The 144179-nt window shown below is 39.9% G+C and overlaps 2 protein-coding genes, 1 long non-coding RNA gene and 1 other non-coding gene across 10 annotated transcripts; 1 reads left to right on the top strand and 3 right to left on the bottom strand.

Annotated features, from left to right (window-relative positions):
* The first annotated feature begins 5358 nt into the window (after positions 1–5358).
* Positions 5359–8698, top strand: LOC137757031 (uncharacterized). 2 transcript variants are annotated; one of them, XR_011072295.1, is made up of 3 exons: positions 5359–5437; positions 7278–7357; positions 8099–8698. It is a non-coding gene; the product is annotated as an uncharacterized lncRNA (long non-coding RNA). The 2 variants fall into 2 exon arrangements; XR_011072294.1 differs by lacking the exon at positions 5359–5437 and having other exon boundaries at positions 7070–7357.
* A 24751-nt stretch (positions 8699–33449) lies between these two features.
* Positions 33450–66584, bottom strand: LOC137757177 (hypoxanthine-guanine phosphoribosyltransferase). The gene is made up of 9 exons (XM_068533810.1): positions 66410–66584; positions 55776–55882; positions 54171–54354; positions 43770–43835; positions 40433–40450; positions 38266–38348; positions 34882–34928; positions 34657–34733; positions 33450–34140 (listed from the first exon to the last, which is right to left on the bottom strand). The coding sequence occupies exons 1-9, from the start codon at positions 66434–66436 to the stop codon at positions 34093–34095; spliced, it is 657 nt and encodes a 218-aa protein (XP_068389911.1). The 5' UTR covers positions 66437–66584; the 3' UTR covers positions 33450–34092.
* Positions 66585–84540: 17956 nt separating this feature from the next.
* PHF6 (PHD finger protein 6) lies at positions 84541–138095 on the bottom strand. Of its 6 annotated transcripts, XM_068533887.1 has the most exons (12): positions 137936–138095; positions 133804–133987; positions 133466–133567; positions 120006–120139; positions 119457–119500; positions 100785–100954; positions 100471–100614; positions 99000–99104; positions 98129–98236; positions 96374–96507; positions 87912–88041; positions 84541–87582 (listed from the first exon to the last, which is right to left on the bottom strand). In XM_068533887.1, exons 2-11 carry the CDS (start codon positions 133939–133941, stop codon positions 87912–87914), a joined length of 1209 nt encoding a protein of 402 aa, XP_068389988.1. In that variant the 5' UTR covers positions 133942–133987; positions 137936–138095; the 3' UTR covers positions 84541–87582. The 6 variants fall into 6 exon arrangements, with proteins under 6 accessions (XP_068389988.1, XP_068389983.1, XP_068389984.1 ...); XM_068533882.1 differs by lacking the exon at positions 98129–98236; XM_068533883.1 differs by lacking the exon at positions 98129–98236 and having other exon boundaries at positions 84541–86901.
* Positions 119211–119320, bottom strand: LOC137757565 (U6 spliceosomal RNA). Its single transcript, XR_011072405.1, has one exon. It is a non-coding gene; the product is annotated as a U6 spliceosomal RNA (small nuclear RNA).
* Positions 138096–144179: the final 6084 nt, after the last annotated feature.

The raw sequence follows: 144179 nt of genomic DNA, 5'->3' as shown, positions 1-144179 counted from the left end.
TTTTTTTTTCTTTAGAGGACGTGCCACAGACTCGACTTTTATCTTATAGTACTGGAATCTTCTGCCCTTCTGCTAATCCAGGGAGGGAAATGCACGCTTGCGCGCAGCTAGATCAACCCAAGCAAATTTACCCACGAAGCCGAGCTTTAAAAGCCCAGAAAAGTCTTTCACCCCAAGGACACTGGAGCTTTATAAATGATCTATCTGAGGATTTAGAAGCTTGTTCCGTCACGTCTGACAGCCTGACAAACTTTCAGCCCTGTCCACGAAGCGTTTTGAAGACTTTCAGAGGGAAATTATCATTTAGAAATAACTTTTTACCGCCCACGGAAGCCGTACAAGTCACTGCCTTTCCTGAAAAACCTTTCCTGAAAATCAAATCTTGGTCTGTAAAATCTTTCTGGTTAATTTTTTAAAACATTTTTGCAGACCCTGGAAGACTCTACTCTCCCTCCCCCCACCTCTAAAAAAAAGAAAGAAAGAAAGAAGAAAAAAGAAAGGAAGAAAGAAAGAGAGAAGGAAAGAAAGAAAAGAAAGAAAGAACAGAAAGAAAGAAAGAAAGAAAGAGAAAACAGCCACAGAGGCCAGCGACAGGCCGCGCAGCACTTGCAGCGCCTTGGGTCTGCGAGATCGCCCTTGCAAAGAAATTAAGAGTTTCCATCAGCGCTCCAGAAACATCACAGTGAAATGCATGCGAGAGTTAAGTAGCTCAAGAAACTCGAGCGCCGAGCACGGCGGAATCCATGGTTTTCTTTTTGTATACTGATTTCGTGTGTGTGTTGCTATTTTCTTTCGGCACCTGATTTTTTTTTTTCCAGTGCCGCGCGCGATTCCCCACCACCCCGCGCGCAGGGCGCAGGGGACAGGCCGCGACAGCCTCGGCCTCCCTCGGGGAGCTCGGGGGACCCGGGCGGCGGCGGCAACGTCAGGCGCGCGGCTCCGCTTCCCGCGGCCCGTTGGTTTCCTCACCCGTCAGCGGCGCGGGCGGCCCTGCAGCGCTGAGCCGAGCTAGTCGGAGTCGGACCCGGGGTGGCTGAGAGCCGCCCGCGGAGCCCCCTGCCCCGGCCGGCGCGCTCGGCAGCTCCTCCGCCTCGCCGTGCGCCTGGCAGCCCACCTGCCCCGAGACCCCCGGGGCCTCTTCGGGCCTGCGTCCCGTGCCCGGGGCTCTGGCCGCTGCCGGCCAGCACTACCCATTGCCCTTCCCGTCCAGAACCCGTTCGGTCTGAGCCCTGCGTGCTCGCAGATTTGTCCCACCCGGGACAGGGAGAGAGAAAGAAGTCGCGCTCATTTTCTTAGACAGCGTTCAGGCGCTGATTTTTTAAGGGGGGGGGGGTTCTCACAAATTTTTTATTATGAAATTTTGCCAATAGACAGGAAAGTTGAAAGAACAGCACAACGAACGTCCGTTTACCCCCCACCTGGATGTAACAACACACTGCAACACTGCAACACTTGCTTCCTCTCTCTGGCACAGTGTGTGCCTGTGTTAGCTGTATCATTTGAAAACTGCAGACGCGGTGACATTTCACCTCGCCACTCCAGCCTGCATCTTCTGAGAATAAGGGCATCCTCCTACTTACCTTCAATACCATTCTCACACCTAAGAAAATTAACTCTCCGTCCCTAACAGCCTGTAGCATTCCCAGTAAGGGCTCGTTTCCCTCCTGTTGCCCCGGTCAGTCTTAAAATCAGTTTCCCTTCTTGGACTGGGACGTGTGCAGACAGTTGTTCCCTCCCTCCGCGCTCTGTCCCCCCAGCGGACGGCCTGCACGTACGGGGCCTGCCCCGGGGCCTCTCTCCCTGAGGGCTTGGCAGGGTGGAGAGGGCAGGGGAGTCCCGACGAGGCTGGCCTCAAACGCGTGGGAAGAGCGCTAAGCTCCTGCGGCCCGAGGCCCCCCTTTTCCTCCCCCAACCAAATCAGGCACCCCCAGCAAGCACCGCGCCAGGGGCTTTGCGCAGCCCCCTTGCTCCCTCCGGGCAGCTCAGAGGGCACCGCGGGGGGACCGGTGGGCGCGGGGTGGCGTCCGTCCTACGCGCCTGGGTGCGCTCTGCGCTACCCTGTGCCCGTGGCTTTGCCATTTCCCATTTTCTCTTTTTTTCTCCCTGAACCCCCGCTCTTCGGCTCTGTACCGGCTATACTGGGCGCCCTGTGCCCTTTTCGGCCCTTCCCGGCTGCGGGCCAAGGTCGTGGCGTCGAGCGCCTGCACCCCCTCAACCCCCACCGCTCCCCCGCTCCCCCGCTCCCCCTTTCCCTCCCCCTTTCCGCCCCCGGGCCGGGAGCGGCGCGGGGAAGGGGGGGCGTGGGCACCACGTGGCCACGCCCCCGGAGCCGGCTTTTTCTAGAGCAGCTGCAGGAGGCTCTCCGCCGGCCGCCCAGCTCGCCTCCCCGGGTGCGCGCGGCTCCGGACCCGCGCTCCGCTCCGCCTCCGCCACGCCGCTCCCCGAGCTTCGGCTGCAGCCAGCGCGGGAGCGCGCCCTCCGTGCCGCCACCCCGATCCCCGGCTCCCGGCTCCCGGCTCTCCGCGCCCGGCTCTCGGTCCCTGTGGCTCGGTGCCCGGCCCCTCACGCCCCGCGCCCTCGCCGTCCCCCAAGCCCTTGCTCTGCTCCCCGCCCGGGCCCCGCTCTCTCGCTGTCTGTCTCACCCCTCCGCACCCGCACATTCCCCCCTCTGTCTTTTGCTTGCTTGCTCGTTCGCTAGCTCTCAGACGCGGCGAAGCAGCTTCGCAGGAAAATCCCAGAAACCTTTGCAAAAAGCTGACAATGAAATTTAAGAAGTTCTTCGATTTCGGCGCCATTTTCGAGTGGATCGAGAGGTGACATGCGATTTTTTTAAAAAGGGACTTGTTGGCTGGCGTTTCTACCTATAATAACGTTGGTTACGGCAGACTGAAAAAAAATCTGGTGACAATGCTGGAAAAGTTCTGTATCGCTTTGGGGTTGTGAAGCACGTTTGGGGGCCGGGGTGCGGGCGAACGTTCACACATGAGTGCGGCCGGGAGAATTCTTAGGAAACGGGCTGAAAAAAGCTAACATGGAGGGGCGGGAAGAGAAAATCGAGTAAGGGGCAGTGACCGCCTGTCAGCCTCGCCAGGGTCGGGATCGACTGGTTTTGACAGACTGTAAATGGACTTTTCGTGGCTCTTAATTTGCAAGCAGTAAAATATGTCTTGGAAATAAATGTGTGATTAATTTTGCATTGTCTTTTCCCAGTTAAAACTTTCAAGGTTATTTAGTTTTCCCTGTAGGAAACTTGACATTGGGAAAGTTGGCACGAATGCGCCAAGGGAAGGTACATCGTGTCTGTGGTGGGGGAAGAAGGCATCTGCAAAATTAAGACAAAACGTTGTAAAATATGAACAGAGGAAGAGGCGTATTCTTTGGCTCTTAAATGATCTGGCCAAACACAGCTCAGTTCGGAAGGAGGGGTGTGGGGCTATGGGCAACTCAAAAGTATCGATTCTTTGTCTATTGTATCAGCGACTGACTCTCTTCTGGAGTGACAAGACGCCTCTTTGTAATCTCTTTTCGTAAGTAAATTTCAATCTAAGGGGAAATCCATAAACTAGGGGAGCAAGGTGGCTTTTTAGGAATGTAAATCGTTGTACTGTCACTGGGAGAAAAAAAAGGGGTTAAGTGAAAGGTACAAGTGAATTGATTCCAGTGAGTTTGCAGAGCAATCTGGAAGGGACCTTCGCCTTTGACACCGTTGCTATTTCGAATGAACTTTTGTTTTTCTAAGTAGTCAATAAGGAAATGTTAAGTTAGTGATGACTTTAACATCTGATGTGATGGTTCACGTATTTGTGTGGAACATAAATATTTAATTGGGAGAAGGTTGTGGAGTTTTAAAGTATAACTGTACGTTTGCTAAACATGTTTTTGTTTTTGTTTTTTTCTTTTTAAGGGCAACCAAGGACGTTTATCTCCATTAATACCAAAAGTCAAAGTTGTTTGTGAATAGCATAGCCAAAACAAGATGAAATTTAGAGACACTTAAATGTATGTGCCAACTTAGGGAGCGGGGTTATTATTAATAAATTAGTTTACGGTGACACTAAGTAGTGCATTTGGTAACACTGGATCTCAGTCTGGTGTTATGAATTTTGTACTTAGTCTCATTTTATTAACTAATAAACAGGACACAGCGTCCATTATACTGGTTTTGAAAAACCGATGTAACTTTTAAATGAACCGAACACTTAGCAGACGTGGATACTTTGAGTGTCTATTACTTGTATTGAAACGTATTTTAACCTTCAAAACCATTAGAGTTTTGTACTGGTTTTGTTGTTTTAACTTTTAGGTTTGTGATTGAGGGTTACAGGGTAGTAGTTTCTTCTATGCTTAATTGACTGTTTCCTTTAAACAGTATGGGGGAGGATGCATGTAACTTATTACTAATGCGTGTCCATTTTAAAAAGGAAAAAGTGGTATCTAATGAGTTAATCATTAAGGAGTATGCACAGTGCCGGCCATTTCAGGACGTGAAAGAGTTTCTGTGGAACTGCTTGAGACAAGAAGGAGTGATTTGACATCAAGTATTGAAACTTTCTGATTTATGTTTTGATAGGTGACATTGAAAGGTATAAAATATTTATAACTACGTTTGAGTAATCAGTTTCATATGTAAACATCCAGATACTTCATCTCGGGACAGTTATCTCTCATTCTTTAATACCTTTAAAAAGAACTCAAAGCAGGGTGTTTGCTGTAATAATGAAACACTGGCGAGTTAAAGAGGACGTCTGATGCTTCTGTGGATGGATCTATGTTTCCCAGCTATCATATATGTTCAAATTAGCTGAAGCTGCCAGAGACATTTTGGTGATCTTCTTTAAGTCAATAAATGAAAAGTTATTTTTTTAGTGGGGACATTGAGTGAGACTTATTTATAATATACATCAGGAAGAAGTTTCACTAAGACTTTGAAGCTGGCAAGAGTGATCCAGATGTTGCCAAACTGCCTCAATTTATTTTCTTACTATTCTTACCTTCAGAGGTAAGATTCTTTCCCACCCTAATTCCTCTGTCTCAGCCCTTGACTTTTCACCGCTACACTTTTCCAAGATTCATCCTCTGGGGGGAAAAAAATTGAGAGTCACATTTTTCACTACACCTGCCGATCCTGGAAATCAAACGGCGAAGTTCTAAAAAGGACGTCGATTTGGACTGACATTTTGCTTTATTCCTCGCCATTGGACGGGGCGGGACCAGGCTTCCTTTCAGTCACCTTGTCTTTCTCCATCTGCAGGTACCCCAGAGCGATCCCCCTTCGTTGACTCCGAGGGGATGCAGCAGCAATTCATGTTTTGAAGTGCTTTAAACGGTTCAAAACGTGAGGCGCTGCTATACCCCCTCGCGAGGAAGTAGGAAGGTGGGGTTCTGCTGGACGTGCGTTCCCGCGGGGCACCTGCTCCCCAGGCCAGCTCTGGAGCAGGTAGGTGGGCGGGGGCTTGCGTCTCTCTTCCTCTTCCCTCTGCCCCCCTTTCCCCGCCCACGAGGCCCCGCCAGAGTCCGGGGAGGGCGCAACTGCATGCCAGGGGCTGGGGGTGGTGGGGGCCGTGCGCAGGCTATGCGAGCCGAGGAGGGACGCGGCGCCCCGCACTCAGCCGTGCCCTAGCAGCGGGAACAGTACTGCAGTGGGCGATCGGTGCTCTGGAGTATTGTTTCTGCTGCCCGGGCAAGGCTGGGACTCCTGCACGGGCCCACACCACTAGGTAAGTCCTAGTCCAGCGCCCGCCGTGTCCGCCCCAGCAGCGAGACCCGGGAGAGGCGCGTTTTTCCTCCGTCCAACCTTTGCCCGCCTTTGAATGTGTAAATAGGTGTGAAAAAGATACTGCATTTTAGCACTCCTTTCCCTGCCCGGGTAAAATTTAAACGATCGGAAGAAAATTCCTCGTGATTAGCTAAAATACCACCCACAGGACAAAAGACGAAGAAAGACTACCTTCAAGACCCAACAACTAAATGTGGGGGGGCGGTTATTGGAAAAGGAGTAGGGGGGACGCCGGAAGGTGACCTGCTGCAAGCAGTCCCCAGGCCGCTCTGCGGCTCCTGGTAAATGGCTCGCGTCCTGCATGTGGAAAGGACGTTGGAGTCCAGAAAAGATGAACGTTTCTGGCCCCTTCTCGACACCCTCTCCACCCTTCTTCCTGTCTGTGTTGCGGGGGAGCTTCTGTCGAGATCGGGCGAGGCCCGGGGCCTGGTCCGCCGGTGAATCCCAGGCGGCGTGGAAGGGCGCTGACCTGCCCGATCTGAGGCCTGCAGGGAGCGCGGGGACCCGAGGGGGTGGCTGTGGAATGAGGCTCTGCGTTTCAAGCTGCTGCTTGCCCTATCTCCCAAAATCTGGTCCCAGAATTCTGCCCTGGACGCGCCGCCCCAAGGCCACCTTGGTCGCCCGGGGGCCTCCCATAAGGGATTGCCCCGCTGGCAGGGCACTAGCTTGACAGCTCCTGAGAAAATGGCAGCACCTGAGCTGTCGACTCAGGGGCTCTTCGTGCCCCCCAGGACTCTGGACGCTATTGCTAATGACCTCGAAAGCCACCTCCATCCCTCCCTGGGGGCCCCGAGTCTACGCTAGGAGCTTGACAGCGGGCCTGGAAAAGAGAGGGCTCGCTCTCTGGCTGAGGTCGCACTTCGCCTGTAAAATTCACTTTAGGATTTTGGTTTGATCCGGCGCACGGGCAGGTCAAGGACTATTGGCAAAGACAGAGGGAGGTGTGGAATCTTTCCCACGCTTTCCGTCATCCTGAAGGAAACCAAGCACACGAAAACCCCTCTTGTCTGGACGGGCTGCCGGGAACTGGTCTTCCCGGGGGCCGGGAGTGGGGCCCCCGGAGGAGGTCGGCTTTGGGGAGCCTGGGGTTCCAGGCAGCCCGGAGCCGGGGCTCAGGCTCCCGCCGCCCCCACGCGCACTCTCCCAGACTCCCTTGCGCCACGGCGGACGCGGGCGGGTCGGGGCCCTTCCGGCCGCCGCGGACCCTCGGGTTCCCGGGGCGCCGCCACCCGGCTGCCTGGGGCCAGGCCGGCTCCGCGCGGCCGCGGCCGCCCCGCCCCACCCCGGCCGCGATCCCCGGACCGGGAAGCCCGAGAGTTGGCTCCCGGCCGGCCCAGGGCCCCGCAGGCCCGCAATCCCGAGGCCTGAACGGCGAACAGGTTCCCGCACCCGCCTGGCTTAGTGCTTCGGGTTGGGGAGGCACCTCGAGGCTGCCCCCCTGCCTCTCACCAGCTCCCTTTTCTCCCTTTCTCCCCCCTCGGGACGGGTCCCCTCGAGCCAGAAGGAAGCCCGGCAGCAGCCGGCGCCCACCCTCCGGGAGGACCACGCCCGCGCCCGCCGGCTCCCTCCAGCGGGACGCAGGTGAGAGACCGCGAGGGGCGGAGGGCGGGAGCCGCGATCCTGATTGGGGGCGTTGCCCTCCAGATGCGCTGTGGCGCTTTGCCCCGGGCCCCCAAAAGGCATCGAGATTGAGGGCGTCCACGGGGCCCTCAGACTGCGTGGTGCCCTTTTTCTGACTTAAAGCAGTCATCTTTCACCATTATTCACACGGTCGAAGTTGCAGTTCGCCTAGATTTTCCTCCAAGGAGAGAAATGTGAATAAAGCAATATTTTAGCCAAACATTTCCGTGTCAATTAAGAAGATGGCAATTCGTTCCAGACTATAAATTCTCTGTAACAACTCTCTAAGGTATTCGTTCAAATTGTTTTTCAGCGTTGCTAAATGTGCATCATAATGTGTGGGAGACTTGTGTAAGATGAATCCATTTATAGTCGACCGATCAATTGATCCGATGTTACCACCTTCAAGGAGGCACCTTTCCATTGTTTCCTCATCTTTTCCCAGCACATGTTATTTGTTAGGAAGCTGCGTGCACACGGCATTGTATTAAGTTTATTAGACAGGCGTGGCCCATAAACTAGGAAAAGTTTAGTCAAGCTCTAAATTTAAAATTCCACATTTCTGTAAGTTGTGGGACAAGATACATAGGTTACTTTTATAAGCTAGAATTGAACATAACTTGAAAATATTTTAAGCACAGGGATATTTTTTGAAGGCATCCAGCATTTCCAGTTAGCAGTACTGACTTTTTTTTTTCCCAGCAAAGGAACACTACATCAACACTCTTGGCCCGGATCTGGACACAGAAGACTCCTGTTTCAAGAAAATACAGTCATCTCTCAAATCCTGTGATTTATATGCATTCTAAACTCACTAGGTATTGAAAACCACCCAAGTGTCCCACAACATGGGGTAAAATATAATCAATCACTCAGTGTAATACTATACATCCTTTAAAAATGTTACTGGAAAGTGTTTTATGATCAGTAAGTCAAAATAACTCTCTCCCACCGTTTCTTTCTCCTGCTGCTCCCTGATACCCACGCTTCTTTGTTCCATTTGGCACTTAAACTTGTTTTTCCCGCCAAATGAGTCAGTCATGATGGGAACGTCAATTGATTTGAACAGATGTGTGTCAATGTTACTTGGGAAACTAGATGCCAATAACCAGGGCCACAAAAAAAGGCAGTGGTTGCAACTCTGTAAAAATTTACGCGTGCATACAGACAATGACTAAAGTGGAACCCCAAACAGGGAAACAGTTGGATACACTCCAGTGCTTGGAGATTGAATGATTGTGTGCTGCTTTTGATTTTCACTAATACGAGTAACTGTCCAATTAAAAAAGACCTACTAAGGACTCTGCAGTGCAAATTATTTTGCTGATTGTTTTAAAAACACCATACCTATCAAATCATCAAGGCAGATGGGGCAGCAGGGGACTGGGTTTGTTCCCCCAATCCGGGACCATTAGGCTCAGGGCAACACTTGGAGAAAAAGTCATCCTACACAGGTGGGAGTTAACTTCTAGGCAGCTTTCCTGAGAGACGGCACAAGATGAAAATAGAAATAGGTCCAAAAAGCATTTTTTGGAAGATCAATGAAAGTTTATTAATAGGAATTAAAGACTAGAGTCGGGGCTATATCCAAGTTGGCATAAATTTTTAGAGATCTATTTTCCCATCAGCCTACAGTGTAACTTATCCTCATAACCCTAAAACTTGATACATGCCTTTGTATTTAGAATAATTACATTACTCTTAAAGGAAAAACTATCTATGCACCAATTATAGCAAATGTGTATCTCCCCTGCCACTCTACAGCCCAGTCATTCTACCCATTAGTTACTGCTCAATAAATGAACAAAGATCTGTTAGCGCTTTCATAATATCTTACCTATCTGCAGCCTTTACCTCCCTCCCCCGCTCCAGGAGCGATCTCTTTGGCAAGTTCAAAAAGACGTAGACCCCTGTGGGGATTGTAAATTGAGCCATTAGGGAGGAGCCCTGAGAAGACTTCCATTTCCGGCGTTGCTTGGCTTTGGAGCGCTCTCCTTACACCAGTGAGGTCTAGAATCTGAGCAGCGGGTGGGAGTTTGGGCGGTGGCCCTGGCTTGGCCGCTGCCGTTAGTCTGGGAGCTGAGAACAGAGCAGTGTCCTGTAGTCTTGAAGACTTTGAAGCGTGATTCTCCCAAAGCAGCTCCCTCACCTGTCCCCTAACCCCACCCTGACCTGCTCTCCAGACTCGACTGTTGCCCCAAGACCAGACTTTTTAAAGTCCTGGCCACAAAAACCGCAATAGTCAGAAACATAATAATCCCAACATCTTGCCTTTTTTCAGACGTGCGTTTACATGCTTTGCCAAGTGCTTTCATATTTTCTTTTTGCAACAACCCTGAGAGAGAAATAGGATAAGACGTCGTCAACAAAGCAATTGCCAACAAGAAAACGGGCTTCTGGAGGTTGCGGATTTGTCCGAGGCTAGTCTGGGGCCTCTTCCTCCAGACCTCGTGCTGTGCCGCTTCTGTCATTACCTGTTAATCGGAACCGAGCACACAGTAGTGACTAGAGCAGGAAATGGAGTTGAATTTGTTTGGTTAGAAAAATTAGAGGTGAAACTCATTAGTCATATGATGAGCTTTTGCCTACACCCTGGAGACTTCCTGGGTGAGGCCCAAGACTGGCCCCAGGATGACTAAATAGTGACAGTAAATAACGCAGCTGTATACACGTAGGTGTGCACAAACCAAGAAAAGTGTTATTTAAAATCATTTAAAATCTCTGACCCGTATCTGATACTTTCTAAAGATCCAACCAAATTAGCCTTAAGGAAACAGATGGACTGTCCAACCATAGGGGTTAACTTAATTTAGTCACTCACTCAATGGAAACTTTTTCATCAGCCATTACAAATAATAATTTTAAGGACTACGTCGAAACCTGGAAAATGCTTATGATACCATGTTTTACAAACCAGGGACATAAAATCATGTGGACACCACAGTTGACAAGCGGGTCTATATAGGAGCAGAAACTGGAAAGAACTTCAAAGCAAACGTACTTGTTGCTTAAGGTGGTGGGATTCGAGCTGAAGTTCTTTCTCTGCTTTTACAACGTGTTTTTCGTTATGCCATATTTTTTGTTACGTCGTCAAACATAATTCTCTGAAAAGTCTTTAGGGGTCACGGGCGATGCAGCAATTTTGGGTCAAGGATGCACAGACCTCAGACGTCTCGGGGATCATCATGTCACGAGATACCACTGTGCACTTGTGACAGATTGATAACTGAAAGGTCTGGGAGCCGCTCATCTTCACAGCAATACAACTGGTAAGTGTGACAAGACCCATCGATGAAAAGATTGAAAAGTGGGCCCTAAGCAAGGAAGAAAGAGGTTGCTGTCGTGGAAGGAGGGGGACGAGTGGTACTTTAATAGTTTAATGAGGGGGGTCAGACTTTGTGTCTTTAACTGTTATTTTAAGTTCTTTGTAATGAATTGAAATTCATTTAAGGCATAAGATTTTATATGCATGCTAGAATGGTAAAGAATTTATGCTCAAGCACACAACTGGAAAAACATGAACCATAAGCACTGAGTCGATATCAGTGGTCAAAAAAAGGCATAACAACTCCATGAACAAAAAGTCACAAAAAAAGAATACATTAAAGATGCTCATTTCAGTATTTCTGGGTTTTTTTGGCCACGCCACACAGCCTGTGGGATCTTAGTTCCCCGACCAGGGATCGAACCTGCGCCCCCTGCATTGGAAGTGTGGAGTCTTACCCACTCGACCACCAGAGAAGTCACTCATTTGACTATTTTTAAGGGTGGAAATTAGAAACATCCTGATGACCAATAACAAAGATCGGGTAAATAAAATATGGTGTCTCTCATATGTGACAAGAGAATATGCTCTGGCTGAAGCATTTAGCGATAAAAGAAATGAGCGGATTGTTTTGCACTGTTCCCATCCATGCAATCTGAGTATACAGGGAGCATTCTGCATGCAGTTTTGTTTCAATATACAGATCAGAGGCTGAGAGGAAATATGTCAAAACCTTAACAGTGGTTATCTCTGAGTTGTGGTATAAAAAGTGATCAAAGAAAGATGCTAAACTATTTTTGCGATGTGTTCCTAATATGTAATCTAAATGTATTGGGAACATTTTGCATTCATAGTTTTGTATCAATAGTATGGAAAGAAGCTAGGAGGACGGATACCAAAAGTCTATCAAAGAAAGATGCTAAACTATTTTTGCGATGTGTTCCTAATATGCAGTATAAATATATTGGGAGCATTTTGCATGCATGGTTTTGTATCAATATACAGATAAAAAAGGCTGGGGGGAATAAACCAGAACTTGTATAATGGTTATCTGTGGGTTATGACATCATAAAGTGATAACAGTAAGATACAAAATTATTTTTGCAATATGTTCCTGAATATGTAATATAAGTGTATTGGGAACATTTTGCATCCATAGTTTTGTATCAATATTTAGAGAAAAGGCTAGGAAGAAATATAGCAAAATTTAATAGTAGTTATTTTGGGGTTCTAGTATTATAGATGATATCTGTCTTTCTCTTTATACTTTTATGTATTTTCCAAGTAATACTTGTAGAAACAACAAGATGCATTACTTTTATAGCGATAATAAAACTTATTTTATGTTTTTAAAGAGTTTGTACTTATTTTAAAAAAAAAAAAGCATGGTCCCCTGACCCGGGGATGGGGAAAGTCTTCCTATTTGGGTAGCAACGGGCCTAGAATACATTTTCCAACCTGTCTGGGCAAAACCTACACAGCTTTGGTTGGCTCCGTGGTGCAAATGTATGTTATCATTTACTCTTGGCAAAGGAAAGAGAAAGTATAATTTAAAAATATAACCATGACGGAGGAATAATAGTACTATTGCTAAACAGACTGCTATCTCCTGTCTTATCAAAGTAACACTTCAAGAAGTATAGAAAGTTGAAACAGGCTGCTTTTCCTCCAGGAGCAATTGAGGTCGCGGGACTTGGATTGCCGCCCAGGGCCTCAAGACACGTTGGCCAGTTTGGGACATGCCTGAGTCAGGAAAACACCTTACAGAAAGTCTAATTCCACTTAGCTAACTTTTTGCAGATGCAGATAAACCCCCTGCATTTCCCACAACTCTGCTACACTCCATAGCAACCCTGGTGGTGGAAAACACACGCGCCACTCGAATTCAAGCTTTCCCTGTCCCCTTAAGAGAGACAGAGGCATTTGGAGACACACTGGGCAATTGCACTGATTTGAACAGAGACACTACCTCAGAAGAGGACGAGGGTCCCCCCCCCCACCACCACCGATCCTTTTAGAAGCACTCTGGGGAAGCTGTTTTCCCCCCAAAGGATCATTCACACCCTGTAGAAAGTCCATATTATTAAAGATAACTTTTGAAATATATCCGTCATGTTCCTTAAAGCAGAAGCTGCAGTTGTGAGGCAAAAATAGACTTTGAGAACGTTCTTCCAGTTTCCTGGTGCCATGCCCCTTTTCTGCTTAAGGACAAATAATCATAGGACCAAACGTGTCCTTTTGCAAAAATGGGCGTGCGCCTCTTTAATCTTTCATACGCATTTTCCTCTGCCGCGTTCTAGCAATCTGAGCACGTTTTCGGGGTGCCTAGCTCTGGGCTACTTACTTGTGGGGAGAGGAGAGGACGGGAGAGAAGCAGGAGAAGGTGATGCTGGTCCACAACACCCTTGAACACACGAATCCTGTCCTCTGTCTGCTACTGGGTACAGAGCTGGGGCTTTGACCTTCTTCTGAGCCAGGGCAGACCATACAGAAAATCTGCTTTGCTCAGCTGAATTATCCAGCATCCTCCTTTCGCCTAGGCTAGAGCAAGAGCATGGAATAGGGGGAGGGTGTGGGAGGGCGCCCTTCCTCAATGGAAGCCTTGCTGTCCAGCTGAGGGGGCGGGGAGGCGGAGAAGGCGAGAGACAGAGAGACAACCCTTAACCTAAGCACCGACCATAAACTCATTTCATTTACCGGAGAAAAAAAGCTCCAGCCCAAGAGGGGCTGGGGGGCAGGGCAGGGGCTGCCGCAGAAGGAGCTGGGAGCTTCCCTTTGCTAACAGGGTCAGTGCAATCCCTCATTTTACAGAAGAGGAAACCGAGTTGCCGAGAGAGAGGAAGTAACTTGCAGAGAGGTCGCGCAGAGAATTGGTGGCGACGTTAGAACTTGAACCTTGATCTTCAGGGCTCTTTCCACTGTAATACACCGCGTCTAAAGGACAGAGAGAGCGAACCAGGGAGCCGCTAGAAAGGATATGGGGCTTGATGAGCACCTGCGAAGGTGGACGGGGCCAGAAGAGGCAGAGAGGCAGGCGAGGACATTCTAGGTGGGGGACAATGGCCTGGTACAGGCAGGGATGGATGTGCTGTGGCAATACGGGGGTCAGGAGGTAGGTCTGGAGGAAATTGCTGAGGTCAAGTATAGCTTCTCAACGTGGGCTCTGCAGACCCTAGAGGAGATAAAACAGTGTCCCACAGAATACACATGACACAACTTCCTAGAGGACAAATTTGATTCAATAGTGGGTCATTTAAAGCACTGTTTTTCTAAGACAAGCACAGAGTCAAAAAGATAAAACTGAGATCTCAAAGTCATTTCAAGTTTGTCGCAGGCCCCTGTGGGCTGCCCCATGACTCCCACCCCAGTCTCATTCGGAGGGAGGATTTATGCACTCGTCTCTAGACAGCTGGCTGTTTGTTTTTCCTACCAGTACGAGGGTCCTCGACTTCTGATAACAGCTGCCCTGCTCTTCCCTTTGGTGGTTGCTGCTCCCCAGCCAGTCACATGATTATGGAAGAGCTGCCCATCACAGGAAATTGCTAGAGCCTCATGTCAGGCACATGGCCCAGGTCAGGCCAATCCCATAGTATCCCATGCCCCTTTCCACATGGATTACGCTCGAAAAAGCTCACGTGACCCAAGCCTAACCAATGAGAATACTTCTCTGATGCGGGGGCTGGGGGTTTAATCCTGAAATAGAGAGTCTCTCTTGCACTTTCTAAGCTTGGGGCTGTATGTGGCTATGCCCTCACCCACCCTGGTCTTCCATGTCCATCACCGGGAGGAAGTCCATCTTCAGCAGGAGAGAATGAGAACAGCACGCACATAGAAACACTTAGAAACACAGGAGGAAGGGGGTGGGCAGTGGGAGGGGAGGGAGGAAAATGACCTAACTTAAGTCCCTGATTCAAGGTCCGGAGCACGTATGGTCTGTTGCTTTTTTGTTAAGCAGGTTTCATTTGATTCATTCAACAAATACTTACTGAGAACCTTCTAGGTGCCAGGCACCATCCTAGGGTCTGGACATGGAGTGTTAAACAATGCTCTCGTGGAGTTTACATTCTAGATTGAGTTGTGCTTCTGTCACTTGCAACTGAAACAGTGCTGCCTGCCAGATCGTGGAAGAACGTACACGCTAAGGATAAGGACCAGAGAGAGAGAGAATCTATACTATAAACAAGGGAGTCTGAAATTTCTTGAGCAGAGAACTCACGTGATCTTTCACAGAAGTCTAAATTTGAGGCAGGCCAGGTTGGAAGTGGTGACTATGAAAAGGCTGGAATGGCTGGGACTTCAATCTGCTCCATTTTTGAAATACTCTCATGAAAAGGATGTCACGGTTCCTGGGATGAAACACAACTTAGAAGGAAAATAAAGTGCTTCTGGGAAGTGCTCCAGGCCCAGCTCTTCTGGCGCTCCCACCGCTCCCCACCCCCATTGGTTGTGTGCTTCAGCCTTCCCTGGGCCGCTCCATTTTCCATTTACGTGGGGTACAGATGCCACTGACCGGAACATGGTAGCTGAAGGGAAGGCCCATAGGAGCTCCCGTCTAGGCTGCCCTCTCCCTGCCCCAACGCACCCACCTAAGACCCATCCCAAGTGCTTCCTTCTCCAGAAGACTCCCTTGACTGCACCCACCCGTGTAGAACCTCCTTTGAGCTTCAGCCACTCTCATGTCCAGGCACTTTGCTCATAGCAGAGGTGGCTTTTTTTTCAGGTGAGACTCCTGCAATTCAGTAGGAAGCTGCATGAAGACCAGAACCAGACTCGCCTTCACCACCTCCCCTATGGAGACTGAACCTGTGCCCGATGCTGCAGAGGGGGTGTTCCACCCCAGTTGGTTGATGGGGCTGATTGTAGAGATGGCTCAGGGGTACGATGAGCAGAAGTCCTTCTCCTGGGACAGTCCTGGTTTCGGCCTATTTTATTGCCATAATTATCAGCAGCGTCCTCTCACTTTCAAAAGTATCTCGTGATAAAACACATTGTCACCTACTCATCTGGAGAGTAGTGAAGGGGATACTGTCACAGCCAAGTTGAAAGAGCTCCTGATATAAGACAAAAATATTTATAAAATCAAAACCGCATTATATTGCAAATCTGTGCTCTGTCACTTGGAACTGAACACGCTCCTTGCCGAGCTCTGGAGAGTCTTGCCTGCTTGGCTGCATCTGGTTCCCACACTCGCTCGAACACATGAAGCATTAAAGCCATAGTTCAGCCTGTCACAAGATTCAGGTATTGCCTCCATTTATTTCATGCCATGGTATGTAAAATAGCACTGTTACGCCCCACAAAGACTGGAAAGGCTCCCGAGCTCAGCCCAGAACCAGAAAGAGTTCAAAGGCAATCATGAACACACGGGAAGTCCAGCAGATGGGGCAAACTGCTGCTTGATGATTCTTTTCAGCTCTTAGCTTGTGAAAGTCTGCCTCCCAGGGGCAGCCAGAAGAGAAAAAACCAGCCTCATCCCATCACCCTCCCATCTTCCTCTCTACCTCTGTCTCCCCAGAGTTACGGCATCATCCTGCCACTGCTCCAGTTGGGAAGTTCCATCTGCTTACCATACTCACGGTCTTCAGAGTGGAGTGCCTACGAGACAAGCATTTCTCCCTTTGGTGGATAAAAGAGGACTACAAATTCCTTTCTTTCTTCTGAAACATTTTATTTTATATTGGAGTATATTTGATTAACAGTGTTGTGTTAGTTTCCAACAAGGGCCACAAATTCTTTGACATTACTCCCACTGGGATATGGGGTCTATGTGCTCTCTCCTCACACCTGGGCTGGCCTCAGTGCCTTGCTGCCCAGTGTGGCAGAAGTGGCCTTGCAGCTTCCACCTGGGTCTCTCGGAGCCTTGTACTTCCACGTACAAGTCCAGCTGCTCTGAGGATGTGGTGCTGGAGAAACCATGTGAAGAGATGCCGTGGACTCCAATAAGGAGAGAAAGAGATGCCCAGGCAGCCCCTAACTGTTCCAGCCCCCAGCGGTTTGGATCATTCCAGCTGAGTCCCTGGATATCACAAGTCATCCCTGCCAAATTGCAGATTCCTGAGCAAAATCAATGATTGTTGTTGTCTTAAGACACTACATTTTGGGGTGGTTTGTTATGTAGCAATCCATAAGCAGGGTACTCCCTCTTGCCAGTATTGATTTATCACTTCTTGGAGCATAAGTCTGATGCGCTATTAAGCTCTAGGACCAAAAGTGAGGATGGGGAAGGACCAAGGGGTGAAGGGAACGCTGTACTTCTGCACTCCTAGTTCCGTAATGTGAGAGCAAGACTGGGGGTAGGTGAGAGAATTGTTAGACAGTAAAGGGGATTTTTTTAAATTTAGTATTACGTGATTATTTTTAGTTTCCTTTTGTTTATGGCAAGTGGAAATGGTTTTGTGTTTACCATAGTGAAATCAAATTATACTTAAAAAAATAAATGTATGTCACACCCATTAGGAAGACTACTATGGAAAAAAAACCAGAAGATAACAAGTGTTGGCAAGGACATGGAGAATTTGGAACACTTGTGCATTTCTTGTAAAATGGTATAGCAGCTGTAGAAAACCACATGGCAGTTCCTCAAAAAATTATACATAAAATTACCATGTGATCCGGCAATCCCATTTCTGCATATATACACAAAAGAACTGAAAGCAGAGATTCAAATAGATGTGTGTACACCAGTCAATGTTCATAGCAGCATTATTCACAATAGCCAAAAGGTGGAAATAACCCAAATATCCATCTACGGATGCATGGATAAAGAAACTGTGATATATCCATAGAATGGAATATTATTCAGCCTTAAAAAGGAAGGAATTTCTGATACATGCCACAACATGGATGAACCTTGAAGACATTATGCTAAGTGAAATACGCCAGACACAAAAGGGCAAATATTGTATGATTCCATTTATATGAGTTATATGCTTTTATGAGTAGTCAGACTCACAGAGACATTAATTCTGGTAGCTAGCTGCATTCTTCAAGGACCCGGCAGCAGAATGATCCACCGCTGAGTCATCCCAGTTTTATTGCCTGGGGCCCAGCAGCGGGGGAGCCCCTCTGGCTCAGCAGCTCCCCAGAGGGTGCTTCCAGCCCTCCAGTAAGAGACCAGACTCTTACAGGTCAGAAGAGTTAACCACAGGGCATAGGTACTGCTGGGACGTCCTGCAGGCATGCAGGGCTTCCCACCTTCCCCAAGGACGGCGAGCGCACGCACACTCTCGGGCAACGACCCCGGAGGACCACCCCTCCCTGCGGCCTCGGGGGTGGACCCGTGCGCGTTACCCGGACCTGGGTTGGGGTCGGAGTCTGGGGGAGAAAGGTCAGGCCTCCCGGCTCCCCCCAGGGCCAACCACCTCGACCCAAGGCTGACCAGCTACCGCCCAAGGGTCTTTAAACCTCCGCTCCGGATGCGCTTAGGTACCTGGACGGGGGACGCGCGACTGGGGAGCCGGGGAGCGGAAAGGTCTGTCCGCGACCACCCTCGGGACACTAACCTCGGCGCGGCGCTGCCAACCTGTGAGCGCGCATCCATGTGGAGGGGCAGCCTGGCACATGTGGGGCGTCTTGGCCCAAGTGGGTTGAGGAAGGCATCAATCTGGGGGTGGGGGTGAATTCTAGAAGATCTGCTGTTGCTAACACTTGACACAGCTGAGGATGCGAGCTATTCGCCAAAGCAAAATGGAAAGGATTAACTGAAAGTCTAAATGAATGAGAACTCCACCACCTTCGCCCCAACCTCCCTTCCCCACTGAGCTTCCAGAATCCTGGCAACCTGGCTTATGACCCCAGGTAGGAGGTGGGATTTTACTCTATGTAGTAGACACCTCTGGTGCCTCTTGTCCCTTCTGCTTAGGCCACCTCTGATTTCACCTGCACAAGTGCACCATTTTGTACAAGATCAGACTGACCTCATGCTGGCAGCGGCTGACCTTCAGGGAGCATTAGGTCTCTTTTTGCTTTCAGTTTCAAGGCCTTCTCTGATGCTGTATGTGCTATGGTCTGAATGTTTGTGTCTCCACCCCAGAAAATGTATATGTTGAAACCTAACCCTTAAGGTGATGGTATTAGGAGGTGGGGCCTGATTAGGTCAGGGTGGGAGGTGATTAGGTCCTGAGGGTGGAGCCATCCTCAGGAATGGGAGTAGTGCCCTCATGAAAGAGGCTGGAGAAAGATCCCTTGCCCCCTCTGCCAGCAGAGGACATAGTGAAAGGAGGCCAATCTACGAATCGGGAGGCGGGCACCATGATCCTGCACTTCCCAGCCCCCAGACTGTGAGCAATGCATGTCCCTTGTTGATAAGCCCCTGAGTCTGTTGAAGAGCAGGAGAAATGAGCTGGTATCCTGAAAAGCTGTAGCCTAGGAGTAAGGATGACTTGGAAATAAACCAGCTCTCACACGCATTGCAGCCTGCCTTCCATTCATCCGAGTAACCCGTCCCCACAAACCACACACCTTGAAATTGGATTAAGTGTATTCCAGATAGCTAGCAGTCCCAGGCACCTGGGGAAAACAAATCTTCTTTAAAGGAATATAACGATATCCTAGGCTTCAAATTATATCTTTAATTTGAAATCTAATGCCCAACACATAATCAAACACATAAAGATTTAAGACACTATGAGCAAGAACCAGGAGAAATGACAGCCAATAGAAAGCAGAAGAACTCCCAATACCAGAATTTTCAAGCTTGATTGTAAAACGGTGATGCATATTTTGTTCAAAGGGAAAACGCCAAGCGTCACAATTGCGGTAGGAAACTGAAAACCATAAAACAAGTCACAGCAAACTTTAAAAGAAGAAGAAGAAGGAGAAGGAGAAGAAGCTAAGCAAAAAAAAAAAAAATGTCATGATCATTAGGATAAAAAAATACTATGCACTTATGACTGTGTTTGGATACGTCCTAGTTTTCCCTAATTTCCACATTTTTTTAAATGAATTTTTATTGGTGTATAGTTGCTTTACAATGTTGTGTTAGTTTCGGCTGTACAGCAAAGTGAATCAGTTATACGTATACATATATCCCCTCTTTTTGGATTTCCTTCCCACTTACGTCACACAGTGCATTAAGTAGAGTTCCCTGTGCTATATAGCAGGGGTCCCTAACCCTGGGGCCGAGGACTGGCAGGAACGTGTCCTGTTAGAAACCAGGCCGCACGGCAGGAGGTGAGCGGCCCAGCAGGAGGTGGGCGGCGGCGGGGGGTGTGGGGGGTGGGGGGAGCGAGCGAAGCTTCATCTGTATTTGCAGCTGCTTCCCATCGCTCGCATTACCACCTGAGCTCCACCTCCCGTCAGCATTGTGGTGAGTTGTATAATTATTTCATTATATATTGCAATGTAATAATAATAGAAATAAAGTGCACAATAAATGTAATGTGCTTGCAGGGAGATCAGCTCGGTGCTTTGTGACCACCTAGAGGGGTGGGATAGGGAGGGTGGGAGGCAGACGCAAGAGGGAGGGGATACGGGGATATATGTATACGTATAGCTGATTCACTTTGCTGTACAGCAGAAACTAACACAACATTGTAAAGCAATTATACTCCAATGAAGATGCTAAAAAAATGTAATGTTCTTGAATCAGCCTGAAACCATTCCCCCCGCCCACCCTTCCCCCACCCACCCCCCGCCCCGGTTCATGGAAAAATTGTCTTCCACAAAACCGGTCCCTGGTGCCAAAAAGGTTGGGGACCACTGCTATACGGTATGTTCTCATTAGTTATCTATTTTATACATAGTATCAATAGTGTATATGTGTCAATCCCAGTCTCCCAATTCCTCCCACCCCACCCCCCCAATTTCCACATTTTAAAAAATCAGCATTAAAAACTATAGGAGCACAGATTGAGGTTTTCTTCTTGATGTAATCAGAATGATTGAAAAATAATTGAAAAGAGGAAAAAAGTCAGAGCATTAGCTTCATTTAAAAATTATTTTCTTCTTCCTCTATTTTAGCTACAATAAAAATAGTTTCGTTTTTCCTAATTATATACATTTAGATATATGCATAAAAGTTCAAAAACCAAACAAACAACCTGACTTAAAAATGGGCAAAGGACTTGAATAGACATTTCTCCAAAGAAGATATACAAATAGCTAATAAGCAGATGAAAAGATGCTCAACATCACTAATCATTAGGGAAATGCAAATGAAAACCACAATGCGATGCTACGTCATACCCATGAGGATGGCCATTATCAAGAAAACAGACAATAATAAGTGTTGGCGAGGATGTGGAAAGATTGGAACCCTTGTGCATTGTTGGTGGGAATGTAAAATGGTGGAGTTACTGTGTAAAGCAGTATGGCAGTTCTTCAAAAAAGTTAACAGACTATCTAGTAAACAGCAATTCCACGTCTGAATATATACCCAAAAGAATTGAAAGCAAACACAAACAGATATTTGTATACCCATGTTCATAGCAGCCTTATTCACAATAGCCAAAAGGTAAAAGCAAACCCAAGTGTACTAATTTGCTAGGGCTGCCATAACAAAATACTACAGACTGGGTAACCTAAATAACAGAAATTAATTTTCTCAGTTTTGGAGGCTGGAAGTCTAAGATCAAGCTGCCAACAGGGTTGGTTTCTCCTGAGACCTCTCTCCTTGGCTTATAGATGGCTGCCTTCTTGCTGTGTCCTCACATAGCCTTTTTGCATTCTTGGTATCTTGGACTAGGGCCCCATCCTTATGACTTCATTAACTTCATTACCCCTTCCAAGTCCTATCTCAAATACAGTCACATTAGGGGTTATGAATTTTGGGGGGACACAGTTCAGTCCATGACACCAAATGTCCATCAGTGGATAAATGGATAAACAAAAGGTTATATATACATGCAATGGAATATTATTCAGCCTTAAAAAGGAAATTCTGACACATGCTACATGGATGAACCTTGCAGACATTATGCTAACAGAAATAAGCCAATCACAAAAGGACAAATACTGTACGATTCCACTTATATGAACTATCTAGAGGAGTCAAATTCATAGAGACAGAAAGTAAAATGCTGGCTGCCAGGGGCTGGGGGGAGGAGAGACTGGGGAATTATTGTTTAATGGGTACAGAGTTTCAGTTCTGGAAGATGAAAAAGTTCTGGAGATGGATGTTAATGGTTGCACAACAATGTGAATGTGCTTCATGCCACTGAATTCTACACTTAAAAATGGTTAACATGGTACATTTTAGGTTGTGTATATATTACCACAATAAAAAAAAAGTGCAAGAACTTCCCTGAGATAATAATCATTAGAACCTGGGGAACTCATCTTTTCATGCATCTTTCTCTACACTTATGTATATACATATTATGTGTTTTTTGTCCTTGTAGAAATCCTATTATTTAAGTTCAAAATATTATTATCGTAAGAGATTTCAAATGTAAAGTATAGAGAATCATAATGCAGCTGCCCATGTACCCACCACTCAGTTTTAATAAATTTTAGTATTTTCCCATTCTTGCTTGAGACCTTTTATAAAATTCTTTTATCATGTAATATTCAGTACCTACAATATTATGTGTGTAATGTGCATATAAAATTAAAATGCACACTTGAGAACCCACTACAATACCCAATCTCAGAACTAGGTCCTGTGGATACCTTTGAATCCACCTGTGTCCATCCCCATGTCATCCCCCCATCCCCCTGCCTCTTCCTACCTGCGTCTCCCCCCACCACCCACCCCCAAGAAACACTATCCTGACTTCTGTATTTATTATTCCCTGCTTAAATAGCTTGTCACATATGTATACAGCTCTATTCTGGCCACCTCTTGCTGCCTGAAAAACTATCTCAGAATTCAGTGACTTAAAGCAGCAAGCATTTAATTGTATCTCATGATTCTATGGGTCAGGAATTCAGGCAGGGTTCAGCTAGGAGGTTCTTTATTTCACAGAGCAGATGGGCTGGGCTGGAAGGTCCACATGGGCTCCGCATAAGTTTGGAGGCTTGGCGGGGATGGATGGGTAAAAGGCTGGGTTCAGCTGGGACTGTTTACTGGAGCCTAGCCTCCTGAATGACTGACTCTGGGTAGTCAGACTTCTCCTAGGGTAGCTCAGGACTTTCAGTGTTCCAAGCAAGCCAAACAAAGCTATAAGACTTCTTATGTAAGTCAGAAAGAGAAAAACAAATACAGTATGCTAACACATATATATGGAATCTAAGGGGAAAAAAAATGGTTCTGAAGAACCTAGTGGTAAGACGGGAATAAAGACACAGACCTACTAGAGAATGGACTTGAGGATATGGGGAGGGGGAAGGGTAAGCTGGGAGAAAGTGAGAGAGTGGCATGGACATATATACACTACCAAATGTAAAATAGATAGCTAGTGGGAAGCAGCCGCATAGCACAGGGAGATCAGCTCTGTGCTTTGTGACCACCTAGAGGGGTGGGATAGGGAGGGTGGGAGGGAGACGCAAGAGGGAAGAGATATGGGAACATATGTATATGTATAACTGATTCACTTTGTTATAAAGCAGAAACTAACGCACCATTGTAAAGCAATTATACTCCAATAAAGATGTTAAAAAAAAAAAAGACTTCTTATGACTTCGTGTAGAAGTCTGGAATGTCACTTCTGCTGTAGTCTACTGCTCAAGCAAGTCTCCAAGGCCAGCCCAGATTCAAGGGGAGGGGAACTTTCTCTGCCTCTTAATGGGAGGACTAGAAAAGAATTTTTGGCCATCTTTATTTTATCACAACAGCCCCTAAACAGTATGTTTTTAGTATTTTTAATGCCAGGTGGTGGCAGGGGCCCTGTACATGTGGAGCATTCCACAGCAAATGTCACCTTCTCAATTAGGCTTATCCTGATATCTTGTTTTACCTCCTTTCTTTTTTTTTTGCCTTGATTTATTTTATTTATTTATTTTTTATACAGCAGGTTCTTATTAGTTATCTATTTTATACATGTTAGTGTATATATGTCAATCCCAATCTCCCTTTTATTATGGAAAGTTTCAAACGTATACAAAGGTACGGTAGGATCATGAACTCCACACAGACCGATCACCCAGCTTCAGTGATTATGCGCTCATGGCCAATCTCGCTGCCATACCCCACCTATTTCCCCCGACTCTAATCAAGCCATTTCCATCCCTGAATAATTGAATATGTATTTCTAAAAGACAGGACTCTTTTTTAAACACATAACCACAATATATTATTCCATATTTTAAAAACCACAACAATTCCTTGATATCAATGTATATTCAAATCTGTTCAAATTTCCAATTGTCTCATAAGTATCATAAATGTGTGTGTATTTTAAAGTTTGTTTACTTGAATTGGGATCCAAATAAGGTCCATACATCACTATTGATTGATATATATATATATATATATATTTTTTTTTTTTAACAGTCTTTTTCTTTTTTCTTGGCTGCGCTGCACGGCTTGTGGGATCTCAGTTCCCCCACCAGGGATTGAACCCGAGCCCTTGGCAGTGAAAGCACCGAGTCCTAACCACTTGACCACCAGGGAGTTCCCTGGTTGATATTTCTTTTTTTTTTTTTTTTATAAATTTATTTATTTAATTTATTTATTTTTGACTGCATTGGGTCTTCGTTGCTGCGCACGGGCTTTCTCTAGTTGTGGCGAGCGGGGGCTACTCTTCGTTGCGGTGCATGGGCTTCTCACTGCAGTGGCTTCTCTTGTTGCGGAGCACAGGCTCTAGGCTCTCTAGTTGTGGTGTGCGGGCTCTGTAGTTGTGGCACACGGGCTTAGTTGCTCCGCGGCATGTGGGATCTTCCCAGACCAAGGATCGAACCCGTGTTCCCTGCGTTGGCAGGCGGATTCTTAACCACTGCGCCACCAGGGAAGTCTCCCTGATTAATATTTCTTTAAGTCTCTTTATCTATAGATTTCTCCTTCATGTCTTTTTTCTTTGCAACGTATTTGTTAAAGAAACCAGGTTGTTTATCCTGTAGACAAACAACTGATAGCATCTTAGACTGAATGAAGCACAGGAATATTTTTGGCTTATCAAACCTAGAAGCTTTTCCACGTTCTCCAATTTTTCACTTAACAAGCACAATACTCCACTTTCTTGGCACTTGAGACCACAGAGGTTTTGGTTGCCTCCCCAGCACCAATTTCAGACTTCTTCCTGTTTCATCGAATCTTGATCTTGTTCAACATATTCCAAGGGAAATGAACTGTAATCTTAGCTCTAAAAGTGGGCTTGATTGGGCAAAAGGCAATCCCACCCCCAATTTCCAGTTACTGGTTAAGAAATGGGACATTTGAGCCCATTCTGGCTAGTGAGACTTGAGAGATTTTTCACCACTTTTAAGAGAGTTGCACAGAAAGCCTTTCTTGAGGAAGCCTGCACTCAGATGACTGTTGGCAGCCCCTCTCCTGACCACAAGAAGGCCCGGACTTAGGTTGAAGCTGGCACTACGGACAGCAGAGTAGACCAATGGAAACCCCATGGGTTCTTGGCATCCTAGTGGAGCAGTGGATCAAACTGGTCAGGCCTGAGCTACCTCTGGACTTCCCAGTTACGTAGCCAATAAACTTTATTGTTTAAGCCAGTTTGATCTAGGCAATATGACTGGAAGCCTAGAACATGCTAACTGATACAAAAGCCATTAAGATGACTCCAATCTGGCTTCCTCTCTGCTGCAACCAAAATAGACTACTCACCATTTCCCACACTCCCCTGCAATTTTTTTCCCTATGCCTCTGCCCAAGTAGACCTTTTGGCTGAAACCTTTTCCCCCAGCCTTCTTTCCTCTATATCTACCTGTCCAAACATTTCCCATTCTCCCAAGTCCCATTTCAAATATCAATATCGCTTCTCCCTGAAGCTTCCCCCAGAATGCCCTCCTGCCTCCCCCTCCCCGTTCTGAGTTTCTTCTTTGAATTTCCTCGCATCAGGTGTGCCCCCTCTTCTAGCACTGAATGAAGACCTGCCTTGCATTAGAATTGCTTGTACACTTGATCCCTCTCCCCCACTAGACTTTAAGCCCCTCAAGGGCGGGGACAATTTGCATTCATCTTTATCCCCAAAGCACCTAGAGCCTGAGACACAGGAAGGCCCCATAATAATCTACACTAAGTCCCCTACATACGAACCTTCAAGTTGCAAACTTTCAAAGATGCGGACATGCATTCGCGTGTCCAATCACGTAAGTTATTTCACGTGTCTGGTGTACACTGTCACGTGCATGCATCCTCTACAAGTGGTTGTGCTTTTGTGTACTTTACTGTACAGTACTGTATAGAGCACAGTAGTACAGTGTCTTTATTTCAAGCCCAGGATGTCTGGAGCAAGCATAAAAGCAGCGGTGATGTAGCTGGTACTGCCAAGAGGCGCCAGCTGTCGTACTGAACTACTGTACTTCTCAAGGTACTGTAAGATTTAAAATGTTTTTTAAATTTTTTGTTTGTTTTTTGTGTATTATTTGTATGAAAAGCATTATAAACCTATTACAGTACAGTACCATATAGCCGATTGTGTTAGTTGGGTACCTAGGCTAACTTTGTTGGACTTATGAACAAATTGGACTTACGAACACGCTCTCGGAACAGAACTTATTCGTCTGTAGGGGACTTAACTGTAGTGAGTTGAACAGCAACAATGCCGAATGTGGTTGCTCCTTTAACCTATGTGACCCCAGACAGTTGTTCTCTATGAAGGCTTAGTGACCTTTTAAAGAAATTATGTCTCCACATTCACAAGTAACATATGTAAACACATTTTGAAAAAGGGGAGGGCAGATTCAACTGAAGGCAGCATCTTCCCCTAAGTTCCAACCAAAGGCCAGGTGGCCCCTTGTGGACCTTGTTTAACCACACCTGACCAACTAGAGCAAGGGTTGCAATCATTAACAGAATGTCTTCAGAAAGGTGACTTCGGAAGTGCTGAGCTTCAGGAAGACCCACACTGAGGAGGGACCAGACAATTTTAAGAAAGGGGTGGTTTGGAGACCTCCCTGGTGGTCCAGTGGTTAAGACTCCATGCTTCCAGTGCAGGGGGTGCAGGTTCGATCCCTGGTCAGGGAGATAAGATCCCACAAGCCGTGTGGCATGGCCAAAAAGAAAGAAAGAAAAATTTTAAAAAAGAAAGAAAGAAAGAAAGGGGTGGTTTGAACACCAGCCCTGGTGTCAGACAGATCCCTCTTTCAGTACTGATTATGTTCCACATATGTCACCTTGGACAAGTTCCTTCCACTCTCTGGGGGCTCAGCTCCCTCATCTAAGAAAATGGGGGGAATAAGACTGCCTACTACCTCAGCGGGTTGTTGTGAACAGGAATGAAGCAATGCGTGCAAAGTGCCTACATGCAGTAAGCGCTCGGTAAACATGTAACTGCCATTAACAACAAGCAGGATGACCCTCACAGGGTGGGAGGGAAAAGCAGTGGAAAGTAGGGGTAACGGGGACAGGACAGCAGGAACGAGGAGGGAACAACCTCTCTCTGAGCAGACTTTTTTGTATAGCCCTGACTCTCATTATGTTTCGCCATAATAAGTAATTATAACTAGGATATGGGAGCCAGGGGCCTACATGAAATATAAACACTAACAAATGAATCAAATTGCTCTACAGGTGAATAACACAAAGTCATTTTGGAAAACAGCATTTTGATTGGATACTGTAAGGCTTACGACAAAGATCTGTCCACAAATACTGGACTCTAGTTAATAAATCTGTTACAGACATATGTAACTACTTTATGATACTAGGGTCGAACAAACTAGTGAATCAAGCCACATTCTCACTGTCAAAGAAAAAAAGTTTACGAATAAGGAAAAGGGGAAGGCTAGGGTGATTCCTGTGGTGGGGATGAGAATGGAGACAATAGCCTTATGGAAATAAACATACCGATGTCTCCACTCTCATCCATACCACAGAATTCATTCTAGCCCAGATACAGAAGTAGATATAGATGTGTGTGTACATGGGTTAGTATGCATGCTTATATTTCCTAGCTCTGTCCACTGGGAGGACCTAGAAGCAAGGACACCCCAACAGTCATAAGCACACCTGGCACTCAGATCTTTGTTTCTAACACCATTGTCCAATAAAGGAATCAGGGCTCCTTGAAGTAATGGCTGATTCCAGACCGCGGCAGGGAAAACCCAAGGTGAACCCCGTAATGTCCTATGGTGCCAGGAAATAGGCAAGTGCTTGAAAAGGGGTGGGGCTAATGGGAAGGTGCATGGCAAATGTTCTGGGGGAAACATGTGCAATATAAATGAACCTGTGATTTATGTTCAAAGCTCTCAAATACTGTCATAATGAAAGAAAAAAAAATGTTAGGAAAAGAAGTTCTACTGAAAAGCTACCAAGTTTGAATGAAAGTCACTTCAGTCATGAGTCATAATGGGGAAGCTCGTTATGAAGTACACTCACGCTGTATAAAGAGAAAACTTGAAACTTAATTTGACAGTTTTTATCGGTAATGCTTGAAGTTACAAATAATAATGAAAAAACAATTAAAAAATCATTACTCTTTCAAGTGAAGTATCTATAAAATTCACATTTCAAAATGGCAAAGAGCACACACAACCCTTCATGCCAGAAAGTTATTCTGTCTGAAGCTGCCCACAGGATCATAAAATAAGCCAGCAGAAAACCTTGAAGATCACATTAGAGGAACTCTGTAATCATCTTTGAAAATGCTTCCCAGTGCCAGAGGAAGTCAGTTTACATTCTTAAAGATCAGTTATGATCTCAAAAAAGCTCTTTAATGTACAAGTCATTTGGAATTATTACCTTCAATGAGCTTAATATTTTCCTCTATGCTCTCGGTGTATTAGTTTCCACATAAGAGGTAGGCGCCAAGGTTAAGTGCCAAAGAACTAAGAGCCAGGTTCTGGAATAAGATTGCCTAGGTTCGAATTCCTCATCTGCCACTTCTTGCTGTGTGATCCTGGGCAAATTATGCAACCTCTCCGGGCTTGCATTTCTTCATATGTAAAATTGGGATGATTAAAACAACCCACTCCACCTCATAGGGGTTATCATAAGAATTCAGAAGTGCTTAGTATGGTTCCATTGCATATGGTGATAATTCAATTAATGATTAATAATAAATAGGGTTTTGGGGTTTTTTGTTCGTTTGTTTTGCTCAACCTGAGAATAAGTCTTGCTTCCCATTCTAGGTAATTCAGATATAATTTTTAAATATTTTATTTGCTTTTTAACGTTCTATCATTTATTCAACAAATACTTATCGAGCACTGTACTTTGCCAGGCATTCTTGTAGGTGTCTGGGATATAGCAGTGAACAAGACTGTCCCAGTCCTGCCCTCATGGAGCTGATGGTCTACTAGGGGGAGACAGCTGATAAGTAGAGAAATAAAGGTGCTTGTCAGGGAACAGCTCTGCCATGCACGTCCCCACATAGGCCATGAGGACAAGGTCAACTGCAGTCCGACCCAAGTCTCAGACGAACGCCCTGTGATGACCCTCCCAGGAACATGGTAAACAGCCACGTGAGGAGCCGTCGGGAGGCCACTGGTCACCCACCTCCCGATCTTGTGGGGGCTGCCATGAGGCAGTTTCTGGTCCGCCTCCTTGGTTTGCAAAAGGCGTGGGGCTTCCAACCTTGCCGCCCCACTGAGGGTACAGCTGCGGGCTATACAGTCACTTAGTTGGAGTACGGAGCCGACTCCTCCAAGACAGCGCAAGCCACCACTTGTGTCATCTGTCTTCCCTGTTTTGGTATCATCCTGTGGGACTGGGGATGCAACAAGTGGACAAAATGCTGATCTTGCCTATGCTGCTAAGTAATAAACTCTCTGCATCAGCCTTGGGCTTTGTTTCCTCTGCACCTGAATCGATGGCAGAGTTGCGAGTCCAACCTAGCAGCTGTGGCAGTAGTTGCCATTTAGGAACTGCCTGACCACTTGACAGAGCTAAGGACCACAAGGAAACTAAAACAGAGGTAATGTAATGGAGAGCGACTTTGAGGCTATTAGGGAGACCAGGGAAGTGTTCACCAAGGTGATACGTGAGCCAGACCGGCTGATCTGGGGGAACCGAGTGATAGGCGGAAGGAACACCACGTGTGAAGTGAACTGAGACAGGAGGCAGAGGATAAATGAAGTTAGACCAGCAGGCAGAGGCTAGTTTACACATGGGCTTGCAGGCCTGAGGACAGCTTGAGTTTTCAAGTGTTACGGAGGCAAGTGATATACAGTTGACCCTTGAACAACACGGGGGTCAGGGGAGTAGTCAAAAATCTGTGTAGAACTTGTTAGTTCCAAGTGCGCAGATTCAACCCACGGCAGAGCATGCAGCGCCGTGGGTATTTATTGTAATATTCAATACATCTGTGTATAAGTGGCCCGCGCAGGTCAACATCATGTTATTCAAGGGCCAACTGTAATCTGATTTATATTTTTTTTGAAGATCATCATGCAGAGAAAGAAAATAAAAACAAAACACACACACAAGAATGAAAAAAAGATGACCCAAACTGCAGTGCAGGGGCTGACCGAGAGGGGCGAGCACGGAAGTAGGGCGCAGCGGCGGCCGAGCGCTCTGGCGAAGGATGCTTGTCATGCAGCCAGGGTGCCTGGAGCAGCGAGGTGGGGAAGAGTAGATTATCCACCCTTGTAGGAGTTTGGCTTTTACTCGGAAACTGGGAGCCACAAGAAGGATTTGAGCCCAAAAGTGACTCAACCTAATATTTTAACTAGGATCACTTAGGCTGCTGCGTTGACAGACTGTGTGTGTGTCGGTCAGGGGGAAGGGGGACAAGAATGGAAGCTGCTATGGCCATAATCCAGGGAAGAAATGATGACCCATTTGTCCACGGCAGCCTTCCCTCCACGAATTTGACAACTGAACCTGAGACTGTCTCCTCTGTGAAATGTGCTTACAATAGATAAAAATAATGTATATAAAGCACTGTAGCACAGCATCTGACACATATTAAACCTATTAAATAGTAGGTATTATACTGGCTTTGCCAGTTTTACTCCTAAATCCTCTGCACCCACTTTCAGAACAGCTCTTAGAGGTTCTTGTGCCTTTAAAAACGCAAATAAAACCTTATCACTATCTACTTAAAAACACTGAAGTGCCTTCCGTCTGTGGAATGCAGAAAATCCACCCTCCTGGTCACCGCCTACCAGGTAGGTGGTCCATGGTCTGGCCCTGGCCTTCCTCTCCAGTCTCAGGGCCTGCCCCTCTCCTTGCTCGCAGACACTCTGGCCTTCCTTCTCTCCCTCCAACACCTCGGATGGCTTGTCACCATCTCAGTGCCTTTTGCATTTGCTGTTCCTACCATGAGAACTTTCTACTCCAATGCTTCATGCGGCTGGTTTCTCTCCCATTCAATCGCAGCTCAACCATGACCTTCCCTGGCCGCCTTATCTAACATATGGCACCCACCCCTCATCCCCCAGTCCCCGGCACATTGCTGTTTTAGGTCCTTTACAACCTGCCACTATTGGAAATTATTTTGTTTACTGCCCCTTTCCCCAACTAGAATGAAATCTTCACGAAACCAGGAACCTTGCCCATCTTCCCCAGCACCTAGCACAGAGCGGATGCTCAGTGTATTTCTAGGATCTCAAATGCAGGGAAGGACATTAACTGATTAACTTTCCAAGCTAAAGAATTAAGGCAGTAGCCCAGGTTATCTATAAATCTTTTATACATGGAATTAAAATGGGGACCTAACTATATTTACAGGTATAATACATACAATATTCTAAGCATTCACAAAATGGGAACATATGAAGGGTTTGACACATGAATTTTCCAGGTTCCTAAGGTTTGCTTCTTCTTTAAGCACCAACATTCCCCTGGATGGTAATACTCCTAGAACAGGGTCCATGTTGCCCTAGCTCCTAAAATCAAGCAAATGAAATTTCATTTTCCTTTCCTTATGAACATCCCTCTTGTAAGGGGTTGTAATGAAAGAGCAGCCCTGAGGGATTACTGAAGTGTGACGTTTATGACCATTTGCGCCAATCCTCAATGACTACACGGCCCCAGAAGGCTACAGCTTTTTTCTTTTGAATACTTTTCCTCTACCTTGACAGACTGCTATCCTACAAATTACTGCTATTCCTGTCAGTATCTCCCCTCCCCTCCCTTATAAACGGACTATATCTGATCTGTTGAAAATTGGTTAAAGAAATAAAATTGTTAGAACTGTATGCCCCAAAAGCAGGTTAAGTCAAGTCTGCCTGCACAATATTCTTAAAAGTGTGTGAGCTTCAGCAGGCCTTTCCTTCCTGGCTGTTACCTGGGTTTCTTGCTGGGTTTGTCAACCAGCTAAAACAGAACCACAAACTAAAGAGTCTGCACACGTCAGAAGGGGAAACAGTTCAGCTTCTTCATGATATTGTACCAACAATCAGACCGATCTTGGTTTAATCCCTGACACTTAACCAGCCATGCACCTATCTTCTCGAAACATTCATTTTTCTCAGCAGCGACTTATGTTTATGGAGCACTTGCTAAGCCCCAGGCCGCTGTCGTGTTGCACCCGTACTTTCCCATATAAGGAATCCTTACAGGAAGCCTGTGAAGGAGACAGCATTATCCCCATGAATCAGTTGAGAAAACAGGTTCCAAAGTTAAGTAACTCAATGTCACATAGCTAATAAGCAATGGTCAGGACAGTCTAACCCCGAACTCTTAGCTATTCATTCATTCAACAGCCACCATCTGAGCTGCTACTATCTTTGAGGCACTAGGTATACACCTCAGTGAACAAGACAGATAGAAATTCCTGCCCTCCTTTATTTTATACATAGTAGTTTGAACCTCTTAATCTCCTCCCCTTATCATGCCCCTCCTCCCTTCCCTCTATACTACAATGAAATGAAGAAATTCTTGCCCTCCTTATATGGAGCGTACATTCTAGAGGACGTGAAAGGAAGAGACAAACAGTGAGCAACAAATACAAGTGTAAATTATACTGCATGTTATTAGATTATACCACTCAAAATTGCCAACTGCCAACTATATTGACCTACAAAAATGGTAATTTCATACGGTTCGACCTAAGAGAAGGTGGCAAGTGCAACTGAAAAGAGGAGGGTGAGGAGGGTCCGCAGTTGGAGGCAGGGCGCAGTGGTAAGTAGGGCAGCCCGGGAGAGCCCAGTGAGGTGGCGTGCTGAGGACACTACACGCACACGGGGTAACGCCCACCTCGGCCTCAGAGGTCACGAAGATCAAATGAGATAACAAAAGTGAAAACTTTTTGTAAACTAGGAAGTTCTAGGACTATAACAAATTATTATTTAGTATCATTTAAAGTTCCCTGTTCTGCTGCTGGGAATTACAGCAAACTTTTTAAGGCATAAATATAGTTGGATGGCCTGCAAGGTTACTAGTTCATACCTTACCTGGAGCAGAGAAGCAAGGAAGGGTTTTGGCTTAAAACTTTTCTTCCTGCTCCCAGAAAACAAAAGGTTTTGTTGTTGTTCTTTAGTCGATAGAGTATTCTCTACCCAAAGAAGGTAACAGTGTATGTATGAAAAACTGCTGAACTGCAAGTGAGGTTGCGATCGAAGCAATTTAACAGAATTCCAAGAGAGAGCCATGTTATTTTAGCATCGGAAAATGTAATAAACTATATACCACGTGTCTAAAATCTGAGGTCTCTGAAGTAGGTAAGAATCTCACTAGCTCCACCAACCCATTCTACCAGATAACCATTATTTGCTGTGCTTGGTAAAGATTACAATTAAACTAGCTACTAAAATTTAACAGACAAGGAAAAGGTAACCAACAGAAAACTACACTAGGTTAATTTGTAGAGAAATAACAGGCATGCATAGTTTCTTTTAAAGAGACAGCCTTTATTTTAAGGATTTTTACATTGAAGACTTCAAAAAGTGGTAGGTTTTTAGAACTTATTTACCTGTATTTAAAAGGAACTGTTGACAAAGATTCGCCAGAAATAATCTGAACAAGCGGGAAAATACAGTTAATACTACTGAAACCTACTAAAATAACTCCAGGACATATGGTTTATCCAACATAACGATACCTCTAAATGCTGTCACTGATATGAAACTGACTGCTTCTTTTCTAAACACACAGTGGTATAACTAACAATATTCAATCACTTCTGTTCTTTCCTGAATATATAAAAATTAAAATACCAATTAGAAAACTAATATATTCTCCTCTTTCAATGTTTCTTACAGATACAATTTCAATATTTTCATTCAATAGTGGTGTGGTTTAAGAGATTTTTCATTCACAAGTCAAACAACAATCCACCCAAAGGGAACTGATAGTCTATAGGCTCATAGTGCAAATAAAGAGTTCGGGAATGCAGCAACTGACCTTTCTAAAATACAAAACGGATAAAATTCTTAGAAGATACATGCAATAAGCTCTACTAAGCAGCTGGCCACAGAACTAGAACATCTGATAATTTTCCTGGTGACTTCAATGGGACTCCAGATGTTTCCAAACTCAACTTGAACTCTCATCTTAGGCTTTGTATTTTGCTTTTCCAGTTTCGCTAATGACACAAACATGCTATAAAATAAAAATCCAGAGATTCACATTAGAAAAGTATACTGTGAAGTGAAAGGCGAGAACAGTACTTGGCATGTCTTCTATGAACAGTATTCTGCTGCAGGGGTTTTTACAAAACAAACGGCCTTCCTCATCTTCCTCACCCGCGTTCACAAACGCGTTCTTGGCACTCCTGCTTCCAGAGGAGGTGGTGGGTATTTGAAGGAGAGTGAATTAAAAGACTTAAACTAGTTCATTTCTCGCTTACTTATGAGCACATCTATCATCTGAAATAATAATGGGACAGTTACTGTATATTAAACCTGTTCAACTGTTTAGCCAGCAAGAAGTGTTACCCTAGCCTGGCCAAGTTCCAGCTTTAAGGACGTCTGTACTTGACTACAGCTTTATGTGACTAATGGGAACCATCAGTCTGTTCAAATTATGAGGTGCTGGAAAGAGAAAACAATTCTTCCCTTTTATAAATTTTTATATGGGTTCTGAAAAATGAGAATGAGGAAAAGAAGCATTACTTACATTCAAATCCCTGAAGTATTCATTATAGTCAAGGGCATATCCTACAACAAACTTGTCTGGAATTTCAAATCCAACAACTAAAAAGAATCACATCATTTAGATACAGAAAACATCACTTCCAAATCTAATACGTGCAAACATTCTCTAAAGTGACTCTAAGCCATTTCATATAAAACTTGTTGGGTTAAAGCTGGTTAAATGATTGACAAAAAGTATTTCACTTACAGTCTGGTCTATATCCAACACTTCGCGGGGTCCTTTTCACCAGCAAGCTGTTAATTATAAAATGTGACATGTGACACACGGAGACACTGCAGGGCATTACAAAAGAGAATATTCATGTTCTGCAACACGGTTTCATGTGCAGTTTAGCATACTATGTATGGTCAGTTTTAACAAACCCAAAGAAACACTATGAAATGGAGAGAGCTAAATCACAGGGCTCCCTGGGCAGGGGTAGCAATGAGTTCACACTACAGATGAGGCCCTTGACTGATCTTCACCTGGAACACGATGGACTGTTCTGAGAGCTGCCCCCTGACTACCCACACGCCCATCAAAGGGCAGCTACTTGGGGAGGATGAACAGGTGGGGAATGCCAACGAGCAAAGATGACAAGTAAAGGCTTTCAGTCCAAAATCCCTGGAAAACAATCCCTAAGCCACAAATGGTGTGGGAGAGGTGAGCATCACCTTTCAAGACTTTTAGTAAATAGCTTACAAAGAGGAATATTAGCCTAAAAAAGAACTAGCATGCTAAAGGAGCTAGTATTTGTTTTTGAGAGCAGAAGCTGCAGGTAGGATGCGTCAACTCTAACGAAAGCTAATTTCATAATCCAAGTGCTGCCTGCTGAAATTTTTCAGCCATTAAAAAACCTGTAATGGTGCTCTGAAAGCCTTTACAAATGATAAGGGCAGTCCCAATAAAACTTAAGATTTCATAACTTCCTAGATAAGTATATTAAAAGGGCTGGAAAGGACCTAAAGTGATTCTCAACCTTAGCTGCACATTGGAATCACGTGGGAACCTTAAAAAATATATAACAAAACTCAGATACCCAGGCCATACCCCTCACCAATTACATCAGAATCGCTGGGGATGGGACACAGATGTAGGTGATGTTTTGTTTTTTAAACTCTCAGATGATACCAGTGTGCAGCCCGAGTTGAGAGCACTGGCCTAAGCCTTAGCCCCCAAGGGCCCATAGTCCAGGCAAGTCCCTTGAGATTCTCCTTCCAGTAATTAGAGGACACACTTGGACTCGGGTTCCATTTAGAAAGAAAATAACAAACCAATCACAGCAAAACCCCCTCCATCTACCTGAACTCATTCAGGAACAATCCAAAAAAGGTATCATTAAACTCAGTGCAAGCTGTACTAAGAGTTCAGGGGAACTCGGCACCTCATATTCCTATAGATCTCAATGAATTATTTTAAAATAATTGCAGATTCATAGGAAGTAGCCAAAAAAAAAAAAGCACAGGGAGTGCCCATGCGCCCTCTCTCCGGTTTCCTCCAGTGAACATGTCACATAACTGTAGTAGATTACCACAACCAGGACATGGACGTTGGTGGACCGACCTTATCCGAATTTCATCAGCTTTCTGTGCTCATGTTTATGTGTGTAATTCTATGCAATCGTATCACACGTGTGGATTCGTGTAACCACCACCACAATCAGGATACAGAACTTTCCATCACGCACGGCTTTCTCTTGCTACCTCTTTATTTATAGCCACAGCCACCCACCACCCCCTAACCCCTGGCAACCACTAATCTGTTCTCCACTTCTATCATTCTGTCACTTTAAGAAGGTTGTATAAATGGGATCATACAGTATTTACCCTTTTGAGGTTGGCTTTTATTGGCACCGTTCCTTTGAGGCTCCTCCAGGTCGTGTGCATCAGCAGTTTGTTCCTTTTTAGTGCTGAGTAGGATTCCATGGTAGGGTGGACCACAGTTTGTTTAACCAGTCACCTACCAAAGGACATTGTGGCTCTTTCCAGTTTGGGGCTATTGCAAATGAAGCTGCCATGAACATTCACACACGGGTTTTTGCGCGGATGTAAGTTCTCATTTCTCTGGGAGAAATGCCCGGAGTGCAGCTGCTGGAGTTGTATGGCAGTTACAGGTTTAGTTTCGTAAGAAACTGCCAAACTGTTTTCCAAAGTGGCTGCAGCATTTGACATGCCTGTCAGTTAATGGTTTTTAATTTTTAATTTAACTTTTAAGTTAAAAAGCTTTCTAGTCATTCTTAACCCTGCTTTGCACTTAATCTTTTTAGGTATAAAGCACAGATACACATACACTACATAAATAGCTACACAATATATCTGTGATATTAAATTTAATGGCAAGGAAGAGATTAGGAAAAGAAGGTTGAGAAACAACCCACTTGGGCCACAGCCCCATCACTAATGACCCTCCACACCTCCAGCTACAGGAAATATCTCTCTCATGAGGCAGTCTATCTCAGTTTCACAGCATATTCCAGGAAAGAGGCACACAAGAATATCTGGAGGAGTATATGCCACAGTAGGTTGACATTTAAAACCCTGAAAGCATGTAGAGAAATAAGCAAGTGCACTGATTGGTCTGCAGGAAACTGCTTAGTGCCCTAGAATGCATCATTTCTACACTCTCATCATGCCTGTCCCAAATCCATTTAAAGTAAAACCTCACTGATGATATACTGGCACCAGCTATCAGAAAAGCCCCAAAGGACAAACTGCTGACACACGACTCAGTAGAAGGCTTACTCTGATTCAAAGATGTTCGACAAATACTTTGATCCTTTAAAAGGGGTTTATAAAAACCAGTTAATCGTTTAGGAAAAAAAAGTTAGATCACTATCTGACCCCTACATAAAAACTGCAGATTGGTCAAAAATTTTTAAAAAAAGAAAAAAAAAACCCAAAACACCCAGGGACGTCACCTGACAAAAAAAATAGTAAGGCATGAACTCTGAGCCAGGTTGCCTGGGTTCAAATTTTACCTCTATAGTGATCCAGCTCTGTGCCTCTGGATAATTCCCTATGCCTTGGTATCCCCATCTGTGAAGTGGGAATAATAGTCTACCTCTGAGTTGCTGGGGAGTGAAACTATAATTAGGGATAAACACAAGTAGAACTAATAAGTCAAACAGCATAGGTAGGACCAGGAAGTGAGGTTGGCTTAGAAGAAAGGAAGCAGGCATTGTACATTTTCAATGTGGCTACAAAACAAGATGCAGCACACGGGACCACTACATCACTCAATTCCAGGAGCTCAGGATCTCCAGGGCCCACTCCTTCCGACCACCTCCTAACCCGTCTTTGGGATCCTTGGTCTCAGTTTTGCAAAGAGGCCCCAAACCCTCTGCCATGCTACCCAGGACAAGTTTGATATCATTATTAGATTGGTGAAAAACCAAATATTAATAACATTGGGCAATAAGGCGACTGTACTGAAAGGCTTTAACACATGACAAATTATTTACAAAGGACACTTACTGAGTCTTATTTGAGATTATATTACTTTTTGAAGATAAGAAAATTTACCCTTACAAAGAAGCAATTAATCTTTTTACAAATGAAGAAAGTATCCTATGTCAAAATGTTGTATACATACCTTGCAACCTTGACCATCTTTGGATTATGCTGCTTGACCAAGGAAAGCAAGGTTTGCATGGTTTTGCCAGTGTCAATTATATCCTTTAAAAAAAGAAGAGACATTTAAATGGTAAATAAAACCATCGTACCTTTAAATTCAGTCATTACATAAACACAAAAAAACAAAATCCCATATATAACTGGAATAATGCCATTTTTTTTTTCTGGTGCAGTGATTCTCACCACAATTCATACTGAGATATTCTGGAATGTGTAAGTCATCTGGCTCTCAGCAAGCAGTAGGAATGCCAGTCCTCAGGGCTGGATTTTATAGGCACCAAGAGATCAATGACAGCTAATTTAAATATATATATGCAAGTATGTACACACATATTTTATTAGAGAGTTGTGGTGCTGCCCTTCATTATAAAAGATATTAGATTTTTTTTATAAACTCAAGATCAGGATGCTCCAACTCTCAGATGCAGGTGGTTGAGAGACCACACCAAGAAACACTGCTTTATACCATCTTAAAAGTATCCAAAGTATTAAAGTTTTACCATGTAGAATTACTTTACATGAAAGTGAATCTTAGCTATTTAGTCAAAAGTAGGACATTATTCAAAACAAACCTATCTCTAATTGGGAAAACATTTCTTAAACCATAACCCTAATGCTCTTCAATGAAAATATTCTCTACAGATGGTATAAAGCAGCGTTCACAAAGTGGGGCTGTAAGTCATCAGAGACATCAGGGCTGGGGATTTGTGAAAAATGCAGATTTCTGGGCTGTGGTAGACAGAATTCTGATGGCCCCCAGGACTCCTGCCCCCTGGTGCACACACTCAGAATAATCCCCCACTCCCTGAGTGTGAGTGGGACTTGCGAAATGATGGGGTTGTCAGTAGGTTGTGTTACACAAGACAGCTGTAGCAGCCTGGAGAGAGATTCTGCTGGTTTTGAAGAAGTCAGCTGTCAATATGAGAGGGCCATGTGCCAGGACATGAGGACAGCCTAGCAAGAAAACGGGGCCCTCAGTCCTGCAACCACAGGAACTCAGTTCTGCCAACAACCTGAATGAATTTGGAAGAGTACCATGAGTCACAGGTGAGATAGGAACCCCAGCCTTGATTCAGCCTGATGAGACCTGGGGCAGAGGACCCAGCTACCCTGTATTCGAGTTCTGACCCCTGAAAACTGAGATAATCAGCGTGTGTTGTTTTAAGCTGCTCAGTCTGTGGTAATTTGTTAGGCGGCATTACCCCAGACAAAATGAAGCAATCTGAAGTGGAATTAGTGAATCTGCATTTTTAAAAACGCAACCAGTTCCCAGGGATACTCATGTACACAAACCCTGTGAAAAAAAAGAGTGTTATTTGTTTATTTTTTAATCTATAAGCTGAAGTTTCTAAAAACCTTGGTAACAACAAAAAATGAATCCGGGGTTACTGTTGCTCTTAAGCCTTACACCATCTTACATAAAAGAGTAAGAACTCATTCTATTGGTGGGAATATAAAGTACTTTGATGAGTAATTTGGCAACAGTAGTAAAATTGAAAATGTACAAATTCTAAAACCCAGTCATTCCACTTCTAAGTGCCTGTATCCAGAGGGAGCTCACACACGTGCACACAGGACAACGCAAAAGGATGCTCTTAGCAGCCCTGTTGTAGTAAGAAAAATTGGAAGCAAACTCCCCATTTGTAGGGCAATAAATAGGTTGATTTGTACATTGAAATGCTATGAAGGATTTTAAGGTGAACTAACTCTGTATGTTTCAACATGAATAACCTCAAAACCAATTTTGAGTGAGAATAACAAGCTGCAAGAGAGAATATATACAGTGTAGCACTAGATAAATTATCAAAAAATATATTTTGTATATGGTTATATACATGCAATAGAAGCATAAAAAGCATGGATGGGAATGATATGTGTAACTTTAAAAGGAACAAAAAAATTTCAAGCCAAAAAGAGAGGGGTAAGAAATATATCAAAATGTTTCCACTATCCAGTAAAAGTAAATTACTAAATATTTCTTAGAAAAAAAACAATCTCACTCCCTTATAACACAAGCCCACCATTAAAACTGATGAAAAGGAATTTCTTTCCCTGGGTTACCTTTAGGACTGTGCATACCAAGTTAGAAAATCATAAACACTATATTAAATGTATGTAAAACTTACTTCAACAATCAAGACATTCTGGAAGAAAAAGAGAAATGAAAATCAGTACAATGAATCAGACAGTGTTTCCAATTATAATTCAAGTCACATCATAACAAACTCTAAGGATTTATCCAAATTCTTGCTTTAAGCTACTTTACTATATCGAACCCTGATTTAAACAAATGGGCCATCTGTTGGGATTTGGAACTCTTTAATATAAAATTTTCACTGCAATGGAATTTTTAAAAATAAAATTTGACCCATATGTTCATTTTTTAAGAGTTTTCATTACTTAAACAGAGGTCTAATCTTGGGCAAGTCACGAAATTTCTCTGGGCCTCAGTTTCCCATGTGGAAAATGAGGGACTTCAACTAATACGTGTATTCCAACTCTAACATTCAAAACTATAATTTGTACAATAACTCCAAAATCATGCATTTAACTTATCATATGGAATCCAATTCAAAACGCATTTTCTCAGTAGGCTGAAATTGATCTGCATTTTCTGGATGTGTTCATATTCTTGGACTAAACTAAAAGATACCAATGCTTCCTCCCACCATAAACCCTTAACCCAATTTCTACGTCTCAGAATTTTATAGCTGTTAGAACCCTTAGAGAAAATACTGTCCAACAATTACCTCCGAGGTAGAGAAGAGTCCTATATCTATTCTTGGGAATGAGGTAGCATTTCACATACTGGTTACAAGAAGATTCGTGTTATATTGCTTATTTGTAGTTCTCATTTCTCTATCACATACCTACAAGCATCAGAATTTTAATGTTCTATATACTCTTCTAAGTCAGTGGTTATCAAGGTAGGGCACACAAGATCCACTGGGTTGAAAGAAAGAAATATGAGAACTTTTTTTAAACCTCACCTTATGTAATCTATAATTTTATAACTGCATGCATTTTATAATATACATTATATTACTACCATAGTTCATATGCAATTTACTCCTTTCCTCATATCACAACTAATTTCTCTCTTTTCAAAAGATATTGTAACCTAAATCTTTAGGAAAACTGAATATACAGTTGATGCTTGAACAACAAGGGGACTAGGGACACTGACCCTTCACACAGTTGAAAATCCACATATAACTTTACAGTCGGCCCTCCATATCCACAGTTTCTCCGTATTCACAGATTCAACCAGCCACAGATCGTGTAGTAGTGTAGTAAGGATTTATTGAAAAAAATTTGCATATAAGTGGACCCACATAGCTCAAACCCATGTTGTTCAAGGGCCAACTGTAATCAATTAATGGACCAATAATTGTTTCACCACCTACCATGTGGTTCTTTCTCAGCATTTTCTCTAGCCCAGCTAGCACATCTGAAGGACAACATTTTCCCATCAGTAACTTTGGCTCACTGATGCAGCAATTTGCACCATGGGATGGAATTACAGTTTGAAAAGAGCATTGAATTATGAGACAGAGAAACTGGATTCTAGTCTTGCCTCTAATACTAAGTAGCTGCAAAACCTTGTCTAAATCATAATCAAAGACTTTTAGTACTATGAGGCTGAGAGATTAAATATTTGCCACACAAAATTGCAGTACCCAGAGTATGATGTCATTACTGTTTAAAAAATAAAAGAATGAGAATTGCTACCGTTACTGAGAGCTTATTTTACATCAAATAGCTACATCCTTACTTAATAAATGAAAAAAATGAGGCTCAGAGGTCAAATGACTTGCCTAAAGTCATAAAAATAGTCAAGTGGTAGAGGATAGATTTGAAGAGGGGTTTTCAGGGTCCAAAGCCCATATTCTCAACCATAAGTGGAAAAAAGGGGAAAACTATTCATATATATATGTATCTGCACACACACGGTATCCGCCAGAGATAAACTGAAATAGAAAGTCTAAATAACTCATAATCTTACCACCAAGAAACAACCTCACCCAACTTCTGCGTCTTGTTTTTTTTCCACAATAAATGTGCTTACTGTGACTATCATGAAAAGAAAGTTATTTTAGAAGCAGAGACCTTTTAAGATCACAGAGCTATGTAGTGGGACAGAGCCATTAGGTGGGAAAGGCAAGGTCAAATGGAATCACAGAAAGCTTTGAAGGCTAGGTCCCTTCCAGCACTAAAAACTGATTATAGGAGTAAGGGCTTCAAATGACTTCTAAATATGGGCAAAGCACGCTGAAAGGGAAGGAGGATAGGTCTGGCAGGAAGGGAAAAGAGTCAACAGATTATAATTTCTCCTTTGAAGTTTTCAAAAGATGTTGAGGAAGACAACATTAGTTTGGCATGACCCTGATATGGGACCATAGAATTTGACACAAGTGTTGCATGTTAAAGTTGCCTTACAGATACTCAGTGAAGTAAGCTATAAACATTAAAATCTAAAAACCAGAGGAAGGAAAGGGCTTTGGAGCCAGATAGACCTGCATTTAAATTCAAGCTCTACCACTTAACTGGCAGTGTGACTTTGGACAAGTCCTTCAACCTTGCTGAGTCTTAGTCTCCTGATCTGTAAAATGGGGATGATAATATCTACCTCACGAGGAGTCTTGTGAAGCTTCTATGAGATTATGCCTTTATATTTGGCACTGTGTCTATAAGCAAAAAAGTAACTGGCAGCTGAAAAAAAATAGCATTCCATCATTTATCACTGGTTACTCAAAAATCATTTCAGTGTATCTGAAGAATAATATTGTAAATATTCAAGTATTTTAATAGCTCTATTATCTCAGCGAAATGTCTATGCTGGAAGAATTTTGATGTATTTTAAACTCTTTTTGGGGATTCCTTAAAATAACAGTATGTTTGAACATACTAAGTGTTCTAACTACCAGAAACTGTTTTAAGAGCTCTACATGCATTATATCAGTCAATCCCCTTAACTCACTGAGATGACTGCCAGTAGCATCATATGGGAGATGAGAGGTTAAATAACCTGTCCAAGGTCACATAGCTAGGAGGTACTGAGCCAGGCTTTGAATCAAAGCTCTCCAGCTCTAGAACCCATACTTTCAGTCACTACATTATACTGTTTCTCTATCTTTTAAGAAACTATGTGCTGTCTATTTTTAAAAAGAAGACTGTCCTTTCCCCCATATATTCTTTTGAAGGATCCCAAATTAGATCCCCACAGAAGCATACCAGCAGTACTTGGCAACACAGACTTGATGTTTAATGTTGGATTTTGCTGCCTCTTTGCTATATGACCTAGAGAAAGATACCTAACTTAGGTTGTTTCCAAGGGTTAAATAACCCTTGTTTGAGTGCATAAATAACTATCTAAACTGCCTCTTGGTGATGGATTGAAAGCACAGTGTTACTAATTGACTCGGTATGGAATGTTCTTTTCTTCCCCTTCAAGATACATACCTTTCCGGTTAAAGTTGAGAGATCATCTCCACCAATTACTTTTATGTCACCTGTTGACTGGTCATTCTAGTTAAAAAAAAAAAAAAGATAAATATATATGTATATCTTTCCATGTATACACACACATTTCAAATTATCAAATGGGAACTAGAAGATTTAAGAAGTTAGCTATCTAATGTCATAGCATTATGATTTTCTAAATGATACAAACTGTAAGAATTATGTTTCTAGAAATGAATGACTAGGTAACTTTCAACTGAGATTAGTAAAAATTAAGAAGTTCTAATTGGCCATTACTGATTTGATGCTTCGAAGAGTCCTAAAAATGGGGTACACCCATTTTCGAGTGGGCAGTGTTACAGAGGCCGCCCATCTTCAGTCTCAGTAATTTCTGAACCACGAAAGAGGTTATTAGCATGACAGGTGTCTGGTTCTGGCCCTGGACCATTCCCATGAGTCAATCAAGTTGTAGGGTCTCATCTATATCACACTCGACTCCAAAGATATTTCCCTCAAAAGTCTAGCTCAGGCCCAGGTCATCTTCAGCACAGTCTGGGAAATCAGGTCTGATCAGTAGTCCTTTAAAGCATACCTCTTAGGCTCCCAGTTTTATGCTATCACAGAATCTAGTAGAAACCCTTAAAAGAGTTTCAAAAGGGAATGCTCCACACCCACTGTAGTTGGTGGTGATAATGATCATAATTTGGCTGTGCTGGATTCAAGACAGAAAACTGGAGTGAAAGAGCAGGTGAATGAAACAGCTTAGACTTGCCCTACCAGAGAGCAAACCATACCAAAGCTGTGGCAATTACAATGGTGCTGTACCAGCACAATAACAGACAAAGAGATCAAGGAACAGAATAGAGCCCAGAAACAGACCCAGAAATATATGAGGATTTAGTATATGATAAAGATGGTATTTCAAGTCAGTAAGAAAAAGATGAATTATTCAATAAATGGTGTTTCATCAACTAGTAATCCATTTGGGAAAAAAATAAAGTATGATCCCTACCTCACAGCATACACAAAAATAAATTCCAGATGGATTAAAATCTAAACGTAAAAAATAAAGCCATAAGCAGACAAGAAGAAAACGTAGAATATTTTCACATTCTCAGAAAGGTAAAAACTTAGGCATGACACGAACCCAAACTGAAAGAAAAGATCTGTAACGAGTATTTCTATTATACACCGCGCTCCAACAATAAGAATCCAATAGAGAAATGGAGAATGAACACAAACAGGTAATTCACAGAAAAGAATGTCATAACATATAAAATGATATCTGAGAAACAAATACTCAAACAACATGATTCTCCTGTTCACCCATTCACACTGGCAAAACTTAAGCCTGATGATATATATTTTGGCAAGAGTGACAGGAAACAAGCACTCTTGTTGTTGGTGAGAGTATAAATCAGTACACTGTCCTTTGAAAAAGATATAGCCATACCTATTAAAATTGTAAACACGCATGCCATTTGCCCCAGCAATCCCACTTCCAGGAATCAAAGCTACAAAAACACAAGTGTGCAAAGGTACATACAAGGATGTTCATTGTATCAACTGTTATAAAAAACAAAAATTGGAGACAACCAGCATGTCTATTAACAGGGAACTATTTAAATTAAGTTCATCCACACAATGTAATACTGTGGAGCTATTAAAAAGAATCTGATAGTCTATACACACTGACATGAACAATGGTAACTAAAAACACCAAGTTACAGAGCAATGTGTTGCCTACGAAACCATTTCTGTTCAGCATTTTTAAAAAGCTTATAACCGCAATTACCTCTGAGTAGTGAGAAGGGATAAGAAGACTTTCTACTTTTATATACAGGCATTCCTCAGATATTTCGGGTTTGGTTGCAGATCATCACGATAAAGTGAGTGTCACAATACAGCAAGTCACACGAATTTTTTGGTTTCCCAGTGGACATAAAAGTTATGTTTGCACTGTCCTGTAGTCTATTAAGTGTGCAATAATAGCATTATGTCTAAAAACACAATGTACAATACCTTAATTTAAAAATACTTTATTGCTAAAAAATGCTATTGTTTATATGTGTAATCTAAAAAAATGGTACAAACGAACCTACTTACAAAACAGAAACAGAGTTACAGATGTAGAAAACAAACATGGTTACCAGGGGGAAAGGGGCGGGGATAAATTGGGAGATTGGGATTGACATACACACACTACTATATATAAAATAGATAACTAATAAGGACCTACTGTATGGCACAAAGAACTCTACTCAATATTCTGTAATGGCCTATATGGGAAAAGAATCTAAAAAAGAGTGGATATATGTATATGTATGACTGATTCTCTTTGTTGTACAGCAAAAACTAACGCAACATTGTAAATCAACTATACTCCAATAAAAATTAATGTAAAAATAAAATAAAATAGTGACATCAAATACTGTGGAGGATGCAGAGAAAGTGGATCACTTATACTTTGTTTATGTGAATGTAGAATGGTACAGCCACTCTGGAAAACATTTCAGCAGTTTCTTTAAAAATAAAACATGAAACTATGGTAAAACCCCACCCCACCCCAAATAAATAAATAGATAGATAAAAAATAAAAATGCTAACCATCATGTGAGCCTTCAGCGAGTCTTAATCTTTTTGTAATGGTAACATCAAAGATCACTAATCACAGATCACCATAACAAATATAATAATAATGAAAAAGTTTGACCTATTGCGAGAATTACCAAAATGTGACACAGAGACACAAAGAGAGCAAGTGCTGCTGGAAAAATGGCATCAATAGACTTGCTTGACACAAAACTGCCACAAACCTTCAATTTATAAAAAATGCAGTATCTGCAAAGCACAATAAAGCGAAGTGCAACACGGACTCCCCTGGTGGTCCAGTGGTTAAGAATCCATCTTGCAATGCAGAGGACACCAGTTCGAGCCCTGGTTGGGGAGCTAAGATCCCACATGCCGCAGGGCAACTAAGCCCGTGTGCCACAACTACAGAGCCCATGCACTGCGAAAGATCCTGCATGCCACAACTAAGACCCAACACAGCCAAAAAATAAATATTAAAAAAAAATTATTTAAAAAAAAGTGAAGCGCAATAAAACGAGGTGTGCCTGTACTTCTATTTTTGTCATACACTTCTATATATGTGTCCGTATTTTATGGAGTGTTATTTTTGAAAAACACAAATGGGCCAACAGTATACAGTGTTGCAAACTAAACGTAAGATACATAAGTATGACTACCAATATCAAAAAACTCTTGCATATTACTTCTCATCTTAAGGAAATTTCGGACACCTCTTATTCTAACTAACTTAAAACCTAGAGTTTCAAAGACAGAGAATTAATAGCAAAAAAAAAACAAAAACAAAAAACTGCATGAAACCTGAAGCTTTCAATGAGAGCGAATCACAGTAGTAAACGATTTACACAGTAAATCAAGTTAAATAGCGACATCTTCTGTATAAATTCGGTATTACAGTCGACTTCAATTGACCCTTTTCTACAGAGAAAAGGAGTAAAGATCTGAGAACTGAAAAGTATGGAAAAAACCCTGTGCTCCAAAGGCGATGGTGATAGGGTAAGAGACAAGAGAACTCCAAGCACGCAAGACACTGCTGCTGCACTAGATCTAAATCTCCATATTTCTGTTCGCCCCAAGGGTTTTAGCTTCGAGGCTCCTTTTTCTGGAAACACAGCCACCTTTTAAACGAAGGGTAATACAGAAGATTCATTTAAGAAAAATGTTACAGTCCACTGTGCTAGAATACAGGTATAAGTGCCCAAATTGCATACAAATGGCACCCATGAATCAATTACCCCACCAGAGGATTTTCCCTTGCTCCCTCCCTTCCTGTCTATGACAAGCTTCCCACTGTATCCCTGCTGCATTTCATTACTGAGTGACTCTTATGTGCTTCATCTTTAAGGAGATGATGGGACTGGCATGGCAGAGCCCAATCTGTCCTTAACTCAGAATGTCACTGTCAACTACATAAAATCCCCAGAGAAGCTCTTTGGGTCTACCAAATACATACCCTCAGTGTCTGTGTTTCCATTTTATCTACCTTTTCTCGAGTCTACGTGAAAAAAAGAGAAGGGAAATCGGAAGGAACTTTCTTATTTGTCTATCCCTAAAAATTTTGCAAACCTCCAGGTAGCAACAAGAACTGAAGCTTGGTATAGGAAAAGAAGAGAGAAAGCTGTGTGAAAACACGTGAATGAGTGGGCTGCAAAAGAACGGCTTGGAACAAACAGGTTGAGACCATAAGAGAATGCAGAGAGGTTAATCACCGAAACCGGGCTCCCAAGGGGGTGAGACTAGGAGTATCACTGAGGTAGGAAGTCCAGCCTGAGCACTTAGTGGCTTAGCAATATGTGGCTTCCTTTTTGCAGTGAACTTCAGATCATTCCTTAGGACCCTAGAATGGAGTTACGGGGAAACAACTGTTCCTTCTACATCCAGCTAGGTCCCAAGTCCACCACACTCAATCATATTTTCTCTTCACATCATAATTTCAACCATCCTCTGTGTCCTTTAACTGTTTTCCTGTACCCTGATCAAATATCAACAAAAGTGAGAATATTAGAATCATAAACGTTTAGAGGTAGACTGCAACTCAGATGAAAAACGGCAGATATCCAATTTTCTAAAAATATATGCAGAACATAATAAGTCTGGAAGGATATACGCCCAGGTAATAAGTCAATTTATTTACCTGTTATTTTAAACTTAAAATGTTGCTTTAAAGGAAAAAGAAGCTATTATCAGTTTTAAAAATGATGCTGATGAAGCAGGGCCCTTATAGATCATCTAATCCTGCACTATCCAATATAATAACCACTAACCACATTATTTAAAATTAAATAAAACTAAAAATTCAGGGACTTCCCTGGGGGTCCAGTGGTTACGAATCCGCGCTTCCACTGCAGAGGGCATGGGTTCAATCCCTGGTCGGGAAACTAAGATTCAACATGCCACGCAGTGTGGCAAAAAAAAAAACAAAAAAAACAAAACCAGATCCTCTGTTGCACGAGATATATTTCACAGCCTCACAGTCACATGTGGCTAGTGGCTCTGTACTAGACAACACAGACACAGAACATTTCCATCATCACAGAAAGTTCTGTTGGTCAGCATTGCTCTAAACACATCAAAGATCTCATTTAGTACAACAGGGTACCAGAAAAGATTGAAATGTTAGTGCTGATATTTAATATCTGGTATTTTCAAGTACACTGTTTTCAAACCTTCAGAAGTTATTGCATCCTGTCTTCTTGCTTTTCATTCCATGTCTGGTTTGGGACTAGGATCTGATAAACATGTTCAAAAGAATCACTCTTCATGGCCTAAAAGACAGTACCTTGCATACAACAGGTAGTAATATGTTTGCTGAGTGAATTAATCAATTTCCTTAATTTTTAAAACTTTGTTTATGTATGTATGTATGTATGTATGTATGTATGTATGTATGGCTGTGTTGGGTCTTCGTTGCTGCACGCGGGCTTTCTCTAGTTGCGGCGAGCGGGGGCTACTCTTCGTTGCAGTGCACGGGCCTCTCATTGAAGTGGCTTCTCTTGTTGCGGAGCACGGGCTCTAGGCGTGCGGGCTTCAGTAGTTGTGGCACGCAGGCTTAGTAGTTGTGGCTCACGGGCTCTAGAGCGCAGGCTCAGTAGTTGTGGCCCATGGGCTTAGCTGCTCCACGGCATGTGGGATCTTTCCAGACCAGGGCTCGAACCCGTGCCTCCTGCATTGGCAGGCGGATCCTTAACCACTGCGCCGCCAGGGAAGTCCCTCCTTAATTTTTTTAAAAAATAGAAGTTGTGGGGCTTCCCTGGTGGCGCAGTGGTTGAGAGTCTGCCTGCCAATGCAGGGGACACGGGTTCGAGCCCTGGTCTGGGAGGATCCCACATGCCGCAGAGCGGCTAGGCCCGTGAGCCACGACTACTGAGCCTGCGCGTCTGGAGCCCGTGCTCCGCAACAAGAGAGGCCGCGACAGTGAGAGGGCCGCGCACCGCGATGAAGAGTGGACCCCGCTCGCTGGAACTGGAGAAAGCCCTCGCACAGAAACGAAGTCCCAACACACCCAAAAATAAATAAATTAATTAATTAAAAGGAAAGGAGGGGGGAAATTGATAAATGAAGATTAGTGTTACTATACGTATACAAATACATATTATATACATGTATCAAAAAAAAAAATAGACGTTGTGGTTTCATGGGGCCAAACCTGACCACTACCTTCATGTTCTACTAATCAGGGTGCTTACATAAAACCTAAGTTGTCCAACAAGGACTACATCACAGTGAAAATCCACAGGCAAGAGTTAGAAAGTATACTTTTGACCCTAGTTCTGTTAGCGTTTCCTTATACCATGGACAGTACACATCCCCATTCCTGCCAATTTAAACTGAACAAATTCTTTTCTCCATCCACGTCTATGGTCTTAGTTCAATAAGCAGGAGAAAGGCATAAATCACTTCACTTTCTTTATATATATATATATATAAATAGATAGATTTACAGAAGATAAGCTTTAGACTATCTAGTGTCAACATCAAAGTGGTACGTTTACATTTAACTTCAACTGTTCTGGAGAAAAAGCATACCTTAAAGCAATTGACTAAATACATACAGAGAAAAGTGTCAGACCAAAAGCTACTGACCTCTTCTTAGAAGAGACACTTTAAGAAACTACTCCAATATTTTCTGCATTTTTCTTCAACAAGCTCACTCAAAAAGTCAGCTTCTTACAAATAACAAATTGCTATCAAGTAATTTGTACCTTTGATATACTAAACAGATAGCCTAATCAAGCTACTAATCAAGTGACTTCCAAGATTAAGACTGAAACTTATAGCTTTATGAACCTTGACCCTAACTGAGGAAAAATCCCGTAACTGGCAAAATGAATTGTTTGCATGCAAAACTTCTGAAGAAATAACAGGAAGCCCATATTAGAGGATCCAAGTCAGTTAAAAGTTTTCCCAAATAAGACTCTCAGTTCTGCACAGAATTAAAGGCTTGTGTTCAAATTGAAGACCTGTATGATCCTGGGCAAGTCACTTAATCCCTCTGCCCCTCATTGTTCTCAAATGTACATGGAGATAATAATTCATAACTCAGAAGTTTTCTGCAAGATTTAAAATCCTAAGAAGAGGGACTTCCCTGGTGGCGCAGTGGTTAAGACTCTGCACTCCTAATGCAGGGGGCCTGGGTTCGATCCCTGGCCCGGGAACTAGATCCCACATGCATGCCACAACTAAGGAGCCCACCTGCTGCAACTAAAACCCGACACAACCAAATAAATAAATAAATAAATATTTTAAAAATAATAATAATGAAAAATAAATAAAATAAAATTCTAAGAAGAATTTCATTTTAACGTAAGCCATTTAGTCTGGACACACCATAAATCAGGTTAATTTCTCCTTTGCTTAGGGTCCACAAAAAATATTCCCACAAAAAATTTACTTGTCGGACAACTTTCCCTCTCAAGACTTCCTCATTTTTTTTTTAATTAAACTATTTTAGTAAAAAAAAAAAAAAATTTCACTGCAAAATTGAACTCACAACAGAGAAAATACATTTGCACACTTATCAACTGTTTCTTTTTTTAGTATCACAGAGCCTTAGGGATAGAAAAGTCATTGAATATATAGTACTACATTTTATTGTTCTAAGATGTACACTCACATTTTAATACCCCTGAAACTGACATATTACAATCGACAGCAACTTACAACAATAACTGACAGCGTCTTCTTTCTTAGCAGTACAAAAAATACTGGTAAATCTTAAAATCAGTGCTATCTAAGATTTAAGGAAACATGGTATTTGGAATCCCCAGGCAATTTGTCAACTAGGCGCTAAGCAAATAAAATTCTGCCTAGCTACTCTAAGAGTATGTAAACTATAATGTGAGTGTGTATACACAGAGAGAAAATTCTTCAAAATATTAGAAATAAAAGTGGTAGTGGAATTTAGGGTGACTTAATTCCTTTATAATTTTCCGTGGTTGTATGTTCTTTATAATAAACATGTATTTTTTAATCGGAAAAATACAATTTTCATTCTGAAGAAAAACTAGATGGGGTGTGTTAATATTATTATGACTATATATTCTGGGAACATTTAATAGTTCATGGAGCATTTCTATAGGATCAGTACAGATCAGTTAATGTTTAATTCACTGTTTCAAACTGGTCAAGATCAACATGTAAAACTGCATTAACATCAATGTTACTGATGCTGCAAACAATTTTAAATTCCCATTTTATGATTATATCAAATTAAATTGCCTGGTTTTTTATAGGCACATGGGAATATCTTCCACAACAAGCTGATGAATTATTAAATAGGGTAGAAACGTTACTTCAAATCAACAGAAAGTATATGGTTTTCCTAATTTGTATTGTTTAGTAGTAAATCTACACAGAATTTCACATAAAACAGAACAGATATTTTTTTCTCTACGTGAAAATTTACCTAAATGTTTGCTTTAATCATGTTGAAGGTTCCAACACTTTTTATCAGTTGAGGAGTTCAGCTTAACACTCCTCTAAGATCTGAAACTAATAGGAAAAAAACTAGGACTTCCCTGGCAGTCCAGTGGTTAAGACTCCACGCTTCCACTGCAGGGGGCACAGGTTCGAGCCCTGGTTGGGGAACTAAGATCCTGCATGCCACGCAGCGTGGCCAAAAACAAACAAACAAAAAAATAAAAATAAAAAACAACTAATAGGAAAAAAACTAAAAGTAGAAAATGGAATTAAAATGTCAAAGTGTTTCTACCGCTTCAAAATTGCTCTATAACTATAAAATACTCTTAAAAAGAAAATATTGAACTCCTCTCAGTTTTTTAATGAGCTTTCTTTTCAAAGAAAGAACATTCTGCACAAGTCCCCAGAGCAATGAAGTATAAGTCATAAAGTAACAAAATTGATTTTTATGTGTACATGTTGGGGGCGGGGGGGCGGTGCTTAAGAAGACCAAACAGAGAAATCACACCCTGGACTGTAAGCCCATGTTTTGCCTCTAAGCAACAACATATTAAAGTCTGGGCAGCTATACTGCCTAGAATTAAATCTTAGTGTAAATCAGCAAAATAAATAACTTCTGTTGAGTAAAAATCCAAATTTTGTATTTAAGCAAGTCTTTAATTCAAGTGAGACTTTGACAAGTTAAAAGGAGCTTATGAGTATGAAGTAATATCATGACATATGAGCACAAAGGGTTTTAACAGGATAGGGAAAATGTCTATGATAATACTTAAATGGCTGTCCAATCACCCACAGGACTGATGAAAATGGCAAAAAGGTCAAAGACTTGGGTCAAATAGATGATTAACGAAGAGAATGGAGGCTGAAAGTTAAATGTAGATAAGTGGTCTTATTCTCAATGAAAATGTAAACATAAGCCAAGTTTCTACAAAGATGCACTACAATACTGATTCATGAAAGAGCAAAGATCAGACATTCATTCTAATCCTTGAAGAAGCTAGGAAAAATCCTATTTTTAAGGAAAACAGTAACTCTCGGGAACTACAATGACAACACGCAACCAGAAAAAAAGCAACACTATGAAGTAATAAAAATCAAACATTCACACGATCAAAGAAATTGTGGATGATGAAATTCATGTGTAAAGATGACATGGATTTTGGTTCACCCCACAAGTGTCAATATTCTGAAGCATCTGAGATTGTGTGACACAGACAGAGCGACTGTGACTCAAAAGTGGTCTTTTAAATGTGCTAATGCTCTCGCTCCGTTCGCGCTTTCTAAGAGACAACCGTTGCCCCACCTTATTACGCACACCTAACTCCAAATACGACTCCCCCGCAAGTCAATCTAGCTCCAGAGAGGACATCTGCCACCAGTAAGTACAGTCAAAAGAGTATATCCCCCAAGTCCCAAGAGCAATTCCGAAAACGGGTTTTTCAAAATCCAAAACAAAACAAAACTAAACTAAACCAAAGGAACCTTTAAAATAAGTATAGGTGACTAGTTTGAAAAAGACAATATTCACTTGTATATACAGTACTAGGGAATATATCAGAAAATCTCACTCTAACCAAGTAAAATGAACATGTAAGTGCAGTTTGCAGAGCTTCAAAAACATACAGGAAAACCTACAGTTGCCATCGGTTTTTTTGTTTTGTTTTGTTTTTTATTTCAGCAAAACACAGTCCTTCACGTCAAATTAATGTTAATTTGAATTTTAGAATTCATATGGTTTTGTTTTTAGCTATTATGTAGATCAATTTTGGTTCTTTAGTTGTATAAAAGTTATAAGCAAATGGAATTTATATATAACCAGTTAAAGCTCATACATATAGGATACATATAATAAAAACGCCATGTTTATTTTAAACATGCATTAACTATACTTACACAGTAGCTCTTCAGTCTGATAAAATCTACAGTCATAGGTATAGATCTATCACTATTTCTGTTCAGTGCTTTGATGTAATCCAGCAGGTCAGCAAAGAATTTATAGCCCCCCTTGAGCACACAGAGGGCCACGATGTGATGGCCTCCCATCTCCTTCATCACATCTCGAGCCAGCCGTTCGGTCCTACAGAAATAAAATCAAGAATTTAATAGAAATTAAATTATATTATAAAAGGAACATTTAAACTTTACAACAAACATCCCTTAAGGATTAAACTTCCAGGGGAATTCCCTGGCAGTCCAGTGGTTAGGACTAGGCACTTGCACTGCTGCGGCCCTAGGTTCGATCCCTGGTCTGGGAAACTCAGATCCCGAAAGCTGTGAGGTGCAGCCAAGCATTAAAAAAAAAAAAAAAAAAAAAAGATTAAACTTCGACAAAACACATCCTTTGCCCCCATGAAGTATAATATCCTTGCTCATAAAGCGAAGATAAAAATTTCAAAAACCTTCAAAATCCAAGTGTACTGTTACATCTATCATAAATTTTAAAAACGCAAATTAAAATAAGATACAATTTTCACCTATCAAACCAGCAAATTCCAATAATACAATATTAGAAGAGACTGTGAGGAAAGAGTACTCTCATATACCATTGGGAGTACAAATTAATATAAACTTTTTGGAGGATAATTTGGCAGTATCAAAACATTCAAGAAACACCTTCCCCTTGTCACAAAATTTCCCCGTGGATAAATTTGAGCAACTGCCCAAACATCTATAAAAGGATGTTCCCTTCTAGTATGATCTGCAAAAGCAAAATAATGGAGACATCTTGCAGCTATCAATAAGGAACTGGTTAAATCAATTATGGTACAGCCAGAAAATGGAATGCCATGCAACCTTTAAAATATATGAGATAGTTCTGGATGTATTAATATGAAAAAATGCCCAATAAATTTTAGACCTATATGATAGTAATACCCATGTGTTAAAATATATAGTATATGTACATGGCCAATGTATAGGGAGGAAATGTGTACAGCAGGCTGAGAGAACTTTACTCTTCTTGTTTAAGCCTCTATAGTTAGAATATTTTAGAATTCTAGAATATAGCTATATTAGATTAGAGTTATAATACTGATATTATAATTTTAAAATAAAAAACAACAGCCAGACACACAAGGCAAGCATTTAAATAACAAGTAAAGTTTTTCACTGCAATTCATTTAACGGGAAATTTTCAAGCTAGACGTGCATAATCATCAAAATCTGACCTTGTCTTCCCGTGATTCAGCCCCAGTCCATTACCCTGTTCAGGGTTGAGAAATCAAAGACTTTGTGCCTAGAGTTCATTCTTCCAATCTCCCTTCAATATTTACTTTATTCTACTCCCTACAGATTCCCAGTATACCATGACTTATACTGGGTAATTAGTAAGCTCTCCCTTCCTCCCTTTTTTTGTCAAGAGGGCTTTTAAAACAGAAAGCATCTATTATGTGACAAGCTGGCCTAGTTCATGTTCAAACATCAACTACTTAAAACAGCTGCTGACACTTGAAATTAATATAAGAAAAAAACAAAATTTCAGTTTAAGATCGTACTAACCTGTCCATAATTAGTCCATGAGGAATAAACACCTTTTCCAAATCCTCAGCATAATGATTAGGTATACAAAATAAATCTAGGTCATAACCTGGTTCATCATCACTAATCTGAAAAAGAAATATGGCTGTTTCAATGAGAGCATTTCATGATACAAACACTTGATTGGATTTAGACGTTTAAAAACCTTAGCCTATCACAGAAATTTAGGTATGAGATATCAAGAACTTTCTGTAATTTCGTAGGTATGATAATGAATTGTAGTTATATAAGAAATCAACCACATGTTTTAGAGATGAATAGTTAAGATTACAGAAGTAGGGCTTCCCTGGTGGCGCGGTGGTTGAGAATCTGCCTGCCAATGCAGGGGACACGGGTTCGAGCCCTGGTCTGGGAAGATCCCACATGCCGCGGAGCAGCTAGGCCCGTGAGCCACAACTACTGAGCCTGCGCGTCTGGAGCCTGTGCTCCGCAACAAGAGAGGCCGCGATAGTGAGAGGCCCGCGCACCGCGATGAAGAGTGGCCCCCGCTTGCCGCAACTGGAGAAAGCCCTCGCACAGATATGAAGACCCAACACAGCCAAAAAAAAAAAAATTAAAATAAATTAATTAATTAAAAAAAAAAGATTACAGAAGTAAAATGACATGATATGAAATTTTCTTTAGTTCAGCAGAGTAAAAGAAAAACTTTAAAGAGCTAAGACAAATGTGGCAAAATCTTGATAACATTATAAACGTGTGATGAGTATATGGGGATCCATTATATTATTCTCCCGACTTTTGCATATGTTTGAAAATTTAGTAAAAAATGTTTAATACAGTGTAGTCTAACAAGTTAAAATATCACAGTGAACAAGAAAAACTGCTGTTCCCCACCTCAAACCCAAAGAGTCTCTCTCATCTCACAGTAGGAAAAAAAAAAATCACCAAAAAAAGCTAAGTGATTCCTTAAAAATCCAAACTTCTAGAAGTCTGAGATTGTTATAATCAACTCATGAGGTGCCTTCATAGTAGATACTCTAAGATTGTTTGAGTAGGACCACATACTGGTCGTCTTGGTATGTCCAGTCCCTGTAATGCAAAATGTTTAATAACACTGATGATGTGGTACCTGTGGTGGTAAAATGTACTATGATTACAGTTTTATAATTATATAATAGACCTATAAACACAGAAAAAATATAACAAAGTCATAAAAAACTTTTGCCTTGGGGAGGGGAGTTACAGCGATTTTATTTAGCTCTTTATACTATATATTCCAAATTTTCTTCAGTGAGTACATATTGCTTTTTAAAAATATCAAGTCTTTCTTATAAATTATTTGTGGTAGTATGTGTTTTTATACATATATGTGAAAAGTATGGGGAAATTTTACGATATATTAAAACCAAATCTATCGGATGAATGGATAAAGAAGATGTGGCACATATATACAATGGAACATTACTCAGCCATAAAAAGAAATGAAATGGAGGTATTTGTAGTGAGGTGGATGGAGTTAGAGTCTGTCATACAGAGTAAAGTAAGTCAGAAAGAGAAAAACAAATACAGTATGCTAACATATATATATGGAATCTAAGGAAAAAAAAAAAAGGTCATGAAGAACCTAGTGGCAAGACGGAAATAAAGACACAGACCTAATAGAGAATGGACTTGAGGATATGGGGAGGGGGAGGGGTAAGATGTGACAGGGTGAGAGAGTGGCATGGACATATATACACTACCAAATGTAAAATAGATAGCTAGTGGGAAGCAGCCGCATAGCACAGGGAGATCAGCTCGGTGCTTTGTGACCGCCTGGAGGGGTGGGATGGGGAGGGTGGGGGGGGGAGACACAGGAGGGAGGAGATGTGGGAACGTATGTATATGTATGACTGATTCACTTTGTTATGAAGCAGAAACTGGCGCACCATTGTAAAGCAATTATACTCCAATAAAGATGTTTAAAAAAAAAAACCAAAAACTACAAACAAAAAAATTTTAATACAAAAAATTAAAAAAACAGGAGAGAGAGGGAGAGAGGAAGAAAGAAAGGGTGGGTATGGAAGAATATACCAAACAATAGTCAACTGTAAGAAGTGGGGACCTGCCACTTTCTATACTTTGACTTCTTTTTTTTTTCCCACTGCCAATTTCACTTTTTAAAAAAATTATAGTTGATTTATAATTCCCACTCAGCATTTAAAGCTTATTCAAAGACACAAACCACAATTATAATACTCTGTCTCACATGACATTCAAGACTAAGTATCTTCCAAATCACATTCAAGAAGCTGATGACATGAACTTCGGCAGTTTGCAAGAAATATTGGTCAAACCATAATTAAATCTCACTGCATCAGTTAATATCTATTGAGTACCTCCTCCTTCAGTCAGCACTGTATTAGGTGCTTAAGGACAAGTAGCTTGGTTTTCAATGAATTTTTAAAATATATATATTTAAGATACATTTATTATTCACAGAATTGATAATTATATTCTAAGAAATTTGAGGTTCACGTCATCTCTTTCAGTCCCAAGAGCTCTGAGTTTTCCAGACTTCAGTGGAATTTCAAGTACCGTCGTGTCAGACTGGGAGTAGCTGTGCACCGCTTCCGCTTGGAGCGCGTGGCCAGGAGTCCGGCAGCGATTCGGGCAGGTGGACTGGGACGTGCCCGCAGGCAAGCTCCAGCAGCACACAGGGCACAGGCACTCGCTCGGCACGAGGTGCGAAGTCAATATTGATTTGTTTTTTAAGTAACATGTATTACTTTCATATGCAGGAAAAAAAATCCTATTTTGAGGGGCAAAAGATTATGCCAGGTCCTCTAAGGTGAAGTACTAATGTATCTGCTAAACATTGTCATCAGGCTTATTTCGAAGACATTTACTATAAAAAGAATGGGAGTATGGAGGTTCCTTAAAAAACTAAAAATAGAGCTACCATACGACCCAGCAATCCCACTACTGGGCATATACCCTGAGAAAACCATAATTCAAAAGAGTACCACAATGTTCATTGCAGCTCTATTTACAATAGCCAGGACATGGAAGCAACCTAAGTGTCCATCGACAGATGAATGGATAAAGAAGATGTGGCATATATATACAATGGAATATTAACCATAAAAAGAAACGAAATTGAATTATATTTGTAGTGAGGTGGATGGACCTAGAGTCTGTCATACAGAGTGAAGTAAGTCAGAAAGAGAAAAACAAATACCGTATGCTAACACATATATATGGAATCTAAAAAATAAAAAAAATGGTTCTGAACCTAAGGGCAGGACAGGAATAAACACACAGACGTAGAGAGTGGACTTGAGGACACGGGGAGGGGGAAGGGTAAGCTGGGACGAAGTGAGAGAGTGGCATGGACATATATACACGACCAAATGTAAAATAGATAGCTAGTGGGAAGCAGCCGCATAGCACAGGGAGATCAGCTGGTGCTTTGTGACCACCTAGAGGGGTGGGATAGGGAGGGTGGGAGGGAGAAGCAAGAGGGAGGAGATATGGGGATATATGTATATGTATGGCTGATTCACTTTGTTATAAAGCAGAAACTAACACACCACTGTAAAGCAATTATACTCCAATAAAGATGTTAAAAAAAAGAAAAAAAAAAGAATGGGACTAGGACATTTGTGTCACCTACAAGAGTATTTCAAGCAAGCATTACTTTTATAATGATTCATAACAAGCAAGCATTACTTTTCTAAATTTTATAAACTGAAATTTAGTTAAAAGTTCTGGGAAAAGAAGAGCTAGACCTTGCTAGATGCTACGAGAGGATAAACATTGATATCAGGCTCATCAGAACAGATCTGCTATTACCTGACAAGAATGAAACGTACCATTTCATAGTGCTTTAAAGTCAAGATCCGGAATGCCAAAATGGCTTCCCTGAGACTTACTCACCCCTTCCTCCCAGTTACTCACTGCTTCTGCCACAAGCATAAACCAGGACCCACCCAGGACTCTTTGAAACATGCAACACTTATAAAGCCTACTGGTTCTGTGAAAATGGCTCAGTGCCTGGCTATGGGTTTTGCAGGCAGCCTAAGAACTTCAAGAGTCTTGTCTGTCTCAATCAAAGCCAATGTGAATTCTGCCCAGAGTTCATCCCAAACATGCAGTTTAACACAGACAGACCAGCACGGATGTACCTCCCAAATAGGAATTCTCTCTCTGTCAACACGCCAAATTAATTTCCAATTCAGGGACTTCCCTAGCGGTCCAGTGGTTAGGACTCCGCGCTTTCACTGCTGAGGGCCCTGGTTGGGGAACTAAGATTCCACAAGCCGTGTGGTGTGGCAAATAAATGTTTTTTAATTTAAAAAAATTTTTTTCCAATTCAAAAGGTTTTATTTTCAATCGATACTATTAGATTTATATAGCACATTCAGTGTAAAAGGGTTGATATGTTATTTCAAGATAAAAAAAAAACATGTCAATATAACTCTTCCCAAAAGGCAAAAATAAGGATTCATAAAACCTGTATCACTTGAGGTACTTTAGGCATAAATTCACAACTTTGTTATAATTCACTATAAATACATGGGGTGTATTTATGGGGGTCCTAATTTAAGAAACGTATGATTTGGCCATGCAAAGATAATTGTCAGAACTGGGCAAGGACTACATGAGGGTTCATTATACTAATATGTGTACTTGTGTATGTTTCAAGTAAAGTTAAACAGGAAGTAATTTATTTAAATGATAACAAGGCACCAACATCACTTTTTCTCAATTTTACATTAATGAAAAATCCAAGTTTCAAAAATTCATATTTAATGATCAAGTATGTATTAGAATAGTAATTTTTAAATGGTGAGGACCTTATTCAGAACCTGTAATTCTTATCACTAACACTCAAATATTTATTGAGTACCTACTATGTTGTACATACTAGAGAGGATTAGATAAGTTTGACACAACTACCCTCAAAGAGCTTACAGTGTAGTAGAAGATATGACATATACATGAATAACCATAAGACAGTGTGAAACTATTTTAAAAATACAGAAAAAGTATTATGGGAGTTTAGGAGGGTACTCAAACTCTCACTCAGAAGCCTTGCTTGCACCTAGACCACTGATAATAAGAAATAACAGAAGATATAATTCAATAGACAGGAATTTGTTTTAATCATCCCAAGCACCAAAGCTTCATATTAAACAGGCCTAATAATCTCAATTCTCTAGAAGAGCTAGACAGAAATATACTTGGTGGCCTTTAATCTTATCAGCCCTTATTTGTTCCATCTGATATTGGTTAATATCTGGTATTAATTAACCCCATCTAACATGGATTAGTTAACAATCCAGTGGGTACTTTGATAGGAAGGGATTGCAATATGTTTAATTACATAAAAATGCATTCAGCATCCACCTTGATTAAGGTACTATGCAATAGATTTTGTAGGGGGATACAAAGGTTATAAATTTAGAGCCTTCAAAGAGCATATAATCTAATGGAAGAGACATATACACATACAACTAACTATACAGCACATTAAAGCTTATAACCTGTACCAAATCTAACTTCACAAGCTCACAAATGTGTGATTATCAAAAGCGGTTATACACACTAAAGATAAACATGGAACCCAAGGTCAGCCAGCACCAATGACTCCCTCCTAAAGCAATATCAAGCTTAAAGTAGTCATTATATTCTGTTGCCTGGATATAAACTGAGTAAATTAGACTGGCATGCCTCTGATACTGAATTAGCACAGCCTTCTAAATCAACTAGGCAATAGCAATGCCCAACTTTATATATGAGTATAAATCACATCTGTTTTATTATTTGTGACTTGGTGTTGCATGTCTAAGCACGTGGTTATTACCAACACCTTCTAAAAGAACTGCATTAGTCTGCCACAACAAAATACTGTAGACCGGGGGGCTTAAACAACAGTAATTTATTCCTCACAGTTCTGTAGTCTGGGAAGTCCAAAATCAAGGGGCCAGCAAAGTAGGTTTCATTCTGACGCCTCTTCTCTTGGCTTGTAGGCAGCCATCTTCTCCTAGCTATCTGTGTGCTGAGCGCTGGGGCTGGGAACTCTCCGGTGTCTTTCTTAAAAGACCAGGGCCCCACCCTCATGACCATACCTAATCCTAATTACCTTCCAAAGGCCCCATCTCCAAATACCATCACATTGGGGGTTAGAGCTTCAACATATGAACTTAACATAAAATGGCTAAAGATCGCAAAGAAGGTCCTGGATGGCTTTGGGGAGGGCCCAATCCCAAAATATTTGGGGCAGAGCCCTGGAGGGGCTGGAAGTGGTAAACAAATGAAATGTGGTTTCTCTGCAGATCCACCTTTCCTACTCTGATTTCCAGTTTAGCCAGAAATGGCCAAAGGATAGGTTATTAATAGCTCTCAGTTACTTACCATTTACCCAGACAGTTCCGAAATCTGACTGCATCTCCTCAGAGCTTTAAAACATAGCTCTCAAATTCTAACCTATCTGTAATATACTTGTTAATGGTAAAATCTACAAGGCACTTTTTTTTTTTAATTTAATTAAATTAATTAATTAATTTATTTATTTTATGGCTGTGTTGGGTCTTCGTTTCTGTGCGAGGGCTTTCTCTAGTTGCGGCAAGCGGGGGCCACTCTTCATCGCGGTGCGCGGGCCTCTCACTATGGTGGCCTCTCCCGTTGCGGAGCACAGGCTCCAGACGCGCACGCTCAGCAATTGTGGCTCACGGGCCTAGTTGCTCCGCGGCATGTGGGATCCTCCCAGACCAGGGCTCGAACCCGTGTCCCCTGCATTGGCAGGCAGACTCTCAACCACTGCGCCACCAGGGAAGCCCCAAGGCACTTTTATTAATATGAAAGATTATTGAGAAATGTAACATTACTATATATCTTTTGTCTAGAACCAAAGTCAATCTTTTGCTATCATAAATTACCAAAATAATTTTATTTTCCAGTAAAACTGAAGCCACAAATTCTTAATAATTATGTGTCACATCGATAACAATGGTTTTCATACATGAAAAATTTTGTGGTTTACACATGTCTAATTACACAGATATACTATCTAAAATTACAGTAAGCAAGGAAATTAACTCGAGCTAAGACAACACATGCAACATCAATTCATCATCTGTGAGGAGGATTGCTTAAGCCTGTTTGTGGTCAAAAAATGACAATGTTCCTGGGTCCAAACAAGACTAAATGGAAGTGAGGAAGCGAGTCTTAAAATATGAATTAAAAGATGCACAGTAATAGATAAAATACATTTTATTTTATTCCTAGTAACCAACAATAATTCCAAGCTTCTAGAATGGGCAGAAATGGCTAGGTGGCAATATTTTTACCTTTTATATTCAGACACTTTAAAATTCTCAAAAAAACACCGAAGCAGATGTGTCATCCCCTTGGGATAATTTGTGATAACTCAGGATATCGTAAGACCAAAATTATGAACTACTGATGCATTTATCCCTAAATGTGAAAAGAATTAAAAGGTTTACAAGAATCTAAGGGTTACAAGAATTAAAATCAGCATTCTATTCAACTCAGGGATAAATTATTACCTGCTTCTACGTAAGCGGGCCCATAACTACTATCTAACACTATCATCTTTCCTTTCCAGTGTGCACAGTGGAATGACAGGCATGTTAATTCTGGGCAAAACATAAATGCCTATCAATTATCAGAAGCACAGTGCTGAAGATAGTAGTTTCATAGCAATTTGAAGTGTTTGTTTGAATTCTTATTAGTAGCAAGATATTCTAAATGTTTGTTAGTAATTTGGTAGCCACTGGCAGGAAAATAACAATCCAGTCTCAGTATTAACGATCGTGGTTGACACTTTTATAGCCTATAAATCTGACCAATGCACACAATATACAATTACAGATAGGAAGAAGAGCACACTAGCACATCTTTAGCATCTCTTCACAGGGGAAAAGAATGACATGGCCCAGTTACTGCCTAGTGAACTACAGAAATCTAAAAGAGAACTCTGAGACCCCTCTTCTCTGCTGATCTGGTTGGTCCTTTTGTCTTTTTCCTACCTCCTGCCTATGGACTTTCTGTGATACCTAGATACAAAAAATGGACAGAAAACAATTAAGATGAATCTACAGTATGCATGTCACGTTAATCAATTTGTAGAATGAAACCCCCAAACTCAACTGCTCCATTTCTTGGTGGTCATCAAGAATAATCTTGGTCTACATTGTCAGTCTAAACCCTGATGATAACAATGATAGGGTTGTGGACCAAAACAATGCACTATTTTATCAATTCTGTGAAAATTATTAGCAGGGTAAGATTTAAGTCCAGTTAATAGGGGTTACATTTCTAGCACTACCACCCTGAAATTTAGAAGATATTTTATCCACACAATGTATATCTGATGTTTCACAATAACTTGCAAAAATTCAGAAGCTTGTTCTTTGTTCAAGTGTGTCCAAGTTTACCCTGGAAGTTTAGAGAGATAGTTACAAGTAGCATGGGTCATATCAGGCAGATCTGCGGGTCAATTTCATCTAAGTGATACTGGGCAAGTTATCAATAGTTCACCCATCTGTGCCTCCAAGGTCATACTAGTGTTTATCTCCCTCCCTCCTATTATGTATCTTTAGGGCAGTTATATTAGACAACGTTGCAAAATATTTACTTTAATGCCTAAAGCATAGTAGGTACTAAATAAATATCTACTACTGTCACTATGAACCTAAAAGTGGAGAGGTTAAGAGCAGACTCTGGGGCCAGATAGCTTAGATTCAAATCCTAGTATTGCTGGGTAATCTTGGGAAAGTTACTTAACCTCTCTGAGCCACATAAAATTTTTTTTTATAAATATCAAACCAGTTAATATGTGTAAAGGGCTTAGTAACCAGCACACAGTAAGCACTATTTAAGTGTCCGTCACTGCTAACATGAAGACAATTTCTGGGAAGGAAATAAAAAAAGGAACAGGAATTTGCAAACCGAAAACACAATGAATATCTTGATGTTCAAACAAAACTAACAGCCAGTTCTAGCAAAAATAATTCACTGTATGCTGGTGCAGCCATTGGACCCCAAAGCTTAAAAGCATCTAACTTCCTCAGCAACTGAATAAAAACAGTTGAGTACCTACTATTAGCATAACATTTAAGTGTATGGGCCCTTGAGAGAGACCTAGGTTTGAGTCTGAGGTCCTCTTAATAACTGTGTGACACTGGGTATGTTATGTTAAGAGGTTAAGTTACTTAACCTCTCACTGAGGCTTCAAGGATTCCTCATCTGTAAAACAATAATCATACTTTTGTTAGAGGGTTGTTCTGAGGACTAAACAGGACTATGTAGGTAAACACATCGAGAGATATTATTACTATTCCCAGTCAGGGACCACGCAAAGGTTGTTCATTCACAAAGACCGGCTATCCTTTCAATAACACCATGAGGTAGCTAGCACCTCAGTTATACATAAGACACTTAAATCCAGAAAGGTAGTTACCCAAGGCCACACAGCTAGTAAATAACCCACGCAAGCAGGATCCCAGGCCAGACTCCATTAAGAGCACTGCTCTTTACCTTAAGTCACAATGCCTAATATGAACTAGAGCCCTTCCCTTTTTAGGGCTCAAGTGGTTAATTATTTAATTTATTCATCCAACAGACCATCACTGAGAATTTCTTGCATGCCAGGCACCGTACTACGCGCTGGGGTTACAGCGGTGATTCCTGCCCTTATAAAGTTTATGTTTTTGTGGGCGAGACAATCAACAGGTAATAAGGTAACTGCTAAAATAATAATAATAATAGTAATAATGCAGGCTAAGGCATTTAACTATTGAGAGAGGGTTGGCTATTTTAGCAAGCGTGATCAGAAAGGGAGGGTAAGGGGAGGGAGCAGCTTGGCTTGTTCGAGAAACAAGGAAAAGAACCAATGAGGTTGGAGACAGGATACCAAAGACGGATTATGGTGCCAATGTCCTTGAAGGTAAGGACCAGATTCGCATTTTTTGTCCCCTGCAGCATCAAAGAGCATAGGATCCGGATTCAAGCAGATCTGATTACGAGGCCTGGCTACCTCTGGGCCGTGGGAAAGCTACCTAATATCGGCTAACTACTTTCTACGTGTGTAAAAAGGTAGGCATGGTTACCGCTGCCAAGGCTGCCGTGAGGATGCAATGAGGCAATGCGCATTCCCACAAATAATCATTACAATGTTTGCAGAACTAGGTGAAAATACCAGTCCCCGCATGCCTCCCATGTGGTCGTTTCCGTGCTCCTGGGCCCTCTCACGGAGCTGCCCCGAGGACCTTACCCACACACCGCAGACCGACAGAGAAGAGCCCCTCCTAAGAAAGCTCCCACCCTCACCCCGCCAGATCATTCCCGAACTGGCCCACGGCCCCTCCCCATAGCACGCTCGCAAGCGGCACATGTCAACCAAAACGCCATTTCCACCCTCTCCTCCCACACGCAGCCCTCCTTCCCGGGGCTCATCAGAGGCGGCCACCCCGACCTCACCGTTCCATCCCCCCAGCCGCCCGGGTGTGACGCGCGGCCGAACCCAGGAGGCTGCTGCCGCCCCCCGCCCCCCGGCCCCGGGCCACGCCGGCCCGAGCCCGCACTGCGGCCCCGCGCCTCAGGGACCGGCCGCCGCCGCCACGGGCCTGGCGGGCCAAGCTGCTCACCACGACGCTGGGGCTGCGGGTCGCCATAACGGAGCCGGCTGGCGCGCGGGCTGAGGGCAGTCTGGAGAGGAGGAAGCCGGCGGCGGGGCCGAGCAGGAGGCGGAGGCGCGGCAGGAGGCGGCGCCGCGCGGGAAAGCAGAGTGGTCCGCCCGAGCGCTCTTCGCCGCCGCCAAGAGCCCAGGCGCAGCAGGCCCCGCCCCCGCTCCGCCCCGAGGCCCCGCCCAGAGCCGCCCGCGCGCTCCCCGCGCCGCCCCCGTGGGTGCCTGCGGGTTTCCACGCTCCCGAGGTGGCCGTGGGAATTTTCTTCCCGAAGAAGCGGAGACTCCCGCGCAGCCTCTCTTCCTCTTTCCCTCAGTCTCTCATCCAGACGGCTCCCAAATTCCCAGACCTGCCGCCGCCCTCCTTTCTTCCCAGTGGCCCTAAACTGGGCGCCGGCTCTTCAGGTTCCTTGGACTGCATTGCGGCTTCCATTTTCCTGACTCGTGGCCGGGTTCTAACAAAAATCTTTAACTGGATATAAGAGTTGAGACCTAGAGCCCTAGAGTCAGCCCGATAAGGGTACAAATCCGAGGGGAACCCTTAACTGTTCTGTGACCTTGTGCGAATCAGGCTCACTGAGCCTCTCTTTCTCGTCTCAGTAAAATGGGGATATTAACAAGGATCGTTGAGGATTAAAGAAGATGATGTGTACGTGTATGGTGTATGCATATGTATATATATATGGTACAGCACTTAGGACAGTGCACAATCAGTAAATGGGAACTATCTCCTTTGCTGATCTATATTCTTTGCCACCACAATTCCCGATACGGAAATGGGGGAAAAAATCTTCCCCGACTCTCCAATGGGTCGGGTAAGCAAATAAGAGTTGTTCCATTCCTAACGTGCTCATCTGTGTAGCTCCAGCACCCACCACAGTGCCCAGCACAAAGTTGGTGGCCTCCATTAAGGCCACTGAGGGAAGTGTGATGGTAGGAGATTGGTGAAACGGGGCAAGTCATTGAACTCGGAGCTTCAGTCTCTTTCTCTAAAAAATAGTGCTATGAACTTTTTTTTTTACATATCTTTTGGCGAACAAGAGTGCATTTCCATTGGGTATATAGGCTTTGAAGTTCATATTAGCACATTTTTATTACTTATTCTTTTAGCAATCATTGTTTCACTGGGAAGTTAATTCAGAGAACTTTCGGTTATACATTTGGCCCCTGACACAAACGGACTCAGCCACCCACACTGGTTTCTAAATTAGATACCAACACTTCAGAACCCTTCCAGCTTGCTTCTGGCTTGCAGTTTCTTTCTCCAGCCCCTATGGTGCCACATACTCCTGTATTTTAACAGAGATTTGAAATAAATGGTGAAAGCCCTGTGACTTTAAAGACAAAGAAACAGTCATTATTTCAACCCTGTCATTCTAGGTGACAACTTGGAGCTTTTACTTGTGTTTAAAATTTAAAACAGCAAACAGAATGCAGGCTACAAGACGTAATCCTTTTGTTTGGTAAGTGAAAATCTGGTTAATATATGAAATATTTTACTGAATTTGGACAATGTATTTAAAATTGAAATGTATTCTTTTAAATTTTTAATTGTTTTAAAACTAAAGACGAAATCAAGAAAATAATGTTTTTTACTAATTATTACAGAAAATAATTTTGTCAGATAGACAAAATAATTTTCTCGTATAATTTTGTCATTCTGGGTGTCAAATATGCTACATATGCCACCGATCTTTACTAGAATATCTGCACGCAGGAAGAAATAAGGAAAGCATGGGTATAACCCAAGATTCCCCTGCCCCACTCCTGACTTTCCAGAAACAGTTTTGTAATCCACTTATGTGGACATAATGAGGAATTATTTCTGTACCACAACCAATTCTGAGTATATTTCTGCTCCACACGTTTCTTCGCTTAGTAAAAACCTTGTTTTTACCATGGTGCTGTGGTCCACCAAAATCTGTATTTCTATGAAAAAAAAAAATTATCACTGCATAAATACTTATCCTAGGGCTTCCCTGGTGGTGCAGTGGTTAAGAATCCACCTGCCAATGCAGGGTACACGGGTTCGAGCCCTGGTCCGGGAAGATCCCACATGCCACGGAGCAGCTAAGCCCGTGCACCACAACTACTGAGCCTGCGCTCTAGAGCCCGTGAGCCGCAACTACTGAAGCCTGCGTGCCACAACTACTGAAGCCTGTGCACCTAGAGCCTGTGCTCCACAACGAGAAGCCACCGCAATGAGAAGCCCGCGCACCGCAACGAAGAGTAGCCCCCGCTCCCCACAACTAGAGAAGGCCCGTGCGCAGCAATGAAGACCCAATGCAGCCAAAAATAAAAATAAATAAATAAATTTATTTAAAAAATACTTATCCTAAATGTTGACTTTTCAAGCTGAATTTACAATAGCTTTCTCAATGTCAGATGTTTCGCCTTCATCAGAATAAATTCCCATTAGCTTTACTTTGATTCCATGAATTGGATGACAAATTGAACCATTACTGGAATTAACCAATGTGATGGTTAATTTTTATGTTTCAACTTGGCTTGGCCATGGTGCCCAGATATTTGGTCAAACATTATTCTGTTTGTTTCTGTGAAGGTGTTTTTTTGGATGAGATTAACATTTAAATCAGTGGAGTAAAGCAGATTACGTTCCCTAATGTGGGTAGGCCTCATCCAATCATCTGAAGGCCTGAATAGAACAAAGGCTGACCTCCCCTGCAGGCAAGAAGGACTTCTGCCAGCCTTTGGACTGGAACTGCACCTCTTCCCTGTGTCCAGCCTGTTGGCCTTCTCCATCAGATTTTGGACTCACCAGGTCTCCACAACCGTGTGAGCCAATTCCTTAAAATCTCTCTCTCTCCACACACACACACACACACACACACACACACACACACACACACACACACACATCCTGTTAGTTCTGTTTCTCTGGAGAACCCTGACTAATATAACTGATTTTCGATTTGAATCATCTCACGATATCAATATAAAACTGACATCATTTAACTGTGAAGTTCTCCTGCAAATAGAGCTACTTATTAAAAGGTATTGTTTCATTTTTCATCATGTACAAGGAAACCTGAAATCAAAACTGAGTAAATGAATTTTGAAGAAGTTATTTGATCTAAAAAATGTCATTCACGAGCAACATGAAGATACCCTCTCTGCAGCTGCATCTTGTTAAATCACCTTTGCTGCACAGCCTTCTTAAAATAACTACAAACCTTTGAGGTAGATGATGATGCTGTCTCTGTAGACATGTCTTCTGGTTTTCACGTGGTCAGTGACATCACTGAGCCCCACCTGCGTGTGGCTAATAACTATCAAAAATGTTTTGTTCATGTTACACATTCATGACCAATTTTCTTGAATAACAAATTTGGTATTTTTTTTATCAGTTATGCACTTCAGTTTTTTGAACCCATGCTGAAACGGTGGACTGCAAATTTAAAAAAAAATAAGGGTTGTAGATTTGCAACATATAATGAATGACATAACCATTGTACCAAGAGCATTCAGATTCCTTGCTGTATTATGTTCTATGGCAGGACATATTTCTGCCTCTATTTCCTGAATATATTTTACATACACGTAAATATGTAATTCCCTGTGTCCACCGGCCTACTGACTGGTGGCCTAGCAGCTTCTTTTATCTTGCACGGGCACACCCAGCTGGCACACCCAGTGTCCAGCAAGGGGCACAGTGGTGAATACTGCTCCCCCCAATCCCTACCCAGGACAAGAATGAGTCGGTTGTCTTTAACTCCCAGTGTCAGTGCCCTTGCTTTGTTATCAGTGAACACCCAGCACACTGTCCTTGAGAGGCAGGGAGCTGTTAGTTACATTGTATTTGGAAAAACTTAGGAAAAGGGAGAAGAGTTATCACTGGTTGTTGTTTAGGTTTAACTCTCTGTTAAAGTGAGAATTTGGTTCTCTGTACACGCATCTTACAAGCTAGTAGACGAGACCAAGGCAGAAGCTGGAATTAAAAAGTGGTGATGCAACAGACCCATCCTGGCTTATTTCAATTCAACTATTAATACACTTCGTGGGAAAATGAAAACTCTGGGACAAATGCTAAACTGGACAAGATGCCGGGATAACACATAAACTGGGAATGTTTTGGGCAAACTGGAATGTATAGTCCCCCTACAATGGTATAGGGCCGGCTGGGGGATGCTTTCCAGTGCTGCTGATGGCAGCTCTTCAACTGAAGTCCCCCAATCTCTGAGAGTTTTCTTCCTCTCCAGTTCACTTTGGCCACCTGCCTAACGTTAAGCGTGCTTCAGATTCACGGGAGACCTCCAATTCCACGGTCTATCACCCTGTTCTTGGCTTCCCTTACATCCCTGACTTCCCAGTTCAGTTTGCATCCCACATGAACCACACTCTCACCACTGCCAGAAGTCCTTTGTACCCTTCTAATTCTGCTCTGCCACAATGGCAAAGCCACACCCTGGCTCAACCCACAGCCTGTTTTGTCTACCCCTGTTAGGCTGTGGAGGGCTGTAGGAGAAAACCCTGCAACCATGGGGATTGGTTCCTCTACAGATTCATGGTCTCAAACCTCAACTGGGCCCTAAACACCCCTCCACAATCCTTTACAAGTGCTTGGTCAGCTCCCCATCTTGTTCCCCTCAGTAATGCTCTGAACATTCATCCCCATTCGACCCCATCAAATTCACTCTAGAATGAAGACTCAACCCATTAACTTATGAAGAGAGGGAAGGAATCAGGCCTGAATCACATCAGTTCCTTCCACCCACATCTACACTGCTTCTTCCCCTTTATCCTCCAGGCCCAGAGGTGATGAGTCTCTCCATATTTGCTCTACTTTCTCACTTCCCAGCTCCTCTCAACAAACTTTCATTGTCCTCTGTCTTCTGCACCCACCATTGGACTGAAACAGCTTTGACAAAGAACACCATTGACTGCTATCTTGCCAAATCCAATGGACACTATCTTTGGCCTTGTATAACTGTCCTTTACATTGCATTTGATACTATTTATCACTTTGTTCTTGAATGTCTCTGCCATCTCTTTGGCTTCTGGAACACCACCTTCCTGATTCTCCTGCTGCCCTATTTCTTCTTGCTTTCTCTCTCAAAGTTTCCAGTATAACCTTCCCGTGTTAACATCCAATACAACCACACCCAGTACAATGATCAAAATCAGGAAACTCACATTGCTACAACAGTGTTAACTAATCTAGAACCCTTATTTAAATTTCACCAATTGTCTCGTTAATATCCCTTTCCTGGACCAGGGCTGAATCCAGGAATGCATGTTGCATATCCTTAAGTCTCCTTCATTCTGGAACAGTTCCTCAGTCTTTGTGATCTTGACTTTTTTTTTTTTAATTGGAGTATAGTTGCTTTACAATGTTGTGTTAGTTTCTACTGTACAGCAAAGTGAATCAGCTATGTGTATACATATATCCCCTCTTTTTTGGATTTCCTTCCCATTTAGGTCACCGCAGACCACTGAGTAGAGTTTCCTGTGCTATACAGTAGATTCTCATTAGTTATCTATTTTATACATAGTATCAATAGTGTATATACGATCTTGACAATTTTGAAGGGCACTGGCGAGTTATTATTCTGTACAATTTCCCTCAATTTGGGTTTGTCCAATGGTACGACCTCATTAAATTTCAGGCATTCCATTCTGGGCCAGAGATACAACAGTTGTGATGGTGTGTCCTTCACAGTGCTTCGTATTTGGAGGCACATGCTACCAATCTGTCCCATTACTGATGTTCATTTGCATCACTCAGTTAAGGCAGTGTCTGCCAGGTTTCTTCACTATAAAGATACTATTTTCCCCTTTGTAACTAATAAAGGTTATGAGGAATGATACTGAGACTATGTAAATATTGTTCCTCATCAAACTTTCACCAATTTTAGCATCCACTGATGATTCTTGCCTGAAGTAATTATTACTGGGGTGTTTGTCAAATGTTGATTTTCCTATTAACATCATTCCTTCTTAGTTTATTAGCTGAAATGCTATGATAATGGAGAGCGTTCCCTTCTCCCCAGTCATTATTTATTAAATTATTTATATCATCATGGACTCATGGGTTCCAATTTTATCTTATAGGTAATGATCCATTAATAGCATTACTTTGTTGCCCAAATTGCCCAAGATTTGGCTGTTGGGAGTCCCTCTATGTTGGCTCCTGTGTCTTGATATTTCCCCACCATTCTTTGAGCACTTTTTTTTTTTTTTTTTTTTTGCCGCACCATGCGGCATGCGGGATCCTTAGTTCCCCAACCAGGGGTTCAAACCCGTGTCCCCTGCATTGGGAGCATGGAGTCTTAACCACTGGACTGCCAGGGAAGTCCTGGGCACTTTCTTAATTTCTGGCACCGCATGATATTCTAGGCTCATCTTGTACTTTCCCTGCCCTAGCCTTGGAATCAGCCATTTCCCCCAAAAGCCCTGGTTCCTTTCATTGGAGAGTGGCATTAGAAACCAAGCTCTGGGCACTAGGTTATAATTTAAGTCATGATGATAAAAACCAAGAGTCTTATAATAAGCTTTTAAAGAGTAATTTATATCTATTTATTTGTTTGTTTGTTTTGGCCGTGCCACGCAGCTCACAGGGTCTTAGTTCCCTGACTAGGGAACCAACCCGGGCCCTCGGCAGTGAAAGCATGGAGTCCTAACCACTGGACCTCCAGGGAAGTCCCAAGAGTAATTATATTTTAACAACTAAGGTTTAAAATGTAATGCCATCTATCAGTATTTAGTATGTGTATGTATACTTAAATTTGTATATTTAAATATTGAAATATGTACATTTTGAGGTATGTTAAATTCTTTTTTGAAAAGAGAACCTTATATAAAATAGAATTAGTAGCTCACAAAAATAAAAAGGACTACACATTGAGTATACAGTTTGTTCTCAAGGTGAGGCAATAAAAGAATTACTTTTAAAAAAAAATATTTATTTATTTATTTATTTGGCTGCACCAGGTCTTAGTTGTGGCATGTGGGATCTAGTTCCCTGACCAGGGATCGAACCCAGGCCCCCTGCATTGGGAGCGTGGAGTCTTAACCACTGGACCACCAGGGAAGTCCCAAGAATTACTTTCTAAATGAAGGCAGAGTTGTTGCCTCACCCAACATAAATGTGTACTCTTAAAAGGCCTACCTTCATCCTTATGTGCTGCATTTGAGTGTTTCTGCTATCGACAATTGTAGAAAAATCAGCAAATAAGACAGAAAGAATAATAAAGGGTTCCTTACTTCTAGAGAAGTTAAAATCCCTAAGGTTATGTTACCTGCTATTGTGGTTTTCAGAAAGCACTGTTGCTCCGGTTATTAATACAGCTAAGGCTGTGGCTTCTTGGGGTTCTCAGGTATCTGTATGCTGACATGACACCTCTTTCTAATGCTGCTCTTTTCCAGGACCGGGTCCAAAATTCAGAATACTAAAATGGACAGGGTATTGTACACCAAACCATCTTTAGCACCCTCCTAGGTGGCTGCTAGCACCAAAGGCTTACTCCCTCATCTCCTGACCCGTGGTATCAGGATGGAGGGGTGTGTGTTAGAAATAATTAGGTATAATAGATATGCTTCATATATTTTTAATGAGCTCAACAGTAAACTGTCTTATATAGTTCAGGCTTCCAACACAGGGAAAGTTGTAAGTCAAAGACAGAAGCTCAGGTTACTTTAGGTTAATTTTGTATAGGCCAAATACTACTATAGGAAATTGTGTACCTTTTCAAGCTGGGTAGTAACAAGGTGACAGATAACAAACTGGCTTCTGAAGAAGATTTTGTGGCTGAGTTTAAAATAGCTCTGTTGTTTGAAAGTGATTATATAGCACACACTGTACTGGGACAGATTTTAAAACCCTGAAGATTTATCAAGGCCTTCTCTGTTCATAATGTTTTTGCCTCAGGGTTATCATACACTAAGTTAATAAAAAGTTACAAGTAGGTCCATTCACTTGTGTACTATTCTCTAATAAGGCACTCCAGTTTCCTCCATTCTGATACTGTTGGTTACTCTAAAAAATGAAACAGAACCATTCCATCTTTCAGCACTTGGTTTCTGCTCTCCCTTCACGCTTACTTAAAGGGCCCTGCTATAAACTCGATAGAGCTGATGCCATCTGATAGAGCAGCCACTAACCACATGTGGCTATTTAAATCTAAGTTTAAATGAATTAAAATTAAACAAAGTAAATAATTTGGTTCCTCAGTCCTACTTAGCCACATTTCAAATGTTCAACAGCCAGACACAGAACGTTTCTACCACTGTAGAAAGTTCTGTAGGACAGCTCTGGGCTAGAGTGAGTCTTCTGGAAGGAATGATAAAGAACAGTCTCAGAGCCTCGGGAGGAAGGAAGCAGGCTTCTCAGTGTAAGCTGATACTGCTACCAGGTGCATAAAACTGACAGACTGTTCCAGTGCACCTAAGACTCAGGATTCCCAGGACTATTCTGGTGCAGGGGCATTTGACTCCACAAAAGTAGACGACTACTCCAAGTGGAAATCCAAACAGGACTGAGTAAAACTGATGAGAAATCTAGTTGCGGTTGTCTTAGAATCTTATCAGAATTGCTTTTAATGCTCTATTTTCCGACAGGCATAGACAAAGGCCCCATTCTTTCTTTTTTGCTCCACTTCCAACCCTCAGTTTAGCAGGCTGTGTCAATGCCCTTGGAATGAACACATTTGCTTAAAAATTCACTATCAGTGGACTTGCAACTGAAACTTATATTTCTAAAAGAAAAGCATAACTCTTTCCCTGACTGATAACGTTATTTCAATTCTCTGATTTGTGGAGGGGGCGCTCTTAAAGAAAAACTCACAAGGGAGGAATCGATGCAGGAGAGGGAGAGAGGTGAGCAAGGACACAGAGCCCTGGACTGACCTGCTGCAGTAGTCCTGCCTTCAGGCCCGGGGGACAAGGATTTTGTATCCTAGTATCATTGACTACCTGGGAAGAGGGGGAGTGTAGCCTCCCAGGCTCCCACCAGGCAAGGGCAAGAAACCATAGGTCCCAGGTAAGGTGCACTCGAAGCTAATGTGGGATGGGGGCACAGCTGGTAAAGGGACCTGGCCAGGGCACCAACAGCAACTACCACATCTGGAGGAAAGAGTATAAACTGTATTTGGATCAGGTGGCCTAGAGAGGACCCCTCTCCTTTCCCATTCAGGAATCAGGGAATTGGGAATCAGGGTGATTCCCAACCTTTTCTACTGAAGTACACCCAAAATAGAGGAAATTGGTCTTTTGAGCTGTTTTCACCCTTCAGCTGGTCCACAGGCTATGCGAAATAGCTACCAGTGGAAATGACGTATCATGGGATTTTCTTTGGAAACACCTTCCTAATACAGGAAACAGTTTAAAGGAATAGTATCAGCATGGATAAAAAATAATGCTAATAATGACTTTGTTACTACATAATTAAGACTATGCCAAATTTCCACCATTTATTAGAAATTTAAAAAGCAATTGACTAGGCAACAAATTCATTGTTGCCTAATCGATTGCTTTTTTAAATAACTCATTTTCACTGGCAGCTATTTCATAATAATTTGCTTAGCTGAATCCAGGTAAAATTCTGCAATTTACATGAATATATAACAATGTTTCTACTCAACTTTGTGTGTGGACTTTTAAAGGCATGCTATCCGACAAATGGTTGTAATAATTATTTAGCAATTGTATTTTATCTGTATTATTTTGATCGTATATCCTAATATTCTTAAGTGTGTTTGGAGAGTTTAAATTAGCATTAAACTAGATTAATAAGCATCTGATTTTATACAGTCTACCAGAATTTCCTGTAATATATACCTGTATAACATATAATATAGAGATAATTATATATACAGTGAACTATGACCTTTAAGATGATTTCAAACAAAACCTCAAGAACTTCTGTTTGCTTCTCCCTCCTCAAATCTGTGGAAATTTAGATAAGAATAACAAACACTTAGCACTTACCACTGGAGAAATTTAAACACTGGAGGGGTTCAATAATAGTACTGTGATTGTTATTTCTTAAAAGTCTTTGTTTTTTAGAGAAATATATATATTTCTGTGGGAGAGGAATAGGTAGGGGTATATATGAAACAAGATTGGAAATCAGTTAATAATTGTTGAAACTGGCTAATGTGTTCACAGTAAAAGCTTTCTGCAGGGCATTTAGTAATATGAATTAATGGACTTTTAAAAATGTGCACAGAACTTTGACTTGGGAATTTGTTTAGAAATTTATCTTAAGGAGATAATCAGACAAAGGCAGAAAGCTATATGTTTAAGAATGTTCATCTCAGCATTATTTTTAAATACTTGTTACTTTGTATCCTATAAGAAAAAAAGAAATACTACTTCAACAAAATGAAAAAGGAATCTAAGATAGATGAAGAAATGAGATACAAAGCACAACAGTTGCAGCTGAAGGGTGATAACAGCTCAAAAGACCAATTTCCTCTGTTTTGGGTGTACTTCAGTAGAAAAGGTTGGGAATCACCCTGATTCCCAATTCCCTGATTCCTGAATGGGAAAGGAGAGGGGTCCTCTCTAGGCCACCTGATCCAAATACAGTTTATACTCTTTCCTCCAGATGTGGTTCCCTAGTGAAATATCCTGATGGCTCACCAAGGCTTACTACTATTTCCTTCCTCAGGCTCCCTTAACAAGAGCTGCTGTTTCTGCTGGTGTGTTTAACTTAAAAAAAAATTCAAAATTACAGATAAGTCACAAGAATAATACAAAGAACTCCTGTATATCCTTCACCAAGATTTACCAACTTGTGACATTTTACCCTATTTGCTTTATGTCTTTTTATACATACACATAGGTACACACACGCACACACACACATTATTTTTTTGAACCAGTTAAAATGCAGACATGACACACCTTTACTCCTAAGCATTTCAGTATGTATTTTCTAAGAACAAGGATATTCTCTTATATAACAACAACGATCACAATCAGGAAGTTAACATTGATACAGTATCATCTAATATTCAGTCCATATTTACATTTAGTTAAAAGTCCCCAAAATGTCCTTCATAGCACAAATTCTTTTTCTGAACCAGGATCCAACTCAGGATCGCACGTTACTTTTAGTTGTCATGTCTCTTTGGCCACATTTAATTTGGAACAGTTCCTCTGCCTTTGTTTTTCAAGACGTTGACTTTTTTGAAGAGTGTGGGCCAGCTGTTCTGTAGAACATTCTTCAATCTGGAGTTCTCTGCTGTTTCTTCATGATTAGATCAGCACTGTTTGCACTAGCAAAATAATGGCCACAAAAAAACCTGCAAACAACTTAACTGTCTGATGATAGGGAAATGGTTAAATAAGCTGTGATCCAGCCACAAAATGTACTATTATGCAACCAGTAAAAATGATAGAGTGTATTTACTGACCTGTGAAGAAATTTCCCATTTTTAAATGAAAAAAGCAGAATACAACTCAGTAGGTATAATATGAGCCCATTTTATAAAATTACATATATGCATAGAAACATTGAAGATTTTACAAAAAATATAATGGTGACCTATGGTCCACAAGATTATGAGGGATTAAACATTTTTTTTTTTTAGTTATCTGTATTTTCTAATTTAGGCATGATGAGCGTCAGGTGAATAGTGAAAGTTTTTTTTTTTTTAAACTTTAAAAAGTAATGGGATAGCTTCACTTTTACATCTGAAGGATCACTGTGTGGAAAGGGAATAGCTATTACTTTTCTGTACTGTTATCTACCATGAACCAGCTGATTTCACTTAAAATCACTTTATCTTATTTGCTCTTTAAGACAACCCAGTGGTTTAAGGGCTATATATATACATAAATAACAGGGATACTATTTTGACAGATGGGGTGGGGCTGAGGCTGAGAGAAGGGGAGGGTACCTTGCTCAGAGTTACCGCTTACTAGTGGTAAAACTAGGACTCAAACCCAGGTCTTCAGACCATAAAGCTCTTAATTTATCCACCTCCCTCTGCTCCTGTGTGGCCCCTTTTCAGGTGTCTGCTGCCTGATTCTATCTGCATAACAGGCTTAGAATTTTCACAGTTCCCCAGCTTTTGTCTCACCATTGTACCTCTGGTGATTTTCATAGGTTTTATAAGTAGGCAAATACCTTAACTTTGATTTTTTCTACTAAACAAGAATTATATATGTGTATCTATGAACATAAATGCATTTTGCTTTCTGATGTGCTTCAAGCTTTGAGTTGCCTTTACCACGTGGCATTTTTCACAAGCAAGTTGGCTAATCAACTTCATTACCTCTTGATACCCATGGCCTCAACATCTTCCTTCTCTCAACTTTCCCTTCTACCCTTTTACCTCCCAGGTGCCTACAGTTCACCCCACTCTGTATGTGTAGGTCCTTTGCCAAGGAAAGACCAGATTGTGATTTTGCATAGGTACCTATTAAATCTCCGCTAGTGGGGAGGGGCTAGGTAGACAGTCCATGTACAGTCCCAGCCACTGGAAGGCCTTTTCAATCTTGCTCCTGTCATCTTATGAGTTACTCTTATCTTTGGGTCATCTGCAAAAGCAGACTGGCAGAGAACCATGTGATGGTGCTTGGACTGTCAGGGACATTAAACAGAGTCAAGAAGTCAAGTAAGGTAAGAACTCAAAAGCGCCCGCTGGCTTTAGCAACAGTCACTGGTGAACTTTGCTTGAGTGGTTTTAGTGTAGTTGAGAGAAATGGAGATGTGTAGACAGAAGCGAGTACAGTGAGCTAAGGAATGGATAATAAAGATATGGAAGTGGAGACATCAAGTGGGGACTTGACTTTCAAGAAAAATTATATGAGAAGAGGAGAGAAATAGGGTAAAACTAGAAGGGAGCACAGGGACGGAGATCTTCAGTCTGGGTTCCCTCCTTTAATCCTCACAGGTCTATGCATGGAGTAGTATTTTCACCTGCATTTAAAAGATGAGATAATGGAGGTACAGAGAGAGTCAGCAACCTAGTCAAGGTTACACGGGATCTGAGCCAAGGCCACCAAAATCTAGAGTCCATATGTAAGTAAAAAGGATTGCAGACTGATATGGAGAATTTGAGACTAAACACCAAAATTGTGGTGGCATCGGTCTGCATTGTGATGTCCTCTAGCAGGTCATCTTCCCCAGATGTAAGACTGGGGTGAACTCTAGGCAGAGGGGAGGCAAAAAGGTGGAAGAGAATTACAAGAAGTGGGAAGTTGAGGCCAGTGGTGTCAAAGGGTAACGGAGGTGATTAAACATCTTATCCAAACTGAGTAGTTAAGGAAGCAAGACCAAAAACTGCCCAATAAAGAAAACCAAGGAACTAAGAGTCTGGTGAGCACGGGCACAGAGTGGAAGAAGTTAGGAATCTTGGCAAAAAGTTAAAAAGAAAAACATACAAACAAAACCCAGCAGAATCCAAACTAGTTTATCAGCAGTAAGAATAGAGAGGATGCATCCAAAAGACAGAATGACAGATTCTAAGGAAGTAGATGTGGAAATCAAAGTAGATGAACTGTAGCACTATCAGGACAACTTGGTTTGAGACTCATGCTTGAATAGCCAGCAGATTGAGTAAAAGTGTCCAGGAGAATAGCACAGAGGCTCATCTGAGACTCAGCACGGAGCTTCCGCGGGTGGAGCAGACTGTGGCTAGGGACTGGAGGTCATCGGCACAACACACACAGGTGACAGCTGGAGCAGCAGACTGTGGTGACAAGCGAGAACAGCACAAGAGGGCAAAGACCAGGACACCAGGGAACACTTAGATCAGGGTAGGGAAAAGAGTCAGGAAAGGAGTGGTCTCGAAGGGGTGGTATAGATCATGGAAATTAAGGTAAGAGAGTTTCCAGGAGGGCATCAAAGGAAAAAAAGAATAAAGGTATGAATGTTCTAAATGTTTTGTGTCAATCTTTCTAGGAAGTGGCCTACAAATAGTTGGCTGCATTTCCAAGTTTCATGGAATGGAGTGACCTCAGTTATTAAATGCAGTAAAGGCTACCTAAATCTCCTACCTTGCCTCTTTCCCAGGGAGAAAGAAAACCTGTCAAGCCTTTTTCCTAAGCGACATACGTTTTCTTTAAACCCTCTTCCTGTACCCCCACCCCCAGCATACTGGATAGCTGCCCTAGGCCGTTTGGGCACATGGGATGAGCTGAAATGCTTAAGAACAGCTCTTCTAAGGGAGGTCCGGAAAGACTGTGTTGTATTTGAGGATAATGCCAAAATTCCAGCTCTCTGATCTTCAAACTTTCAGACACTGCTTATCTTTTGTGCTTGCTCTCTAACCAAGAACATATGAGACCAGGGTCCAAAGAATTATTGTTTCCTGGTAATACTAAATCAATACTAAATATAGAACATAAGCCTATTGGGCTTAAGGATCAGGAACATTTGAAACTAAGCCTTTGTGTTAAGTTGTCTGGCTAACCTCTGAAGTGAAAGTAACACCAGTCTCCATGATTGCTGCAGTTCAAAGTTACAGAAAGAACTCTCTAGTGTAGTCATCCTGTTTTGTCGCCCCTCCTTAAAGACTTAATTATTTTATAAGCATATGAAAAAAAAAAAAGGGGAGGAAGGAAACATGACCAAAGGTCAGGTTATTGGTAAAATATTTAAAAATTATTTTTGTAATATTATACATCTGACTTAAATCTTTTTAAGTAAAACAGTTGTTTGGCTAATGTCATAAATACCCAGTTAGCACAAAATGTGATTTTGAGAATTAGAAAAAAACTAACGGCATCATATGGCATCAATTCATCCTGACTACATTCAATTTATTCTTTATTTAGGAACTTTCTTGATAACCAAATATTCATGTTATTTTTACTCTTATTTCTTACTTTATTTTCAGACATGCAGGTAACTAACTGTTGCTTGAAATTCTTAAATGAAAAAAACGATTTTCTAGCAAATAAGCTAAAAGCATGATATGAATATCAAGTCAATTTTTTTAGTTAGTCTTCGATTTTATTCACACAAGGACAAAACAACTAGTTGAAAAGGTCAAGTGATTCTATCTTATTTTTACATAATTGACCAGTTGTTAGAGTCATGATTTGGGGAGTAGGAACCATCAAGACAGATAAAGGTCATAGGAATTCTTCAACAAAACAGTACACAACCCCTTCAAGTACACTAAACTGAGCCATATTCGACCCTGGACACATAGAAGGAAGAAAAATGATTCACCAATTACTACTGTTAATAATACATACAAAACAAAACCTTTTGACTTAATCTTTTCACAAATGAAATATAGTGTCCAGTTTCCCAAAGATAATTCATATTCCACTTTGAGATATAGTCTATCTGGTCTTTACAACAAAATCAAAACCCCATAGAATTTTCTGTAGAGCATGTGTGATTTTATTTTATTTTTTAAAAAAGGTACCACACCTCTTTTCATTAAAAAGCACTTCTTTGGAGTAGCAGAGCAAGGAAGCTTAATCCCTACAGGTGGACTTTTAAATTGGTACAGATTTTCTGGATGGCAATTTTTATCAAAACTCTAAATGTACATACCCTTAGCTTAGCAGTTCCACTTCTGGAAATTTAGCCTAAGAAATTACTTGCTTAAGAACATGAAGATGCACGTGAGACTGGACAGAACCATACTCTACAATGCCATGGAGCTGCTAAACAGCATGTGAGAATCTAGTTGTGCTGGCACCTTGTAATGTTGTTCAAGTGAAAAAGACAAGGTGCAGAACTGTAGGTACAGCATGAGCCTATTTATGCTAAAAAAAAAAAAAAGCATCTAAGTTATATCTGTACACAAGCATTCGGCAGAATACACATCAAATACTGGGGAGTAGGCTTGCGGAAAAGGGGGGATTTTCACATTTTGCTTGATATATCTTATATTTTAATTTTGTACAATGACTACGTATGTTTTTAATTGAGCTAAAGTTCACATAACATAAAATTCACCTTTTTTTTTTTTTTGGCCGCGCGGTGTGGCATGCAGTGGAAGCGCGGAACCCTAACCACTGGACCACCAGGGGAGTCCCTAAAATTCACCCTTTTAAAGCATATAATTTATGGTTTTTAGTATAGTCACAAAGTTATATAACCATCACCACTATCTAATTTTCATCACCCCCAAAAGAAATTCCATGCCAGTTACTCTCATCCTCCCCTCCCCCCAGCTCCTGGCACCCACTAATCTGTATTCTGTCTCTTATGAATCTGCCTCTCCTGGACATTTCATATAAATGGAATCCTACAATATGTGACACTTTGTGCTGCCTTCTTAGCCCCTTCTTAGCTAGCTTCATCCATGTTGTAGCATGTATCAGTACTTCATTTCTTTTCATGGGTATATATATGACTTTTATAAATAAAAAAATCTGGTGGTGGGGTGGTGGTGGTGGGATGAATTGGGAGATTGGGATTGACATGTATACACTAATATGTATAAAATAGATAACTAATGAGAACCTGCTGTATAAAAAATAAAATACAATTCAAAAAAAATCTGTAAATAGCTGTGATTTTAAAGCTACTCAAACAGAAAAACCTTACCCTTTTGTACAAATGACTTTATAGAAAATCAACAGTCTAAATCCAATGTCCACATTAAAGTACAGTTTATTTCTATCTCCCTGCTCCTAACACTCCCTTGAATATCTACTCTCTAGGTCCCATTTAAAAGGTTGCCCCTTCATTCACACAGCAGATCTAGTTAGCTCTTTGCCCAGCTGTACCTTCCCTATCTCCCCACCGCTACCCTCACCCCCAACATAAAAACACATTTATAGCCTATAGAGGTATAGGCAAAGGTAGAATTTGGATGTTTATGGATCTGCTATCTTTTGACAAGGACCCAGGTCTGGTTGACTAACTTCAGTACACTGACCCCGCGGACAACATGTCTGCTACAGTTTAACAAGGTAAAATACTATCATTAACTTTCATGGTAACTGGTATTTTATAGCTTTCATCTTCTGAATAAAAATCAAGAATGCATTTTTGCCTTGTCCTTAATGTCCCAGTTACCTCGTTATCTGAACAAGGCAAAATTATGTAACACTGGTTGATACATAAAGCAGCACTGTCTCAGGGACTGGGTTTTTCCCTTAAAAACATGGACTGGCCATTTGCTGGCCATAGAATTTTCGTAGGAAATTCTAGCACGTTTATGCTTTGGAATGACCTCAGCAACTGCTGATGACTGCAGCTGAAAAAAGAAAACAAACAAAAAAACACCCCAACCCCAAACCCCAGCTGTCAACGTTTCAATTAGGTAAAGAAAACCACATAATTCTCTTTATATTTTTAGGGGGTAATTAAAATGAAACTAAGTAATGGATTTTCAACACACACACACACACACACACACACACACACACACACACATACACACACTCGCCAAGCATGTGTGTAGCAGTTGCAATAAAGCACACTCTCCTATAGTTCCAGCATTAATCAGAACCTCTTACTTGATTTCTTTTTCCTTTTGAGTAGGAATGCAGGAACCCAGGTTAGGAATTGTATGTATGGAATGAGCAAATTCTACCAATTAAAACTTTGATTTCTGCCCTGGATAGGACCACCTCAATACATGAGCACTACTGCTAGAAGTAAGCTGTCCAGAGTAAAGGGAGTACATTTAAATCTTTAAGGTGGAATCCCTTTATGACAAGGATATTAATCCTGCACCCTTATTAGCAAGCAGATAAATTGTACTAGGAGTTTTGGTTTATTTTTAAAATCACCTTCTAACTAGGTTCCAGAGGACCCGATTTAAGTTGTAGGTATCTTTATCATGGAATGATAAAAGAACCAAGACGTAATGCAGTTCTATCATACTTTTGAAAGATTGCTGATTCTCTCCCTGATAAAGCCTTATGTGTGAAACTTTGAACTAAACTCAAATTCACATTTTTCTCTCTCATACTTGTTTAACGACAAATTTATTAAACAAACTAGGTATTTCACCTTGAAATAAAAGCAAGACTAAAAGGAACACAGTACTATTGCTGTTACAAATAAGCTTCATCATACCCTTGCACAAAAAAGACATAAATACAAACATGAAAGTCATAATTCATTTATTGAATGAATAGTATATGCAAGAATACCAATAAAAGGAAACTAATACTACAAACTACAATTCTGAAAATAAAGCCAATATAACAGGAACAAAATATACATAACATGAGAGGAATGTTTGATTTTGACCCATAATGCATTCCTTATCTTTACAATTAATCTAAATGTCTGTTAGAACAAAACTGTATACCTTGGTCTAACTTTAGTGCTTTTTAAAAAAGCAACAACATTCTAGAACACTTTTCTTTTGCTTTGAGATATTTGAGTCACACATTTGTTCAAGTACATAGATTCTGATTCAACAGTAGATCTACATATCTTGTTATTCTCTTAATATCTTGAGTAGCATGTACTCCTGAGCAAGTACTATCTGAAATTCTAAAATTCATGATCCTTGAAATAAAATGTATTTCAGTTGTGGGTATTTAATAAACTGAGATGAAAGTAAAACTCACCCCTCCCATCCCCCCTCCCCCCAGGAACAAAGAGCTCTTATTAAAGTATAGAAACTCAAGTCTATCTTTCTACTCTAAAGAACATTTCTTACTAACATTTCTGGTAAGGCAATAAATGCTCCAGAATAATCTTCAATATACGCTTGCAAAGATTACACTGTTTAATATCGATAACGAAAACAAAACAAAAAAGGGAAAAAAGAGAACAGGAGAAAAGAAAAGACGCTTCAAAATTTCAAGCTAAAATACGCATAGAAGACAGTATTTTTTGAAATGATGTAAATGTTATATACTTATCAAATAATGTCATGCTTATTAAAACTACAGTTAAGGACTTAGGAGATGAACAGTAAATACACTGCTGAGGTCCATTTTTCTAAATAGTCATACCACGATGTAATTACTACCCAGAACATGATGATGCTAGTTGGGAACATAAGTACTGTACAATTTTTACATTGTAAGGCACTTTTACTCAGCATGTGACGAAAACATGGATAGAGAATCAAAATATTGGAGGTTTACAACCAAAGGTGATTTTTCATGTGACTTCAATTTACATTTCAATTTTTAATGAAAGACTATTTAGCCAATCACACCACAGTGAGAAAAATAGGTAGCCAGCCACTTATCTAGCCAACCAAATGGTAAAGTGCTATTCTGGTTGCTAGTGGCAGAGAAAGGGTTGAAGAAACCCACACAGTTTATTACATAACAAATTCATTAACTAACAGCTATTGTATTTGAATTCCATTACATGATTACTGACTGGCCATTATTACCCCCGGCACCTTCCATTTTTCCTAAAAACATCATTACAGTAGTTGTCCAAAAATGAAGGTGCTCTATTATTCCATGGGTAAGTCTATGGCACACAATGTAAAAATGATCTAGACACAGTGATTCAAAGATTTAACATAATGGGTTTCAAGCTGCTGTAAGGAAATAAAGTACAGATCCTTTGGGAAAAGTCACATAGCTTGGTAAACAAACATCTAGATCTGTCGTTGCACTTCAAGTCATGGTGAATTTTGAAAATTCATCACATACACACACACAAAATCCAATGGTATATTTAGAGCAAAAGGAGAAAAACATATAGGGCAATCCACTACTAAAGCTAGTTTCCTTCTAAAAATAATAAAAGATGGTTAAAATAAAGCAATCATCGAGTCCCTTGATTTAAGTAAATGTGTGAATACACACTTGACAAATGTGACTTTAAGGGACTAGCAGTTAAAAAAAATCAGTCGTTAAGCACAGTGTAATTTTCCACCTGTTACATTTTTAAAATGCTTTTCCATAAGCTGAAGAATATCTCAATGTACAGTCAAGTTAACACGTTATTTCTTGTTGGCTAATTTGCTTTAATGTGGTAGGTTAACTAATAATTCAGAAATCAGAATCCCTACCCTTGATATTGAGGTGCTATGGTAATATTCGGCAGAACACAACTACAATTTTTTGGTTTTGCCATAAAGAAATATATAAATGTGCTTCAGCAGGTAAGTGGAAGAAAATATCACTAGCTAGAAATGCCAGTGTGAAAATCCTTTCTAAAAAGCTGGGTTCTTAGGCTTTGAGGAACAATTCTGATGATCAATAAAACAACACTGAACCCTACCAGAAGAAAAATAGGGCACAGAAGCCTATTTTATAGATAAGCAAAGCAATGAATGAAAACATTAAAAATATTAAATAAAGTTTCTAAAATAGTGGTCACAAAATTAAAAATAAATACTGTTTTATGCAAAGACTGTTTTTTGTTTTTTTTTTTTACTTCTACAGCACATGAGATCTCCTTACGTACTTTGGGCCAATATATGAAGTGTTCCACAACAACACGGCACTTGAGAGGAACGGGTTTCAGACACGGTGGCTGAAGTCCTTAGTAAGTGGTAACGCTTTAAAGGTTAAAGAGGCTTAATTTGCTGTTGCCAAATGTTAGTTTAAACTTGAAAGGATCCAATCATTTTGCTAGAAGCTCTTTGTATGACATGAAAAGAGAAGAGGGTTACTGTCAAGAGAATTTTGCCATAAGCACTGGAGCTCAGAGCTTATAATCACCGGTTGCCTGAGTCCATGCTGGTCAGTGAGAACAACTTTAACAGGAACCAAATGAAAAGCTTTAGCACACTTCTTGGAAGAGATTTTTAGCATGTGCTGTCGAAGCCAAGAGAAAAAGAAGGTTCTCTTCATTTCTAGCCTCCATTACTTGAGTGTGGAAAAAAAATTCACAAATTCCCATGTGCTGCCACCAGAGGCGTGTTTGCACTGTAAGGTGAAATTTGCTTATGCTTTCCCTTGAGTATGAATCCACTAAACAAACTTAGACACTCTAAACAGTAGAACTTTGTTCAGTCCAGAAATATAGCTTACTTCATTTCAATGTCTGCTTTAACTGTTGACACTATACACAGGGTTAATAGTGTTTCAATTGCTTCCCAGAAACTGCAAACTACAGCTACGTAATATCAACATGTCAAACTCTGCCATCTAGTGAAGGCTCATAAAACAAACATGATGTTTTTAGGCAGTTCAATGAAGGATCTAAGAGTTGGGCAGTAAAAAGTTACAAACCCTTTTTGATTTTAGAAAACAGTGAAAAAAGAATAGTAGTTATGGATGTCTTATTCATTCCCAGTTTTCTAACTCTGTCCCATGAACCTGTTTAAAAGATGATAAAAAAATGTAAAATATGATGCTTGAGGGGAACACAATAATATAATGTTATTGAGGAGCAAGAATATCTTATTGGTTTGACATTACAACTACATTTATTGATAAAGTGGATAGCTTGTGTTTACTGTTACGAAATCAGCTAGTTAAAAGAAAAAAAACTATGCAAGCCTACACACCCTCAGCATTCTAGTAACATGCTTAACTGAACATAATAGCATTAAAAAAAATCATACTGCACATTATTACCTCAATACGTATTTATCAGTGTGTATACTGTATCCTGACAACAGAGCCAATATAATTAACTTTCATACCTAGTTTCCATTAAGTTGCTGCTGAGTTAGTTGTTGCTGATCAATTTCTACTTTTCCCCGGCTTTTACTCTCTCGTTCCTCATCTTCTTCATCTCTCTCATCATTTCCACTATGATTTTTACAATATAGTCTACAATGATGAAAGATAAAAATCTCAAAATGTTTTGTCATTGTTGATGAGAATATATTTATGTCATTAGTGGATGAGGTCCATGCCCATTTAAAATCTGGGTTTCCTCATCCACACTAAAAAAACACCCCACAATTAGCTATAGGTCCATTTCTGTCTAAAAGATAGAAAGGAAAGCACTCTATTAATGAAATAATAGAAGTTCATCTGAAATAAAACCACATATGTCCAAATATAAGGCAATTCCTCACTTTACCCAATGAGACTAAAAAAAGTTTTTGGCTAACATGAAAATATCAACTTTTAGGTATATATATGAAATAATGAAATTCTATAATGTTTCATATACATAATTTCAAAGCACATTTTAGGAAATAATATAAATTGTATATATGCTGCTGCTTTCTGCTCACATTTCATGAAACAATTTTACTCAAACTCCTCAAGTACCTTTCCATCATTAGTGCCCTGGCCTTTACTAGAACACCTTTATGAGTCACCTAACAGTTTTCCAGGTATTGCATTTAGCTATGTTTCTCATGATGTAGACTGGCTCCTTCAATTTCTTTTTTTTCCCATGACACTGACTTTCTGGGAAGAGTCAGACCATATGCCTCGTCAACTACACCACATTCTGGATTTATCTAACTGTGGTAATGTTTTCGTTTTGTTTTTTTTTAGGAGTCTTTTTTACACTTTTTTTTTCATTTTTTGGCCGCTCTGCACGGCTTGTGCACGGCTTGCACGGCTTGTGGGATCTTAGTTCACTGACCAGGGACTGAACCCAGGCCACGACAGTGAAAGTGCCGAGATCTAACCACTGGACCGCCAGGGAAGTCCCTGCGGTAATGTTTTATTTGGTTTTCTCTCACCCTTTATTTCCTGTAAACTAGAAACAAGGTCTAAGGGCTTGGTTAAGTTTAGGTTCAACTTTCCTTTGTTAGTCCAGGATACTTTGTAGGTAATCCTGCATACCTCAGGATGCATGCAATTTCAGAATGTCCTGCTATGAGTGGGCTGTTTTCACTTGCTTAAGGTGGTAGAAATGGCCAGATTTCTCTATCCTAAGGGTAAGTATTCCCTCTTTGAAATTAACAAACCATCTCTGGAGGGATACTTTGACATCATGCTGTTCCGACAACCTTTTACTTGGGTATATACACTATATACTTGAAATTCATTGTTTTTAATGAAATTAGCAATGCAGGTGATTTTGAACAAAGGTTTAGGCCACTTTACTGTATACACAACAATATATTTTTTATAGTTAACCACCCCTACAATAATCAAAGAAGGGTGGGAGCTGATCTGAGCTCAGTTTTAGGTCAATTATACACAAGATGACAAGATGGAACAATGCTTAAAAAATGTTCAGTGGATGCCCTCTTGTGGTCAGCAACGGATAAAAGATGATCACATAGGAATTCATCTGCCACAAATGATGTAAGACTAGGTTTAACATGAAAAGTTTCTGACAAGTGAGTAGAATAAACGGCAGGGGTGGGGCTGGGGGGGCAGCAATAACAACTGACTTCTGACCTAGTTTTGCTCATCATTTTTTATTCTTAAAACATTTTCAAAGAACTATGGAGAATTTCTACTCTTCAAACACTGCATGTTAGGAATCAGTTTTTAAATCATGAGCTCAAGTATCAAATATCACTTCTATATAGTGCACCTATGAAGTATCTTCCCCCAAATATAACCTGGATCTAATTAAGCCTTTGAGCCAACTTATAAATTACAGGATATACAGAGGGGTAGAGAAATAAGGTAAATGACATCAGGAAAAAGCAAATTGGTAAATCTAGAATATGGGACTTTTACAGGACAACTTATCAGGGTTCTTTAACAGGTAGGAGGAAAAGGCAAGGGTGGAGTGGGGACTGCTCTATATTGAGAGAGACTTAAGAGACATCCATTAAATGCAATGTAAGGACCTTGCATGTATTGAGGTTTGAACAAATCAAGTCTAAAAAGACATCTTCAAGACAATTGGGGAAATGCGAAAGTGAACCGGGTATAAGATGATACTAAGAACTTACTGTTAATTTTATAAGATGTGATGATAGCATAGTGATATTAAAGTATGTAAGGATAAAATGACAGGAGATCTGGGATTCTGCTTTAACATACCTCAGAAAGAAAAAAAATGTAGATGAAACAACCGTGGCAATAAGTTGGTACCTGCTGAGACTGGGGTTGTCATACTCTTCTATTTTTGTGGACTTTTAGAAATTTTTATAACAGAGTTTTAACTAAAAGGATGAGCCCTTTCTTGTTAGAACAAATTTTAATCTTTTTATGGGATTATTTTTCACTCAAGGACTATTTCCCATAGGCCTATTATGTGTCTTTCACCTGTCTGGACACCAAAGCCGCAGGTGCTGACCAGTCAAACAAGATCTCTGCTGTCACAGAACTTACTGTTTTATGGTGGGAGACTGACATTTTAGAAAAATACATATTTAAATAGCTTAGAAATACAATAAAGACAATAAAACAGGATAAACAGATCACTATATAATCTTCCCTCGCCTTTTTAATATGAATATATTCAGGATCCAGAAAGGGCTGGTAAAGAAAGAAAGCAAGTCACATGTAGGAGGGAAGGAAGCCACTTCATTCAGAAATATTCCTCCTTGCATTTCCTCCCATTTGTCCATTCTTCTCTCCCCAAACTGCCTGCTTATGGACTCATTTGAACTCCACGGTCTCTCTGAAAAAATCTGGAATCCACTTCTAAGCAGATTTAAGAAACAAATTTCAATGTGAAAAAGTAAAAAGAGCATTTCAAGTCATCATGGATCCCAGTCCAAATACTTTTGTTTAGAGATGATCACTGCAACATGGTTTTCTAACAGCTAAATAATAAAAGCCATCGAAATGTCTAAAAAGGGAACTGATTAAACAAACTAATACACCCATAACACTGGAATACTATGCAACCATTAAAATGGTGATGTACAACTGTTTAACATCACAGAAAAAAAATGCCTCTACTAAAGATATAGTAAGTGGAAAACAGGTTATAAAAGAGTATATATAAGAAAGTTTTGTTTTTATAAATATACACATATACACAATCACACAAATGTCTAGAAGAAAATATTCCAAAAGATTTAAAGTTATTATCTCTGGTGGTAGAATTAAAGTTGACATTTAGTTTTATTTTTCTTATCTACATTTTCCATCTTTTCCTGAAATGAAAACGGATAACTATTGTGAAAAGAATATATAAATAAAGTCAAAATTTAAACACAATAATTCTCCACGTATCTGATTCTAAATATTTTAAATGGGCCTGTTATTTTAAAATATCATTGGCTACTTTTAAAATAATGGATTGCTCATGAACCATATAAAGGAGAATATAAAATTGCCTCTTCTCCACCCCTATGCAACGAATGAGAGATGACAACTATTAAGTTTGCTGACTATGCTCCTAGAAAATTTTCTATGTATAAAAAACATACACATATCTTGTACATGTGTGTACACATGTACTTTTTATATGCTAAAATAGAATTATGCAACTTTTTCCCCTGACTCAATCATTGAAATACCTCTCCACAACTCTACACATGGGTCTACTTTATTCTTTAATTTCTGCATACTATTCCACTAGGTGCATGTATGTACTAAAATTTATTTACTAAGTCTCCTGATAGAATTCTGATTTGATTATTTTCTTTCTTTCCTTCTTTCTTTCTCTCTCCCCTTCCTTCCTTCCTTCCTCCCTTCCTCCCTTCCTTTCTTTCTCCCTCCCTCCCTCCCTGCCTTCCTTCCTTTCTTTCTCTCTTTCTCCCTCCCTCCCTCCCTCCCTCCCTCTCTCTTTCTTTCTTTGCTATTGTGGGTGAAGAGTTAAAAATCTTTTCCCATTCCACATGAGAATTTCACCTTTTTAACTCTTTAGCTCTCTTCCTCTAGCAACTTAACAAAAATTAGTGTGTCAACTATTTTACTAAGCTATGTTACCCCCCAGTTGGTAGACTGTATCTGGACTGGGAAAAATATGCATATTCTGATAAGAAGTCTTACCTTTGGTCCTCTTTCAGTGTGGTGTAACCTGAAAATTATCTATGCCTATATGACTGTATTGTTAAGAGGTACTGACTCCAATGGGGTATGAGGCTTTTCCCCAATGTGGATCATATCTTATTGGACCTGAGCTGTACTGCTACAATGACTGCTGCAAGGACTCTCAGAGAAGACAAATATTTGATGCCACCCTGCTGGCAAGCTGTAGTTCCTGTCTATATCCTTCCTGAGTAGACTGATGCCATCTGGGGTAATCTTGTCATTTTGAAGTATAGTTGAGTCTAAGAAGATGCCCTAGTGGGTGCTGCCACTATCACTAACGATAATGCGATGACACTTCTTGCACATATATCTCTGCACTGTTGTCTGCTCAATCCCTACAAGCAGACTAGTAGCAAAAGATATACATTATTTTAAGGTTTCCTTCTCCAATAATAAATTGCTCTCCTAAAAAGTTGTACCGGGCTTCCCTGGTGGCGCAGTGGTTGAGAATCTGCCTGCCAATGCAGGGGACACGGGTTCGAGCCCTGGTCTGGGAAGATCCCACATGCCGCGGAGCAACTAGGCCCGTGAGCCACAATTACTGAGCCTGCGCGTCTGGAGCCTGTGCTCCGCAACAGGAGAGGCCGCGATAATGAGAGGCCCGCGCACCGCGATGAAGAGTGACCCCCACTTGCCGCAACTAGAGAAAGCCTTCGCACAGAAACGAAGACGCAACACAGCCATAAATAAAAAATAAATAAATAAAAATTTAAAAAAAAAAAAAAAAAAAAGTTGTACCAATTTATTATATTCAACCTTAACATGGAATAAGAATGCCTGTGTCTCAAAAACCTAGCTAACAGGAGATAGTCTAAATCCTATTCATCTTTGCCAAAATTGGTAAGATCTTGTTTTAATTTGCATTTGCTTCATTACTAATAAGGTTGAACAGTTTTTCATGTGCTTATAACCCATGGCTATTTCTTCTATAAACTGCCTGTTCACATCTTTTACCCATTTTTTAAACTGGGTTGTGTTTTTCTTAATGATTTGGAGTTCTCTTTAGGTAGTCTAATTTTAATGTAGTCAAATAAAAGTTCTGAGTTCCCGATCATGCTTAGAAAGGCCACCTATACTCAAGATTGTTTTCTTTTCTTTTTCTTTGTTTTTAAATTTGTATTGGAGTATAGTTGACTTACAATGTTGTGTTAGTTTCAGGTGTACAGCAAAGTGAATCAGCTATACATACACATACGTATATCCATTCTTTTTTGGATTCTTTTCCCATATGGGTTATTAGAGAATACTGAGTAGAGTTCCCTGGGTCAAGACTGTTTTCTAAATGGAGAGCCAACTGTATAGATATCAGGTACTGAATTAATCCATTCTGTCTCCGCGTATATAAAATGCTACCATAATTATTTATAAGATTCCAACAAAGGCATGGATCTATCGTCTGTGATCTTTAACACTGGGCCAGTATCACACTGTTTTAATTACTATATGATTGGCTTTGATATCTAACAGGGGATTTCTCCTCTCAATTGCATTAAAAATTTTCTTGGCTTCATGTGATAGACTAGTTGGCTACCCCAATATCTATCCCTCCCCACCCTCCGTAGTACTAAACCATATTTTGTTTGGGTAGCAATGTGTCCACTAAGAGTATATTTCCCAGCCTCCTTTGGACATGTGACTAAATTCTGGCAAATGAGATGCTGAGCAGAAGCATGTATGGAACTTCCAGGAAGGCTGATTAAAGCCTGACTCAGCTGGAGCAACAGCTACTTTGTCCTTCCATCTTCCTTTGCCCCTGCTTCCTCCTGCTTCCTATGGAAGGAAGCCCAAGGAGGAGACAGCAGAAAGACGCCAATGGGGGCCAATGATAACACTGAAAAGCTGCCTACCACATCTGCACTGCTTTCCTCCGGACGTCTTTTAGGGGAGAAACAAACATCTATCTTGTTTAAGCTTCTATTTCTTTTCCTGTTATGTAAGGTAACAATCATTACTAATAGACAATAATACCACATTTACTTTTTTAGATAAAAATGTCAAAAAGTTGGATTTCATTAAAATTGTATTAAGTATATAGATTAATTTGGGGGAGCATAGGTATCTTTCAAAGTTGAGTCTATCAAGGAACATAATATATTTCGTCATTCATTGGGGTCCTATGTAAAATGCTATTTTTTAAAAAAGGTTCACCATTGGCGTATGTGTATGCACGTGTGTGCGTGTGTGTGCGTGTGTGTGCGTGTGTGTGTGGTGGGATAGCCATCTTTCCTTTACATTTTCTAAGTAGTTATTACTGGAATTGTTTTTAAAAATTCATCTCATATTCAGCAGCCTTACTGAGCTCTTATAAATTTTAATAAATTCAGAGTTGATTTCTTTGGATTTTCTTGGTAGACAGTAAAGTAATATCAATAATATTGACAATTTTATTTTTCTCCTTCACAACATATACATTTTCCTTCCTTTTCTTGTTGCACAGGCTTAACCCTCCAGAAAAACAGTGAAAGTAACGTTGGCAGTTGGCACCCTTGTCTTGTTCCTGATCTGAATGAAAGTGTATTGATATAGTGGTTCTCAATTAGAGATGAACCTGAGAATCACCTGCAGAGTCGTCAAAATACATGGTCTGGGCCTCAACCCACTGAATTTAAATCTGAGGGTAGGGCCTAGGCATGAACATTTCTAAAGAGGGCCCTATCCACCTCCAGGCGATTCTGAGGCTCAGCTCTGGCTAAGAACCATGGTCCATTTACTTTAACACTAAATAAGCTGCTTGCCGTTTCTGTCTCTCTTAACACTCTATTAAGACTCCTAGCTTACCACCAAGAGCACTCTTGCTACCTTACTTTAAAATTCAGAAATGGATGTTGAATGGTATCAAATGTCTTTTCACTATCCACTAGGAAAGCACTAGGATTTTTCTTTATTAATTGTAACAGGTCACATTTATATATTTCCTAATTTTGAATAATGTTTAAATTGTTAGACCCTGGATTTGATTTTCTAATATTTCATTTCATATTTTGGTACATATATTTATAAAAGTTGAGACTGGTCTCTAGTTTTAACATTTTTTGTTGTTAAATGCTGTCTTTGTTAGGTTTGGTGTCACAGCTATGCACGTGCTACAGAATGAACCAAGAAGTTTTCCATTTTTTGCTATGTGCTGGACATCTTTAAATAACATTGGAATTATCTGTTCCTTCAAGGCTTGATAGAACTCACTTGAAAAACATGTGCCTTTATTATTAAGCAAAGTTTGGCCAATTTTATAACACAGCATTAGCACCTCATGCAATCACCCAAATGACTTGGTGACTGCTTACACAAACTGCTTTGTCCATGGAATAGTAGACCCTGAGTCACCGGTTTATTGCACGCTGGGAATGTGAGAGCAAGGAAGTGCTTTACAACTTGCAAAGGCAAACCAAATAAATATTCAGGGATCTCTACCAACTTATTCTCCATTCTATTAAACAAAGGGAACCATTGTAGATTCACATTGATAACACTAGCCCAACGCAGCACTGGTAAGTGGAGGGCCATAAAAAAGAGGGTAACATGTAATCCCAAATCTCCAAACTTTACTCTTTCATCAGTCTTCCAAGTGTATCTTTCAACTTCTGCCTTCACAACTACATCCTATTCTAAGTTACCCACAATTCTCACCTGGACCCTCAGCAGTAGCCTCCTACCACCCACCCCCTCATTTGCACCCTTGTTTCTCTCCCATCTTAGGGCCTTGCACACGCTGTTCTCTCTGCCTAGAACGCCTTCCCAATGCCCACATTCATTTCGCCCTTCATTTCTCTGCTCAAGCACTATTTCCTTGAGGAAATTCCTAAACACTGCCCCACTACAGACTAGTAGGTTAGCTCCTCCTTGTTACATGCTCTCACAGCGCTTTGTAACAGATCTTTTATAGCACTTACGAAGTTTATGATTGTATATTTATGTGACCATTTAATTGATATATCTCTCTCCCACTAAACTGTAAGCTTTCATGAGGACACTGTCTCTGTCTGTTTTGATCACTGTTGTATGCCCAGCTCCTAGCACAATGCCAGGCACATAGGAAGCATAAAAATACTGATTGAATGAATGCTAATCCAGGGATGTGTAGGCAGAGGAAAATGTCAATTGCAGTACTCATTTCTTATACAGAGTCCTCAGTATTCTACACTTGGCTAAACACCACCTAAGAAGGGTGAGCAAGTAAACTAATGTCATCTATTTAAGGGCAGTTACTTACTGACAAGTTTAGGAAAATGGACAATTGTTGTTCTCTTACTTGTAAATTCCTCGTGACATATTTTCAATGTATTTAGCTTTGTCTTGTACTCCACAGTGGTAATGGTAAGTCTTAACACAGGCTTTTATTTCACATCCAATAGTAGCACCGGGCTGACTGCAAAGTGTACATTTCTGTTTAAGGGAAGAGAAAGAATAATCATAAGCAGTATTTCAAAGTTTATGCAATCTTACTTCTTCTATTTTAGCTATTTCAGCCAAACAGTCCACGTTACAAAGAAAACAGCCAGTTTTTCTATTGAAAAAGAGTGCACTGAACTTATTGTATAGCATATATATTAAATAACGCTGCAATTTAAATCATACTTTGATAGACTTTGTAATATGTAGTCACCCCTGATGTTTCCATTATTTAACTCTACTAACCATCAGAGAGCTGACATCGAAACATAAAGGGAACACTCCTTAATACTGCCAAACACACACACACAAATATATTCTATATTTTAGTGGTTGGCTTCTTTTCCTCCCTGAGATCAGTTCCTTCCCTGTTATGACTGGGGGGAAGAATGAGAAGATAGGAAAGCAGTGCCCCTCAGAGAGGGATTGCTACCAAGTAGGCAAAAGGGCAGAAACAGACTAAAGGGGCTGACATCTTTTTAAGACTTAAGGTGATTGTTGGCAGAAGGGTTTGAGAGTCAAAGAAGTTTGAGAAATGCTAGTTTTCAACAGATTACTTGATTGCAGAACTTCTGACAGCCTTCCTCCGGGAAGGAGGGTATAGTAAACAGTTCCCAAGTTTATTGAACTCCAGATGCCCTTTTAACTTTGGAGCAGTGGGAGAGCATCCCGATGGACTGATTTCCTTTGGAGCACACTTGGGGAAATGCTAGGTTAGTGCTGACACTAAGATTCAACAGTGCAGAGGTAAATAAGTTGATCAAGAGAATGTGAATTGTTATCCTAGTCACCTATTTGACTTCAGCTGTATGACACAACATTGCGCTACATACGATGAAGTGATTTTTCCCCTTTATTTTTTTTTAGTACTCCACATTCTGTTTTAAAGGAGTTTCATTTTTAGAAGAGTAATCAAAGTATCAAAAAACTGAACTGGATTTAAATGGAACAAATGACATCAATAATCTTTATACCTTCAAAAATGCAGTTCCACAAAAAAAAAGTCATTTCTAATGGATTCAGACAAAGATCAACAATGCCTGAAACCACTAGATGAAAGATCGAAGGGGAGCTTCACAACGGAGGGATCAACTCACCACCTGAATCCAAGGTCAGACATTATGACTCGTCTGATGTGATAAAATATGGATGATATAGTCCCACCTGTGAAGTGTTCTTACCCCCCAAAATGTTGAAAATGAATCTAATCAAGCCTTTACATCTAACTTCCACTTTAAAAGAAAATCTGGCGGATCGGGGGACAAGTTAAATAGCATTGTGAAAAAGCAAACAGACAAATAAAACATGTGGGATATTCTACAGGACAATTAATTTGTTTTCTTCAACAAGTCAATGGCATACAACAAAACAAAAACAGAAACAACAAAGACAGGGAGGAGGGAGTGCCCTAGATTACTTAAGGGAAATATAACAACCAAATGTAATATGTGAACCTCCTCTGATTCACACAAACCAACTTAAAAAAGATAGTTTTGAGACAATTGGGGAAATACGAACTAGGTATTAAATAACACTGAAGACTCGTTGTTAATTTATAAGGTGTAATGACATTGTGGTTAGGTAAGAAAATGTCCAACTTTTAAGAGATACATACTGAAATATGTAGAGGTGAAATGATATGAAGTCTCAGCTCTGCTTTAAAATACTTCAAGCAACAAGAATAAAAGGCATAGATGAAACGAGTGCCGCAAATTCTTGATAACTGATGAGTCAAGGTGATGGATAGACGTGTGTTACTAGTCTTTCTAATTTTGATGTTTGAAAATTTTCACAATAAAAAAATTTTTAAATAAAGTCATTTCTAGAGACAACTGCTGTCTTAAAGAAACGATTCTGCATTCCAATGACATTTTATAATATTCACAAACTGTAAAGGAGTAAGTCATCAAATAAAGATGCCATTATTTCTTAAAGCTATTTATTAGTAATTCAGTATGTTTAAAAACATGAGACTTAGGCACATTTTATAAAGGAAACTTTAAAGCTATGATAAACATATTAAGAGACATAACTATGTATGTGAACTTTAACAGAAGGCTCTGAAAAAATCTCCTTTTATTTAAAAAAAAAGAGAACGAAATAACAGCATGGGGAGATTCTCAATGTTCTATTGGGGTCATGGAATTTTTCTTTAAGCAAGCTTAAACAATTTAACATTTTAAACTTAATAAGGTGTGTCATGTTCACATCTTCATTTATTTTACTAAAAGACTCTCAAATACCCTGAAGTATAAATCTCAGTATAATTGTCTTAGGTAATGAAGTTACATAGAAAGAGGAATAACTTTCAGTAACATCAGCATCCTTTATTATATTACAAATAAGTCAAATATATACTTCACTTTAACATATGAACTACTTTATATTAAATTTTTTGATGACTGGATAAATTTGAGATGTGTTCTAAATTTAAAGCACAAAGTCAGAAGAGTAATGTTGCATAGCATAAACATAAAAGCACAGACCATTCTTTTTCCTCGCTTAATCTCCTGAAGTACAGTTTTAATATCAAAATCTCCAAATTCTGCTCTTGATGTTGTTGTGAGCTGGACTGTGCCAGAAGAAAATAACTAGAAAAGAAAAATGCAGGAACATTTAATATTCAGAATCCTTGTGAGAAAAAGATTAAACAACATAAGAACAAATATGTTACATTATTTTAATATCCTGAGAAAGATGACTTTTCCTTAATAATCAAGTACTGACTCAAATATTTTTTAATCTATTCACGTCTGATTAAAATATAACCCAAAATAAGGACAATGGAATAAAACTAAGGTTGCCAGTGTGGAGCCAAGATTAAATGCTTCATTTAACAAGGAGAGTTCAGCAGTGTCACCCTGTCATCTCAACTATTTTACATTTCCACAGTTTCAAAAATAGTTTAAAATGACAAATTTCCATCATAGATGCAGACGAGAATCACCTAGAGATTTTTTTTTTCAAACTAGACATGTTTGGGATCTACTCCAAGGGTACATATTATGGAAAAAGCTCCCCAGGTAAATTTGATATGCATCTCTGGTTAAGAACCTCTGATATGAATAATATAATTAAAAAAAAATTTTTTTTTTGGCCATGCCATGTGGCTTGTGGGATCTTAGTTCCCCGACCAGGGATTGAACCCGGGCCCTCGGCAGTGAGAGCATGGACTCCTAACCACTGGACCACCAGGGAATTCCTTAAATAATATAATCTTTTAAAACCTAATCATAAATGGGATGAGTAATTCAATACAATCTAGTTCAAAAATGTTTACATATGCTATATGTCAGACCTGGATCTAAGGATGCAAAGATAAGATATAGTTCTTACCCTCAAGGAATTTAAGAGTCTATTGGGGAAAGAGGCTCATAAATGAATAACTGCAATATAGTATATGAAGTACAATAAGAAAGACTTTTACGAGGTTATAGTGGAGGCCAAACATAGCTTCCAAGACAAGTTTATAAAGCTGAAATTTTTACAGTTATGAAATCATTAATTATGGATTATCTGGAACATAGTAACTATAATTAGGATTACTTTAAATCGCACTAAGTCATAAAGGCTATATTTTTTAAAATCTAGAGTTTATGAAGATTTGGGATTATAGAACTTCCAGTGATAAAATAAATAAGTCATGGGGATATAATGTACCGCATAGGAAATAGAGTCAATAATATTGTAATAACTTTGTATGGTGACAGATGGTAAGTAGTCTTATCGTGGTGATCATTTTGTAATGTATAAAAATATCGAGTCACTACGTTGTATACCTGAAACTAGTATAATATTGTAAGTCAATTATACTTTTAAAAAAAGATTTGAGATTATAGGACACACTATTCATAATTCTAAAACACTAATGCTGGGGAGGAAAGTTCTATATTTGGTTACTAGCTAAATGCTTTCCAAAACTTGGGTTTAAAAGCACATAAAAAGAACCATACTTACCATGCACTTATAATGTGCAGCTGCCTTCTTGGCATTAAATATATGCAGTTTTCCTCTTGCTTCATTTTCTTCCTCCCCTACATGACAAAATCCACATTTAGGCCTGGTGTCACTAGGGCTGCTTCTGTGTGGAGACCTATCTCTCTGCAAATGTAAAAGAAAATGAAAAACTTGAAAAAAAAATCCATGAAAATATGCTATCAGTACCTCAAGCTTAGTTAACACTTCAAATGATTAACTTTACCTATCAACACAGTTCAGATGAAATATTCATGGTGCAACAAAAAGTAAGAATCCAACATTTTTCTACTTACATAGGAACTACTCTCCATTTCATCTGTTCCATGGGAGGATGTGGACCTGGTATCTTCTGACAGTCCTTTAAAATTAGTTTTTCGCGGCCTTCCTTTGCGACTTTTCTTTTTACTTTTAGGTGATGAGGGCTCCAGTTCGTGTTCGTTAAAACTTTCTTCTAGATCAGCTGCTTAAAAATGAACAAAAGCTTTACACGGACCAACCTTAAAATGAGCATTAGTTCATGGGCCCTTAGAATAAAATCACCTCAAGATATGGGGAGAAATGATCTGTGGTATGTTTGATATAGTGGCCTAACATTTCATATGACTGCAACAAAAATCAAGTACAAAGAAACAGTTTTACTATAATCACTGTAAAATTAATTATTTCCATCAAAGTTATAATTCTATGAAAATGAGTTTTGTGATCTTAACTGTGCACATAATTCAATAAGCATTTCCAAACTCTAATAAGGGAATTTTTTAGAATTAGATCTTGTATAATTTTTTTTTTTACCATAGGTTTCAAAGAGGTTTACCTCACACTGTTGGTGAAATCAGAACAATTACCCAGAAAATAAACTTGCTATAACTTGGAAAGCTAAATGAAAATAAAGTAGGTGTATCTGTGCTGTCCAATATCGTAGCCACTGGCAACATGTGGCTTTTTAAAATTTAAGTCATTTATAATTAAATAAAATTAAACCTTCAGTTTCTCAGTCACACTGACCACATTTCACGTGTTTATTAGTCACATGTGGCAAGCTGAGTCTCTACTGGACATCACAGATATAGAATGTTTCTATCATTACAGACAAGTTCTATTGGACAGCACTGCTCTAGATAGCTCTTTAAACTATCATGAAAATCAAAAGATCAAATTCAACAAGGAAGATATCTACAAATGAACTAACCAACTGATCAAGTAATTAAACAAATATTAAGTATAAAAGGAATTTCTAACATAAGTGGTAGAAAAGCTATGGTGCAGGTTGTCTGTGTATACGTTAATGGATTAAACAAAATGTATGTAGAAGTTTTAGAACTGTGCTTCCCAGTAATTTGAAAAGTATTTCTACCATTAATAGAGGTACTTCATTTGGTTATTCACTAAAAATATTTATTGAGGGCCTACTGTATATAAGACAATGTACCTAGTGTTCCAAAAGGTATAAAAACCAAATATTCACTTGTCTTAGTGTCAAACTATAGAAAGTTTTAGGCATAGCTCTAATACCTACATTGTTTTTTCTTTTACCATAAATTATCGACTATAATTCCACAGACTAATTTCTCCATGAGAAAGCATATCAACTCCTCTTCTCAGATGCTGATCTTTCCTAATAAATACTTTAAAGGGTTTTTTTTTAAGCAATAAAAGCACATTCATTATGATAAGGAAAGGGTAATTTAATCAGTATACTTGAATATATAAACTCCAGGAACTGAGAGCATTAGACCGCTTGCAAAACAGTTAATAAAAATTTATATCAATGTAACTTCACCTAACTGTGGTAGGATTTAAGGGAAGAAGCGGGGCGGGGGGAAAGTAAAAGTGGATAGTGTTTTATAGGCAATAAGACAAATTCATGTGAATAACTCTCCCTGTGAAGACAGACAAGTCAATTAAAGATATATTCTGATCTTAACACTATAGCAAATTTCACATCAGAACATGCCACCTACTTTAAACATTCAATCTGACAATTTTTAAGACACAGAATTTCATTAAAGCTATTAGAATTACTTGCATGTGCCAAAAATTAAAATGAAAAATCATAACCAAATGTTCCAATCATCCTGATATATACTACAGCATATACGTGATATACATAATATTCTGTTATTTACAATGAAAACAAACAATCACTAACACTATAATAACACTACATTGTTAAACACCTATAAAGAAATTACTTAACTGATTCCATTATCAGGCCAACATGGCTAGTTTTCCAGATGGCGTATTTGTCTATCCTAAATATGGAATCGTTCAGTATAAAATTTTACGGGACTTTAACAGCAATAGTAAACAAAAAAAATCACAAAAGATTGACAGATTTAACTATATTAGACTTTTAAACTTCTGAAAGTAAAAAAAAAAAAAAGTGATAAAATTAGAAGGCAAACAAACTGGAAGAATATCTGCTGTACTTATGACAAAGGATTAGTATCTTTATGATCTGATAAGCTCATAAAAGACTAAGACCCCAACAGAAAAATGGGTGAAGCATATGATCAAATAATTCGTAGAACATAAGTAGTTAAATATACTTTTAGGGACTTCCCTGGTGGCGCAGTGGTTAAGAATCCCCCTGCCAATGCAGGGGACACGGGTTCAATCCCTGGTCCAGGAAGATCCCACATGCCGCGGAGCAACTAAGCCTGTGCGCCATAACTACTGAGCCTGCGCCCTAGAGCCTGTGAGCCACAACTACGGAGCCCATGCGCTGCAACTACTAAAGCCCACGCGTCCAGAGCCCATGCTCCGCAACAAGAGAAGCCACCGCAATGAGAAGCCTGCGCACCGCAATGAAGAGTAGCCCCCGCTCGCCGCGACTAGAGAAAGCCCGCGCACAGCAACAAAGACCCAACAGAGCCAAAGTAAATAAACTTTAAAATAAATAAATAAATACTTTTAGAAAATTTGACGTCTCTAAGTCAAAGAAGTGTAAATTAAGTGATACATCATTTTCACCTATCAAAATAGCAGTCTTTAAATAGTTGTAAAAAACTACAATAAACCCAACAAAAAATGTGTTAGAAATACAAATATAAAAGAAGCCCCACAAAAATGTTGAGATAAGCCATGCTTCTGGATGAATAGGATCAACATTAGAATGGTACCAGTTCTTGCTAACCTAATTTAATGAAATGCTGATAAAACAGAATTGAAAGTTGATTCCACAGTTTTCTGGAAGAGTAAATGTATAATACACAAGACTATCTTTTTTAAAAAAAGATACCAAACTATACCATAAAGCAACAGTAGTTAAAACACTGGCATAGGAATAGACACATGTCAGCAGAAGAGAAAGCCAGGTTGAAAAGAGACCCACATGCATATGGGAAATCAGAGTATGATAATGGTAGCATTTCAAATGAGTGGCGGAGAGACATAATGGCACAACTGCGTACCCACTTTCTAAAAATTCAGATTCCTCTTCTCATACCATATGAAAAAATTAGAGACGGATCCAAAAAATCTAATAAAATAACAAACCAGAAATGTAACAGAAGAAAATGGAAGAGAATTTTTCTTATAATCTTGGTGTTAGGACACCTAAGAAGCCATTTAGTGGCAGGGAATTAATATCTATATTTTACAGACAGCACTTCACATCAATTTTAAAAAGACGAACCTTGAAAGAAAAACGTTCAAAGGATAGGACTGACAATTCACAGAAGAAATATAAATGACTGAAAAAACATGAGCAGAAGCACAACCTTACTAATGATAAGAGAAATGGAAATTAAATGAGATAATCAGATTCGTAAAAATTATAAGACTGATAATATCCAGCACAGTTGTAGGGAACTGGACACTCTCATACACTGTTGGTACATGTGACAGTACTTATTCCCAATGTTTAATGCACAGAGTCTCTCCTGGCATCCCCATTTCTAGGACTTTATCCTATAGAATCACTTGCATAAGTACATAAGCACATACGTATAAGGAAGATCAATGCAGTTTTATTTGTATGTGAAAAAAATAGATATAACTGATTTTCATTAAGGTAAATCCTTAAATAAACTATGGTTCTATTTACTCTATGGGATGTAACACAACTGTTAAAAAGAATGAGGTTGATCTGTATGCACAGACAGAGGAGGGTGTCTGATACATCACGGAATGAAAAACACAAGTTGCAGCCTTCCCTGGTGGCGCAGTGGTTGGGAGTCCGCCTGCCAATGCAGGGGACGCGGGTTCGTGCCCCAGTCCGGGAGGATCCCGCATGCCGCGGGGCGGCTGGGCCCGTGAGCCACGGCTGCTGGGCCTGCGCGTCTGGAGCCTGTGCTCCGCAGCGGGAGGGGCCGCGGCGGTGAGAGGCCCGCGCGCCGCGGTGGGGAGTGGCCCCGGCTTGCCGCAATTGGAGAGGGCCCTCGCACAGAAACGAGGACCCAACGCAGCCAAAAATAAATAAATAAATAAATTCATAAAAAAAAAAAAAAAAACAAGTTGCATAACATTATCTCTGTATACTATAACGCCATTGTATTACAAATAGTGCGCATATGCATATATATGTAAGATTGTACGTATGTAAGGAAGGTTCTAGGAAGATATACGAACTGTTAGTAGTAGGAACTCTACTACTACTGAGAGTGGGATTTTGGGGTGAATAGAGGGCTTTCTGAATTACTTTAATTTTAATAGTACTTTTGTACTATTTTAATTTTTTTAACAATGGGCTATGTACTACGTTTGTATTTAAAAGAATTTATAACATCCAATGTGGTGAAAGGAGGGGGTAAAGTCAGCCACTGCTGACAGGAACATTATCTAGTACAATCTTTCTAGAAAGTAATATGGCAATGCGTATTGAGAACCTTAAAAAGATTAAACCCTTTGACCCAGTGATTTTATTTTTGGGAATTTATCCTAGAAAATATTTGAAAATTATTTGCACATGAAAATGTGAGTATGAAGCTAGTCACAGCACCTTTGTTTAAATTTTTCATGGTTATTGTTTATTTTTCCAATTCAAAACTGTGAAAATGTTTTAACATTCTCAAAAGTTATTTTTAATAATAATTATAAAAGAACTATCTGCATAAAAGTAGGGAAAACCTTCCTTTCCACCTTCCAATTCCATCTGCTCTGCACTCCCAAGCTGGTGCCCTAGCTTCCTTGCTTCCCTTTCTGCATACTCACTCCCTCCCTCTCAAGGTACCGTTAACGCTTCTTTTCTCAATCTCAAGGGTAGAGAGCCTGGTTTTGAATCCTGGATCTGTCACAGACTGTGTGTCCTTGGACCTGAGACTTACCTCAGAGGGTTCTTGAATTAAATGAGTTAGTTCCTGTAAAGTACTTAATCTAGAACAGGGCCTGGCACATAAGACACTCTCAATAAATGTCAGCTATTATTTTCTATGCATATGCAAATCTGTTTTAAAAGAATATACAAACAAATGGCACTCTAAGCATACTATTCTGCATCTTGCCCTTTTCCATTTAATATGCAAATGCAAATACCCAAAATATAAGAGCTAACATTTGAGCTTTTTGAGTTTTGACTATACCAGGTGTGCTATGCAGTTTACATGCATTATCTCATTCGACCTCAAAACAGCCCCATGAGGATGTATCAGTCACCATCCCCATCCCCCATTTTATAGATAAGTAAATTCAGAAAAGTTAAATAATTTTGCCTAAGATCACAAAGCTAGGGAGTAGCAGAGCTGGGACAAACACATGTCAGTGAGTCACTATATGCTTTGGAAGTAGTAATACCCACTATCATGGAAATAAACATCTTCATATGCTCCTGCAAGTTAGAAAAAGGGTAGCTATACATATGCTTATGTATGCATTGCTCTGGAAGGACACAAAAGAAACTGACAGTAGATGTTGCTTTTAGCAAAAAAATCTGGAAACTGAGATACAAGGACAAGGATGAGAGGAAAGCTTACTTACAGTCTACACTCTTTTGTACTGCTGATTTTTGTACAATGTTCATATACCTATTCAAACAAAAGAATATGGGAGAAAATAAAACCTTACCCTTGTATTCACAACTACAATTTCTAAAAATCCAGACTTGATAAGGTAGGTAGCAAAATAAGGTTGTCATCCTTTCCTGTGCCACCAAGTGTTCCCCACCTTTATGAGTACAGATGTCCATGTCACCTTAGAATGGCCAGGCCCTTCTCTGTTATCCTTCTGATTGCCCCTATGCGACAGGGGGGTGACCAACTTACCAGGAAACCAACTCTCCCCTCCTCCTAGTATTGTATAAGCCCTATCTGTCCCTTTACCAATTCTCTTCTCCCTCCTCATCAATGTTTTCCTCATCTTATATCTTCCTGGTTTAAGCCCCATTTCCTTCCTTCTCCTAAATTCTCACATCACTTAACAGTATGAAGTAGAAAGGACCCCTGGACAGAAAGTCTGAAGTCTGCCACTTTCTAGGCCTTAACTTAGTGAAGTTACTTAACACTCACAAGTCTCCTGGTATATCAAATGGGACTAATAAGAACACCTTCCTGAAAAGGCTGCTTTAAGAAAATGTTTGAGAAAAGCGCTTTATAGACTATGAAATTCTACTCAATTGTTATTACTCTTGTCATACCTTGTGTAGGCTGTAAGCTCTTTGTCCACAAGGGGCTTCTTTTCTAAACTCCCCAATGTGCCCACACCCAGCAGGCACTCAATAAACATTTGTCGGAATTTTTTTTTAAGAAAAAGGCCAAGCATTAAAGTTGGGGTAAGCATTACCACATCTGTTTTGAATCTTTAGGGCAGCTACAAAAGCAAGACTGGAAGTCTTCTGCCCTGCCGTCTCCAATGGGAACGTGGTGAGCATTTGCTCTGCATGCCCCTGGTCACAAGCAAACTCTGCTTTTCCAGTAAAGTTATCAGATAAATGATTTCTTTTAGGCACGTGCATATACATATGCATATATAAACATGTAACATACATAAAATACATTATTCTTAATTAAGTGTGCTAAAATGAAATATGATAGCTGGGATTTAATTTAAAATAATCCAGGTGGAGGAAGTGGGTAAGGGTATAGATGAAACAAGACTGGCCAGGAGCTGATGGTTGCTAAAGCTGGGTGATGGGGCTTTTTTTTTTTTTTTTTAATGCTCTCATGTCCCTACATTTTAAAAAAATTTTTTAACTTAATTTTATTTTTTATACAGCAGGTCCTTATTAGTCAACAATTTTATACACATCAGTGTATATATGTCAATCCCAATCGCCCAGTTCATCACACCACCACCCCCACACCCCCTGCCGCTTTCCCACCTTGGTGTCCATACGTTTCTTCTCTACATCTGTGTCTCAATTTCTGCCCTGCAAACCGGTTCATCTGTACCATTTTTCTAGGTTCCACATATATGCGTTAATATACGATATTTGTTTTTCTCTAACTTACTTCACTCTGTATGACAGTCTCTAGATCCATCCACGTCTCAACAAATGACCCAATTTCGTTCCTTTTTATGGCTGAGTAATATTCCATTGTATATATGTACCACATCTTCTTTATACATTCGTCTGTTGATGGGCATTTAGGTTGCTTCCATGACCTGGCTATTGTAAATAGTGCTGCAATGAACATTCGGGTGCATGTGTCTTTTTGAATTATGGTTTTCTCTGGGTATATGCCCAGTAGTGGGATTGCTGGATCATATGGTAATTCTATTTTTAGTTTTTTAAGGAACCTCCATACTGTTCTCCATAGTGGAGAACACTATGTATCAATTCACATTCAATTTACATTCCCACCAACAGTGCAAGAGGGTTCCCTTTTCTCCACGCCCTCTCCAGCATTTGTTGTTTGTAGATTTTCTGATGATGCTCATTCTAACAGGTGTGAGGTGATACCTCACTGTAGTTTTGATTTGCATTTCTCTAATAATTAGTGATGTTGAACAACTTTTCATGTGCTTCTTGGCCATCTGTGTGTCCTCTTTGGAGAAATGTCTATTTAGGTCTTCTGCCCATTTTTGGATTGGGTTGTTTGTTTCTTTAATATTGAGCTGCATGAGCTGTTTATATATTTTGGAGATTAATCCTTTGTCCGTTGATTCATTTGCAAATATTTTTTCCCATTCTGAGGGTTGTCTTTTCGTCTTGTTTATGGTTTCCTTTGCTGTGCAAAAGCTTTGCAGTTTCATTAGGTCCCTTTTGTTTTTATTTCCATTACTCTAGGAGGTGGGTCAAAAAAGATCTTGCTGTGATTTATGTCAAAGAGTGTTCTTCCTATGTTTTCCTCTAAGAGTTTTATAGTGTCCGGTCTTACATTTAGGTCTCTAATCCATTTTGAGTTTACTTTTGTGTATGGTGTTAAGGAGTGTTCCAATTTCATTCTTTTACATGTAGCTGTCCAGTTTTCCCAGCACCACTTATTGAAGAGACTGTCTTTTCTCCATTGTATATCCTTGCCTCCTTTGTCATAGATTAGTTGACCATAGGTGCGTGGGTTTATCTCTGGGCTTTCTATCTTGTTCCATTGATCTGTGTTTCTGTTTTTGTGCCAGTACCATATTGTCTTGATTACTGTAGCTTTGTAGTATAGTCTGAAGTCAGGGAGTCTGACGCCTCCAGCTCCGTTTTTTTCCCTCAAGACTGCTTTGGCTATTTGGGGTCTTTTGTGTCTCCATACAAATTTTAAGACTTTTTGTTCTAGTTCCGTAAAAAATGCCATTGGTAATTTGATAGGGATTGCACTGAATCTGTAGATTGCTTTGGGTAGTAGAGTCATTTTCACAATGTTGATTCTTCCAATCCAAGAACATGGTATATCTCTCCGTCTGTTGGTATCATCTTTAATTTCTTTCATCAGTGTCTTATAGTTTTCTGCATACAGGTCTTTTGTCTCCCTAGGTAGGTTTATTCCAAGGTATTTTATTCCTTTTGTTGCAGTGGTAAATGGGAGTGTTTCCTTAATTTCTCTTTCAGATTTTTCATCCTTAGTGTATAGGAATGCAAGAGATTTCTGTGCATTAATCCTATACCCTGCAACTTTACCAAATTCACTAATTAGCTCTAGTAGTTTTCTAGTGGCATCTTTAGGATTCTCTATGTATACTATCATGTCATCTGCAAACAGTGACAGTTTTACTTCTTCTTTTCCAATTTGGATTCCTTTTATTTCTTTTTCTTCTCTGATTGCCGTGGCTAGGACTTCCAAAACCATGTTGAATAATAGTGGTGAGAGTGGACATCCCTGTCTTGTTCCTCATCTTAGAGGAAATGGTTTCAGTTTTTCACCATTGAGAATGATGTTTGCTGTGGGTTTGTCGTATATGGCCTTTATTATATTGAGGTAGGGTCCCTCTATGCCCACTTTCTGGAGAGTTTTTATCAGAAATGGGTGTTGAATTTTGTCAAAAGCTTTTTCTGCATCTATTGAGATGATCATCTGGTTTTTCTGCTTCAATCTGTTAATATGGTGTATCACGTTGATTGATTTGCGTATACTGAAGAATCCTTGCATCCCTGGGATAAATCCCACTTGATCATGGTGTATGATCCTTTTAATGTGTTGTTGGATTCTGTTTGCTAGTATTTTGTTGAGGATTTTTGCATCTATATTCATCAGTGATATTGGTCTGTAATTTTCTTTTTTTGTAGTATCTTTGTCTGGTTTTGGTATCAGGGTGATGGTGGCCTCATAGCATGAGTTTGGGAGTGCTCCTTCCTCTGCAACTTTTTGGAAGAGTTTGAGAAGGATGGGTGTTAGCTCTTCTCTAAATGTTTGATAGAATTCACCTGTGAAGCCATCTGGTCCTGGACTTTTGTTTGTTGGAAGATTTTTAATCACAGTTTCAATTTCATTACTTGCGACTGGTCTGTTCATATTTTCTATTTCTTCCTGGTTCAGTCTTGGCAGGTTATATACCTTTCTAAGAATTTGTCCATTTCTTCCAAGTTGTCCATTTTATTGGCATAGAGTTGCCTGTAGTAGTCTCTTAGGATGCTTTGTATTTCTGCGGTGTCTGTTGTAACTTCTCCATTTTCATTTTTAATTCTACTGATTTGAGTCCTCTCCCTCTTTTCCTTGATGAGTCTGGCTAATGGTTTATCAATTTTGTTTATCTTCTCAAAGAACCAGCTTTTAGTTTTATTGATCTTTTTCGTTTGTTTTGTTTTTGTTTTTTTTAAATTTTATTTATTTATTTTTGGCTGTGTTTTCATTTCTGTGCGAGGGCTTTCTCTAGTTGCGGCAAGTGGGGGCCACTCTTCATTGCGGTGCGCGGGCCTCTCACTATTGCGGCCTCTCTTGTTGCGGAGCACAGGCTCCAGACGCGCAGGCTCAGTAATTGTGGCTCATGGGCCTGGATGCTCCCCGGCACATGGGATCTTCCCAAACCAGGGCTTGAACCCGTGTCCCCTGCATTGGCAGGCAGATTCTCAACCACTGTGCCACCAGGGAAGCCCAGTTTTATTGATCTTTGCTATTGTTTTCTTTGTTTCTATTTCATTTATTTCTGCTCTGATCTTTATGGTTTCTTTCCTTCTACTAACTTTCGGTTTTGTTTCTTCTTCTTTCTCTAGTTCCTTTAGGTGTAAGGTTAGATTGTTTGAGATTTTTCTTGTTTCTTGAGGTAGGTTTGTATAGCTATAAACGTCCCTCTTAGAACTGCTTTTGCTGCACCCCATAGGTTTTGGATCGTCGTGTTTTCATTGTCATTTGTCTCCAGGTATTTTCTGATTTCCTCTTTGATTTATTCAGTGACCTCTTGGTTATTTAGTAACGTATTGTTTAGCCTCCATGTGTTTGTGTTTTTTACGTTTTTTTCCCTGTAATTCATTTCTAATCTCATAGCGTTGTGGTCAGAAAAGATGCTTGATATGATTTCAATTTTCTTAAATTTACTGAGGCTTGATTTGTGACCCAAGATGTGATCTACCCTGGAGAATGTTCTGTGCGCACTTGAGAAGAAAGTGCAATCTGTTTTTGGATGGAATGCCCTATAAATATCAATTAAATCTATCTGGTCTATTGTGTCATTTCAAGCTTGTGTTTCCTTATTAATTTTCTGTTTGGATGATCTGTCCATTGGTGTAAGTGAGGTGTTGAAGTCCCCCACTATTATTGTGTTACTGTCGATTTCCTCTTTTATAGCTGTTAGCAGTTGCCTTATGTATTGAGGTGCTCCTATGTTGGGGGCATATGTATTTATAATTGTTATATCTTCTTCTTGGATTGATCCCTGGATCATTATGTAGTGTCCTTTCTTGTCTCTTGTAACGTTATTTTAAAGTCTATTTTATCTGATGTGAGTATTGCTACTCTAGCTTTCTTTTGATTTCCATTTGCATGGAATATCTTTTTCCATCCCCTCACTTTCAGTCTGTGTGTGTCCCTAGATCTGAACTGGGTCTCTTGTAGACAGCGTATAGATGGGTCTTGTTTTTGTATCCATTCAGCGAGCCTGTGTCTTTTGGTTGGAGCATTTAATCCATTCACGTTTAAGGTAATTATCGATATGTATGTTCCTATGACCATTTTCTTAATTGTTTTGGGTCTGTTTTTGTAGGTCCTTTTCTTCTCTTGTGTTTCTCACTTAGAGAAGTTCCTTTAGCATTTGTTGTAGAGCTGGTTTGGTGGTGCTGAATTCTCTTAGCTTTTGCTTGTCTGTAAAGCTTTTGATTTCTCCATCAAATCTGAATGAGGTCCTTGCCGGGTAGCGTAATCTTGGTTGTAGGTTCTTCCCTTTCATCACTTTAAGTATATCATGCCACTCCCTTCTGGCTTGTAGAGTTTCTGCTGAAAGATCAGCTGTTAACCTTATGGGAGTTCCCTCGTATGTTTTTTGTTGTTTTTCCCTTGCTGCTTTCAATAATTTTTCTTTGTCTTTAATTTTTGTCAATTTGATTACTATGTGTCTCGGTGTGTTTCTCCTTGGGTTTATCCTGTATGGGACTCTCTCCGCTTCCTGGACTTGGGTGGCTATTTCCTTTCCCATGTTAGGGAAGTTTTTGACTATAATCTCTTCAAATATTTTCTCAGGTCCTTTCTCTCTCTCTTCTCCTTCTGGGACCCCTATAATGTGAATGTTGTTGTGTTTAATGTTGTCCCAGAGGTCTCTTAGGCTGTTTTCATTTCTTTTCATTCTTTATTCTGTTCCACAGCAGTGAATTCCACCATTCTGTCTTCCAGGTCACTTATCCGTTCTTCTGCCTCAGTTATTCTGCTACTGACTCCTTCTAGTGTAGTTTTCATTTCCGTTATTGTATTGTTCATCTCTGTTTGTTTGTTCTTTAATTCTTCTAGGTCTTTGTTAAACATTTCTTGCACCTTCTCGATCTTTGCCTCCATTCTTTTTCCGAGGTCCTGGATCATCTTCACTATCATTATTCTGAGTTCTTTTTCTGGAAGGTTGCCTATCTCCACTTCATTTAGTTGTTTTTCTGGGGTCTTATCTTGTTCCTTCATCTGGTACATAGCCCTCTGCGTTTTCATCTTGTCTATCTTTCTGTGAATTGGGGCTTTTTTTCAAACATACTTTTGCGTGTTTCAAACTTCCTATAATGAAAGTTTGTAAAGTGCGCTAAAACAATGATGAGTGTAAACAGTGCCTAGCACAGCACTTTGCACATGGGTAGTCAACAAATCTGGTGAATCAAAGAGAGAATATGGAGTCAATTGTAGCAAACAGCACAGTATGAATACATTACTAAAATTTTCCAAGTTAAATCACACAGTTTAAATTCTATTATCTTCCAAGGAAGAGCACATGAAAAGATGAGTGGTAAGAGAGGTAGGTAGAGTTTTCAAGGAATAATGGTTACAACCATAATGATACAGAATGTAGTATTTACTGAGCAGCTTACTATGTGCAGGCACATTTCTAAGAGCTTCACATGCATCATTTCATTTAATTCTTACAATAATCCTACAAGGTGGGGTTTTTTTAATCCCCATTTTACAGATGCAGTATTAAGGTTCTAAGAGATACTAAATAACTTGCCCAAGATCACGTGACTAGTAAGTGGCAGAGCTAAGATTCAAATATACATCTGAATTCAAAGCCCATATTCAACCAGTGTACAAAACTGCCTTTCCAGTACCTAATAAATCTATTCAATGCACCGAAACTTAAAAGGTTTTTAACACTTTGATACCACATTAAAATCTCCCTAAACTTCCATTTAATAAAAGTAATGAAGATTGGAAACTGCAGCATAATCTAGAGAAAAAGAACAAGGGAAAGAAAAAATTAAGGGACTATTAAACCAGGCAAAGGCTTGAACCTACATAAATGACAACACACTTTCAACACACTTCCAATATAATTATTTCCTGAAACATAAACTGAGTTATATGATTTGAGAAGCACCTCTAATAAAGCTCCCAAACTGTCCATTAGGGGCTCCACCAAGTCCCTGATTTGTTTACACTGTCTCAGAACACCTGGGATTTTATGGTCACTGTAATTGTGGCACTTATCACTAATTTCAGACTTATAAAAATGTGTAAAAAAATTCCTATATACCCTTCACCCAAATGTTAATATCTTACCACATATGCTTTATCATTCATTCTCTCTATCCATACACCTTTTTCTGAAAGGTTAAACAGTAGATGCAAACATGATGCCCCTTTACCTCTAAGTACTTTCATGTATCACCACTGTATTTTAATCAGTTAGTCACATATCTGCCGCTAAATTGTGTAACTCACCCCAGAGTGAAACCCTGTTTTATTAATTCATCTTTCTCTACTGACACCCGGCACAAGAGAAGCTACAGGACAAGAAGTGTCACCCAAAAACAAGTGACACGCTAAATACGGTTCTTAGTTTCAAGCCAAAGAAAATGAAGAAGTTACAAACATTTCTTGAATACCCATCCCGTGCAAAACATTCTATACTGGGTAATTTAAGAAATATAATAAACCACAAGTTTGGCTCCTTACAATTAAGAATTTAAACTGAGCTGAGGTTATGTTTGTGATGATGACTTACATTCTACACATTCTTACTGTGAATATCTAGCACCCAGCATCTACTCTAGATACTGTTTTCTATCTCTTCACAGATTACTTTGCTCCATATAAATTATTAAATGCAAAGACCTTAATACCTTGGGCTTCCCTGGTGGCACAGCGGTTAAGAACCCGCCTGCCAACGCAGGGGACACGGGTTCGAGCCCTGGTCCGGGAAGATCCCACATGCTGCGGAGCAACTAAGCCCGTGTGCCACAACTGCTGAGCCTGCGCTCTGGAGCCCGCGAGCCACAACTACTGAGCCCGCATGCCAAAATTACTGAAGCCCGCATACCTAGAGCCCGTGCTTCGCAACAAGAGAAGCCACCGCAATGAGAAGCCAGCGCACTGCAATGAAGAGTAGCCCCCGCTCGCCACAACTGGAGAAAGCCCGCGTGCAGCACCGAAGACCCAACGCAGCCAAAAATAAAATAAATAAAAATTTTTTAAAAAAAGACCTTAATACCCTTAATAAAAATGATTTTAAAAGAACCACCATTCATTTGTAGTCACAGTTCCTTATAAGTAGTCATGTTTAGTGATGGCAAATTATCATATTAAAGTACTTCTACAAAATACAAACTGGCATCTGTTACAAGCTAAAGCTATTTGCTATTGCCAACATTTGACATTTTTGAAATATTGCTTTAAAAAAAGGTAAAAGGGCTTCCCTGGTGGCGCAGTGGTTAAGAATCCGCCTGCCAATGCAGGGGACACAGGTTCGAGCCCTGGTCCAGGAAGATCCCACATGCTGCAGAGCAACTAAGCCCGTGAGCCACAACTACTGAGCCTGTGCTCTAGAGCCTGCGAGCCACAACTACTGAAGCCCGTGTGCCTAGGGCCCGTGCTATGCAACAAAAGAAGCCACTGCCATGAGAAGCCGGCACACCGCAACGAAGAGTAGCCCCCGCTCACCGCAACTAGAGAAATCCCGCACGCAGCAACGAAGACCCAATGCAGCCAAAAATAAATAAATAAAATAAATTAAGTTATTAAAAAAAAAGTAAAGGATATACCTATTATCTAAACACAGGCCAATGGGGGGGGAAACATAAGATGTAGGATTTAATTCTGGCTACTCCTGTCCATTTCTAACATATAGGAGGGCACTACACCATTTTAAGCACTCAATCACCACAAGTGGCTAGTGGCTACCATATTGGGCAGTGCAAATATAGAACATTTCCATCATCACAGAAAGTTCTGCTAGACAGCATTGTTGAGCCATTAATTCTCCATTCCCTTGTAAAAAGCTCTGCACCTTTGAGGTCCATGTCATTCAACTAAACTACTGCTTCCCAAATTTAATATGCATACAAACCACCTGGGATCTTGTTTAAATTCCTATTAAGTAGGTCAGGGGTGGGGCTTCAGATCAGGCACTTCTAACAAACTCCCAGATGACGTCCATTCTGCTGGTCCACAGACTATGCTACCTTCTTCCTCTCCTTCTTGCTAATAATTGCCAACTCCCAATCATTCCACTCACACGTCCCTTTCTTTAGCACACAGCTCACAGCCCTTTTCTCCACCCTGACCCCTGCCATCATGCTGGGTGATTTCACTATCCACATGGACAATCCAAGCAACACCTAGCCATTCAGTTCCTTAATCTTCACTGATGTCCTCCATCGACCACCTAATCCCTATAATCATACCCAGATACCTCATAATCACCTAAAAGGATTCTACCTCTGAAATCACTATATCATACTTTGGGACCACAGATGATTGCTTTCCCAAGTACTTCCATTCTCATTGTTCTTCAATCTTACCAGGACCTCCAGTCTATTAATTCCTTTCAGTTTCTTTACTCTCGCAAATATTCTAAACTCCCTTATCCCTTTACTCCTTTGTTGAACCCACTTGGAAAAATTCCGATTCTGAATGAACCAACTAGATACCTTCTCTATTCTACACCCAGGATCCTGTACTGCTGTAGGAAATGTCACACAACCTGACAGATGGCATCACTTTATAAATTCATGGTTACCAACCTCAACTGGTCCAATTCAGTCCGGAAACTTTACATTTCTCTAGGCAAACTTCCTCCCCTGGTCTTCACAACTATACTTTCAAAACAACTTCTCTCTCCTTCAACTTCCAACCCTCACCCCTCTCCCTACTTTCTCCCTCACAGAGAAAACAGACCTGATAGGAACCACTTACCCTCTTCCTTCTCTCCTATTACAGTGGAAAGGTCCTCCTTATCACAGGGCAATCGTTCCACTTGTGCACTGAATCCTCCTTCTTGTACCTTCAATCTCTTCTTGTCCATTGGATCCTTTCTTGTAAGCATTAACAACTAATCCCCCCCCCCACCAAAAAAAAGGCCAACGAAGTGAAAGAAACCAATCTGAAAAGGCTACATACTGTATGATTCCAACTGTATGACATTTTGGAAAAGGCAAAAGTATGGAGATGATAAAGAGATTCTCAAATTTAATATTTCAAATCACAGTTCATGTTATATCAAGCTAACATGACAGACTGAATTACACAGTATTTATCGTTTTAAGTATTAGCAAAGTAGGTACTGAGCCACAAATGGCAAAAACGATCAAGAAATCGCCAAAGGTATCAATTCCTCTTTGCTCTATAGATTAGTGCCGTACAATTCTCAAAGACAGTCCCTGAAATACAACCCTATAAACCCCCACCATAAATTACAATCATAAAGTAGAATATATGTTTCCCATTAGAATAATGAAATAATTGGAAGTTCTGTTTCTGACAAAGCACTCAATATCTAATAAATTCAAGCTAGATGAATGTGATAAAAGTCAAAATTCAATAAATAGAAACTCTGTCATACTTTTAAACTGTAATATTATGCTTTCAAGTTCTACAAGATGAGTATAAACATACTACATGTGTCAATAATACAGGGAACCCAAATGTGCTACCAAACTATACACTGAACCCAAAATTCAAATCAATCGTATCACAAATTTGAATTGTAGTATTCCTGCCAGTTATATTAAAAGAAAAGTCCTCTTGGGACTTCCCTGGCAGTCCAGTGGTTAAGATTTCACCTTCCAATGCAGGGGGTGCGGGTTCGATCCCTGGTCGGGGAGCTAAGATCCCACATGCCTCGGGGCCAAAAAACCAAAACAGAAAACAGAAGCAATATTGTAAAAAATTCCATAAAGACTTTAAAAATGGTCCACATGAAAAAATCTTAAAAAAAAAAGGAAAGTCCTCCTGAAAAGTATGAATTTAGATCTTCCTCATTAAAAAGTTTCTCAAAGCAAAAAGGTGGTCAAAATTATTGTTTTATGTAGTCTGCACTGACTTATCTCTACCACTAGATGGTACTATCAGCTTCAGAAACTGAGGGAATAAAAGGGGAGATGACTATATTAATCATTGTTGCCACCCTCAAATATCCTGCCCCAGTATGCTGACACACTTGTATTCGTCAGATTATTAAGTCTCAATCCTTGCCTTACCATATATGCTCACTACAATTGTGAAGAGAATCAAATAAATCCACTGTTAAAACCTGAAGCAATGAAAGGTGGGAAAGCTTACTCTTAACCTTTCACGAAAGGTTTTTCAATTCAATTACAGAATTAAGTGAGGAAAAAACTGTAGGAAAACATTATAAAGTTTATCAGTTGCACTTTATCACCTCAAAAACATTCTGTTCTTATTATTTGTCCAATATGTTTACCTTAATGACAAGTTTTTGCTAAACACTGAATTTTTAACCAGCACTTCTGAAGTATTTAGACTAATCTGGTCCTGAAGGGGAAACAATACTATTTTGTATTATAAAACCAAGATCTAAGAGATCAAAAAGGGCCACAAATTTTAATATGCTAACACTGATAACTAGGTAAGTCTTTAGAAAAGCAACAACTTCCTAAAACAACAGGCTCAAACCATTCTTAATTCTAAGCAACACGTTCTCAGAAGCTAACAAAAACTTTAAAGATCTCTAATCTAAATGGAAGGATAGAACTATCTCAGATTAAATCTAAGCCTTTTTATATTGCTAGTAAAAGTATCAAAACCATCTGTTTGAAAAGGTTTGAAACAAGTCAGAATTCAATTTGAGAACTTTCCCGTACCTTTTAAAGACCAACTACAGCTTGGCTAACTATACATAAACATGACTATCCTGGTTTTGTATAAATGTAAGTGGAAATAAACCATAAAACAATTTTAAAACTTTGTATTTTAAAATTGATTACCTCTTATGAACATGTCTGTATTAAGAAAAAAAAGTACTACAATGTGAATAAAAATTTAACAGAAAGCCTGTTTATCACAAAATGCACTAGTCTCCCCAGTTCACGTTTTCTTTATCTGACAGTAGCAAGGTTTCTAATTATTACCTTTACAATCTACTAATATACTTACCTGAACACAGAAATCCATAACCACTAGCATCATTTCTCCCTAAAGATAAATACATTCTCAACATACTCTTCATAAGAATTTTGAGGTAAAAGTTTTCTTAAAAATTCAGATCTTTTTCACTATGTACATTAGTTTATCTGAATGCTTCTCTCTCTCTTTTTTCCCCCTCATTATGGTTGATTCATAATTTGAATAATTTTTATAGTGCTTAAACTTAAAAGCGAACAGAAAGTGTTCTCTATACTTAAATATCTTAGTTATAAATCTTAATAATAGGAATAAAAAGAGAATTAATTTACAGATATAATAAAACTGCTCTCAAAAGGCTTTGAATCTCTGTAGGAACTGGGTTAAGCATTCTTTTTTTTTTTAATTGAAGTATAGATGATTTACAATGTTGTGAAAAATATGGAACGCTTCACGAATTTGCGTGTCATCCTTGCACAGGGGCCATGCTAATCTTCTCTGTATTGTTCCAATATTAGTATACGTGCTACTTCTGAAGAAAGCACCCGAATGCTTTTCTTAATTCTTCAAAAAGTATTCAATATTGAGATACGCCTTGTGGTAAAAGTTAATATAGTATATAATTCACTCATATTTTACTCAAATTTCCTCTTGAAATTGAAAAGTGGCTGAATAACGTACCTTCAGAGTTATGTGCAGTTTTCTTGTGTTTTCGGCAATAAACCCTACAAAAAATGAAGAAATTAAAAATTACCAAGTAAACAAACTAAATTCATTTTTCAAATTAAGAATGAGCAGTACACTTCACCCCATTCACAAGCTGGATTCCACAAACCTTATCATTAAACTTTCTATGCCATTTCTCTAAGCATTAAATTCCCTACCAAAAACACCCTTCACGATGATGATGAAATGCTTTGAAATGGGAAAAAATTTTTACAAAGGCCTGAAGAAAGTATGCTAGTGGGAAGCAGCCACATAGCACAGGGAGATCAGCTCGGTGCTTTGTGACCACCTAGAGGGGTGGGATGGGGAGGGTGGGAGGGAGGGGGATGCAAGAGGGAAGAGATATGGGAACATATTGTATGTGTATAACTGATTCACTTTGTTATAAAGCAGAAGCTAACACACCATTGTAAGGCAATTATACTTCAATAAAGATGTTTAAAAAAAAAAAAAAAAGAAAGTATGACTGTTTAAAAAAAACTAAAAGAGAAGTTAAATCATTACATGTAAATTCCTTGTGAAGGTTTCTCTCGTATCTGAGCTTTATCATGCAATGCACAGTGGTAGTGGTATGTCCTGTGACATGTTTTCACATCACAACCAATTGTAGCTCCAGGACAATGGCACAAAGAACACATCTACAGGAAAACAATAAAATAATATTATTAGTGTGTGATTTTGCTATGGCTATGAAATCAGGTTAGAGGCATATCAAATCTCTGTCAAGGAAAACAAATTGGTTATTGAAAAGATCTGTAACTAATAATGCTACTTTTCTTGTTTTCTCACCTAGAAATAATTCAAATCAAATTCTACTGGGAGTATTTTTTCCCATGTTAAACAATGACAAAATTAATGGACTATTATTAATATCTATTTGGTTCATTGTAGTTAAGAGAAAATCTGAAATGTTGCAAATCAGGAATGTAAGCTGTAGACCTTTTCACAATCCAGATCTTCCTGGAAATGAGTAACTGGAGAAAATGGCTCATTCCAGAAAAAAATTTCCTTCACATTTCCGCTTATCAATGAGAATTTGTAGAAAAAAACTCACATACTATTTGGGAACCTGGTAAAATCAATTTCAAGTGAGGGAGGGAGAGAAGATAAAAGAATCAGGTAGATTTTCAAATACCCCGAGCCCTAAAAATATTCTGTGATGTCAAATTGATGGTGAAAACATGCTCATCTATTTTAATTTAATCTGTTACTTACCTCTCACATTATGAATTCACGGAAATAGATAAAACAGATCCTTTCAACATATTTTAATATACCTTACCTTCTGACTTTACTGGATAATTCATACTGTTTAACTAGCTCATGTCTAAGTTTAGAAAAAAAATTCTTTAAGAAAAGTACATAACAAAAAAAAAAAAAAAGAAAAGTACATAACAATGACTGTTAGTGGTTTTGATTAACATACCATAGTATACTGTACTGAGTGGACTTTTAATCAGGCTGTCCCTAAGCTATAAATGCCGTGCAAAAATAAATTCACAGTAAGGTAAATCTTAAAATCTGTTCATTTGTTTCTTGGTTGCTAGATGCCTCATTTGGAACTGTTCTCATTCCTCTTGATTAATTTTAACATAAAGAACATCCTTATTTTTGGATTACTTGCCCCCTAAGCAATTTTAGTATACCAAGAGGCTAATGTAAATTCTAATAAAATGCCTTACATTTCTCTAAGCAAGTCAAACACTCAACCTCTCATTCAAGCTATCGTTTAAAAAAGACTCCTATGTAAGTCAGAAACAAACATTCTCAATACAGGTACTTCCCAGAAAACATGATGGCCAGTGCCCATTATTAATGCGAAAGAAATACGCCACTTCCTTAAATAAATACAGAAACTTCAAAGCAATACTGTAAAAAGAAACACCGTGCCAAATTATCAAGCAGGGAAAGTTGTTAAATACTTTTGGGTGGCTTATAAATTCTTGAGGAGGTGGAGCATTTGCACTACAACTTATTTATTAGGTTCTATTATTTTAGTAAATTATACTTCTAATCAAAAACTCATAGACTTATAGAAACTGTGGAAAACACGAAAGAGCACAACGAAAATTAAAAGATCACTCATACTCACCAAGTGTAGACACCATTACAGTGTTGCTATGCGTACGTGAAAGTATTTTTCTATGTAATTCTGTACATACTGTCACTTGGTTTTTAACTTAATAAATTTAACATTACCACTACTTCATTAAGAACTGTATACTGCAAGTAGCTCATTTCGAAATTACATCAAAAATGTGTTTGCATAGGTACATTCTGAAAAAAATTGTTGAGTTCAATGAGCAAGCAAAAATAAAAGGAGAGGTACTGTTAAAAATCCTGTAGAGGCTCAGCACTGGCAAACACAGTGAGATGGGCACTCTCAGGTGCTGCTGGAAATTGGTATACTCTCTGGACAGCAACTTGCCTTATTTATCTTAGAACTTATTAAAAGTTTATACTCTCTGATCCAGTAATTTTCCTTGAATTAATCTAGTCTACAAAATAAATCATACTTAAACGATTTATATGCAATCATGTTCACTGCAGAGTTGGAATAGCCCAAAATGTAAAACCACCTGTGGAAAACCACTGAAAAATGTTTAAATAAATTACAGTACAACCATATGTAGGAATGTTCTTTTCTCTTTTCAAAAACATTTTAATGGCATGGGAAAAGGTTTATGTATAACATTAAGTAAAAAAATAAAGCAGGATACAAAGTTAGGTATGCTAATTATGTTTACAACATATATTCTTTGAAAATAGGTGAAAGTAAACATAGCAAAATGCTGAGTGACTATCTCTGTGTGATTGGTTTTCTTCTTCATCATCTCCTATATTTTCTGATTTTTCTACAATGGGGAAATTACAAAAAATTATTTTAAAACCATTGGAAATACTCTAGCAAATGATTTCAATACCCATCTCTCAGTTTACTGAGAATAAGAAGGAAACCAAATGCCCAAAATATATCAAAATGTGTTTTGGCTGGTTATAAATTCAAATCTGCCCAAAGTATAACCAGTTAACTACAGCAACTCAGGACAAATAAAAAATTTTTAAGTGAGAAAAAGCTTATTCTCACATTTATTTTGTCAGTTTATCTCAAGGAAGAAAAGAAAGAGGACGATATCCCAATAAAAATGTTTTCAGAGAGTGGAAGATTCTTCTCAAGGCTAGGAGTAGGAATTTTTCTTAATTAGAATTCACAGGATCTATTTTATGCAGCATTCATATATACAAGCAGGTATTTCTGCTTGTATATGAAATTCTGGCAAAGTACTAAGAAAATACCAAAAAAGTGTCCATAATAAAACTAAATATAAAATGTATATCTGCTTGTGTACCTATGAATACAGAATGCGAACACTACTATGTTCAAGATATCACTACTATACTGCAACACCTGAAATAATTCTTTTTACTTGAATGCCTATGGGACTTAAGATAGAGTATTCATTTTGGCTCTTACCATTTTACTTCCTTGTATGACTAATTATCTTTATAAATGTATAGATTTTATCCATCAAGTGCTTCTAGAACGAGTTTTTTGGAAGACAAACACTGTGTCTTACCACGTAGTACTCAATTATCGAGAATGAGAAGGAAACCAAATGCCCAAAATATATCAAAATGTGTTTTGGCTGGTTATAAATTCAAATCTGCCCAAAGTATAACCAGTTAACTACAGCAACTCAGGTTACTCTGTTATTGAAGATTTTAATATCATATGGCATATTTTTTTCTCATTCACGTTTCTAATACCTGCAGACTTGACATAATTATCTTAAAGTACATCTAAAAATATTTTAAAAGTCTGATTTGGAAAGGTGAAATTGAGGAGAACAATCCAATTGAAGGGACACAGAATGAGCAGAGAGAATCAAGAAGAGATAAAAAGAAAATTAAAGAAGTTGAGAAACTAGATAGGTGGCTAGTATGCTTTTCTTTAAAAAACAAAATATTATGGAAAGTAAAACAAAGAGGACTTCTATCGAAAAAAGAAGTAGAATAATAGGAAAACGGGCCCCCCCCCGCCCCGACACAGCAAGGCACCAGTTGGTTGGACCTGAGTGATGTTATCCTGTATTCCTCTTTACACAAAACATTTATTTGCCCTCCAATCTGTCATAGGCCCTACTGGGCCCTCAGCAGAACGAGTGTCATGCTTGCACTGTAGCCAGGTTGCTCTCCATGTGGGCAAATCAAAGTTAATCTGACAGGAACACATTTCTCAAGGACAATGGTGGACTTCTTCCTCCCTGAAAAAAGGTCCGTCCCACATATCAAATATTCTGTTGAAGGCCAACTTCCTGTCTTCAATACAGGTATAAATGTCAATTCTCAGCTTATCCTGCCTATACCCTGATTTCAAGTTCTTTAAATAGAGGTGAAAATTTCTTTGTTGTTAACGATTTTTCTTTTACTTTTATTCCTCTATTCAGTTTGCTACCTAGTAGACCTAATAAATTTCAATAATCAATTACTTTTTCCAAAATGGGGAGATTAGAAAAAGAGACTCTTATAGATGTTTGCATATCATACTATCTTTTTAAAAAATGTTAATAAAACTTGTATATATTTAGGATGTACACCATGTTTTAATATACATATACATAGTGAAATGATTACTAGAGTTGAGCTAATTAACATATCCATCTCTTCATATAATTACCATTTTTTTAGTGCATGTGGTACAAGCACCAGAAATCCACTCTCAACAAATTTCCAGGATACCATAGGGTATTATCAACTACGGTCATCATGCTGTACAGGAGATCTCTAGACTTATTTATCCTACATAACTGCAACTTTGTACCTTTTGACAAACATCTCCCACTTCCCCCACCCCTCCTGCCCCTGGTAACCAGGGTTCTACTGTCTGTGAAGCTTTACTATGTTAAGATTAAGTTGTGCCACACAAGCAGAGTCTCAAGGAGCTGATCCACAGACGAAAGAGGAACTAAGTCACGCATGAGAGGAGACAAACGGAACTGAAAGGACTATGACTTAGCTAAAGTCCCGCAGAAGACAAGAGGCTGGGGCATACCTGCTCCTCAGTCAACTGAAATAGGCCAGGACTGAAATTCACTTTGCAAAAGGAAGAAGTCTTAAGTAATAAAAGGAAAAATACTGCTTTCTTAGTAGCTATGGGGGAAGCTCAGGGAAAACTCAACTAAGACCACAGACAGAGACAAGGCAAAACAAATGAGATTGCCAACTTCTAGGACAGGCAGAAAGAGAAGGCTCTTGGGGAAAAGATCTCAGTCTTAGCTTGCTCAGCTTAACTGCTGTATATCTACTATGCATGTCAGTAACTGACCACCAGTGCACAGATATAAATTCTCACAGCCAAGTACTTACTACTCTCAAGATACCTGCTGCAAGAAAACTGCTACAAATATACAGAGAATGAAAGAGGTTTCCAAAAAAAAAAGTCTGTAGGAAAAAAAAACAAAAAGCAAAACAAAGAAAAATCAGAGGGACTTCCCTGGTGGTCCAGTGGTTAAGACTTCGCCTTCCAATGCAGGGGGTGCGGATTCCATCCCTGGTTGGGGAGCTAAGATCCCACATGCCTTGGGGCCAAAAAACCAAAACATAAAACAGAAGCAATATTGTAGCAAATTCAATAAAGACTTTAAAATTGGTCCACGTCAAAAACATCTTTTTTAAAAAAAGCACTTGGAGTTGGGAATAGGGTACCTAGCATATTTTCACAGGAGAAACGAGACAAAAATAAAGTGAGAGTAGTTCACCTTACACTGGTGTTTGTTATTCTGTGTTATTTTTAATAACAGAAAACACTACCTCCAGTTAAAACTAGAATGGAGGGCAGTGCGGTTGCGGCAAGTTTTCAGAGCTGCCTAAAAAATGCTCCTAACTCCAGGTTCATTACTTTATATAGAGTAATACCTCACATATCCAACACAGTCAGAAAACAGAGTAATCTCTGAATTATCTGGTTAGCAGATGCTGTCCACTTGATTTGTTAAAAACTCCTAAAAAAAAATTACCACTGCCCGGAAAGGTGGAACATGAACTCATAACTGTTTCTGGTTTATCCTATAGCTACAATTAAAAAAATATATATATATATACAGCATTTTGAAGAAGGTCTCAAAAAAAACACAAACTTAATAAAATATTCTTAATGAGGGTTATATAATAAAATAATTAGGTCTAAGTAGAAAGCTAGAAAGCAAAAATGAAATCTGAAAGCTGTCGAAGTCACTGAAAAGTGACTTGATAGATTAGGACCTTAAATTCCAAGTGCTTCTAAAAAACAGGGCTACTGAAAAGCACTTGTTTTTTACTAAAGTAACAGATAAATCTAAGCAGTTACCGAATAAATAATTTCAGAAGTCTTTTGGAAATCAGAGGGCAAGTAAGCCTATCAAGCTCTGACTTAACCTAGTCTCCTGACCTAGCTCTCAATATCACAGACTCCAACTCCATCCAACTTTATGAATCACCATTATGAGGAATATAAGATTATCTTATGGAAGCTTTTGAAGTTTGTTTTATTCATCTGAAAGATTCAGAGTTTTTCTGAGCTCAGATCTTTATGTTTAAGCTCTTCTAAGATGCAGGTCTTTCAGGCTGAGGGTACCCTCAAGTGCCACGCTGCTTACTATACTTAATCTGTGAAGAACACCAACTACAATCCATGTTCAAATAAGTACCAAGACATCCCCCCAAAACCAGACATAGATTATTTTATACTACTGGTTTGGGTTCTCTTCCATTAGCACAAATAAGTGAGAAGTGATTATATAATGACATAAATTTACAGTATTCTCAATTACAAAGAAGTATCAATATTCAATGAAGGCAAAGGAAAACAATTTGTGAATTTTTAAAAAATTAATTTATTCAGTAATAGTCAAAGACCTGATTTTCTCCATCATTAGATCTGAAGTTTCTCTTTGGCCTCACATTCATTCTCCTTAATCACCTCCAAAGTAAAACAAAGTTCATTTTATATAAATGACAGGTAAAATATCTGCGCACATTTAAATTAATCTGCATGCCATAATCTGAGCTTTCAAAAACATTCACATTTATACGAATACATTCATGACGCATGTACATGTAGTTACACAGACGACAATGAGGCCAGTGAACAAATCTTCAGGAAAAAATTTACCTGTTTTTCCCCCAAAATACTGTAAGGCAAGGATCCTGCAAGCCCAATTCGGCCCATCACCCTGTTTTCATAAATAAAGTTTTACTGGCACACAGACATGTTCAGTTCTTTGTGTATTGTCTGTGACCGCAACTGAAACAATATGGCTAGCAAAGCCTTAAACATTTATTATCTGATCCTTTACACAAAGCGTGCCGACCCCTGTCCTAAGGCAATGGTCCGTAACGGAGAGTGTTCATCAAAACTCACTTGGGAATCTTTTTCAAAAAATACCTATCTGCAACCCAGCCACACCCCTTTCTGATTTAATAGTTGGTTAAGTACCACTGCTCTAAGGATTTGGTAGCACCATTAATTACCTGGCATCTTCTGCATCTTTGTATGTAGTAAGCAATGGTTGCGTTCTATACACTTTGGGTGCTCCATTTTACCCTTACTGAATGCCAAATAAGCCACACACACTCTACTTTAAATAGCACTGGCATTTAATATTCATTTAATACTTGTCAAAAGTACTTCCTCCTCCTTGAAACTCTTCCCCCTTTGAGTTCTACAGCATCATTTTCCCAGTGGAACACACTTCAAATGTCACTTTCTATGAAGTCTTTTGACTTCTCAGGTAAAATTAATTATGGTCCTCTCTCCCAGCTCCCCTGTGGCATTCTTTACATACTTCTAAGGCTAAAGTACATTTATTCATGATTGCATACAAAGTGTCTAGCATTGTGCTTGGTACAAAGTAGGCACCCAATTAAGTGTCTGATAAATGGACAGATGATTTCTAGACTCTAGATGGAGGCCTTGATGAATACAATGCCTGAGGAAAACAATAAAAATTTAACACCCTACTGGTAGAGTGAAGGTTGAAGAAACATGAAAACACCCTTGTTTGAGGCATACACAGCTCTCCACCATCCTGAACAAATAACCAACCTGATTTTTCCCTCTAGATTTCTCTCCTTCCTCTTCAAACCGCTAGAGCTGCAAACAACACTAAAACACTGATTAACCAAAACACAGGAATTTTATGCTTATACTATTACTTCCGTAGTCAATTTACACCTAGCCCATTACTTAAGCTTCACACTATTATCCAATTGAAGCCCTTCCCTCCTTCAAATTCAGCCAACAGTTAATGAGTGCCCACTTACTAGAGTATAACTGAGCACAAATGAGACGTCAAGCACCGTGCTAAGCGTTTTCCATGCATTTCCCCCACTTAATCCTATGCTGGGCAAAGAAAATACAGTCCCTGCTCTCCCAGAGTTCACAACACAGTGGAGAAGAATGGCTTGCGCACGTGTAACAAGTACAATGCATAGTGTTAAACTCTATGACAGAGGTGAAGGTTGAGTTGGACTCAAAAACAGACAGAAGTTCTGAGAGGCATCTAGGAGATGAATAACATCTGTACATGCACAGATGTGGGGACAAGCAGAGGATACTTGGGAAACCGAGAGGAGAGGGGATGACATAAGGAATGGAAAACGTGGGTTAAGGTACGACTTCTGAAGGGCAGATATTATTTTGTAGGCAGTTAAGGAATCAGTAAAGGTTTAGAGTCAGGAAGTGAGTGATATTAGGTTATAAAAGTAGAGATCAAGTAAATACCAGCAGTATGTTGGAAGGATGGGAAGAGGAAGACTGGATACAGGGTCGCAATAAGAAAGGCAAGAGGGCTGAGACATCCCAGAAATAGAATCGATGTGACTGCTGTGGAAGAAGGAAGAACTGAAGGTAAATGATTCAGAAAGAGAATCGGGTTTCAGGGTAGGGAGATGATGAATACTGGTTGAGTTTAAGATGCCTGCAGGACATCTATGTACAGCAGACAAATATGCTGCCATTATTACACTTTATTCTTCACAATGACTACTATGTATCACCTGTCTCCTGAAAAATCCTGCTTTGCCCCTCCTAAGTTGAAATTCCTGTCTAATGTTTGAAGACCCTGTAATCATCCCACCTTTCTCAATTCTAATCCATTACTGCCAGTCTCAATGACCCATTCAGTTATAGTTAACCTATTTCATGGACTCATCCTTTTTTTTTTTTAAACTTACCATCTCTAGGAAGTAGTCTTAACCACCTAAATTGGCAAGACCCCTCCTGCACAGAATAAAAAGGTGTATCTATAAATTGCCATATATGCAGATTCATGGCATGCCCAATATCTAGATCATGAACTCTCAAAATCAGACACCCTGTTTCTCTGGGGTGCCAAGCACTCTACTGGTACTGAGTAAATAAACTAAACACTATGTAAAATTTGTCTTTTTTATTTTCAGAGGCTACAGAAAGTATCTTGAGGGTAACAGAGACTTGGAATATTCTTACATAGTATGTATGTAGGATTTTTGTCCTAAAAACAATGCTATAACAGAATATATTAATAGGAGTCTGATTATGTCCTAAATTCAGTACTATTTCCATCTTTATTAGAAAACTTCTAAGCTCTAATCATTACATTTTTTAAAATGTGATTTTTGGTTAGGTAGCTTAAAAGGCAGTCTAGTATAACCTAGAGATTAAGAGTTCTGGCTTTGGAGTTAACTGGCCCTGGATTCAAATTCCAGCTCTGCCACTTACTAGCTATATGACCATAGTCAGGTTACTTCTCTGAGCCTCAGTTTCCTAATCTGTAAAGTGAGAATGAATACCTTCCTATCTCACAATATGACTGTAAGGATTAAAAAGGTTCATGTATTTAAAGTACTTAGCCCAGTTCCTAGCACATATTAAGTGTTCAATAAATGTTAGCTATTTCTGCTACTGAAAAAAGCAGGAAAAGTGTTCCAAGGATTTCTTAAGACATGTGAGTAAAATTTAGTTTGAAAAAGGGAAAGTTTAGGAATGACCTGAGGATAGTCATCAAGTATATGAAGGACTTTTCATTTTTAATATTGGAAAAACCAAATATTTCCTTTAATGGAAAGAGGCAGACCTAGAATAAATGACTAACTTAAGTGAGATACTTGAGTTATACAGAAGGATGAATTTCGCAACTGTGAAGAGTGTTATATAATACTGGTCCTGTTTCAGGTTGCTTGGGTAGAATCACAATTTCTTGATATATTTAAAATAAGATAGACAAAAAAATCTATGTTACATGGCTTTTAGGTAATCTTGCCTAAGGGGAAGGAAAGTGAACTAAATGGCCTCTCAACTCCTTCTGTTCCTAGAGTCTGTGATATATGTGACATAGGTACCAATTTGAACAGTAACTATCTGATGTGGATACTCTTTTTCTTTTCTTTTCCTTTTTTTTTGGTGGGATCTTAGTTCCCTGACCAGGGATCGAACCCCGGCCCCAGCAGTGAAAGTGCCGAGTCCTAACCACTGGACTGCCAGGGAATTCCCCCGATGTAGATACTCTTAATGATCTCACCACCTAGCTTCATCCAGCAAGAGTATGTTCTTCAAATATACTCAACTGTCTCCTAAAACAAAATGAAAACAGCAACGACAACTCATAATCTTACTTGGAAATTCGCATTTCTTGGCTAGATGGCTGGAGAATAAGAGTAGATGGTACAGATGTGGTGTCTCCACATATGAATTCAAGAGGAACTAGAAACCATTCTGGAAAAAAAAATCTGTCTCAATTGCAAAAACAGAGTCTCAAATTATAAAAACCTTAGTAGGCTGGCAAATGTCTCCTGGTCCATCTTGGTGCTTAAAGGTGATGTAAAAGAGATGAATATGGTCGTGCAGAATGGCTTTCCTCCCCGATCCTTGTGGCTGACATGAAGATCTTGGAAAATGGCCTATGGCAGCAGGAACACACTTGCCACCCGTACCTCCTGCTCTACTGTGACTTCCCATCCTCTCAAGACTCTGACCCATCTGGCCGCCTATATACTTTCACCTCAAACCCCAGACTCTTCTCTTTATACTTTTTTTTTTTTTTTTTTTCTTTATACTTTTCTTTGGGGCAAGTGAGAACCTCTGGAGCCAGCATGAGATACAGACTGGAACCTGTCTTAAAAGCACCCATGGACCAGCACTCCTGTTTTTCATTATTTTCAATGGGAATTCATGACCCACTTTTCACCTAAAATCTAGATGAACAGCAGCCAGGGCAGACTCACAGGATAAAATGCCTTAAAAAGTCAATTAGGGAAACTGATTATCTAGTTTACATGTAGCTTACCTACTTACAGGAAACTCTTCACTTTTTTTCTCGCTTTCTATTTGATTTATGGCCCTTTTATTGCTTAGACAAATCTACACAGGGAAAAGAAAATAAGAAAACCAAAATCTGGAATTTTGGTTACTTGATAGTACTTCACGTAAAGATGATGTAATGGAAGGGACAAAACTAAAGGTTAAAAGGAGACTTAAAAATTATTTCAAAATTAAACATGCAAATGCTACTCCAGTCCTAGCCCCTATATAAATTATTTAAATTCTGACATTTTAAGAGAAGGAAAGGGAGCAAAATTATATACCTGGCTCAAAAGTTCTCTCCTTCTGCCACTATTCCTCAATGCTGGATGCCCACAGCCTCAAAATGGCTACAAAACACCTTTCCTAAGGGAACTCCCTGGCGGTCCGCTGGCTAAAACTCCATGCTTTCACTGCCAAGGGCGCAGGTTCAATCCCTGGTCGGGGAACTAAGATCCCACAAGTCGTGTGGCACGGCCAAAAAAGAAAAGAAAAAAGAAAAAACCCACACCTTTCTTAAGGTAACTCTTTATATCTCTTATAGCACTCTTTAGTTATGCAACATCACTGTTTAGTAAGCAGTGATACAGCATTATCCGTTTACTGTTGGTGACTTGTTCTAAGTTATATAATGTGTCAGTGGCAGTTATTAAAAAAACAGGCCTCATGAATTCCCAGCCCAGCATCCTTTTCATTAGCCTACAACAATATTAGCAGATCTTATCATTACTTACGAACAATAACTACAACAGGGGCTACCATTTATCAAGTCGTAACCATGTACCAGGTACCATGCTAAATAAATCCTGTAGAGTCTCTTTTTTGATTCTCACAATATCCCTGGAAGGCAAGTACTACCATTATCTCCTTTTGTCAGGTGAAGAAAACATGGTGTAGAGAAGTAAATCAACTTGCCCAGGGTCACCCAGCTAGTTAGTTACTAAAGCTTGTGGTCTTAACCTCCAATACTGTTCTACTCCCTAGATCAAGGAACAAGCTTAGTTATTTATAACTCACTACACTTGGGCAAAAAAATTAACTCCCTACACCATACCATTAAAAATTAATCAAAACAATTTATAATAGTGAAATCTGTACAAAGTTCTGATGCTTTCTGCACAAACAGGTACAAATAAATTAAATCTCCATTGAATTTAGCAATACTGCCAGATGTATGCTGCTGCTTCATGTAAAACTAGGCACTGCATTTGTTAATAACACAGTAACGTCAGGGACCAAAACTGCTCCTGTTCTGACTAGAGCAGCCATGTCAAATAACAAAAATGCTAACAAGTCAGGATGTAGGTGCATTTTCCAGGAATATTCATAATGCCAAGGAATAAATAATGGGGTGATAAGGGTTACAGTACAACTAGCTTCAAGTAAATAGTATTCTTTCTTTGTACCCAAAGTTGTTTTTAAGGACTAGGAAATAAAAACATAACTGCTCTGGTTCTCAAAACTCAGCAAGCCACAGTAACATGAAGAAATCTAAAACCACCAAATAAAAAAAAAACGCATTTTTTAAAAAATGCAGCATTCTATTGCTATCTATAGTTTTGGGGGTGGGGAAGATAAACATTTTCACAGTTAAGGTCTCACTACAACAAAAACTGTCTGACCTCTGAATTCCCATTTGCGCCAATACTGATTCTAGGGTTTGAGACTATTTATCCTTAAAACAAATCTCAAATGTTATCTTTGAACTTCTTCATATTGCTTTTCTTTTTTTTTTTTTCACTAATACTAGAAAACTGACTACTTTTCAAAATAGATTATTCCTGACATCAAAACGATAGCCCCCCCGTTCCCATTAGATTCTTTATGAAATATGAGATTACTTAGTGCCTAAGAACATAGATATATGTTCTGCCAAACCCATCTTTAAAATAATGAAACACTTGATAGTGGAGCTACTGAAGGTACATTTACAGATGTAATTTCAATAAAGAGCTCAGAGGAGAAAAATAACCAAATGAGAAGACACTGTCTCAATGTAAACCATAATGTATTAAATAGCAACAGAGACGACACTACCTCTCCAACAGAGCAATACAGTATCTTGCCAAACTGGTTACTTGGTAGTGAAGACAACTGCAGGAACATTACGCTTAGCACAGCTTCAGAAAAACTGTAAGATTCAACAAAAGTTATCCAAAGTCAGAAATGCTGTGTTGTATAGCTGAACCACGGTAAAATACGTTGTGCAGCAACTACTAACATTTTCCTGTTGAAAGGGTTCTGTCATCTTCATTTGTAATGATCACAATTACTTTATTAATGGAAAATGAAAACATTTCAGAATTTTAATTATCAAAATATATGTGAATGAAGACTTTAACACATGAAACATTCAAATTAAGCAAACTGCTTGTTTTGTAAGTCAACATGGCCTCCAAGAAGATTTTAATTCTTTTTGAAAAGAAAAAAAATGGATAATATACATATTGATTCACTCCTTTTTTGTTGATTGGCAAATAAGTTAAACCTAGCCTTGCAATTTGCCGATTTGGGGGAAAAAAAACTAAGACTGCAATTTTAAAAAATTACACTCAGTTAATAACACGATACACTCTAAAATAAGCAATTTTCTCCTTAATGAGCTTAAAGTAAGTTTTATTCTCAAGAGGCAGAAATACCAACTTACCAGCTTCGTGCCTCTTTTAATTTCCTTTTGGACATCTTCAATAGAAAATCCACCAAGACTTTCGTTATCAGAGTGTGATGATACCAAAGCAGATGAAAAGAGCTATAAATTACATTTAAAAAAAATTAAGGTTCATATATAAAGAAATTACAGTGAAACAGTGAATAAGATGTTAAATTTAAAAGGAAATATTCAAGTAAAAATGGCATAGCATTAGTGAGAAACCACTTCTTAGAAGTTTAACTGGTTTTGTTGTTTTGTTTTGTTTAGTAATCAGGAATATTCATTATTAAGATTCTCATGGTTTCAGGTCTCTTGGTTGCTGCGGGCATACTTACCATGCACTTATGGTGTGCTGCCACCTTCTGGTTTTCAGATATTAGTAACTGTCCACATTCCTTGTCTCTATTTGACTTACAAAAGCCACATTTGCGCTGTCTTGTAGGCCCTTTTTTCTGTTCAACTGAGCTTGACATGATTTTTAAATTGCCTTTAGAATGCCACTTTATGTCTCAAGAAATGCTACAGAGAATAAGAAGGGCAACAAAATGGTTAATTTTGTTTTAAAAATCAGTTTACACAGTAATATAAATTGCTTAACATTTGACCTAGGTCTTAATATATGCATTTAAAAATAGCTATTTAGTATAGACAAATTAATATTCAAACCTCTGTAATTTTAAAAAATGTACAGCGTATGCATAAAGATAAGTTAATGAAGTACTGAGAAAAATCAAACTGCTCTCAAATTAAGGGACATGTGAAATAATTAGAACTATTTCTGCATGGATAAATAAAACACGAACAGTGTATGATATTAAAATAGTCATCTGCTGACATAATTAATGAAAAACATTTTTCATGTATAGCTAGCTAGGTGCCCCTTCAAGGAGACAAAGAATTATACATCTAAGAGCAGAGCAAAAACTAATAAGAGAACTACACAATATCCAGGGTGAACAGAATTCTATAACTGCACAACTCCTTAAAGTTCACATATTGATAATCCAACAAATGAGAAATGAATTTACATAACCATGACTTTGGAACACTTATTTTTAAAAGTTGAATTATTTTCAAGTTTAAAAAAAAATCATGTATACATCTTTATTAGTTTTTGCTATTGTATTCCTTTTGCAAGTAAGGAAAACATTAAGCCTTACACCAGTCTATTCAAAAACGCAGACTTTAGGAACCAATCATTTATAAAAACAACTGTATTATCTGACTCTGAGATTTACTCCAAAAGTCTGCTTATTAAATTAAAAGTTACAAACTGACAGTCGTGTTCTAAATGTAGTAACTTTCATACTTTAATTAGTAATACTGTATAAAGAAAGGGAAACTTTTCTGAATGAGCCTTAAATTTAGTCAAATTATAATTATAGGTAGTATAGTCAAACAAAAAAAGGGAAGAAAAGCTCTAACATGGAAGGTTTCTGATTTAGATCATCAATCTCAACATGGATTCTTCAGAAGACTATAAACAAATGTAAAATCAGTTATTTGAATTGTGTAGGTTTCCCAAATCAACATAACTAAGCAGTTCAGTACCCAGGTTACCACAACACACATTACAGTCAATAAAATCTCAAATTTTTGTCTTAAAATTTACTAAATTCTTTCCATTCCTCCATATATTTGAACATTTTCAAAATATGTTGAAAAAATGGACTCACTAACACTACATCGTTTCTTTCTGAGAAGCACTTGTTCACCAACAAGAACAGGAGCAGTTGGAAGCCAGCAAGGTGGTAGATGCAAACCATTCAGTGCTTTACAATATAACAATGCAAATACTTAAAACTGAACACGAAGTCACAAAGAAACAGGTCTTCTCATCAATTTATTTCTAGGTTTTTCTCTTTAATGAAACTTCAAAGGCCCTGACAGTCTCTGCACCGATGGGTTTAACAAACTCTTAATGCTGTCTACAATTTTAAATACTTCACTCTTCCAAATGGCATCGGATACTTTACAACAGTACTGTATTCACAGCACTGGCTATAAACCGTGAAACTGATTGAAAACAGGCAGCAAATACTTTTAGGATTAAAGAAAAAAAAAAAAGAACATAACAGAGAAACAAAAGAAACAAAAGGGGAAGTGTGTTTGCATTTGCTCAGGCAAATATGTGTTCAGTTGCTTTATCAAGAATGTAGCTGCCAACATCTTTAGAATTAAATATGCAAAACATCAAAATTCATAAATAGCACCAGAATTTGCTACTTGAGTTCTAAATTAGCTTTCTTTACTACTGTGCAATGAACAGTAAGCACTCTGAAAGCACTTTAATGTATTCAGCATTTCTCCTGGTCATCCTTGGCCAGCTGAAAGGATGGCACATTATGAATCCAATCTATACAGACGTCTTAATGTGTAATTTCTGTACAACCTTAGCATAAGCTATAAAAACAGCTTAAGACAAAGTAAATTCCTAGATTAGAACATCACTTTTTATTCTTAAAATTAATTCTGAAAATGGTGTCCCCAAAATTCTACCCATATTGAATCCTGCCTCTTTCCATTTATAAACAGGTAAATTTCTCATCCTAATTTTGAGAACCTACTTTTCTAGGTATCAAAGACCCCAAAATCTAAAAGAGAAAAAAAGGTACACTTTATTTTGCATTCAAAAATACTCTAGTGTATTTTTTCTGTAATCAGTTTAAATATAATTTGTAAAGTGAACAGAAACGCACACAAAAGTGCACCAAACCAATTAAAAACTTTCCCTAACGTGCAATGAGTAAATGGATTTTTCCACTAAAATTCAAATAATGCATCTGTGCATATCTTGCTAATTTTTTTTTACAGCCTCCTTGTAAAACATGAAGTGGAGAACATCATGGAAACAATGACTCCTAGTAAAAGTGTCTTTATCATAAAAATGCAGATTTTTGTCTAATGCTGTCACATTTGTGGTCTCTACTTGAGGAGAATAAGGGCATTCCAAGGACCAATATTAAGGGGTTCATAATGATCCATACAGTATATGGCATTTTAATTTTAGTCTAAAAGGTTTTTCAGGGCATGCAGAGATCAAACTTTGATGCTTTCACCCAACAATGAAACCTTTTCTTTCAAAGAAACATAGCATTATGGATAATGTTATAAAGCAGAAATAAAGAGGCAAAGATAACAGCGTGAGAAACATAATTTAAATGTCCGAAAAAATATAAAAACCCGATTAGTTAGGCTGAAGCAATCAGTGCATTTCAGATTTTCCAAGATGCTTTAAAGCACCAAGGTGGAAATAACCTGAAACATCAAGGAGAGCATTCAAGAACCAACTCGAGAGCTCATTCAGTGTCTGATATCTGAAAGACCATTTTCACAGAAAAACAAAACAAAACAAAAACTGCAGTTCCGGAAGATCAAACAATTCCACACGCAAGGAAGTTGAAATATACAGATCAAAATATATAAACATGATCCAAGAAGCAGTATTTCTGTCAGGAAAGTTACACTGGAGAGAAAGAAACGAATAAGAGATGAACCGGAAGGGCACCTGAATTTGGTTGCACGATATTATTACATGCTTCGCACTGCTTTTTGCGGTTATTCAAAAGGAAACTAAAGGAATTTTCCAGTTGTTTCAAACCCAAGGGTAGAGAAAGAATTTGAACTGTGTGAATAAGACCTGATATTACGTAGTAAGCCGATAAAAAGAAAAGGTTTTTCAAAATTAAAGGATTTTTCAACTTCCACGCAGAATATCGAAACGAAGAAATTTCAAAAGAATGCCGTGCTGCTCGTCCATATAATAAGGGATGGTACACATAACGTACCGGAGCCTCTCCGTTATTTATTCCTCAATACACACTAGACTCCAAGATCTCCCTCTAATCAAGCGCTAGATAAACTCTCAAAACTATCTTCCAATAAAACACTTTAGCAGGTTCCTTTCGGTCGTAAAGTCAGGGTCCCCTAATTGTCCTTTTCCAATCCTCCTGGATCCAGGAAAATATCACCCTACCACTTTCTTTAACCCTCCTCCCGCCAAGAGTTCGCCCTCTAATAGTCTTCGTTTCCTATCTCAGTTTCACCCCTAATTCCCCCCACCCCGGAGTTTTTCCTCATTCCGTAAGGCTACCCTTCTTGCCATCCTAACAATTCTTCCTCTCACTCTTCCCAAACTGGGAGTCTCCCTCCTTCCCAAATATGTCCTAAGCGATGGCAAAGACTAAAAATTCCCGGTATTTTGTCCTCTTCAAATGTTGCGCCCCCTCCCCCGAAGTCTAGGCTTAAGCCTAACCTCTCCCTTGGCTCCTCCGAAGCACTTTTCTCAGCAGCCTCTCTGCCAAGCGCCTTCAATGAGCGGCGCTTCTGGGGTCCCTGACAATAAAGCGAGACCACCAAGAGTCCCCCTTAACAACGGGCAGGGGCGGCGGCCTGGCCACCGCCATCCTCCTTGTCTTCTCCCGCCGGGCAGAGAATGGGGGGCCCCAGGGTACCGTGGGGACTCACCGGCGGGGCCCAGAGGCGAACGGCAGGGGAGAAGCGCCAATGAGGGGAAAGAGAAAGAACTCGGTCTTGGTTCTCCGGCAGCGCCTGGGAGCGGGGTTCTGTCGCCGGAGGTTGTTTCCTTTCATTCGAGAAGAGACGGGCTCGCTGAGCGCCCTTACGTCGCCCCCCTCGCACGCAACGACTCACATAGCGTTAATACGTCTCGAGCGCGCCGCGGGCCCTGATTGGCTGCAGCGAGGAGGCAGCTGAAGCCGCAGAGCCACGGCGCATGTGCAGAAGCCACCCCCGGTACGGATCGGGGCGGCAGGCCCCGCCTCCTGCTCGCGCGCGTACCTTCTATTCTCCGGTCCGCCGCTCAGCCAAGTGTTTGGGGGCAGGATCCGAGGAGATAGAGAAAGAGATTCAAAGATATCGCTGTGGGTTGGGCGGAGAAGGGGCTGGGTTGGGACTAGAAACCGTTGGCCAGGGGCCCCGGGTAACCAGTTTTCAACAGTGATTCAAGTGGGTAGGCCTTATCCCTTGCACTTGTTCACCGAGGCCTTTTCATATCCATTATTTCATTGTACTCTCGTGGCATCCCTTTGAGGTCCCCCGTTCTCTCGTTTTACTGCCAGGGAAGACTGAGAAGCTCCTAGTGGAGTCAGTCTGCCTGGATTTCAATCTTTGGGCGAATCATTTTTCATCTCCGTGCCTTAAATTTGTGTCTTTAAAATGGGGATAAAAATAGTATCTCACGGGTTTATTGTGAGGAAGAAATGAGATAATGCCAGTAAACCGTGTCTTAGCGTCCCTGGCGTGTAACAGGCCCTGTATAAATTCTGAGATTTTTCATAATCAGAAAAGATAAGTGATTTTCTTCATATTTCACACAGGTAAACCCGACACCTAAACTGAGTGCTTTCCTCTGATGTATGAAGCCAGACTGCGTGGGTTTGAATCTCAGCTCCCCCACTTCTAGCTCTATGACCTTGAGCACGTTGCCTTACCTCTGTCCCTCAGTTTCAACACATCCAAAATGGAGATCACAGTGGTGTCCAGCTCATAGGATTGTTAAGAGAAATGAATTAATATATGTAAATCACATAGAATAACGCTTGGGCACATAGTATGCCCTATGTAAGGGTCAGCTTTTGTTATTTTCTACTGGGCTCACAGACTGCTAGCCAGTGGTTTAAAAGAAAAGAAAAAAGGTCCTAACAAACCAATGAAATTTTAAAGATGCCCTTCAAGTAGCTATTTTTCCTGTAAAAAAAGGGGGGGGGGGAAGCAGTGGATTTCCATTGTTTTGATCCACTGCTGTTTCTGTGCTGCTTCATCATTCTTTTTATTTTTCACTGCAATGACAACATTAAATTGTAATCCTCAAGGGAACAGTAACCATGTTTGATGTCACCTTGTATCCCATACGAACAGGTACCTAATAAGGGTGGACAAAGCAGGACCCTTAGCTCTTTCACCCAGGCCCTGTACCCTTGAAAGGGAGTGGCTGGAAATTTACATAAGAAGATCCAGAATGTGTATTCCAAATATTCACAGTGTGTTTGAAAACAGGTCCTCCCCCAACGCCCAGCATCATTTTCCACCAACTTTACACACTTACTGATGTCAGGATGAGACTGATGATTATGTAAGTGACAAAATTTAGTGCCTGTGCAGTATGTCATCTTTTTAGATTTCTTCACAAATCCCCATATTTTACTCTCTTTTATTCATTCTCTCATCCATGCATTCCTTCTAACAAAATTTGATTGAATAAACATCTGCACAGCTGCTAAGTTCCAAACACAAGAGAGACAGACATAGATCAACTCAATCCCTGACCTTGAGCTCATGGTCTAAAAAGGGAGACAGACAAGCAAACAAACACAGTATGATGTGATAAATGCTATATTAGGTGTGTGCCTGGTACAGACATCCTCTACTATGTACAAAGCACTATGCTAAGGTACAATGCAACAGTGAATAAGACACAGCCTTTGCCCTCAACTATTTACAGTCTAACAAGGAAAAGACAAATAGCTACTATAGGGACTGGACTGCAGCAAGTGCGTTTGCGATGGAAAGGAAGTGCAGGGAGAGTTCAGGAGAGGAAGAGATCAGTGACTCCAGTTAGTTTCAGGTCCCAGGTCTGGTAGCCAGTTCCAGTTAGCATGACTGATAGATGCAGCCTGTTATTTCAAGGGCTACAGAAAGGAGTCAGATTGTGATAACGTGCTCTTAACAATGCCTGAGAATAGAGCATTGGATCTCTTAATCTCTTATTGATTCACCAGCACACTCCCACCAACACTCTTCCTTTTCCTTTCACTTTTTGCTTCAGGCCCTAGATCCTGCTTTTTTTTCTACCTCACTCTCAGCAAAGTCTTTAACTTCCTGACTTATTTAGAGTAGGGCCATCTGAGCTAAGCTACTTTATCTTGTACACCCATCCTCTCTGGCTTCCTTCAAGATTCAGAGAGAGAATTGCCCTTTCTGCTTTTTAAAGCTAAAGCTGTGGCTTTAATCACATCTTTTCTGCACTCTGGAGGAACTGATTCCCTGCTTATTTTCTGCTCCGGCAGCATCAATTGCCCTGCTCTCATTTACCTTCAGTGCTAGACTCTACCTTCACTGCCAGACTGTGTTCTTTCCCTCCAATTGCTCTCCCATCACTCATTCGGCAGACATCTGCAGATATTTTCTGTATGCCAGGTATTATGCCAGACATTGGACATTTGAAAAGGAGTAAGACACAGCTCCTGCCTTCAAGGAATTCTCAGTCTAACGAGAAAGAAAAACAGGTATTTCTAATGAGAAAGAAAAACAGAATTTCAGTGCAATAGGTGAAACGCTATAATAGAATTACGTACGGCAAAGTTTGGTGGACTCTGTCCAGTGGAGCAGGAAATACATCCCTGGGGAGGAAATGTTTTGAGTTGGGTCTTAAAAGACAGGTCCAGGTCCAGAAAAATCTGGATCCCATCTTCACAACTTTTCTCCGTCTTCATTCTTGACGTCTCCGTTACATTTGACACTTTAGGCCATTTACTTGTTCTGAAACTTTCACCTTCCTTGTCTTGTAACACGGACTCTGACTCTGGCTCCCTGGCTGCTATTTCAGTCTCTTTTGTAGGTTTCCCTTCTTCTCTTTTTAAATGCAGGCTTCTCCCTAGACAGAGCCCTAGACCCCCACCCCCTTCCAGTCCAGCCAGTCTTAAACTTTGGAAGTTTGTTAAAAATGCAGATTCTTTGGCACCACCCTGGAGGATTCTGAAGGTTTGGGTCCAGGAATCTGCCTTCTTAAACTGCCCAGATAGTCTGATGCCAATCTGTTGAGGACCACACATTAAGAAACTTCCCTCGGGCTTCCCTGGTGGCGCAGTGGTTGAGAATCTGCCTGCCAATGCAGGGGACATGGGTTCGAGCCCTGGTCTGGGAAGATCCCACATGCCGCGGAGCAACTGGGCCCGTGAGCCACAACTACTGAGCCTGAGCGTCTGGAGCCTGTGCTCCGCAAAAAGAGAGGCCGCGACAGTGAGAGGCCTGCGCACCACGATGAAGAGTGGCCCCCCACTCGCCGCAACTGGAGAAAGCCCTCACACAGAAACGAAGACCCAACACAGCCAAAAATAAAAATAATAAATATATAATAAATTAAAAAAATTAAAAAAAAAAAAAACTTCCCTCATTCTTTTTTTGTAGAATTGATACAATCTCTTGACTTTCACTACCCTGTAAACAACCATTTAGCAACTGCACATGGTCTGGATAGATTAGCCCTGTCCTTGAGCTCAAATTGCTACGTCTAGTACAAGCAAGTTCATCCTCCCCAGCAACTAAAAAGTAATTTTTTCCCCATCTTCAGTGTTTTTGTGTAAGATACCCCTAGCATTTCTGCTCCTGCCTAAACCAAAGGCTAAATTCACCTAGTGCCTAAATTCACTCCTTTCTAGCTGTAATCAACACCAGTGGATTATGCATTCATTCATAAGTACCTATTGATCACCTACTACGTGTTAGATAAATATGGACATGGTCCATTTGGGTGTAGTGGGGGAGAAAGACCTTAATCAATTAATCACATAAACCAATGTAAAATTATGACAAATTTTGCACGATTGGTTCAGAAGGAAGCAAATGTCACTTACATGGAACTGAAGTCTACTTGCGTTTTGTATGTTGGATACATTTTATATTTTTTATTCTTTATTTTTAAAGTGGACGGATTAAGTATATTAAATGTTTCTGTGAAAAAAGATAGAATGCTATATATTTGTGTGAGATGCTGCGTAAGAGTCAGAAGACCTGGGTTTGAATTGCTGGCCTGCCGCTAACTAGCAGAGTTACCTCGGGTTATTCATTTGACTTCTCTGAGCCTTTGTTTACACATCAGTCAAATGAGATCACTGTTACTTGCAAAACTGTTATGGGGCACAAGGACAGATAATGACGTACATTAATGTTCTTGCCCCAATAAATATGAAGGACAATTATTATTATTATTATTATTTGTATCCCTTAACTGCCATATCATCTGTTTGGTCTACCTGCTAATGTAGGCTACCAGCATTTGGTGCCTATGCTCTTCTACTTAGGTTTTTTTTTTTAAGATTTTTTAAAATTAATTACTTTTATTTTAGGCTGCATTGGGTCTTCGTTGCTGCGCACGGGTTTTCTCTAGTTGCAGCGAGCAGGGGCTACTCTTTGTTGCGGCACACGGGCTTCTCATTACGGTGGCTTCTCGTTGTGAAGCACGGGCTCTAGGCGTGCGGGCTTCAATAGTTGCGGCACAGGGGCTCAGTAGTTGTGGCTCGCGGGGTCTAGAGCACAGGCTCAGTAGTTGTGGCGCATGGGATTAGTTGCTCTGCGGCATGTGGGATCTTCCCGGACCAGGGCTTGAACCCGTGTCCCCTGCGTTGGCAGGCAGATTCTTAACCACTGCGCCACCAGGGAAGTCCCTCTACTTAGTTTTTGTTGTTGTTGGCCACCCTATGGAGCTACCCTGGTACCTAAGTGAGAAGATGGGGGCCTCGGGAGACTTTGTGTTAATGTCTTTCCCTAGTTTAGCAATTTGAAGCTGGGTGTGGAGAATGGACAATGGAAAAGAGAGTAGAAAATGGAGAATGGGAAAGAGACTGTAATGAAGAACAGGGAGAAGTGGAATTGGAATGGAACGACATCATCTCAAGAGTTTGTTAATAATACAGCAGCCCAAGCCCCCCACCCCAGTAATTCTGGCATAGATATGAAACGCGGCCCAGCAACTATATTTCTAGCAAGCTCCCCAGGTAAGACTGTGATAGACACAAAAGTGTGAGAACCACTGACCTATAGCTATCAAGCTGAAAACAAGAAAAAAAAAGTATCACTTGGGCATGTCATCAGTTTCATCTGAGTGCCCAAGAGACTTCATTCTGATAAATATCATTCTTAGACATAGATGTCAGTGAGGACATGTGAGGACACATCCTTATAATTGGCTTTGCCATTGGGTCCCAGGTAATCTTGAGCATCTTTGTTCCTTGGCCCTATTTTGGCTGTTGGTTAAATAACATGATCAGACAAGTCTACGCTAATCTCACATATTATAATAATAAGTCTAAAAACTAGAGGAATTATATATGAATAAGATTTGTGGGGAGCTAATATTCACAATGAGATATAGTCTGTGCCAGGTGCCATTGTACCAAATGGCCTGGACAAAAATCCGAGTTTCAAGTTAACTTATCAGTGCCTTAGTTTCCTCATCAGTAAACTGAGGATGATGGAAGTACCTGTCTCAAGGTTTTTTTTTTTTGAGGATTGCTTGAGATAATCCACATCCAGCATCTGGCACAGTTCCTGGCCCACAGAGCTCAATAAATATTAGCTACAAGAGCTAGCTTTATGGGCAGCAATATGGAATGTTCTACTTAAGAGTAGCTATAGTTGTCTCCAGGTTTTCTGATAAGTGGACTAGGGAGACAAAAGGGCTTTGTTTCTTTATTTCTGCTGTTCTTGCTTCCTACAACTCCTCTGACAGCTTTCTTCGACTTGCTAGGACCTAGCAGCCTTCAAAACCTGGTTCAGGTGTCAGCCCTTCACTTCCTGGAAGCTTTAATTACCCTTTGATTGGGTGAAGCTCCCCTCCTCTGCTTCCGTAGCATCCTGGCCAGACCTCGCTCTCATCATTTACCACATTATATTGAAATTGTATGTACTTCTGTCTTTCCCACTAGACAGTGAGCTCTTTGGGAGAAGAGACCATGTCCTAATCTTTTTTCTA

Source organism: Eschrichtius robustus, chromosome X (genome assembly GCF_028021215.1).
Source record: "Eschrichtius robustus isolate mEscRob2 chromosome X, mEscRob2.pri, whole genome shotgun sequence".
NCBI classification, from domain to species: Eukaryota; Metazoa; Chordata; class Mammalia; order Artiodactyla; family Eschrichtiidae; genus Eschrichtius; species Eschrichtius robustus.
This window is presented reverse-complemented; position numbering and strand designations above follow the sequence as displayed.

Bases quoted from the DNA above. Each gene is read 5' to 3' on its own strand.
- LOC137757177 (XM_068533810.1), bottom strand. From the start codon at position 66,436: ATGGCGACCCGCAGCCCCAGCGTCGTG. The intron at 43,836-54,170 runs GTAAGTATAGTT...TTTTTTAACTAG, and splicing joins TCAGACTGAAGAGCTACTGT to AATGACCAGTCAACAGGTGA. The intron at 34,141-34,656 runs GTAAGTAATGCT...TTTATTTTATAG, and splicing joins AATACTTCAGGGATTTGAAT to CATGTTTGTGTCATTAGCGA.
- PHF6 (XM_068533887.1), bottom strand. From the start codon at position 133,941: ATGTCAAGCTCAGTTGAACAGAAAAAAGGGCCTACAAGACAGCGCAAA. The intron at 120,140-133,465 runs GTAAGTTGGTAT...GTTTTCCTGTAG, and splicing joins TTAAAAGAGGCACGAAGCTG to ATGTGTTCTTTGTGCCATTG. The intron at 99,105-100,470 runs GTAAGTATGGTT...TTTCTTTTCTAG, and splicing joins CTGCACATTATAAGTGCATG to TTATTTTCTTCTGGCACAGT.